General features: G+C 35.1%; 12 protein-coding genes, 1 long non-coding RNA gene, 1 other non-coding gene and 1 pseudogene across 16 annotated transcripts; 3 read left to right on the forward strand and 12 right to left on the reverse strand.

The window, feature by feature from the left end:
* Positions 1–4,209: 4,209 nt before the first annotated feature.
* LOC145014066 (uncharacterized) lies at positions 4,210–8,129 on the reverse strand. Of its 3 annotated transcripts, none has more exons than XM_078972435.1 (5): positions 7,695–8,129; positions 6,959–7,199; positions 5,069–6,878; positions 4,859–4,992; positions 4,210–4,522 (listed from the first exon to the last, which is right to left on the reverse strand). In XM_078972435.1, exons 3-5 carry the CDS (start codon positions 6,843–6,845, stop codon positions 4,406–4,408), a joined length of 2,028 nt encoding a protein of 675 aa, XP_078828561.1. In that variant the 5' UTR covers positions 6,846–6,878; positions 6,959–7,199; positions 7,695–8,129; the 3' UTR covers positions 4,210–4,405. The 3 variants fall into 3 exon arrangements, with proteins under 3 accessions (XP_078828561.1, XP_078828559.1, XP_078828560.1); XM_078972433.1 differs by having other exon boundaries at positions 6,954–7,199; XM_078972434.1 differs by having other exon boundaries at positions 6,954–7,202.
* Positions 8,130–25,641: 17,512 nt separating this feature from the next.
* Positions 25,642–29,785, reverse strand: LOC145015697 (glycosyltransferase BC10-like). Its single transcript, XM_078974171.1, has 11 exons — positions 29,532–29,785; positions 28,281–28,793; positions 28,099–28,197; positions 27,912–28,012; positions 27,760–27,831; positions 27,554–27,644; positions 27,221–27,301; positions 26,564–26,623; positions 26,360–26,482; positions 26,155–26,193; positions 25,642–26,062 (listed from the first exon to the last, which is right to left on the reverse strand). Exons 2-11 carry the CDS (start codon positions 28,659–28,661, stop codon positions 25,934–25,936), a joined length of 1,176 nt encoding a protein of 391 aa, XP_078830297.1. The 5' UTR covers positions 28,662–28,793; positions 29,532–29,785; the 3' UTR covers positions 25,642–25,933.
* A 16,607-nt stretch (positions 29,786–46,392) lies between these two features.
* Positions 46,393–48,212, reverse strand: CRD1 (dicarboxylate diiron protein, putative (Crd1)). Its single transcript, XM_078972823.1, has 5 exons — positions 47,690–48,212; positions 47,539–47,603; positions 47,135–47,462; positions 46,945–47,043; positions 46,393–46,782 (listed from the first exon to the last, which is right to left on the reverse strand). Exons 1-5 carry the CDS (start codon positions 48,164–48,166, stop codon positions 46,519–46,521), a joined length of 1,233 nt encoding a protein of 410 aa, XP_078828949.1. The 5' UTR covers positions 48,167–48,212; the 3' UTR covers positions 46,393–46,518.
* Positions 48,213–49,047: 835 nt separating this feature from the next.
* Positions 49,048–52,928, reverse strand: LOC145015025 (Protein kinase superfamily protein). The gene is made up of 2 exons (XM_078973480.1): positions 52,772–52,928; positions 49,048–51,459 (listed from the first exon to the last, which is right to left on the reverse strand). The coding sequence occupies exons 1-2, from the start codon at positions 52,776–52,778 to the stop codon at positions 49,379–49,381; spliced, it is 2,088 nt and encodes a 695-aa protein (XP_078829606.1). The 5' UTR covers positions 52,779–52,928; the 3' UTR covers positions 49,048–49,378.
* A 2,164-nt stretch (positions 52,929–55,092) lies between these two features.
* LOC145016106 (uncharacterized) lies at positions 55,093–74,626 on the forward strand (annotated as a pseudogene).
* A 2,909-nt stretch (positions 74,627–77,535) lies between these two features.
* LOC145017266 (uncharacterized) lies at positions 77,536–78,998 on the forward strand. Its single transcript, XM_078975323.1, has 2 exons — positions 77,536–77,653; positions 77,790–78,998. The coding sequence occupies exon 2, from the start codon at positions 77,815–77,817 to the stop codon at positions 78,862–78,864; it is 1,050 nt and encodes a 349-aa protein (XP_078831449.1). The 5' UTR covers positions 77,536–77,653; positions 77,790–77,814; the 3' UTR covers positions 78,865–78,998.
* Positions 78,999–80,171: 1,173 nt separating this feature from the next.
* On the reverse strand, positions 80,172–81,817 carry SIP2;1 (small and basic intrinsic protein 2;1). The gene is made up of 3 exons (XM_078975750.1): positions 81,260–81,817; positions 80,733–80,993; positions 80,172–80,547 (listed from the first exon to the last, which is right to left on the reverse strand). Exons 1-3 carry the CDS (start codon positions 81,548–81,550, stop codon positions 80,386–80,388), a joined length of 714 nt encoding a protein of 237 aa, XP_078831876.1. The 5' UTR covers positions 81,551–81,817; the 3' UTR covers positions 80,172–80,385.
* A 6,344-nt stretch (positions 81,818–88,161) lies between these two features.
* Positions 88,162–90,488, reverse strand: UCH3 (ubiquitin C-terminal hydrolase 3). The gene is made up of 9 exons (XM_078972275.1): positions 90,301–90,488; positions 89,574–89,705; positions 89,436–89,474; positions 89,211–89,316; positions 89,042–89,100; positions 88,886–88,960; positions 88,669–88,717; positions 88,510–88,586; positions 88,162–88,426 (listed from the first exon to the last, which is right to left on the reverse strand). Exons 1-9 carry the CDS (start codon positions 90,367–90,369, stop codon positions 88,331–88,333), a joined length of 702 nt encoding a protein of 233 aa, XP_078828401.1. The 5' UTR covers positions 90,370–90,488; the 3' UTR covers positions 88,162–88,330.
* A 4,723-nt stretch (positions 90,489–95,211) lies between these two features.
* On the forward strand, positions 95,212–97,274 carry LOC145014420 (putative protein S-acyltransferase 4). The gene is made up of 5 exons (XM_078972786.1): positions 95,212–95,594; positions 95,710–95,904; positions 95,993–96,301; positions 96,393–96,611; positions 96,712–97,274. The coding sequence occupies exons 1-5, from the start codon at positions 95,532–95,534 to the stop codon at positions 97,147–97,149; spliced, it is 1,224 nt and encodes a 407-aa protein (XP_078828912.1). The 5' UTR covers positions 95,212–95,531; the 3' UTR covers positions 97,150–97,274.
* A 74-nt stretch (positions 97,275–97,348) lies between these two features.
* On the reverse strand, positions 97,349–99,357 carry LOC145014421 (ABSCISIC ACID-INSENSITIVE 5-like protein 2). The gene is made up of 3 exons (XM_078972787.1): positions 98,078–99,357; positions 97,925–97,996; positions 97,349–97,625 (listed from the first exon to the last, which is right to left on the reverse strand). The coding sequence occupies exons 1-3, from the start codon at positions 98,870–98,872 to the stop codon at positions 97,542–97,544; spliced, it is 951 nt and encodes a 316-aa protein (XP_078828913.1). The 5' UTR covers positions 98,873–99,357; the 3' UTR covers positions 97,349–97,541.
* A 6,727-nt stretch (positions 99,358–106,084) lies between these two features.
* LOC145014364 (membrane protein insertion efficiency factor) lies at positions 106,085–107,942 on the reverse strand. The gene is made up of 5 exons (XM_078972740.1): positions 107,749–107,942; positions 107,384–107,459; positions 106,800–106,859; positions 106,573–106,713; positions 106,085–106,478 (listed from the first exon to the last, which is right to left on the reverse strand). Exons 1-5 carry the CDS (start codon positions 107,884–107,886, stop codon positions 106,420–106,422), a joined length of 474 nt encoding a protein of 157 aa, XP_078828866.1. The 5' UTR covers positions 107,887–107,942; the 3' UTR covers positions 106,085–106,419.
* Positions 107,943–118,033: 10,091 nt separating this feature from the next.
* Positions 118,034–119,302, reverse strand: LOC145018664 (membrane steroid-binding protein 2-like). Its single transcript, XM_078976536.1, has 2 exons — positions 118,870–119,302; positions 118,034–118,436 (listed from the first exon to the last, which is right to left on the reverse strand). Exons 1-2 carry the CDS (start codon positions 119,160–119,162, stop codon positions 118,190–118,192), a joined length of 540 nt encoding a protein of 179 aa, XP_078832662.1. The 5' UTR covers positions 119,163–119,302; the 3' UTR covers positions 118,034–118,189.
* An 8,721-nt stretch (positions 119,303–128,023) lies between these two features.
* Positions 128,024–128,379, reverse strand: LOC145014612 (uncharacterized). The gene is made up of 3 exons (XR_013665566.1): positions 128,309–128,379; positions 128,155–128,232; positions 128,024–128,060 (listed from the first exon to the last, which is right to left on the reverse strand). It is a non-coding gene; the product is annotated as an uncharacterized LOC145014612 (long non-coding RNA).
* Positions 128,380–131,665: 3,286 nt separating this feature from the next.
* On the reverse strand, positions 131,666–131,768 carry LOC145018987 (U6 spliceosomal RNA). The gene has a single exon (XR_013667308.1). It is a non-coding gene; the product is annotated as a U6 spliceosomal RNA (small nuclear RNA).
* A 6,842-nt stretch (positions 131,769–138,610) lies between these two features.
* On the reverse strand, positions 138,611–139,765 carry LOC145017607 (Adenine nucleotide alpha hydrolases-like superfamily protein). Its single transcript, XM_078975604.1, has 4 exons — positions 139,447–139,765; positions 139,232–139,341; positions 139,014–139,132; positions 138,611–138,857 (listed from the first exon to the last, which is right to left on the reverse strand). Exons 1-4 carry the CDS (start codon positions 139,619–139,621, stop codon positions 138,764–138,766), a joined length of 498 nt encoding a protein of 165 aa, XP_078831730.1. The 5' UTR covers positions 139,622–139,765; the 3' UTR covers positions 138,611–138,763.
* Between the last annotated feature and the right edge of the window lie 4,414 nt (positions 139,766–144,179).

Raw genomic sequence — 144,179 nt, forward strand, 5'->3', positions numbered from 1 at the left:
TATAGTGAGATAACTCACTTGGATAATTACTCAGACGATTAACAGTTATCTAGGTAATCCTACTGCAATCCAACATGCGGGTAACACGCCTAACAAGTTTTAACCTATAATTCTATAACTTATTATTCCCCATGACAATCTGGTAATGAAAGCTAGATCTTTCACTAATCCCAATGAATATCGACAGTTCTATTAAATAAGGATCAGTCAGGTAAGAAAGTTGGAAGTCAGGATCGTTTCAGCATATAGCTTTTCTGAAATCCAACAATAGAGACAACATGACCATTCTATACACCTCTCTCGTAAGTAGATCAATCAATATTATGATTAAAATTACTGATAAATCTTATTTACACATTCATAATAACTTACCACCTGGACACATGGCAGCTTTGGTGGCCACTCCAGCCAACTACCAAAGGCACGTTGCACCTTGGTATGGACGCAACGCGCCCTCCAGACCAACATATATATAGGAGGCTTTCCCTTTTTATTTCTTGCACCATTCTCACTTGAGAATTTCTCTTTCACCCTCGAGCATTTTAGCCCCTCGTGATTCGAATTCTCATTATGTAGCTTCAATAGTGAAACGTTAGAGGTTTCAGAAAGATAAAAAGTCAGCGATGAAGTTCTGCTCGGGGATATTTGGAGTATGCGAGTCAGGGAAGTTACACTTTCACTTAAGTATAACTGATATGAAGAATATATGTTTTCGTTATTATGAACATGTGTATTAGATTAATCATTAATCCTAGTTATTATATTGATTAATCTGCTTATGGGTTTGATGTCTAGGATTGACATGTTGGCCAAGGTTGTTGTATTTCATAAAAGCTATATGCTAAAATGATATTGCCTTCGGACTGTCCTGACTAGCTAATCCTTATTTGATAGTCATTCAATGTTATTGGAATTAGTGAAGGATCTAGCTTTTGTTATCTGATTTACATATATATATATATATATATATATATATATATATTTACATATATATATATATATATATATATATATATATATATATATATAGAGAGAGAGAGAGAGATAAAGAGAGATTAGTTATAATATTATAGGTTAATACGTGGTTAGCGAGCTTGTTTTCTAGTTGGATGGTTGTTAGTCGTCTGAGAAATTGTTCAGGCGAGTTATCTCACTATATTGTATGTTACAATAGATATCATATGTATGTTAGCATTTAGATATGTTGTAGTATTATGTTAAGTAAGTAGAATAACTTAGTAGATTGTATTCTATCATTAGATTGTTCGTTTCTCTATTATATCATGTTGTGAGTTGAGGGTGTACCAACTTTGTACTGAAGGCCAAGATACTCGAGGTAGACCAGCTTTACACTGAAGGCCAAATGGGCATACCAACTTTATGCTAAAGGCCAAATGGGCAGACCAGCCTTAGGCTGAAGGCCATTATTTGCATGTGTGGACTACAATAATCTTATATATAATTGGTTGTTAGTTTATATTATTTGGTTATATAATATGTCATGAGTCCAGATACACACGTTATTGGTAGGACGACAAAAGGTTGTGAACCACTATTTGTATGCATCGTATATGTATTATGATATATGGTATCTTGAGAAACTCACTAAGATTTGACTTACAATTGTTGATTAACTGTTTTTCATATACTCTTCATATTGTAGGAAGGGCAAGACTAGGGATGAGCTTTAGAACCGGAACCGATTTTCCTATATTATAAGAATCGGGAACCGGACCGCCGGTTCTAACGCCGATTCCAGTTCCGGTCCCGATTTTTCGGTTATTTTTTAAGCTAGATCCAGTTGAAATATTATAGATGATATGTTATCTTCCGGATCTTGTAAATGATTCAATATTTAACTAAATTATGACTTTTTACAATTTAAATTGAAGTACAAACACTAAATTACGTGATTAAAAAAATCAAGTAATTTCAACTTCATATGAGTGAGTTATGCTCATTTTAAAGCAGGACATATTCCAAAAAAAATGTTGAAATAGAAAATACGCAACATCGAGATGCTGTCTTCCGAGGTCTATAACTGATTCAATATCTAACCAAAATATGTGTGTTTTATAGTCTAAAATAAAGTATAAACACTAAATTACATGTTGGAAAAAATTGATTAATTCCGACATCATATGGATGAGTTATGCACATTTAAAAAAATGGGACAGATTCAAAAAAACTAAAATAAAATGTTGAAATAGAAAAAACGCAACATCGATATTCTTTCTTTCGGGGCATGTGTCTGATTCAATATCTAACCAAAGCATATGTTTGTACAGTAAAAAATAAATTACAAACTCCAAATTACATGTTGGAAAAAAATCAAATAATTCCGACATCATATGAGTGAGCTATGCACATTTTAAAAAATGGAAAAATTATCAAATCAGTTCCGGTTTTAGAATCGGGACCGGTTTCCATAAAAATGGAGAACCGATAACCGAACCTTGTTACCAATTCCGGTTCCGGTATGGTTCTGGTTCCGACGGTCCTAATGTTCATCCCTAGGCAAGACTTGACTATACACACACATCTGTATCGTGTTAAAGATTTCTGCATGTTCTATTTATACTATGATTTCAATAGCTTGACTATCACTATGTTATTTTTATCGTTTTAACTGTCATTGTGTTATTTTATTGCTCCGACCACCCTTGCTTTGTTTTTTCAGTCGGATTATAATCTTGTTATTTTTTTTTTTCATTCAGATTATCAATGTGTTATTTTTCCGTTCCGACTATCTCTATGTTTTTGTTTTGATTATATCTATGATATTTTTTCGCTTGAACTATCCTTTCATTCAGACTATTCATAAGTTAATATTTTTTTTCCCGTTTAGACTATCTAGTGTTATTATTTTGTTGCGATTTTAATAACCGTTAAATAATACTCACACCAAACATACATATAATTGTTTGTAATTTTTTTTTAAAAAAAATAATAATAAATAACACATGGTTAGTTTGAACAAAAAGAACAATATATGGTTAGTCTAAACGAAAAAACTACACAATGATAGTCACGAAAAAAATAACACATGAATAGATGGGTTAGTCCAAACGAAAAAACTAACACAATGATAGTCACGAAAAAAATAACACATGAATAGATGGGACGTTAAAAACAATATATAAAAAATATTGTTCACAAATAATTAAAAACAAAATGACATAGTTAATTAACATTATAATAACAATAATAATAATAATAATATTAAAGAAAAACGACAAAAGAAACAAAATAAAAAAATAACAAGCAAAAGACCAAAAAATCAAATCAAAAAGATAATTTAAATAAGGGTGAATTTAATTTATGTCAAATTAAGAGATATGCAAAACAACACCATTTATAAAACCTTTATAAAATATGAGACCGAAAGCATTATATAATCGTTATATTATGTACTATGGATGAACTCTTAATGATAGTAATAATTGATGGACTTTTTCTCATATAATGGTGATTTAAATGGCAATAAGAAACAAATCCGTATTTTGTTATCCATTTGTATGCAAGCATCTAATGGGAGTTGTGTGGTCATTATGCATTACGAAGAGATTGTCGAAACCCGAATTTCTTTTTTTCAAAAATATATATTTTTGAAACCTAAAGTAAAGAAAACACTAGTCAATACACAATAGGGATTATTTTTGCAGTTTCTTCTGGATATTTTAAAATATTTATTAAATTAATTACCAAAATATATTTAAAACTTGTCACTTAAATAAGCATCATCGATGATTAACTTACAATTGTATTAGACATATAAGCAACTTTTTACTTCAAATACATTAATAAGAAATACTAAAACACAAATCGTAAAGAACATATTTTGGACACGAGTTTATTTTAGATAACTAAATTTAAAATAATCACCAAAAGACTTGGACTTAATTTATTATCATTTAAAATAAAGGTAAATGCGTATTGTATTGTCAAAGTTATTAGTAAATTGATTGGATATGTTGATGTGATTGTGACCCCACAGACAAAGTGTGGACACACGTTATTAACGTTATTGTGTCTCAATGCATTTGTGTGTTGCTTGGTACCATGAATGTTACATTTTCTATCATACATGTTGCAACATTCTTAAGGAACACAAAATCCAAAATTGACTTATTTTTAACAAATAACATATTCATATAAATAAATAAAAAAATTGAGCAAATATAAGAGCTTGGTCTAAAATATCTCATCTTACCAAATGTACTTAACGAAGACAATGGTTTGTTTACAACAAATAAAATCCTATATATGTAGCTTGTCATGCACAAATTTGAATAATAAATGTTACAAAATTTAATTTTAGCGATTTGGTTAATTCACAAGAATGAAAAATACAAAATCAATATTATAAAAACTTACTCTAGAAAAGCTTTGCCATGGGTGACTCTCATGGCTTCCATCCAAACCATGAGGTTAGACCCTTAGGCGGCCTTTGGGGCACCCTCCCGTCCCCATGCTCCAATTTAGGGCTTTGTTGAATATTCTTCCGTTGTTGCTCTTGGATCTGCAAATCGTTAAGTATTTTAATTATTTGTTCTATGATGTTACACATGACAAAACATGATGCATTAGAAATATATTGATGTCAATGAACAAATATTTCACAATAATTGCAATTTTTGCTGGTTAGATCCCTACAACGATGGGATCTATATGAAAGATTAAAAGTGAGAAATTGAAGAGGGATCTATGGAGGATAAAGAGGACTCACGATATTATTCAATTAAAATAGGCTAACAAACATCGAGGTCTAATCTCTTCACATCTTGATATGATCAGAAATAATTCATAAGAACTGAAAACACAAAAGGGTAAATCTTGAATTAGCTTTGGGTTATACCTGTCTCTCTGGTGTTGATGGCATGACTGCAGATCTATAATCGTATTCTTCTTCCTCATCATCTAAGTGATCACTTACATCAGAAAACGATGATGATGACGAACTTGATTCACTGCTACTTTTCCCTTGATAACCTGGATTCAAAATAAAAGATGTTACATACGTACATTATCGATTTCAGAAAAACTATAAATCTACTTTTTTCATTACCTTTCTCACCCACATCGCTTGTTTTAACCTCATCATTGTGTACGTGCCACCCTAAAGTTGAAGAAGCCACATCAGAACTCTCATGGCGATGGCTGGATTCAAAATTACTTTTTTCTTTTCGTGTCTCACCCCCATTAACACTTGCTTTAAACTCATAAACTCTGCCATCTCTTGTAACATGATGGACCTTCACCATGTCGTCGTCATCAGAAGATCGGCTTCTTTGACTAACATTCTCACTTGCCCCAAAAGTATAATAACCCTCGTTTTGCCTGGATCCCCCTCCCTCATGGTTTGGTTGGAAGGATAAAGCATCTGATTGAAAAGTGGGCCCACTTGAGTCGTATGGAAGATCATAAGTGTTTGTTCTTGGCATCATATCCGAGGGAGTGGACTCCACAACAGTTTCATTGAAATCGTAAGGAACATCCATTGAATTCCTTCTTGTAGATGCATTGGAGTTCCTTCTTGTTGATGCAATGGGAGTGGAACTATAAGAAATATCAAGATTTATGTTCACCAAATTCTCCTCAGCTTGAATCCTCATGTTTCTTATTGCTTTTTGCCTAGCGACAAGATTCTCCATGTGTTGGTTTCTCTCTATTTCTGATTTTCCCAAATTTCTCAGATTCTTTTGGTCATCTTCTGTCCATGTACGTGCTTCTTCTTCATCATCGTCATCATGATCATCTGATTCAAGAGAATGATTGGAAGCAGCATATGCGTTAACATTCGACATTTGAGCATGGTGAGGAACTTCTGCTTCATTTCTATGAGCATGCAATGTCTGGGCATGATGATGAGGAGCTTCTGGTTCGTTTCTATGAACATGCAATGTCTGGGCATGATGATGAGGAACTTCTGGTTCATTTCTATGAGCATGCAACATGTGAGCATGATGAGGAACTTCTGGTTCGCTTCTATGAACATGCAACGTGTGAGCATGATGAGGAACTTCTGATTCGCTTCTGTGAGCATGCAATGTCTGAGCATGATGATGAGGAACTTGTGGTTCGCTTCTATGAACATGCAACATGTGATTATTTTGAGTAACTTGTGGTTGCAGAAGTGGAGGAAGATCATGAACCGATGGAAGGGCACCAACCATGGAAGCAGTTGGGAATGAGCTTTCAGAATGCTGAGATCCTGTCTCCCATCGTTTATGATCCTCTGTATTGTTGGCATGTGGAGGCTGAAACTGAGCACAACGGTTTACAAACATAATTTTCTCTCCACTCAAATCGATCTTTTGATTGTGATTGCACACTTCATTCTTTGCTTCTTCTTTTAACTTCTTATAAGCCATTAATACACTGTTATCAATTGAGTTTCTTCGTTTAATAATTTGTACCCTAGGATGATCATCAGTAAGATTCACGTTACTAACATCAGAATTTTTCTTCCCAATAGCATTTTCTCGCGCTTCACTTCTTACACCTTTCCCACCAATTCCAGTATCTTCGATAGCCCTAACTCGCAGATTGTGGATCTGATGATGATGATGATGATGATGATGTTGTTGTTGTTGTTGTTTTCCTTCTTTTCGGATTTTGGATGCATTTTGATGACCAAAAAGTAACAGAGTTCCAAGCAGAACAGCAGTGGATACGAGAATAGGAGAAGCATAAACCAAAAGAGAAAACAGCAGAGGGAATGATCGATAAAACCAAATCGTAAAAAGAATCAAAACAACCACCACGGGATGCTTCGAAGCTGATCTATAACAAGCTTTGATTGCAATGATAGCGTACTTTTTGTCCAATTCAACCCCCATCATAACTAGCTATCCTCCAAACTCGTCCTCGTTTTCCTAATTTTGACCTTAATCGTGAGCTGTTTCAGATATCCGTATATCAGATCATTTCAACAAGGGAAAAGATAGTACCTTACAGATTTTCTGAAGCCAAGGAAAAGGGAGAATGGAAAGGTGGCGATATATTCTCTGAATTGATTCACTCTGTTTTTTTCTTTTCGTGAAATTCACAGGCATGCATATGCTGCATATCAACGTTTGCAAAGTGAAATTGAAAGAACATCAGGGTGGCGTGAGCCGGTGGCCGGTGGCGGGAACCATTCACGTAATAAAAATTGGCGCCATTCGCAAGTACTTCCTGTTCTATAATGCTGGTAGCTGCTGCGTAAGAATTTGAAATACAGTAAAAATCCAGATACACAGCAGAAATATGAAATTCATAATGAGAGGGTTACAATAAGAAATCCAAATGCAAACAGCAATCAAATTAATCCAAGTCACAACATCGGATTAAAACAAAATCGATTAATGCAACAGAAAAGAATAATGGAAGTCACAGCATCAGATTTTTTTTTAAACGAACTTAACAGCCAAAGAATGTAGCAGAAATCAGAATAATATAATCCAAGTCACAAAATCATAATAAAAAACAAAATTGAATTTAACAGCTAAAGAAATCAAAATTTGTAGCGAAGTATGTGATTTTTTTTTTTTTTTTTTTTTTTTTGAATTTTGCATCTGATTCAGAACAAAAAGTCGAATTTAACAGTCTAATTGTCTAAAATATCGAATTTCGTATTACAGGGTATAAAAATCGACATTTGCATCAGATTAAAAAAATTGAATTTAACAATCAAGAAGCTTTAAACATACACAGATTCATAAATCAATTGCGTGCTTTGCGTCTTTGAATTCTCAGATTCTCGAACTGATTTCAGAAAGATATATAAATCAGAGGGGTATTTAGAATCAGAAATAAGAATGGACTGAGGGATATTTGGCTGGATCAGAAATCAGAGGGAAAATCGATCAGGTCTCAACTCTCAATCGGTGCAAGAGTCAAGGGCTCAAGGCGACAAGGTCTCGACAACTAACTCGAGGGAAAAATCAATCAGAGGGAAAAAGAAATCGTCGGAATTGGGATCAGAAAGCAGAAAGGAAAAAGAAGAATGCAAATCGCATATTTTTTTCTCAACAACTCTCAACCTGAGCGCCAGTATCGGATCTAATAATTTTGTTGTCTTCTCATAAAATCCCGCCAGGATATCATATATCCCAATGGGTTGTTGCGTGTTTCAAAATTCAAACCATAAAATATGAATGGTTTTATATAAAGGAAAAAAGAAAACTTGTTGTGAATCACTTCTACAAAAGCTTAATTGTTTTTTGATTTTTTCGATTGTATTAAAACAGTATAATGATTTTTATGAATTATTATTATTATTATTATTATTATTATTATATATTAAGATTGTGAAAAGTTTAAACAGTTAGGATTTTTTACAACAATGGTCCCTGTATTATTGTTACTCTTTTATTGTTGGAAACTTTATTTTTTTTTTGGGATTTTGTGGAAAATTGAATCCCAAAGGGACTTCTGAACAAGGATTCGGCATAATTGGTCCCTTTCATTTGCTGTAAATCGAAATTGAAATGGCAAGTTGGTCCTTGCAAGAATAACAAATGTTCAGTGCATGGGTCGTCTACATCACTCTTCTCTTTCACAACCACTGTTCATTCAGCAAACTTGTCATCTTCTCTTTTACCACCGTTGCCACCTCCTATAGGTAGTTCACCGCCTCAAATACTGGATACCTTTAATCCTCATCTCCACCTCCTTAGTCGACTAACACTTCACCATCGCTCCTTTAATGTTGACCAAATATTTTTGTTGGTTCGATTTCACCCTTCCAGTCGGGCCTGATAACCGTCCGGTTTCAAGATCACAGATTTCTTTCCATCAAAAGGTTTGTAACATCCCGAGTCCAAGAGTGCAAGTTCGGGGTTCAAAGTGTAAATTTGAAGGGCAACTCGGCGAGTCCATGGGCTGACTCGGCGAGTAGGGTCGCGACTCAGGTCGCGTGTTAAGTGGCCAACTCGGCGAGTCCAAGGCTGGACTCGGCAAGTAGGCGCTGAGTGAAGAAAACCCTAATTTCGGGGGATGAGCCCTATATAAAGGACATTATACCCTCTCCCCAGCCTCCTTACCTTCCCTTGAAGTCCAGAAAACCCTAGAAGCGTGATTGTGAAGGATTTGAGTGCATTTGAGCTTTGGAAAAGTGATTTGGAGGAAGATCTTGGAGAGTTAGGAGGCTTGGAGCAAGGGGCTTTGCTTGGATTCAGATTTCTTTGTTGTTGGGGGCTTCCTTTTGAGGTATTATCTCGTTTTTGGGCTGCTATTCATCTAGATTCATCATTTTTAGGATGTATGGGAAGTTTAGCTTGTGGTATTTTGAGTTTGAAGGATAGATATGAGGTTGCCACCTCAGATCTGGAATGGAGAAGGTCTAGAGTGCATTAAAGTCCCTGTTCTTGAGTGTTTGGTGAAGCTATCTTGTCCCAAACCCTAGCCCTAGAGTGTAAAATGCCTAGATCTCTTTGGATTCACGTAAAGTTTGCCACTTTACATGATGGATGGGTTGTATAAGGGGAGATCTATGTTTTGAATCATCTGCATGGCCTGAAAAGCTTCTGCATGGGTTAAGATCTAGAGGCACTCGGTGAGTCACAAAGGTGTACTCGGCGAGTTGCTTAAAGATGGACTGAAACTCGACGAGTTGGAAGAACAACTCGGCGAGTAGGTTGAAGATGGCCTTGGACTCGGCGAGTCTGTTCTTGGACTCGGCGAGTCTGGTCATGAGGTCCAAACTTCTTCTGGTGAAGCCATGAATCAGTGAGTCAAGGGAGGATTCGGTGAGTGAGTGCGAGGGGACTCAGAGTTGTGAGACTTGACGAGTCTCTGGGTGACTCGGCGAGTTGAGTCGCGGATTGGGGAAGTTTTGAGCATGGGGACTCGACGAGTCATTAGGTTGACTCGGCAAGTAGAGTCAGTCAGGAGGATGACTTTGACTTTGACTTCGACCAAGGGTTTACCAGTTGACTTCCAGGAGCATTTTGGTAATTGTTGGCTTTTGTTTTGAGTTCAGTGTTGGTGTTAGCCAGTGGTGGAGATCGTGTCAGCGGTTGGAGCATCTCGGTCTTATCTTTCCAGTCAGCAGTTGCGAGGTGAGTTATCCTCACTATATCAACAGGGTCTAAGGCACCAAGGTCGGCCCTTTATCGGAATGTAATCCGGGTATTGTTGTTATGTTGTTGTTTACTATGTTTGCATCCTGGTAGTTAGGATGGTATTCGTTAGAGACCTGGTTAAGGTCGGTATCCTGGTAAATAGGGTGACTCTAGTCTAGTGGCCGATTAGGTCGGTATCCTGCTTAGAGTATGTTGTGTTACATGATCTGCTAGATCGGTTTGATTGATTGTGAATTGTTATATGATTGTATGTTTATGTGCACATGATTGCTTGACTGGGGTTTGGGTTGAGGCGGGACCTGCTTTGTGCTGTAGGCCAACATACCCAGGGGGACCGGTTATTCCGAAGGCCCAACGAGCGGTCCGGATAGGCTGTAGGCCCCACGAGGGCGGACCAGACGTGCCGAGGCTCGGAGAGTGGACCAGGCCGACTGAAGGCCCGGTGCGGGGGGACCAGTCATACTATAGACTCAGAGAGTGGACCAGGTGGATTGAAGGCCCGGTGCGGGCGGACCAACCACACTGCAAACTTGATGTATATGGCTAGATGCGGAGGGTGGACCAGGTGGACTGTTGGCTGGTGCGGCGGACCAGTCACACAGTAGACCCTATATGCATGGCTGTTCTGTGATTCAATATGATATAGTATGTTATGTGTGTGGTATATGTGGTTGGTATTTTGGGGGTATCTCACTAAGCTTTCGGGCTTACAGTTGTGGTTTTATGTTTTTTAGGTTCTTCAGGAGACAGTGGCAAGGCAAAGGCGGGATCGTACCGCTCCTCGTGTTTGTGTTTTATGATGTGGTTCTGGGAATACTCTGATAATAAATGTATTGAAAACCTTTTTGTAATAACATTATTAAAATGGGTTGTTTTTTAAAAGTTAAAAATTTGTTGAAATTTTCGGTCGTTACAAGTTGGTATCAGAGCCTTGGTTTGAGTAAATTGCAGGAACATTCGTGTGAATCCAGTCTCAAATCAGGGAGAGTTTTTAAAAGAGAATTTAAAATGGTTTTCAAATTAAGTAAAAGGAGGATGCGGAGGTACGATTAGCCGGAGCCAGTAAGTAACCCCAAAATACCATACATGATATTTGTTTTCGAACTTTGATAGAACATCATGCTAGTACTAGGCTAGGGATCTTCAGGATTTCATGATAATGTTGCCTGTTTTATGATGCCTACTAGCCCAGGGTTTCCCTCAGTATGAGATATCCAGTGTTCCTCTAGGAGTGAGGATTGAGCGTCTGTTATGTATATTTGTCACTAGGGTGTTGTGGTAGTACTTCATACAAATATGGGTAGGTGTGGAAGGTAGTATGGGCCCGTACTACTGAAAGCACAGGACCCATACGCGTATCAGGGAAACCATGACCTCTAGGGTTGAGTTGGGAGTTGGTTCTCGGGTTAGTGGGAAGTATCTGAGATTTTGTGGTGTTTTTCAGTATGTTGATCACGAGGCATGCTGGGAGCGGATCCGGGTCAGGATCGGGAGCAGGAGAGGGAGGTCAGGGCGGGTCAGTACCACCCGAGGTTATTGGTCAGATGAGCACAGGCGAGTTGTGTAACGCCCGTAGATCCGGGCTAGTCAATTTAGAGGCAATAAGGATCGAAAACAACTTTTCGACAAAAGATTATTTAGAATAAATAATCTTAACCAAGTTTTAGTATATGTTACAAGGTTTCCGTACATATAAAGAACGCCGAAATCTGAGTTATAACGAAGAAGTTATGACCCAGTTAAGTTTCGCGACGGAACCAACACGATACCGAGAAACGTAAATAGTTAATTTACGATAGAGCGAGATTTAGCCTTAGCAATCTAAACGAAAGTCGTAGAATATGTTAAACTAAGAACATCGATAAAAAGAACGCCCAAATCTAACTTTGTATGAAGAAGTTGTGATTTTTCGAAGTTTTGGATTAACAGTGTACAGCCCGAAATTCGAATGTTAGATCGGGTGATTTTTAGCTGACACGACCTAAACAAGAATCGAAGATCTCATTAAGAGTAGTGTAATGAGAAAAAGATGGGCAAAAATGGACATCGGATGAAGAAGTTATGAGAATTTAACGGACCAATCCTGTCTCGGTCTGTTAATAATATAAAATTTAAAATAGAGCCAAAATTAGTCGACAGAGTCTAAACGAAAGTTGTAGAGTACGTTCCCACCTTCTTGTGGATATAAAGAACGTCGAAAATGGAGGTCGTACACGAAAGTTACGAATTTTTAAAGTTTAAACTCGAATTTACGAAGCTATTGCTAGATGCGATGAGGTGGCCAAATCTCAGCCATCGCTTGCTGAGCACGGTCTCGCTTCAGATGAAGGAAGCGTCACCCTCACATTATGCCCAACATCCAAGCTTGGAATGCGCCGCGTACGTGAACCCCTCCTCGGTCCAGCTTCGCCCACGTCGCCCCAGCAGATCATCGACATGTCAGTACGACATTGGAAGTACGCGCTGCGTACTTCGGATCTACGCCCCGCATAGTGAAGACCTCGCAGCTATAAAAGGGGGCCGAGGCTGCCCGCATTTTTCACACCAAAATCCTTTCTCTCTCTAATTTCTTTCTCTCTCTAGCCTATTTTGAGCCCCCTAAGCCCTAGTTAAACCCTTAGCTCCCAAGGGAAGCCCCGAGGCTCCCGAAGTCCTGAGAAAAAGGGGTCTTTCGGTTTCGAAACGTTGCTCCAAATAAAGTTCCGGTTTTCGATAAAATTCGCTGTAAGTGTGCTACGCTTACGCAACTTTTAATATAGCTTTCAAATAATTATAGGAATGTTATTAGGTCCTTAAAATAATTGTTTGGGATATTATTATGAGTTATATTGAGTGTTATTTAACGCTTATACAATAATCATAATAGCTAGACTATTAATTAGTCACAGTTAACGTCAGACTAAACCCTAGTCATATTGATACTAGGTTTTGTCAAGGAAATTGTTTTAAGAGCAACGAAGTGCTGTCCGAGTACCGACTCACCACCTAATCAAGTGAGTGCATAGTCCCTTTCATCTTACACATAAATATGAAGTATTTTAATATAAATTACGTGTTGTGTGTGCATATTGTCTGAATACTTGCTGTCTATGCTGGGTGAAAGATTTTTATACATGTTTTAAATGATTTAAATTGTATATGTATTTTATATCTACAAAATGTGTTAGGTAAAACATGGGTAGATGAAATAGTTGTTTTGTGATAACATGATGGGAGACATAAATGTTGTAACTGATCCAGTCATCTAGTGAAGTATAGATGATGACCATGGGCGATCCTAGACGGTCCGGTGGAACGCTAGTAAGCTCGTAACCTGTAGGTGTTTTTGAACTAGGTGCTCATTAGGTATTTTGAACTGAGTGTGTTCACTACGTATCTTTGAACTGAGTGTGTTCACTAGGTATTTTGAACTAAGTGTGTTCACTAGTTACTTTTGAACTAAGTGTTTACCAGATGTTTTGGACTACGTGTTCACCAGTTGTAATCTATAAGCTTTGGTAACGATGGACTTCGTGCCGATTCCTTAGGATAATCCTTAGGAATGAATGAACGGGAAATAGCTGATTCTTAGGGTAGATCCTTAAGAGTAAAGAAGATAATGGGGATGGATAATTGGGTTTAATTGCTTGATTGTTTAAACATAATAATTATATTATTGTGGGTTGAAAACCCTATGTGCTCACCAGGTTTCCCAACCTGACCCACTCAGTTTATTTATATCACTGGTGTTGATATGAAGTCACATTACACTGAGAGATTAAAGAGATGTAGATCACTAGTGTAAATAAATGTAAGTTCTGTTTATGCTTATGTTTCTATATTGACGATGACATCCCAAACGTTTTAACAAAAATAAAATACGTTTCTTCGAAAATGTTTTGATAACATATTTATCGTATTTTTCTGGGAACAAATTCCGCGACATTTTTATTAAAAGAGGTACTCTGATTTTTATAAAGCATAAACAAAATTGGTCTTTTCTGGCTGTGAAAATGGGGATGTCACAGTTGGTATCAAAGCATTAGTTTAAGCGAACTAGGAATATGGATTTATTTCTAGACTTAAACTTAGAATGCTAAGCGATGATTGTGAGGTGTGAGCACTAGCTTATTTTAGGAATGATGCCTAAATTGCTTTTATGTGCTAAATGATTTATGATATGCATTATATGATCGGATCTATGGTCTGTTGCCGACCGGATCTGGAAATTTTATGTGCTCAGGTTTCTAAACGTTTAATTACGATATTAGAACTGACATGTAACTTTTTGGAGTAATAAGGAGGAATACGCGTCTAATTCTTCCTATATCTATATTCTCGTCTCGATACACCAAACGAGAATAGAATGTCATGATAAGGACTCATAGAGAATTGAGTAAATAGAGGAAATGAAAAGGCTTATGATAGTGAATGACACCTATCGGAAGAAATCATAAGAGTGGTATCTTGCCTTTAGAACATGTCATGCAGTACGTTTAGAGGAGTACAGTACGTCCGAAGTACACCTTCGATTGGCAGGATGATGGAATGATTGGCGTAATTCATGAAGTTGACCCATCGTATGACATTTCCACCGAGCTGAAGCAGAGTTGATGATTGAAGATACGCATAGAAGAAGTCCTAGTAGAGTCTAGGGAAAATTTTGTGATTGTTTGGACACATTTTTATGTGTTAAAAACTGTTTTTGTGATAATAACTTGGAAAACTGTGAGACAATACTTGGGACGAGTATGAGTAGGTGTGAAAGGTAGTAGAGGCCTATACTACCGGAAGCACATCACACTTGGATCAGGGAAAGTCACAAGGTTACCAAGAAGCTAGTAATTGATTTTGTTTTATTCAAGTATGTCGTTACCATTGTTTCGGTAAAGACTAAAAGATTGTTGTTATCCCGATCCTAGTGGTCATATCACATTGAGTCCGACTATGATGAGTAGGTTACGTGGTTTAGAGAACCAAGTTTGATGTAGCATCCGACTTAAACCAAACGATTGAAATCAAAGCGATCAATAGAAGTATCGCGCTCGTTGTTAAAGATGTTGGTAGCTAGAAATGCTACATGCCCTGCTGATCAGAGGGTGAGGTGTGCCCTGAATCTGTTGAGGCTTGGGGCAAAGGATTGGTGGAGATTGACCACGGGGTCATATTCGGATGCACAAAGGGCTGCAGTTTCATGGGATCAGTTCCGAGAGATGTTTAGCACTCGTTATGTTCCGCGGGTTGAGAGGGAGAGATTGGCTCAGGAGTTCCTTAAGCTAAAGCAAGATTCAGAGTCGGTAACGAAGATCACCAGGATGTTCACTGAGAGGGCGATGTTTTACCCCGAGTTTGCTTTGGAGCAGGCTCAGATGTCCCGATATCTGAGTATGATCAAGAGGGATATCAGACAGTTCGTGTCTACGCAGAGATGCGAGACCTTGTTAGAGTTATAGGAGGCCGCCAGGCGGCGTGATTTGGAGCTTGAGTTGCAGTTACGAGAGCAGAGGCAGGTTCCGGTGCATTCGCAGCCGGCGTCGAAACGGTCTAAGATCGTCGATTCTAGATTAGGAGATCAGAGCAGTCACACCGGAGTTTGTCAGTCCGGTGGTGCATGCCGCAAATTGCGGAAAGGAGGGGCACTATGCGAGGGATTGTCGGCAAGCAGTCCCAAGTCGGGATTTGAGGATCTATTATCATTGTCATCAGGTTGGGCACTTAAGGGTCAACTGTCCACAGCTTGCTGCAGGACCGGTGCGGGCTCCAGCACCGGCCACATTGAGGATCACGAATGGAGGTCAAGGTGGAGCGGAGCCCCCAAGGGCTCAGGTTCGTGCTTTTCAGCTTACAGCAGAGGAGGTCAGGGCAGTGCCAGATGCAGCTGCGGGTATGTTTCTTCTTGATGTCTTATTATTTTATGGTTATTGTGGAGTATTGTTTATCTGCTGTTCTCGTTGCATGGTTTTCGGTATTGTATTCTTTGATTTTGAGGGTTATGGCATGGTTATGGGCTTAGTGTTAGAAATTTCATTGGTTATCATTCATGAGGGTTGTTCGTGGGAATTGGGTGTTGGTTTGGATATCGGGTAGCACCTGTAGTCTGAGGAGTGGTTAGCTGAAGATCGAGTTTCTTTCGAGTCCGGGATGATCAATGTGGATGTGTGATTTGTGAAGGTTGCTCGTGTTAGTGGGAATCGGTTCGCGTGTAAGTGTTTGTGGTGGGAAGGTCTGTTGAGGAAGGTCGGCAATGGCGACCGGTGGTTGGTAGTCAGTGCTCTAGGTGGGGGAGAATTGGAGAATTCTCCGGAAAAAAAATCGATGAGTATGAAGGGTCGTTTAGCTGCATGGGATTCAGTAGTGTCTCGGTCAGCCAAAAGCGTGAGTTGGTATGAGTAAGTGACAGACGTACGGGGCGGGATACAGACCAAGAGCGATTGATTGTGGAAGGCCTAGGATTGGGCCGGGACTGAGTACATGGGATGGAGGTAGAGTTCGGAACCCCTAGAGGGCTAGAACAATATGCATGGGAGGAGTTTCCTGAAGGAGTAACTCTGAATGTTGATTGCCAGTCGAGCGGTCCGGATAGACTGAAGGCCGGTAGGCGTACCAGTCAGGCCGAAGGCTCGGGGAACGGTCCAACCGGACTGAAGGCTCTGGAGGGCGATCCAGGTCTGCTGAAGGTTATGAGAGTGGTCCAGTTTGGCTGAAGGCCTGGTAAGGCGGTCCAGTCATGCTAAAGATTCTGCATGTGTCGTTAGATCGGTGCGAGGAAATGGATTGAGTATGTCGCGAAATGTTAGCATTAGAAGGTCTGGCCCCGGATATTGATCACGTTTAGTGGAGGTAGTGCATGGACTTGAGAGTCTTCGCGAGTGGATTCAGAGTATGGGTGGTGCATGGTATAGCGATTATGCCACAAGGAAATGGTGTAGTCTTGGGTGAGCACCTTGGCACTTGTGGTAGTGTCAAGGCATCCAAGTGGATCTCCTTGGTAAGGAAAAAGGAAAGGGATGTAGCTCCGAGAGGAAGCGTAAGTCACGGAAGTGAAATCAGTAGTGCGAAGTTATGATTGAAGTGTTTCAATTATGGTTAAAGTCACATGTGATCAGGGTCGTATAAACTCATAATGATGAATACGCTAAAGTCACATGTGATCAGGGTCGTATAAACTCAGAGTGATGAATTTGACCCTATTGCGTAGCTCTTGTTTGAGTCTTAACCGTTGTAGGGATGAGTCCCTTACTAGAAGGATTATCCGAGCCTCATCACATGTGATTGTATTCAGGTAATAGTTAATTGGCATCACCAAGAGGCCTTCAACAGCTGAGGACTAGGTTGGGTGAAGTCAAGGGTTTCCTAGGGTAGGCCTAGGACAAAGAGTAGCAGCGATTAGCGGTAATGGAAGGGACCTGGTGGAGTTAAGGCAGTCCTTGAAGAAGGTACGGATAGATGTGGAAGGTAGTATGGGCCCGTACTACTGAAAGCAGAGGATCCGTACCCGAACCAAGGAAGGCCAAGATAAGACCGGGAACTTGTAGCGAGTAGAATCCCTCCAGGGGTATTAGTATCGCTAACAATTGTTATTTCTTGTATTTCAAAATGGTGGTACTACGCCCGAGGCCAGCAGTTGGCAGTTCAGGAGAGGGGTCGGGTTCGGGATCAGGTTCCAAGCCAGTAGATGAGAGGCTGCGCGAGTTCATCGCATCTGAGATCACCAGGGGCATCCTTGAGTCGACCCCCATTATCTTCGGGTCGATCAAGGAAGGGATCATTGAGTTGATGGAGGATCGCCTCAGGGCGTTTAGGAGCGACATGGCATCCAGCCAGTCGGGATCTCGCACACTGTCCTTTAAGGACTTCAGGGGCAGTGGTGCGCCGGATTTCCACGGGGTGAAAGACCCCATTGCCGCCAGACGATGGATTGCAGACATCAAGTCTGCACAGCTGACTAGCTTCTGCCCCGAGGGGTCGATGGTGAGGTATGCAGCAGGGTGTTTGCGGGATCGAGCTAGAGACTGGTGGGAGTCAGTGGGTGACTCGTTGGGAGCCTCAGCTATCGAGGCTATGACCTGGTCGGACTTTGTGACCAGGTTCAGGGTAGAGTTTGCGCCGGCTGTCGAGCTTCAATAGCTGGCCAGGGAGTTTTTGGATATGAGGTAGACGACTGAGACCGTGGCGGAGATCACCGCCAAGTTACGGGAGAGTTCCTTGTTGGTGCCCCAGTATGCAGGTGACGAGTATATGAGGAGGACCCGTTATCATGATATGCTTCAGGCTGACATCCGGGAGTATGTTAGTTTTTCAGCCTGCCCTACCCTGGAGTCCATGATCGCCAGGGTGAGGGAGAGGGAGATTGATTTAAAGCACATTCGGAAGAGGAAGGCAGAGGCGGGTCAGGTGATTGGGACTTCAGGAAAGAAGTCCCGAGGATCAGATGGGAGGCCGAAAGGCCAAGGGGGACCGGGCTGCTGCAGGAAATGCGGCAGGACACATGAGGGAGCATGTCGGCGGGGATCAGAAGGCTGCTACAAGTGTGGCAAGACAGGGCACTTTAGCAGGGATTGTACTACTCCCGTTGCGGCGATACAGACATCTGAGTTACTGTGTTTCCACTGCAACCTGAGGGGCCACAAGAAGGCCAATTGCCCCCAGTTGGCAGGTTCAGCGCCGATAAAGGCGCCAGCCCCAGCGACCCTACGGATCACAGATGGCCGACAAAGCAAGGCAGAGGCTCCAGTGGTGAGGAGCCGAGCATTTCAGCTGACCACCGAGGAGGCACGCGCAGCACCCGATGTGGTGACGGGTATGATTCTTTTCCTTCTTGTTTATTTATATGATGTTATGATATTGAGATGTGCCCGGTATATGTATATGTATTAGGATCGTTCCATGTGAATGGTATCCCAGTCCAAGTGTTGTTCGACTTGGGTGCATCCCGATCGTTTGTGTCCCTTGCGCTTAGCAAGAAGTTTCCTGAGTCTTCGGGCATGCTGGATTGCCCTTTGGAAGTAGAGATTGCTGATGATCGATCGGTGCGAGCATCGATGGTATTTCGGGACTGCGTATTGCGGTTGTTCGAGGAGCGCGACTTGGTGGATTTGGTTCCCATTCCGTTGCGTGGGAACAAGGTGATCATAGGCATGAACTGGTTGAGCCCTAATGGGGCGGTGATAGATTGTGCGCAGCAGCTAGTGCGAGTCAGGACCCCAAGTGGGGGAGAGTTAGTGATTCATGGCGAGAAGCCACAACGCGGACCCGCTGTATGTTCAATAGCGAGGGCTAGACGTTATCTTCAGCAGGGATGTGCAGGATACGTTGCATACGTGATGGACACCCAGGAGGCGGGTAATTTGACCGTGAGCGAGGTTCCGGTGGTGCGAGATTTCGCAGATGTTTTCCCAGAGGAGCTTCCTGGGATACCTCCCGAGCGACAGGTGGAGTTCAGGATTGACCTCATTCTTGGTGCGGCCTCGATAGCCAAGGCACCATATTGGTTGGCTTCTCCTGAGATGCAGAAGTTGTCTACGCAGCTGCAGGAGCTGCTAGACAAGGGATTCATTAGGCCGAGCAGTTCACCCTGGGGAGCCCCGATTCTGTTTTTGAAAAAGAAGGACGGGTCGCACCGGATGTGTATAGATTACCGAGAGTTGAATAAGGTAACGGTGCAGAACCGTTACCCACTCCCGAAGATTGATGATCTTTTTGACCAGCTTCAAGGAGCATCTTGGTTCTCCAAGATTGATTTGCGTTCGGGTTATCATCAGATGAGGGTCAGGGAGGAGGATACGCAGAAGACCGCATTTCGGACGCGCTATGGCCACTATGAGTTCGTGGTGATGCCGTTTTGGATCACCAATGCTCCTGCCGCGTTCATGGACCTCATGAACCGCGCATGCAGACCGATGTTGGATCGGTCTGTGATAGTCTTTATCGATGACATCTTGGTTTATTCCAAGACACTGTAGGAACATGAGGAGCATCTGAGGGAGGTTTTGGAGACCCTGAGGAGGGAGAGCTTGTATGCCAAGTTCTCCAAGTGTGAGTTTTGGTTGCGCGAGGTGCAATTTATCGGACACCTTGTAAACCAGAACAGGATTCTGGTCGATCCGGCCAAGGTCGAGGCCGTGATGAGATGGGAGGTTCCGAAGTCTCCATCTGAGATTCGGAGTTTCCTAGGATTGGCAGGCTATTATCGGAGGTTCATTCAGGATTTCTCCAAGATAGTTGTACCCCTGACACGGTTGACGAAGAAAGCCGTGGTCTTTCGGTGGGGACCCGAGCAGCAGGCAGCATTCGAGACACTGAGACAGAGATTGTGCGAGGTGCCAATCTTAGCCCTGCTAGAGGGCGTGGAGGACTTTGTGGCTTATTGTGACGTGTCTATTTCAGGGTTGGGCAATGTATTGATGCAGAGAGGGCATGTCATTGCCTACGCTTCGAGGCAGCTCAAGCCTCACGAGGCGAACTACCCGACGCATGATTTGGAGTTGGGGGCAGTGGTTTTCGCCCTCAAGATTTGGCGGCATTACCTCTACGGGGTTCGATGTACCGTTTACACGGACCACAAGAGTTTGAGGTACCTTATGGATCAGCCGAATCTAAACATGAGACAGCATCGATGGTTGGACGTGGTGAAGGATTATGATTGTGAGATCCTTTACCACCCGGGAAAGGCCAACGTGGTGGCCGATGCGCTTAGCCGCAAGCGGTGCCGATCAGTGGTATGTGCATGAGGATGACTGTGGTGACTCCCCTGTTGGAGCAGATCCGGGAGGCTCAACAGGAGGCTATCAAGGTGGAACATCGGAAGAGAGAACGCGTGGTGGGTCAGGTTTCCTCCTTCGATTATGATAGTCGAGGACTGTTGACACTGCACCGCAGGGTGTGGGTGCCGTATCACGGAGGCGTGCATCAGATCTTGATGGAGGAGGCGCACAAGTCCCGATTCTCTATTCACCCCGGGGCGACGAAGATGTATAGGGATCTTCGTCTAAATTATTGGTGGCCCTGCATGAAGCGGGATGTGGCATGGTACGTCGAGCGGTGCTTGACCTGCAGGAAGGTCAAGGTCGAACATCAGAGACCACATGGGAAGATGCAGCCGTTGGATATCCCGTTGTGGAAATGGGAAGACATCACGATGGATTTTATCACAAAACTTCCCAGGACTGCGCGCGGAGTAGATTTGATTTGGGTCATCGTGGATCAATTGACCAAGAGCGCCCATTTTATTCCGATCCAGGAGAGCATCTCGGCCGAGAAGTTGGCCGATATCTACATCAGGGAGATAGTATCGCGACACGGGGTACCGGTGTCAGTAATATCAGACCGAGATGTGCGATTCACTTCCAGATTTTGGAAGAAGTTTCATGACGAGTTGGGCACTCGTTTGCATTTTAGCACCGCCTTTCACCCGCAGACGGATGGTCAGAGCGAGCGGACCATCCAGACTTTGGAGGACATGTTGCAGGCATGTGTGTTAGAGGATACCTATCTTCCCTTGGCTGAGTTCTCATACAACAACAGCTATCACGCGAGTATTGACCGACCCCCATTCGAGATGTTGTACGGGCGGAGGTGCAGAACCCCGATATGTTGGGGTGAAGTTGGCCAGAGAGTTATGGGAAGCACTGAGGTGGTGCTCGAGACGAACGAGAGGATCCAGCAGGTTCGGAGCAGGCTTCAGACTGCTCAGAGTCGGCAGAAAAGTTAAGCTGACAAGCGTCGATCCGACTTGGAGTTCCAAGTCGGGGATATGGTTCTCCTGAAGGTGTCACCTTGGAAAGGCGTCATTCGATTCAGGAAGCGGGGCAAATTGGGTCCGAGATTTATCGGACCGTTCAAGGTGGTAGCCAGGGTGGGCAAAGTGGCATATAGATTGGAGCTGCCAGTCGAGCTCAGCCAGATCCACAACACTTTCCATGTCTCTCAGCTGCGGAAGTGTTTAGTGGATGATTCAGCAGTGGTGCCGTTGGAGGATATCCAGGTTGACGATAGCTTGAATTACATTGAGCGCCCAGTCGCGATCCTCGACAGGAAGTCGAAGGATTTGAGGAACAAAAGGGTGGAGTTAGTGAAGGTGCAATGGCAGCACCGAAAGGGTTCAGAGTGGACTTGGGAGCCGGTGGATGAAATGATGGAGCATTACCCCGAGCTGTTCCAAGATCGAGCAGCAGACTTTGAGGACGAAGTCTAAAATAAGTGGGGGAGATTTGTAGCGCCTCGTTCCTGGTATGTAAATCTTCATTGATTACTTTTCTCCTTTTTAGCCTTGGACTCGGCGAGTCATAGATCCAACTCGCCGAGTAGGGACGGGACCCGGGACACGTTTAAGTTGGCGACTCGGGGAGTCCATATCATGGACTCGGCGAGTCACCGCTGTTGGATGAAACCCTAAATTTCAAGGGTTTGCACCCTATTTAAACCCTCATTTCCGCCCCAAGCTCGCCCCCATTCACCCTCAGAGCTCCCAACATCATTTATACCCTTATTCCTTGTGAGATTGAAGTATTTTGGTGTGTTCTTGAAGATTTTGAAGAGAAAGAAGAGTAGATCAAGAAAAGGAGAAGCAGGCCAGGCATCTTTGTGTCATCTCAACGTTTTCCTTGAGGTATAACTTGTTTCCCCTCTGTTTTCAAGCTTGTTTGTGCATTATGGGTTGTAATAAGTTGTTAGCCTCTAGATCTAGGCATGATTTATTCCCTGGAGCTTGGATCTAATGCCTTTATGGGGTCATATGGCATGAAAGCCCTAGATCTACCCCTTTTGGTGCACTTTGAGCCCTAAAACCTTCATTGGTGATTATCTACACGTAAAGTTGGAAACTTTACGTATAATCCATGCCCTAGAAACCCAGATCTGTGAATGGCATGGACTGGAATCGAGCAAATCTGTGTATTTTGTAGGTGCATGGCAACGACTCGGCGAGTCGTTCATGTGACTCGACGAGTCTGCTCGCGAGTCTCCGAATTTGTCCCCTTTTTCGTAGTGTCGAGTGTGCAGTGAGTCACGGTGTGTGACTCAGTGAGTTGGAAGCTGAACTCATCTATGGAGGAACTCGGCGAGTTGATTCCCTGTCTCGGCGAGTTCAAGGCAATCTCCTTAGATCAAGAACAGACTCGACGAGTTGTTCATATAACTCGGCGAGTCTCCGCATAAGTGTTCATCGGATGAAGATGAACTCGACGAGTTGTTCGTACAACTCGACGAGTAGGATGAAGGACTTGAATGTCAGTTTAGAAGAAGAACTCGACGAGTAGAAACAGGGACTCAGGACAATCGTCTGGATAGGAACTTGGCGAGTTGGAGAGCCAAATCGGCGAGTCGGGTCAACTGAAAGTTGACTCTGACTTTGACTTAGGGCTAGACCTGGGGTAAAATGGTCATTTTACCCAAAGGACAGTTAGCAGTGTTTGATTGAGTATGTTGTGGGAATTGCAGCCGGAGGATTTTCGGAGCAGCAGCAGCAGCAGTCAGTCAGTTCCCGATCATTTGAGCAACCACTTTGAGGTGAGTTACCTTTCAGTAGTAACGGGTCTAAGGCACCAAGGTCGGCCCGTATAGACGAGACGTTAGTATTAGAGTGTGGGCCGAGCCCGTATCTCTTAATTGAGTGATTACGATATAGGCTAGTATGATAGAGCTGTCTATACTTGTTGTCTGTGTGATACTTGTATGATATGAGTTGGCGGTTGAGTGTGGGCTAGGCCCGTATCTCTCAGAGAGTGGAGTGTGGGCATGGCCCGTATCTCCCAGATAGTGAAGTATGGGCAGGGCCCGTATCTTCACGAGTGTGGGCGTGGCCCGTATCTCCCAGATAGCGAAGTGTGGGCAGGGCCCGTATCTTCACGAGTGTGGGCGGGGCCCGTATCTCATAGTTGAATGTTGGTTGTTATATACTTGCATGGTATGGGGTATATTGGGGGAACTCACTAAGCTTTGTGCTTACGTTCTTCAGTTGTTGTTTCAGGTACTTCCTCAGCTAAGGGAAAGGAGTCGGCGCAGTAGCAGCACATCACACATACGCTTTTTGTTTTCCGCATTGTAGATTTTCTGGGATGTACTCTGAAATCTGATTATGATGTCACCGGTTTTTCAGACATGGATTTTTATCATGAATGTTTGTAATGATGTTTTATGTTTTCATCCAAATTAAAAATGAAATTTTTAACCGGTAATTTTGGGGCGTTACAAGTTGGTAATTTTTAACCGGTAATTTTGGGGCGTTACAGTTTCCCACAATGGGGTCAAAAAGACCCATAAAGCAAATCTAAAAGAGATCTAAGCTATGAATCACCAAATCAATGACTTTTTACCTCATAACACTGCCAAAGATGGACGAAATCCCATATCAAATGTTTCTCCTAAATCTTGACGACTTCTAGTTCTTCCAACTCCTTTACCCAGCACAAAAACACACAAATCCACTAAAAACTTCAAGTTTCTCACCAAAGAGCTCACAATATGATTTAAGGTTTTAGGGAGGCTGATGAGAGGTTGAGGGAAAGGATTAAGTCCTTTAAATAGGGTGCAAAACCCTGGAAATTAAGGTTTCGTCCCAGCCGATCTATTCATCGAGTTGAGGTCTCTCAACTCGTCGAGTAGATTACTTAAATCACGCGGTTCTGACAATCTCTACTCGACGATTTTGGGGCTTCCAACTCGTCGAGTTGCTCTGAATAATTTACAATTTAAATGCGTACCAGGAATCAGGCTTTACACATGAAGAGCAAGAAGATCATGGGGCTTAGGATTGGGCCATGGTTCGAGGTGTCAATAAAGACTTACGAGGAAAAGGGGGGAGAAAACGCCATCGGATGTCATCAATTGTAGCTTCGATGGAGAAATAGTTAACTGAGGGTTCATGGAGAAGATGGAAAACGATGGTGGTGAGACATCTGCAAGTTGAGGAAGGAGGGAATCAATATTTAGGTGTTGTTTGGTTTGCAGAATGTTTCTGAAGGAATTGCAATTGGAATTGGAAAATGAATCTAGAATTTGAATCCAATTCCATATCTTGTTTGGTTTGCAAGAAATGGAATTAGAATCCATATAAAATAACATAATTACCCTTTTGTGTTTTGCTTAAATTTACCTTTTGTTTAACTTGTATATAAAGATATATTATACAAATTATAAAAACAATAAAATTTTAGCAGTGGCGACAATGATGGTAGGGGCAATCTAACGGGGACAGTGGTAGGTGGCAGTGATGGTGACATCAGCAATGGTTGTAGTGGAGTTGGCAGCGGCAGCGACAATGACGGTGGTGGAAGTGGCGGTGGCGTTGTTAGTGGTGCTAGTGACGGCGTTGGGAATGGTGGTTGGTGATGGCAGAGGTGGTAGTGGTGGTGGTGGTGGCAACAACAGTGGTGTTGGTGGGTGGTCAGTGGCGGCGGTGGTGGTAATGGTGGTGGGTTTTCTTTTAAGTTATAATGACATTTTTCCAATATAGTACCATCTCAAATAAATCAATCTATAAGATTTAATGTAGTTCAATTACCTCTTTCTAATAGCTTTACAGATAACCCTTTTAAGCATAAAATACAATCCAAATCAACCCATCCATTTAACATCCAAAGAGTTGATAAAACAATTCACTTAATGCACACAATATATAAATCTTATAAACCATAAAGAACATAAACAATTCCCCTGCCATTGACAAACACAATACAACCACAAAACCATTGCCAAAAGCACTGAAAAATAAGTGTCATCAAAAAACAGTAGAAACTTATACAATCTAAAACAATTCAAAAATGAAATCCATAAAAACTTAATCAATTCTGCAGCAACATGCACAATTAGGCATCATCATAAGTTTGTATATGGGAAGAAAAAGGATCAAATTCTGTTGTGAATCGATCCATAAATGATAATAATTTTCAGAATGCAGTAGAATTTGAGAAAAGTTGCATCAAATTATCCAAAGTTTCAGGATAGAACTTCCTTGCAAATAGAAAGCAAGGCCGCTGCATTCCATTCCATATGCATGGTGTTTTTAACACGGTCTTCTGCAACATGCAAGAAATAGCAACATACTTTCGTTTATTTGTTTGACCCAAAAAAAAAAGTCAATATGAAAAAGTAATAAAATCTTACTTACCTTTTCATCACTTGTGAAATGTAGACTTACTTCATAACCCTGCAGTAACAAAATAGTGTTGTTAATTGGCTATACTACTCATGAGAATCCTAAGATGTGTTTTAAAGTGTAATGGAATCTATCAAAGGAATGGAATCTGTCAAAGGAATTGGAATAGGAAGGAATCAAATTCTTTTATGAGAAAATGAAAATGAAGGAGATTTACTGTAATGTTTCTAAGAAGCTTGGAAGTAATATCTGGAGGTTTATATGATCTTGGATGCCATTTTCTTTCAGACCAATCTACATATGTTACAGACCAATTTGCAATTCCATTAGGATCAACCATCTGAGAAAAACAATGGAGAATCATGTTAGCCACCAAAACTAATAATAATAATAATAAATCAGAAGAGTTGTAAGTACTAACATGGAGAAGTGTTGGAAAGTAATGTTCATCAGCATAGCAATTCTTCCCCTCCATACCTGGCTGTTAAAATCAAAACAGACACTATCAATATTTCACATCTATCGAAAACTGAAAAGCAAAACTAAGGGATGTTAACAGTAAAAAACATTTCTGAGGGGCTAAAATGCATATTTTAGATAGTTTTTTTTTTTTTTTTACAACTCTAACCATTTACACATCAGCCTTGGCGTTTGACATCTTGTGGCAAGCCAGCATATTGTAAGAACAGAAAACTAAAGTTGAGGGACTTTAACAGTGAAAAACAAACTGTGAGGGGCTAAAGTGTACATCTCACATAGTTGGATGGTTTTTCACAACAAGAACCCCAATAGTCAAATACCTAAAATACACCTTAAAAAGACAAGTGAGCAAACTTGTGGACCAAAACCATCATCATAATTCATAAATATCATGTTCTGGATATTGATGGGAAAATATAAAACTGATAAAAAGGAAGTGTTCATGATATGTGACATGCCAATATAGAATGTGTGAGATATATATATATATATATATATATATATATATATATATATATATATATATATATTACTTTGTAATTTATATTGCATATTTCTATTTTTCTAGCTGTTCATTCATAAAAAAGAATGTACTTACTCTGCAGTAAAGCCGAAATTTCTTGTAATAAAGACTATCTGCCATAATTAACAAAGCATGCCTCCGGGTCATAGTGAACCACTGCAGATGTAAATTAAAAAAATAAATAAATAAATAATAAATCATTTTTTTTCAGTTATAACTCACACTGCACTACAACACAATCACAAGAAAGATAATGTATGAGAACAAAGAATGGAAGTACAAAAGTAAGATGGTTGTAATGACTGCAAGAAATACTTAAGGGGCTAAATTGGTAAAATACTAAGATAGTGAAACTACAGGTGCATAATTACTTTTCTTTTAAATCAAAAAAAGGGTTTTGAAAGATACCTGTGAACCCTTACGAAAATCCTTATATTCAACTTCAGGTAACATATGCTCTGAATATCTACCACCTCCATGTGGACCTGGATCATCATAACTACAAACAGCAGCAAAAAGATAAATACAGGAAGAGAGAGAGTTAGAAGCATAAAGTGCATATTAAAGTTTTCCACAAAAGAAATAAAACAGGAGAAGAAAATATTTTATCTCACCAGTCAATGAAGCTAACATTTGTGAAGATTAGGTAGTTGTACACAAAATCAAAGTGATGCAAAGGTACACAGCTGCAACAAAACATAATAAAAATGTGTCTTACATGTTATATCTCACCAAAAGTGAAATACATCAAATTATGTATTTTTACCTGTCAGATAACAAAACAAATTGTTGATTATCTGGATCTTGAAGTGCATTCATTAATAATCTCCTCTCTGCATCAACCATGGATATTTTACCCCAATCAACCTACCAATCACAAAACAAAAGATCATAATCATAATTATTTTCTTATTTGCATAAATATTTAAAAAACTGTAAGGATAAATAGATACTTTGTCACTTCGTATATTCCGACCAATGAAATGTGGACTAGTATGAGCCGGTTGTTCTCTTGAGGCATGCACATAAACCGTGAATCTACCATCATGCCCCTGCAAAATATTTAAAGAAAAAGTCTTTATGAAATAAAGTTCTTTTTTTATTGAAAATTCACATAAGCAAAGATGAAGCTCACTTGAAAAAACTTGTCCCAAAGCATTTCAAAGGGTAATCGACCAGGGGTCAAGAACATGAAAGCAACTTTAGGGTTGTTGGAGTTAACAGGAGTTGACTTCAAGATTTCTGTGATGACTACATGTGCTGCATTCTCTTCATCGGTTAATTCTCTAGAAGGAACTGCTGGAGTGTTTTCAGGCTCTGAACAACTACTGGAGAAAAAGATATAGCAGGCTGCAGAGTTTCTAGGTGGGTATAGATAGACTCCAATTAAAGAAATGCTTACTAAACAAACTAATATAATAACCCAATTTGGCCCTTTAAGATGTGGTCTTTGTCGAATACCAGACATCATTAGAAAGTCTTTTATGCCTACACGCCATGCTCTACCAGTCTTCATTTAGGCATCAAAAGTATGGTGATACTATAATGTTTCTGATTCTAATTACAACTTGTGATTGTGAAACCAAAGCATTAAACAGGAAAGATGTTTTTCTTCTAATCATCAACTTTATCCCCATCATGCTCACATCTGAAAGACACAAAGAAAGTATCTCGTCTGGTTAAAACTGTGGCATAGCTCAAACACATGTCAAGCCATGTCGTATGAAACAAGACAACTCAATTTCCAATTCACGTCAGAAAGGGACTTGCGTACTCAAATTAGCATTGGAAAAGTTGTAAATCGGTTGGATTTTGGTAATGTTTCAAGGTGATTTGCACCGATGCATTCCAATTATCCTGCTAAAAAGTTTTTTTCTTTTTTTTTTGAAAGAAAATCTGATCATGTAGGTTTTCTCTAACACAAGGAAAGCACCCCCTTTCATGTCTGAAAGTAATGTAGGAAGGCGATTAGTGTATGAAACAGAGTGATTACGCAACAAGCTTGTAGAAGACGCATTACAAGTGTGTTAGATGTCCCAAGTAACTCTTTTGACAGTCGATTGTTCCCCCTTTTGAGAGAAAGGGTGAATTACCCACTTTGTCTACTAAAAGAACGAAAAGGAAGAGAGATAGCAACAATCTAACTCATCGAAAAAGTGAAAGAGAATATAGAAATCAAAGGGAAGCTACAGAGGACTATAAATTGTCATAGGATCCTCCTACAGCTGAATCGTGGTGGTCAAATCAACAAAAGTGAGGCTTGAATCAAGAGATCTAACAGTAAATAAAGATCAGCATTTCGGATAAATTCAAATATCATCTGATCTATTTCACATCGGGTAATTTGAGATAACAATACTAGTGAGAAGAGTGTGAATGAACATACATTTTCAATGGTGACCGATAGACGGCGGCGGCGACTGTGAATGCGGTGGTCAATGATAGAGTCTCCCTCGTCGACGGAAGCTGCCGAAATCGGCGGCACCGATGCTGTCAAAGTCGAGAGATCAAATGGAATGAGAGTGGGAAATGAGAAATCAGTGATCCCTCTCCTCTCTTCACTGGTAATTTGTGGCGTGGCGTTCTATGACAAATAAAAACCTTAACGTTACTTTACGAAGCAGCCGGAGGACGAAATTGCCTATGTCTCGGATTGCCAACTTTATCCCAGTATTGCTCTAAATTATCATTTCTGCCACATCATTATGAAAAATACACCAAACTAACCCTTAACAGTTTAACCGTTAGATAGTCGGTTTAAAACTTTAAATGCATATTTAGGTATCAGGAATTAGATTCAGATGGGAACAAGAAATATTGTGTCAACGTATAAATGATTTTGAAGCGTCGGATTTCAACGACAATTGTTGTCCATAAATAAATCTCTTACTTTTTTTTTATACAATATTTGTCAATTCTCATATATAAAATTGAAAATTTGATTCGTGATACGACTCACACAACACGAACACGACATGGGTTTTCCATGTATGAGTTTTATAAATTTGTGTTTTGTGTTGATACAAAATTTGAATTTGTGTTTAATGATTTACATATGTCACACACGAATTTACTTGCTTTAACATGTATAACACACTAATTAAATTTGTGTGATACATGATACACAAACATGTATGAACACATAGTTATATAGTTTAGGGATTAAAGTTTCCTGAAAGTTTAAGGACCAACTTGCATGTTTTTCTATCTTAAAAATGGCATTACAAACATGTAAATATATGTTTTCATATAACATTGGTTAAAACGTGTATATTCATGTTGTATCACGTTTCATACGAATTAATTATGTATCGTGTTCGTATTTGATACACGATACGCGTTTTAAAATTCATATCATGTTCATATTTTACAAATTTATGTCATTGTAAATTCATGTCTGACTAATCGAGGTGATTTTACTATCTGCCAAAGATGGGTCCTTTGACCCACCTAGATTTTTAAGTTTTATTATAAATTAGATACCAAAAATATTATAACCTACCTTACAAAATATATATGACCTAACTTATAGTGCTTGACAAAAAAATGAAGGAAAAAATGTATAATTATAGACAATAGAATTACTTTGTTACATGAAAGAGTCTTACTTTGACTCCAATAAAAAAGTGATTGTGGGTTTTTTTCATTATAAATAGATGTTTCATCTTGTATACTTCCATACTAAGAAGATTGTTTAGGCATGGTTCAAACCACATTTACTCCAAATTTAAATCGGTTGTAGTAAAAAAAAAAGAATAACCGGTTTGGACTTGGTTTTCTCACCACCGGTTTTTATATATGTTGAATCGGTTATCTTTTGGTTGAACCCAATTTCCTCTTGAACCAACTCGATTAAACCTGGTTAGTGAACCACGTGATTTTCTATTCTAAACTCATCACTGCTGACTCATATACATGATACGAAGACATGGATTGTGAGGTCTAATCATATAATCCTAATTGTAGGTATCAGGTTAATGTCTAATTTTAAGAAATTTATACACTAATATATTTTTTGATAGGATTTATGCAATCATGGTTTAATTTGTTATGATGATTCCATACATGACAATACCAAACATATTATGGGTTTGGAATAAGAAAAAAATGAAGATCCCAAAAGTAAAAAAAAAAATAATGACAAAAATCTATTAATTTATAAAAACAATATTACTTCAATGCATAAAAATCACAAAAATATCCCTTATGTTTTCTATACTAAAAATAGTCAAATCATTCAATATTTATTATAACATTGATGACCTTAATTAATTATTTAATAACTTCAAATTTGAAAATTTTCTTTCTACGAACACCACAATGATATGTATAATAAGATTATATATGCAAGAAAAATATTTGGATAGCAATCTGCAATTTTAACAACACACATATTATTATTATGCAAAGTCATTTGCAATAATTTTAATTCAGAAATAAATCATTTGAATCCAAATATGACATGTTAGTCACTAGAAAAGTTAACATTCCATTTTCACAAGCAAAGTTTTTATTTTAAAATAAGGTAAAACATAATTTACATAAAACCTAAGTTATGAAGAATTCATTTGTTCCAAAATATAGTTGTTTGAAAATCAAAGTAATATAAATAAGAGAAAATGACAAAAATAGCCAATTATACTAATAACATTATAAAAATAGCCAAAAAAATCGAAATTGCAAAAATAGCCCTTAATTTCGCAGATGGAATTGCCCCATCTGCGGAATGACCATTCCATCTGCGAATGTACAAGTTGCTAAAGCACAGTTGTGCTTTAGCAGCTTGTACATTTGCAGGTGGTTTTTTTTCTGTATATATATTGAAAATGTAGGGTAAAATCGCAGATGGAATAGCCCCATCTGCGATTTACTCTCATTCCATCTGCAAAATTGTGATTTTTTTTTAGTTTGACTATGAAATCAATTGGTTTGACTACGAAATCATGTTGCTATATAAAAAGTTTTGTAGACACGCACATAAGGTGTCAATACTTATGTTGATCGATTTTTTTCGTGCTACAATGCAACAATGGTGGTTTCAAAGACGTAACTTTGCAGGTATTAATTTCATAGTAAAAAAAAAAATCACAATTTCGCAGATGGAAGATGGAATGAGAGTAAATCGCAGATGGTTATTCCATTTGCGATTTTATCCTACATTTTCAATATATATACAGAAAAAAAAAACACCTGCGAATGTACAAGCTGCTAAAGCACAACTGTGCTTTAGCAGCTTGTACATTCGCAGATGGGGCAATTTCATCTGCGAAATTGAGGGTTATTTTTGCAATTTCGATTTTTTTAGCTATTTTTGTAATGTAATTAGTATAATGTGCTATTTTTGTCATTTTCTCTATAAATAATGCGAAATCTCCATTGATATTGATGAGTGTGTACATTTATGTCTTCGTCTTCCCACGATCACCAATGGTACTTGAAAAACATTTAACTTATAACTATAATCCAAAGCTTAGTGAGTTCCCTTAAAATATCATATACCACAATACACATAAAATATATGCATATATGAGCCTTCAGTCTGTCTAACCCGCCTCGCAAGGCCTACATCATGCATGGACTGCTCTCATGAGCCTACAGTCTGACTGGACCGCCTTGCAAGGCCTATTGTACACCTGGATTGATCTCTCTTAGCATACAGTTGATCTACACTTGGCCTATAGCACACCGCTAGCCCGCCCAGGTATCTTGGCCTATAACACAAAGTAGTATCACCTCAACCCACAACCTAATATGTCAACATATTGATAGGTGCATTTTATGCACCTATTTTGCATGTCTATTTCCGTCCTTTCATAGCATTCTACTTCATAATTCTTGCATTTAGTTAATTATTTGGGCAATTGCATATTTCATTAAGAATGCCTGATACTTCACCAGTTTTGATTTATTTTGCAGGCATTATAGAGCATGGAACGTGGAGTTTGGATGCATGGATGCATGGAACTTGGATGCTTGGAGCTTTGGAGCATGAAGAGAAGATGAACCGGTCATTTCATGGCAGAAAACATGAAGACATAACCCAAGTCATGGTTGCATTGTCATCATAGCAAAGGACTACGTTTGAAATACGGTTCTTGTCACACTAACACGGGTCGTGTTTGTCTTTTATCATCTCATATTTGAGCAACATGACTCGTGGTGAAGCTAGATTAAAGATGGAGCCAACATTGAAGACTTATTTGATTTTTAACAAAAATCTTGGGCCATGCCAAAAACACATGGTCAAAACAAATTGTCATGCCAAAAACACATGGGCAAAATGCATGGCCATGCTAAAAACGCATAGCCTTATGACATGCATGTGAACATTAATTAAAAGAGGAGAAGACCTCATTTTTGAGGCAAAGACGGTTTTTGGAGCAGTTTTTGGCGATCTTGGGTGATTTTGGGAGAATTCTTGGAGTTTTTTAGATGACATAATCATTGCAAACACTTTGATTTGTTCTTAGCCTTGTGTGGCTAAAAAACACTAGTTTCTAGTTCTTGTTCAAAACATGTTGATTGTTTGACTTGAAGCATATGATTTGATGTTTGATTTGTGATTCTATTCTAGTGATTATGTTTTTGTTTAAACTAGAACCCTTAAATTTAATTTATGTTTGATTGGACACTTTCATGAATTGAATTTATGTGCAGTTAATTAACTTTTAGGGCACCTAATCGTTCTATTAAGTTAATGATTGGTAACATGCAATAAGTTTTCTTATTGTAAAACATATATCACATGTTTTCTCACTTCCGAGCGTATGAGAATAAATGAACATTGTTGGGAAGCTTGTACAAAACTTAATGCAGTTTTTCACTACAATCTAAGAGCGTGTTTAGGTTGAATTAATAAAGCTAGGTCTAGTCAAAGAGCATGTTTTGGTTAGATAATTTGGCAAGCGAGAGGTGTTAGAGCGTGTTAATATCTTTCAGTACCAACTTAGAATAGCAATCTTGAATTACATCAAGTCATGATCAAGTTGAACAACAACATTGAGAACAAGAATTGGAAACACTTTTACAACTTGTTCACAAATCTATTTCATTTTGTGCATGTTTTTAAAGTAGATTGTTATTTTATTATTTCACTTTTGCAAACAAATCCCCCTTATTGTGATCAAAGTACCTTGCATAAAGAGGTATATGCTTTTGTCTCGTGTCTCTGTGGTTCGACCCTGCTTGCCTTGTACTACTTTTTAGTGCATTAAAGCAGTGTATTTGGAGTCTATTGTACCCCTTTATTTGTTGGGTTTAACACGCCTAACAAATTGGCACTGTTTCCAGGGACATGGTGTTACTAATTGTTTATGTCAAGATTTTTGTGAGTAGGTACATCTCTATAAAAAAAACAAAAAGTGTGGCTCAAAAATGAACACTCCTTACATTAAAGACCAACTTTCTAAGCTAGCCTAGATAGTTCTGATGATTGGAAATGACCAAAGTGTGCAACCCACACCTATTCCTTGTGATTTTTGCACTCAAAATGGCCTTCATAGCAACATGTGTCCATATTTACAAGGGGAATAGGAGGAAGTGTGGGAAAGGGGAAGCTACTGTTGGCTAAACCAATGGAGTTATGATCAACCTCAACATGGTCAATGGTGGGAAAACAACCAAGCTTGGAGAAATAGCCAATTCCAAAACCCATACCAAGCTTGTGGAAATGACCAATACCAACTAACTCCATAGTTCCAAGAACCATATCTTCCACCTCCCAAACAAACTGAAACTTCAAGCATGTCCTTGGAAGAAATTGTGAAAAGCATTGTCACTACTACCCAAATCTTCCAAGAAACAACTAGAGCTAGCCTCAAAAGCTTAAAGCAACAAATTGTGCAGCTTACTCAATTTGTGAGTATATTGGAATCTCAAGGAAAGTTACCTGCCCAAACTGAGACAAACCCAAGGCATAACGTATGTGCTATCACATTGAGAGGTGGAAAGAGTTATGATGACCCATCAATATCGGTTTGATAAAGAAAAAGAAATAAAGGAGATAATGGTGAAGAATTCGAGTAATAAAGAGGAAAATAAAGAAAAATCCAACAAAAAGAAGCATGCAGCCACCGAAGTCAAATATACTCCAGTCGCTCCATTTCCTAAAAGGTTGGTGAGCACAAAGACATAACGAGAGGAGAGTGATATCATGCAAATGTTTCGGAAAGTTCATGTTAATATCCCACTCCTTGATGCCATCAAACAGGTACCTAGATATGCTAAGTTCCAAAAAGAACTCTGCATATCTAAAAAGAAACTTAAAGGTAATGAAACGATAAAAGTTGGTGAGAACATTTTAGCAGTTTTGCAAAAGAGGGTGCCCCCGAAGTGTAAGCATCATGACGTCTTTACTGTGCCTTGCAAATTGAGGAATCTTCATGTACCTCGAGCTATGCTTGAATTAGTTGCATCTATAAATGTCCTACTATACTCTATTTACAAATCAATTGGTGTAGGAACATTGAGCAAAACCGGTGTAATCATTCAACTTGCTAACCGGTCAATAGTACACCCAAAAGGTGTACTAGAGGACGTGTTAGTTCAAGTCAAGGAACTTGTTTTCCCTGATGCTAGATTTAGTTTAGTGCCACTTTGTGCTTTTTGAGTCCATGGGGTTGATTTTTGAACCTCTTGATTCACTCCAGAAGTGATTGATGGTAGATCTAGGGTCCTTTTGGTCCCTTTGTCCATAAAAATGCAAGATTTATGGTATTTGTGGTCTCATGCATGTGTTAAGTCATTTATTAAGTCCTTTTAAGCTATAGAACCCCATTAAGCCATCCATGCATGTAAATTTGCCAACTTTACATTATAAACCACCTTAAGCAAGTTAAATCTAAGTTTAGGTTGAAGTCTTAATCAATTGAGAGTTGAAAAGTGCAAGTTGGCCAAGTTGGTGGAGTACGATGGGCGTACAAGCAGGTATGTTGCGCGCATAAGCTGTAAAGCGTGTATGTTGAGCGTACGAGCTGAATATGCGAAGCGTGCTCAACAGTGGACTTCAGTATTGTAGGCTACTCGGAAATGGTCCCATGTTGGACCTTAGGAGTCTCGGGCCTTATTGGGCCATCATAATTCTATTGTTGGGTTGTTGATATTTTATTCGACTCTTTGGTTGGAGGCCCATGGATACCCAATTTAGAAAAATTAGCCATATTTGGGCTTTGAGTGATTATTTTGGAATTTGGGCTTTTGGATAATTGGATTGGACCTTTGCCTTGGGGCAAGTTGGTTAAAGGGTAAAAAGGTCTTTTACCCTAGTTTGTAACATCCCGATGTTAAGGTACTTTTAATTTCAACCCATTAATTCATGTATATTGCATTTGGTACAAAAGTCCAAGTGGATGCAAAAGGGCCTTAATGGCATTATGGTAATTTAAGGTTGCGGAGTACATCATGTGTACGTGGTGTATGTTAGGCGTACTTGCTAAATGAAGAAACCCTAATTTTTAAGGTTTGGCTGGTATTTAAGCATCCATATGGCCTCATTTCCCTTCATTTTATCAGCCTCCGCCCTCTCATGTGTTGTAACCCTAAAACCACCTTGTGAAGCCATTTCAAGCCTTAAAGTGTGTGTTTGTGTGCTTAGAAGAAGAAGAAGAAGAAGAAGAAGAAGGGAAGAAGCCAAGCTCATCTTGGAGGAGTAAATCACCTTGGATCTGGAACTTATTCTTCATTTACAACCATTCAAAGGTATAAAGCTTGCAACTTGATCATTCTATCTCATAGATCTAGTTTTGGCTGTTTATGGAGCTTTTGGGGTCCCAAAATGCTAGATCTTGAATATGGCATGTTCTTGATCTTTGAGTTTTCCTTTTTGGCCCTAGGAGGGGTCTTATGTCATAAAAATGAGTTCCAAATGGTTAGTTTTGCTTCATGCATCTTGTAGAATGTCTTAATGGAATAAGACCTTGTGTTGAGAACCTATTGGACATTCTAGGTCATTAAGTTAGAGACTTTATGACTCGTAAGGGTATTTTGGCCATGGATCTGAAGTTCGGACGTAAGAGCTTTAGCCGTTAAGCTCTTAAATAGATCAGTATTTTGGCCATGTATTCTATTGTATTGTAGTGATCTGTTAGATCAGTATCCTGATATTTAGGATGTTGCTATGCTTAGTGATCAGTTGATATGTTTGTTGTTCTTTGGCTGACTATATGTTTATCTGTTAAGTATATGTGTACATATTTGGTTGATGGTTGAGGCTTTACTGCTTTGTGCATAAGCCAACAGACCGGAGGCATTCCAACCCGATGATTGAGTGGGCCCGAGGGTATTTCATCCCGATGATGACAGGACCGTTATGTATTGGCATTCCGACCTGATCTTTGAAGGGCCTAGGATATTCCAACCCGATGGTCGACTGTACCAATAGTGTATTGGCATTCCAACCTGATGGTTGAGGGGTCTGGGGTATTCAAACCTAATGGTTTATTGGAGTCGAGGTGTTGTTATTGATGGGTTTTGGTCATAAGACATCCTATGTGCTCATACAAACCCTAATGCTTGGATCTAGGTTTCTCTATTGTACATGCTTTGAATCCAAGACTATAAACCCTAATTCTAACATATGGTAATCGACATTAACATATAATTAGGTTTAGAACATACCTTGATTGTTATGTAGCAATAACAATCCTAATTACTCCTTGTATTGACTTTGGAATGCTTAGAGTCACAAGTGTCACTCCTCTAATGGCTTACAAACACCATAAGCAAATGGAGAAGGTATAAAGAGAGAGGTGAGAGGTTAGAATTCGTATCTAGGACCTCTTGGGAAGGGATACACGAATTCATGACCCTAGGGGTGTTTATATAGGTGTAGAGATAGGGTTTCAATTATTATCCTTATCTAGTTGATTATCCATTAAGCAACCAATAAGATAATCCTTGAATTCTTATCATACTTGAATTCTAAGGCTTTCCAACCTTAAATTCGTCCACCATATAAATAAGATAATCCTTACCTTATTTTGTAACTATCATATAATTACAAATCAGCCCCTCTAGTTTAATTAATTACATTTGATCACAAAACTAATTCTTAATTAATTATTGACCAATATTAATTAAACAAATATGATTTCTCCTTTAATATATTATTCTTATAACATATTAATAAATCATATTATCCTCTCTCTCTTTATTCATTTCTCCAATCAAGTTGCTTTGGTGAAGGCAACCCAAAAGGACCATGCACCATCGGGTCAAGTACATACCAAAATAGTTATGGACTTAGACACTAATCCAACAGTCTCCCACTTGGATAAGTCTAACAACCATTCTGCGTATGACTTCAGATCCTGATCTGCAATCGTAGCTTTCCAAAGCCGCTGTCAACTCTGATCATATCAGATACGCGTGTCCTTAGATAAGGGATCATATATTCCTCCAATCTAGATATCGTATGAGATATGATTTCTAATCATTCTCTTTGTACTATATCTCGATTTCCGATTTATGACAACAGACTAATTGAACAAATCAAATTAGCACTAGCCCGGCCGAGCATTTACGTATGTCATCACTAAACCATCGAGGGACCCAAAAGATATCACTTTTATCCTTCTTTGGATAAAAGGAACGGATAAACTTTGATACAATGCTCGCTTGCACTCACTCACCGAATTACACACAACAATATGTTTTATAACACCAAGTTACTGGTGCATTTACATATTATCAATGTGCAACCGATCAGCAAGATACAACTCACACATCTCGGTTTCAAGAATATAAGATGTTATCGTCTCACTAATCACTCGAGATAGTGATCCAAGTGAGCGTGGGTTTAAATCCAATGCTCAAATCATATTCATAAGCACTCATGAACGTTGCAGCAAACATTTGCTTATGTCTAATACTCTTCTAGACAATCCACACACCAATTCACGACAGTCTTCATTCATATCTACTTCCAACATATGAACGACTGTGGCCCGTTCGAATAATTCGATTATTCTTAATAAACTCAATTATTCTGGAAGTCAAAATATGCAAGGTGAAACACAAAAATAATACTAATCCCATATGGCCTCAAACCTTTGAGTATAAACAAAACACGTTTTATTTATCACCATATCGATTACTCATTATTTGTCGTTTCGGGTAATCAACTTTTTACTTGAATTATTACACTTGTCCCATGCTCCTAGCATGCACACAATGTTTAACTATGGTTCTTTTGTGAAATAGACAAATTGAACACATTTCCAATCATTCTCATTTTACAACTCCAAATCCATTTTATTAAGTGTAAGAATATCAAATTCTTGTTACTTATAGAATATACTAGATTCTAACACTTTATGCAACGATCCTTTTGTAATGTCACTGCACCAAAGTCTCAAAGACTATTGCCAATGATATTACAAAGTCCTCTATCGGAGATTGTTACAAGACAATTCCTTAGATATGATGTCTCTCACTCAAAGTACATTCCTTTGAACATCCTTTTGCATAAAAGTTTCTAATCTAGACATAGATTTTCAATATTTACTTCCTAATATGGACACGCTTCCATATTTTCAATATGACAACTAATTTCTTAATAGAATCTTTTCTATTCATCATAATGTCAATATGGTCCATTAATACCATGCTTCCAACTACTCACAAGCAACCAATCCTCGTCGAACTTTGGATTGTTCTTTGACAATTGTTTAATTATTTTAGTCAAAACCGATTCTAGTCCCTTTTCCCTCTAAATGCGCTAGACATTTGGAAAATTTTAGAATGGTCAAACATTAAAGCATTTGCAATCAATCCTATACCCGAAGCGTATGGGACATGATGCACAATGTTTTATTTGCTATGTTCTCAAAATTCGAATTGTGAAGAGGAATGCCGTAATCATAATCGAAATTTTAAGAACACAGGATGTACCTTTGACTAAATTTATTAACATTCCACAACCTAATCCTTTAGATTTGAAATGAAGCATAATATTCTCTCCCTTAATTATAGCAAAACAACCTTTCAACTCTTACAACTTTGCAAAGTATGACTCTTGTTTTCTATAATTAATATTGCCAACTATGCAATACGTGCCTTAATAATCATACAATCATAACATTTATGCTCCCACTATCATGATGATTATTATAAAACATAACACTTATGCTCCCACTAGCTTCGAGATGTATTCATAAACATCTTAACTTCCAGAAAGACAATACCTATTGAATTTCTTAAGTCCATGTTTTTAATACTTAGTGCTTTGATAATCTTTTATCAAGACTTCTTATACACTTTTGCCTTAGATAGTTCATATGTGTGTCTTAACAATTAAGACTAATTGCCAAACCTCACAATTCAAATTATGGAAAGGGATGCCGTAACCATGATCGAATTCGAGAATGCAATTTTACAATCACTATCTTTTAAAATCTTTCTTAGTGAAAGCATTTTCTCACAATCATTTTCATGAAGGAGGAAATCTTATGACACTTAGATTTAAACGGTGTATGTGTTTCTATCCATGTGAATTTGTTAAAACCAAAGTTTTACGATAAATTCAAACTCATATGGATCGAACTTTCTTAATCTTGATTTCTTGCCTTATGGTAGCACAGCTGCCCACCACGTCTTCCAAGTAGTTAAACAGCTCACCTTTTCCTATCAATGTACTTTCCATTGATCAAGGTCCTTGCCTTTTATGCATTCAAATGAGAACTCATAGGACTCACATGCATAATTAACTCGATTGGATTGGCACAGAAACAAAATAATGTCAACACGCTAGGTTGTAAACCTCAACTCGTGTGCTAGTGATAATCGATAAGGTTTATTTGATTTGTTCTTGAAACCTTTCAAGACCATTAAGACTCCCACTGACTCCTTGACATATAAGATTCTTTTGTCAATAAACATTTCTTGACAAACAAATATTCAAGAGTTAGTGTAGTTTTTATCAAAACACTTCACAATTGGTCCTAGTTGGTCTTTTGTCTTATCCAAGACATCACAACTTTCCACATTTGATGAATGTTATAAACCTTTAATACTTTTCACTCAATGTCACAATCTAGACTTTAAGACTTGTTTTGGAACGAAGTATGATTGTCTTCTTGATTTGACCATTTCATCAATCTTTGATTCCTCTTCTTGGACATACAATTGTACCAAGACTCACTTAAAGGATCAATTGAGATATGGTTCTTAATCATTAAGACCTATCATAAAGCATAAAAGCTACTTTCCCTTCTTCTTAGAATGGAGAAACTCTTATCTTTCTGCCTATTTGATTCTTCTTATTCGTTTTGCTATTGATCTAAACCCTTTAATCAATTCAAAATTACACTTAATCTTGTAAGTATAATCATATTTACTAAACCTTTAGTAAATCATGACGAATATCTTTGTTACTCTTATGGTGAACTCGATCAACACACAACTTTGTGTACTCGATCTCCTAGTCCTTCACTTGACACTTTGTCAATGAATTAGTCTAATTTCCAAATATGAAATTTCTCAGTCATCATGCAACCAAGTTGCGTGATTCCAAGTTTCTGTCCAATTGAAACTTGGGCGATGAGAAACTCTCCCTATTTGGTAAATTCTTGACATTTCGATAAATAACATAACTAAGAATCACATCCATTCTTTGTAGAAATATTCAAACATCAATTTTCATAACGATTTCATTGCAACGAAATAAACAAATAAATAAGTCAAACAAAATTTGTTTTATTTATAAAAAGCAGCGGAAAAACATTTGTCCTTACAATGCAAAATCTATTGAAAACTATGTAAAAGAAAATTTCTAACAACTCTATCATAACTATCTAAGCTCAAAATCCAATCTTCAAGTCCATGCGATCGAGATCCATCTCTTGTGATTAGATTCATCTTGCTCTCTTATCAAGCTTCCTTTCTTTTCACCGATCCTTCAAAACATTCAAATGCAATCTTATTACATCATGTATTAAGAATTAATGAATAGGAACTCAATGGAGTTAGATAGTGGATTCTTACCTAAAGCGTAGTCATACTTTTGACTCTCCCATCTCTTAGATCTCTTAGGTAAATAGGGTAACTTCGTCTCCAATGCCCCTTCTCTTGGCAATAAAAGCAAATTGACTCTTTTGGAACAACACATGGAACTACTTCAGACATCGCCTTTTTCTTATGATCAAACTTTTCGATCATTGCATGTCTTTCATTGCCATTGTCTATATCCATAGAGGTCTTGAAGGTAGATTCACCAATCAACTTTGCTTTTCTATTGCGCCAAACCATTGCTGATTTAGCAGCAATAAGCATATAGGTGAGATCTATAAGGGTCACGTCGTAGCTCATCATATAGTACTCTCTTACGAACTCACTATACGAGTTAGGAAGTGATTGAAGAATCCAATCAACAGCCATCGCTTCACCGACAACAGATCCCATCATTCTTAATCTATCAATGTGTGACTTCATCCCTAAGACGTGTGCACACACCGACTTGCCCTCTTTATGTTTACTTGCCAAAAGGGCTTGAGTGATATTGAACTTTTCAATTTTACAATCTTATGGGTTAGGGAGAATAATTGGAGGAGGAGGAGGAAGTGAAGCATGATTTCTTGTTCCTCGATCGAATCGTGGAATATCATCTTCATGTGGAATGCTTGTTCCACGGGATATGAGAAGACCATAGTTGTCAAACTTTGACATCGGGAGAAAAACGAATTCAAGTTAGTTGATTGATTGAGTCCTTGGTAAATCACCCAAATGAAATTCCAAGGCTAGGACCCAACACAATATCCTACAACTCGGGAGAGGGATGCCGTAACCCAAATTGCAGAACATTTGAAGGTAAGTGAATGACGATTCACTAGTTTCCACCATGAAAAACGAAAAAGAAATTTAAGTTTTAAATCTATGAAAACTCCTAGATCCTTTGACATTCATTGAACATTTCAATGGCATGTTTAAATCTCGATATGCCCCTCTTGTTTGTGACTGGGATGCCGAGGATCACAAAGCGGGTGTGAATAACCATGCAAACTACATGGTGCCCTCACATGTTACAATCACCTATTCGATGTGCCGGTAAACCACACACGCTCCACCGAACTATGACAAACATTGAGTCACCCTTTGCTACCTTTGCTTAGAACCATTTAGTGTGCCGATAAACCACACACGCTCCACTAACGTCTTCGCAAGGGCACAAAGTGTAATTTCATGGAATTGCATCAATTCACTTTTACCTAAGTAACTAAGATTGGGAATTTGAAAAACATTTAGTTACTTTGTATTTCATTATACTTATAATGGAAGGTTTCGTCCTATCCTACCCGTTCGGCTAACGACCTTCCACTAGTCAAGAGTGCGGTGGGTAAGAGTGGATACCCATTCAATCGCCATTTTATAGGCAATTTCCTTAAACACCCCATAGACCAGCTTCGTGAATGAGGCCTACTAACGGTAAGACTGACTTTTACTCATACATATATATAATGTTATACTTTTAATGTTATATATAGTATAGGGTGTATTTTATACTTTTAAAATACTATGTGGTTAACTTTAACAATTACACTTTTAATTCAATTAAAAGGTTAACCTAAACCTTTATGGATTTATTAAATCTCTTTTAATTATACTCCTTAATTAATTAATAAAACCATAAGGGTGTGATTTGAACTTTTCAAAAACATTACTAGGGTTTTAGAATTCAACATTTCTAATTAAACCTTTAATCAACTTTTAAATTCCAAAACTTGAGGGCAAGTTTTGAAACCTTTTTCAAAACATTAGGGTTTTAACTATTTAAATTTTAAAACTCCAAAACTTTTGGGTTCAAATTTAAACTATAAAACCTAAAGGGGAAAATATGAAACCTTTCATAACAACAAGGATCAAATAACAAATAATTTTAAATTAACATTTAATCACATAATTATCCATATTTGATTTATTTAATGATTTCTTGCAAAACAATTTATCAATTTACTCAAAATAATTAATCAATTATCTTATAAGGAAACAATTATCTTGTTAATTGATAATTATCTTTAATTAGATCAAGAATATAGTTATATATATCATAAAATCGGATTTATATTGATCTAACATGATAAGGTAACTATCCATATGCAAAAACAGCAAGAAATCCCGAGATAAGCATTATCTGACGAGTTGACTCGTCGAGTCAGGCATGGACTCGTCGAGTCTGCATGGACTCGGCGAGTTCAGCCATGGACTCGGCGAGTCCAGCCTCCACAATCCAAAAAATCAAATTTTTCAGTTATACAATGCATCAATACAATTGAAACCAAGCTAGGCTCTGATACCACTGATGGGTTTTGGTCATAAGACATCCTATGTGCTCATACAAACCCTAATGCTTGGATCTAGGTTTCTCTATTGTACATGTTTTGAATCCAAGACTATAAACCCTAATTCTAACATATGGTAATCGACATTAACATATAATTAGGTTTAGAACATACCTTGATTGTTATGTAGCAATAACAATCCTAATTCCTCCTTGTATTGACTTTGGAATGCTTAGAGTCACAAGTGTCACTCCTCTAATGGCTTACAAACACCATAAGCAAATGGAGAAGGTATAAAGAGAGAGGTGAGAGGTTAGAATTCGTATCTAGGACCTCTTGGGAAGGGATACACGAATTCATGACCCTAGGGGTGTTTATATAGGTGTAGAGATAGGGTTTCAGTCATTATCCTTATCTAGTTGATTATCCATTAAGCAACCAATAAGATAATCCTTGAATCCTTATCATACTCGAATTCTAAGGCTTTCCAACCTTAAATTCGTCCACCATATAAATAAGATAATCCTTACCTTATTTTGTAACTATCACATAATTACAAATCAGCCCCTCTAGTTTAATTAATTACATTTGATCACAAAACTAATTCTTAATTAATTATTGACCAATATTAATTAAACAAACATGATTTCTCCTTTAATATATTATTCTTATAACATATTAATAAATCATATTATCCTCTCTCTCTTTATTCATTTCTCCAATCAAATTGCTTTGGTGAAGGCAACCCAAAATGACCATGCACCATCGGGTCAAGTACATACCAAAATAGTTATGGACTTAGACACTAATCCAACAGTTATTCTGTGTGTGTATATATATATATATATATATATATATATATATATATATATATATATATGTGTGTGTGTGTTATTTAGTTATGTATTGGTATTTTGGGGGAACTCACTAAGCATTGGCTTATAGTTTTGGGTTATGTTTCAAGTACTTCAGATGACCGCGGGAAGGCGGAGGCGTGACCGTACACACACACACACACACACACACATATATATATATATATATATATATATATATATATATATATATAGGTTGTCACTTTGTTATGTCTAATGAAATTGCGGTTTTTTTCTTATTATATATTATCCGGAAAAAAAAATTGGTGCTACCCTGAACTTTGACCATAGCTTCGCCTTTGGACACAATTCATGTATTCTTCTACCGTTCCTCATATGAGTCGAGGGGTCATCCCCTCTATGGTTTGGAGAATGGGATCATCCTCAGATCCTCTTATAACTTCTTGTTGGATTGCCACAATTTGTCCATTTTGTTGATATATACCCATGTAGTGCTACTGATTGTCTTACTATTGGGTCATGATACAAGAGTCCATACAAACCTTGTGTCTTTTGAACTCATGTCCATGCCATTTGTATTTTGAACTCATGTCTATACCTTATGTCTTTTGAACTCGTTGAGTTCAGTATGCCTTTAATCCAATGAGTATCATTGAGAGCCTCTATGATTTTATTTGGTTCCATCATCAATACAAAATTTTACATACAAGCAAAAATACTTGATATATGATTTCTAGTTTGAACCACATAGCTCCAAATTCCCAATTACATGAGTAATATGATGATCGGTAAAAGTCTTTGATTGAAGAGGCTTGATGAACGGAAGGAGAACCATTCATAGATTCATCATCATCATGTTGATCAACTTGGAAGGTCTAAAAAAAACCATGATCATATTTGTTAGCTTGAGGTGATGGTCATCTAAACTCATAGTTGAATAAATTTGTTGATCTACGAAGTACAACCCAAAGAATGTTACTCAATATCATACATGAGGCATCATATACGGAAAATGTTTGAACTTAATTGTTACTTGTATGATTACATATTTTTATATGGAGTATATATGACTCACGCACATGTTTTACTTTCACTACGTTACCCATAAAGTTAATTTAAACATGGCATGCGATCCAGCACCTTACAAAATCCGAAATAACATTAGAAAATGAGTTCATCAAAATTATCGTGTTCCTTTTTACACAACAATCATACAAAAACCAACATGTCTCGGATTGATTTTTCTACAAAAACATAGTATCATCATCTAGTAAACAAGTTGAGGATCCAAGTCTGCAATGTCAACCGATCCTGAATCAATCGGTTTCATTAGGTATGCAGCCAACAACTCTGAAACTAGGGCAGCAATATGTGGGATTCTCTTCAAGTTCTTCACCAATGGAATGTCATCTGTTTCCCCAATTGCAATTATCTTTGAATTGATGTCAGCCATTCTGTCCAATTTCCTCTTGAACTCAGGATTCTCTACATCCAATACAGCTGGGAATATCCTAGCTGTCGTTCGGTTCGTCTGCAGTAACACAATAAGCACCACTTAATGAACTTACTTGGGACATGACTTAATCCAATAAGCTATACATAAGTGACTTTTTACTTGATGTACTAAACAAATTAATCAAAAGTACATTTTGCTATTTCTTGCATTTGAGTCTCAAGAGTCAAGATGACAAACCTCAATGATGACATGCATGTCAAACTCCTTGGTGTTCAGCCCAATGCCTTCATAGAAAGAGGTTCTTTGGGTATCATTAAGATACATGGTAACATACACCTACACACATTGTTAAATTAATAAAAAAAATTCAATAACAAAATCCTTTCTAAATAAATAAACAAATAGAAGAGGAGGGGTATATATATACCGATAAGCAGAAGAATCGAGACCATAGCTTAGCCTTCCAGTCGTTGAGGAACTGTGGCTGCGCCTTCATGAGTGCAGAGAAGAAGTCGCCATGTCTGTTCTCATCTTGGCACCAGTTCTCAAAGTATTTGAAAATCGGGTACACTTGGTACTCAGGGTTTGTCTTTAGATGCCTGTATATTGTTATGTATCTCCAGTACCCGATCTTTTCTGACAGATATGTCGCGTAGAATATGAATTTTGGCTTGAAAAATGTGTACTTTCTTGCTTTTGTCAAGAACCCTAAGTCCAATGCCAAGTTGAAATCGGATAATCCCTTGTTCAGAAATCTGCACAAATCGTTGTTAAAATGCTGTTTCTTTGTTTTAGGTAATCAAACGAGCATACATATTACATATTACATACCCGGCATGGCGTGCTTCATCCCTGGACATGAGGGAAAAGATCTCGGCGACCACTGGGTTCGTTTTCTGCAAAATGTATCGAAATATGGAAGAAAATCAGAAATAGATGAAGAATTCGAACGATTTTGAAGCTGAAAAATCAAAATGAGTACCTTGAGTCGTCGGCCAAGCTCCTTGTAGAGAAGAAATCCAGAGAACTCAGCAGTACAAGACCTCTCCAAGAACTCAACGAAGATCTGCCTCATAGGACCCTGAATTTCATCAGCAGCTTCTTTGAATTCCTTATTCCTAACGAAATGTGTCTGGTTGTAATCCGTTTTGAATTCCTGCAACAACGCTTCGAATTCTGCTTCGTTCAAGTTCTTGTTCATCTCGGTGTTGAATAGCTGCTCCATCTCATCGAAATCAGTCGTGTAGAAGCGTGGCGCCAGCAGGGTTTCCTTGATTCCCTTCTTGTTTTTTCCACCACCGGCTCCTTTTGTGGTGGTGGGGGTGGTGGTGGTGGCTGCTGACATACGAACAATGGTGGAGATTCTCTGTGGCAGGATTGTTCTTGCGGAGGTGATGGTGGTGCTGCCGCAGTATCCGATTTTGGAGATGGGTTTGAGCAATGCCATCTCTGCTGCCATTGTTGGTTGTGGATTTCGTTATTGGTGTCTGGATGGATACTTGAATTTGTATATAAATTTGGGGGAGAGTGATTGCAATCTATAATCTGTAATCTCATCCAATGAAATCCAGGATCATGAATGGAAAATTGACACGTCGGTTGGAGCCGATTTTATTAGGCTTTATTTGGTTCAAATATTTCTGTTATTATATTTTGCGGCTGACAAATACTTATAACTTTGTATATATGGCAACATCAATAATTTCAAACCATACATATTTTAACCAACAATTTCATTATTTATATTTTGGCCAAGGGATAACAATATATTTTGTTATTGTTATCTATATTGTTCATAATGTTCACATATTAATATTTTTAATTGATAATAACAAACTGATTTGAGATATTTTTTATAATTTCGTTTTACATATAGTTATTGTTGATGAGAAATATACATATACTTATATATATATATATATATATATATATATATATATATATATATTACTTGTATAAAATCCATTTTTATTTCTTATAATTTCCCTTGACAGTTTTATAGTACTAATTTTATTTTGTTTCTTAATAAGTTATGCTTGGTACAGATTTTTCATTGATATTGTGTATGTTTGGAATAAGTTAGAAATGGATAATATGTCATTTGAAAATCGATTTTAACTATATGAACATATGTTTTCAATGAATATTATTTGTTTTATAAATCATTTGATATAACATAATATCATTATCAATTAAAAATATAAATACAAAATAAGATATAATAATAAATCAACAAAATCATAGTTTGTATACAATTTTTTCAACCAAAACATGCAGGTACTTGAGGGTTACAAAGAGTCAAAGACGAGACAAAATGGTTTAGACTCATTACAGAGAATATAACAAATAAATTTCAGGATCCTTTTTATACATAACTCAAACCAATAACAAATATAACTTTAGAGTCCCTATCTTTACATAATAAATTTAGGTCATACCAGAAAAGTCAACAAATGATTATAGCAATTTTAGGATGAATCTGACCTAAATTTAGTGACAGGTGATACAATAACAATTCACAATTAACAATTATCAAAGCAGATAAAATAAAATAACACTCCCCGGCCCTAAGCAGATTAACTGCACATTCACAACAAAAGGTACCATGTGATATAATATAATATATACCTACTATCTTCTCAAGTCTCAACATGTTTCCGATTCCGGTTTTCTAACTGGATGTGTTGATTTCCTTTCCGTTTTCATGTAAATGTCTCTTCAACCTTCTTAGCCAAATCTCATAATCCATCGGATACGGCGTTCCACAAAGACTATCAACATAATCAGCAAACGCTTTCAAAACAGCCGATATTTCCCCAAGGTTTTGCTGAATCAATCTTTTCGACCAGAATGTGTCTCTCCATTCCAACGCCCCTTCAACGGAATCCAATTCCGGTAAATCCCCACCAGACGAAAAATAAAGCAAATAAACAAGACTTTCCGCATCAGACGCCGAACATAACTTCCCCTCTTGAAGCGCATACGTAGACGAAAAATGAAGATTCAAAGCCGGCCTATCTCTCTCCTCCAAAATCGCATGCCCCCACCCCACAAGCACAAAATACTGATTCTGCCCACCACCGGAATTCACACAGATTATGTTTTCCGGTCTGATATCGCCATGCCGGATTCCGGCCGTGGCGGCGGTAGACAAAGCTGATAAGCAATCGTGACAACATTTTATCGCCTCGTCCGCCCCGAACTCCCCCGACCGGACCATTTCCGCTACTGTTTTCCCGACCGGAGTCGTCACCAGAATCGGAGTCCCGCACCACGGATTGTCGCAATTCCCGCCGGAATTGGAATTCTGTTTCCGGCATGCTCCGGGATGAACGATTTTCCCGGACATTGTCAGTTGAGGTAAATACTTGCTGGATAAACCATTTTGATTCATAACCGAAAAAACTTTTGTTTGTCTCTGAACTTGATACCATAGCTTCATATCTTCCCATGCGGGCTCCACCTGAGACGGATGTGACCCCACGTATAAAAACAAAGCCTTCCCTGGATCATCAACCGAATTAACAAAATAATACGACATTTCCCCGTCACTCAAAACTTCATTAATCCTATAACTTTTTTGCCAATTTGAATCCTCCACCATCAAAACCGACCCCACTTCTAATGTAACCGATCTTTGAGGCTCGATATTTCCGGATTCTTCCGGAACTTCAACGATCTCCGGGGACACGCTTCTTTGTTGGAGTTTGAACAAACCGTTGTTGTTTCCGTTTATTCCGATTTCGCCCATCCTTCTCTCGTTTCTTCTCGTTTGTAGACGCGAACTGTGATCAGCTGCTAAATCTTCAATCGAGTTTTTGGGTGGGCCCGCGTACTGCACCATTGATTGAAATGTTGCGAAAAGTACCTGTAAAGCACCGATGTCCCCCCAATTCGCGTTCCCGAGCTTATTCCAGATTCTATCGAAAGGAGAAACAGAAACCTGTGAATGATTCTTAATCCATTCAGAAGCACATTCATACACGTTGTTCACATCAAATTCCATTTTTGTCAAATCCCCTTCCAGTTTGACCACACCCCCATATTGACAATCAGCGAGTATAACAAATACCGAATTTAACCCTTTCGATCGGCGGAGACTTCTCGAGAGTAAAACACGTACGCCATAGAACAAGGCTTCACCAAGAATCGATAGGGACGGATACGTAATTTCACTATCGTTTTCAAGGGTCCCGATCCCAGGTCTCAAAAGTGCTAACTCGAGAATATCGTGCCACTTTCCATGTGGGTGTCGAGGGTTGTTGAGCATTACTGAAGTGGCACAGAGACCCGAGAGTTTTCCATTGGCGATTGCTTTTTCTGCTTGATAGAATTTTAAATTTGAGTTGTAAAGAGAGGCCACGTTTAATGGGATGGGTTCGTGTGGGTCCCAGAAGGCCTCCCATAAGCCTTTTATGCTAGCGTGTAGGAAATCTTCAATGGCAAGGAAGGCGATGGGGTCCATGGTGGCGGGTGGTGATGATGTGTAACCACCGCCACTTGGCATGCGGATTAGCTGTTGGAAAGAAACGCCTTCTAATGCATAATCGAATTTTTGGAGATCAATTAATTCAAAAGGAACATCAAAGTCGAATGAGTTTTCAGATAAAGCTTGGAACCAGTCTTCGAGGTTGGAGGTCAAAGTTTGACTGTCGATGAATCTATGGAGGAATTCATCGCGGATTCTACCGCCTGAAGAAATACTTGACTTTTTTGTCCCTGATACTACAGATTCCTGATCTGGTGAACCACCTGTATAAAGATGGTTAGATTTGCTGAGAAAAAATCAATGGTCAACATGCATTGGAGCATAATCTTGATTTAGGAGATGATACTTTTTTGCTAGAGTAGAACTGTTATCAGTTAGTAATGGATCTGGTTTTCTATTCTATGCCTATGGAAAATGGGATATTTTGACAACTCATAGCTGTCTTAGGAACCAATACAGAAATTAAATGTGAGTTTGACTGTTGTAACGCATCTATAAAAGTCTGGTTCTTTTAGCATCACAGACATAATCAAATTCAAATGCAATTTGAGTATCTTACACAAAATAAAAGTTGGTTTGTTTTCTCTTTATCTGATTCATTGGTCCTAAATTCCCATACAATCTCCTCTTTTATCTGGCAATTGCAGCATCTATTTCATGTTACAGCAACAAGCAAATCAAGAGACTGGCCCCTTTACATTACAGAGTAGGATTCAACTCTTTCTAGGCTACTTCAACATATTCCCCCTTTCAGAAAAAGGAATTACAAAGCTAGTGAAACAGCAGTTTGTCTTGCAATCTTTAGGTAAAACAAATAGCAGTTTTCTTATGATTATTGGACAAAATAATGGATATCAAAACTGCAACTTTTTCTAGGGGTAACTTGACCTGTGCCACAACTAAGTCGTCAGCAATAACTTGAGGTGAAATCAGGTCAAGATCAAGATTTTGGTCTTGTGTAGTCGTGTAGATGATTAAGAACCAATTTGCGTTATATTGAACATAAGTGGGGAACTTTAGGGTAAACCTAGTTTATGGCACTTAACCTATGTGAATTCTTATTTCTTCTAATTTAGAAAAATAATGGTAATTTCTCTCCATGATCATTACAAAGAGAAAACAAACAAATAAAAATCCGATTGAAGATCTACTCAATGTATATTCAAAAAGATAGATTCTTCCAGAAATTGAAGAAAGAATACATCACATGAGACAACATTTTATTTATCTCGCATCCCCCTATATATACTGTTAACCCTTCGACACCAAAGAAACACTCAATTTCAGTTAAACGACAATAAACTATAAGCTTATGCGAACATAACATCGTCAATCAATTAAACCACCTGCGAATTCTAAGCCATCACGCCATATGTAAACAAACTAGGTCAGGTAAAATCACTCTAATGTAAATCAATTCAAGGGGGAACAGGCAATTCCGAATGAAACATAAGCAGAAGAATAATTCTAGGGACCCTAGATATGATAGGAAGTGAATCGTGAAGTCGATTGGGTGTAGATGTGTAGCAGAAGACCAAAGAAAGTGGATAATAATTTACCAGGAAAATTGTTTACCTTCCATGACGAAGAAATCGAAAAATCGGTTGAACAGCTGCCAGATCCTGTGTGAAGAAAATGCATCACTTGAAGAAATGTCTAATAAGTAGTCAAGAATCGGTCCACTATCTAGCACGCGAAGACGCACTGCTCCGCTCTAGCGACTAGCGTCTTTGTATATGAGGTAAGAAATCGGGATATAACCAAAATCACCCTTTATTTAAACGGTCCTCTACTTTGATAATATGAAATTGTAGAATTTAAAGGGTGTTTAGGTAAGCTCATGAAAAATCATAAGTATTTTTCAACTTATAGTTTATAAGAGGACAAGTTAAGTAAGTTAAGGGTGTTTAACTTATAAGTCGATAAGCTTAATAATAAGTTATTAAGCTAGTTAAGGGTGTTTAACTTATAAGTCGATAAGCTTAATAAGTTATTAAGCTGATAAGTTAGGGGTGTTTACCTTTTTGATTTTGACTTATTACCAATATGATATTGGTATAAACTATTTGTATTCAAACATCATAACCAAAGGGTGTTTGGGATTACTTTTTGAACTTAAAAAAAAAAAAATGGAAAAAATTCTTTTTGAGTTTAACTTTTGAGGAGATAAAAGTCAAAAAGTTGTTTTTAAAAACTGTTTGAGTTGTATTTCTTGACTTTTGAATGTAATTTATCTTTAAGAAGTTAAAAATCACATTTTCTTAGACTTTTGAAAATCTATATTTTTCTTCTATACAAAAGTTATTTTGAAAAAAAACTTTTGTATCTCACAAACACCTTTTTAACTTTAAAAAAAAAAAAAAAAAGTTAAAAATCATTTGAAAAGTAATCTCAAAATAAGCTTAGTCAAACACCCCTAATGAGAGTTGTCAAAGTAATTTTTTTTTAAAAGTTGTTCAAAATTTTCAAAAATATAAACAAAATATGTTCAAATCATAACATAATTTATACCAAAACACAATCAACAAAGATTTATCAAAAAAAATTGTTAGGCAATTTAACAAGTCCAAAAAAACAAAAATAAGTTGCAATCACTTTCATACCAACGAATAACCAATTTATTATGAAGAAGGTGATTTCATTGTTACATTCTTAACCCATTTCATAATGTCGGACGATCATATAAAATTCTATCGTGGTAAATCATTTCCACCTAAGATGTCCGATTATATTTTCGAAGCTATAAAATTCATTATGGAAAACCAAAATAGGGATTCATAACGACCTTATGTAATTAATGCACGTAAAGACACACTTATACTTGAGGTTCAAAAACATGAAATGGGTTACTGATATTAAAATAAAAAAGTTGAGGATTAATGATTTGTTAATGATGATATGTCTTTTCCTAAACTTTTGGAAGAGCAAAACAACCCATCATTTAAATACAAGTACAAACAACCTATTTTACACAATCTATTTATCAAACAACCTACTTTTCAGTTATTTCTAGTTCCCGACTGAAATTGGTTCCGAAGCAAAGATTGAACAAAATTTTGATCATAATTGGTTCCATACCAAATTTAACCGGTACCATACCTGAAACCGAACCGAAACCAATTCCTTTATAATGGTTAGATCTTCGGTTCTAAGGAAAGTTCATTTCCAATTTTAGATTATTTTGGTTCCAATTCTGATCTGATTAGAACCAGTTCCGAAACCGAACACATCCCTATTCCACGTAGATATAGTCAGCCGAAAAAACCTACAGGCATCTGATTAGAACCAGTTCCGAAACCTTCTCCTCATTCCTTTCGGCGTTTTCTTCCTTCGAGGTTTACTGGTGTGGATGTGATTATGATACTTTTATCCTGATTTCATCTTTTTGATGAATTTATGTTGGTAGCGGACTAGAAGTGGTGAAAATTCTCTAATTTTATGTATGTTGTTTGCTTGATCAATACTACAATCCTGCTTTTTTATGTTTTATGAGAATTATCCGCGTGTTCCTAGGTTTTATATACTTCACATAGTCTTTAATTAATAATTAGTATGTATTCACGAGAGGTCTTAACCACAACTAAAGTGAAATATTATTGATATCACATGATAATTCACGCAACGATTCATTTTTTTCATAAATTCACCATTTTATGAACATGTGATGTTTTCTCTCCATTTGTATGTATTTGTAGTTGTTGTTTCTAGTTAAATTGAATAGTTTAGCATTATAGATACATATATTTCGACATATATGCACTTTTATATTTCATGGATTTTAATGGTTCTTCAAATGCTTACTTTTTTTAACGATTAGATACGTTTTTCATGTACCTGCTATCAACACCTGAATAAAACAAACCAAAATCATTTAGTTTCATTCTTCATTCTTTGTAATGAAGAAGAATATACAAAAAGGGGCACTTGCAACAACTGACTTGAAAACCTTAATCCACAATCATGCTCTTTTATTCAACAAGCTAGTCAAATTAGTCCCCGCAAAGTTCTATCATCCGATTGAAGAAGATTCAAAACCTTGGTTCCAAGGCTTGAGAAAATGCAAAAAAGCCTCTCTCAAACAAAAAAAAACACGAGAGAACATTAAGAAAATATGTCGTGATCGCCTCAACCCCGAGAAATCACAAACCACAACCCTCCTCAAAAAGAGCATTAGTAAGAATGAAACAAGTAGCAATGATTTTGATGATGAAGAAGATGGTGGAGAAGAAGAAGAAATTGAAATTAAAGTGAAGCCCATTACAAATTTTAATGGCGAAATAAGTAACAAGTATGTTACCTATGAAGAGTTATGCCGAATATTGCATTCGAAGCTTGAAGTGTTTAAAGCTGTTAGATAGACTGTTAGATAAAGAGCTTAGTTTTATTCTTGAAATATTCTTGTAAGAAAAAAAGGTTAATAGTAAACATAATGGTTGAGGCTCAAGTTGGACTTGATTCCCTTAAACAGATTCGCCATCTGCTCCCAAGGTAAAATAACCTTAACAGTGTATACTACCGGATATATCCACTTGCTAGAAAGAATCGTTGGAAGCAGGTGTATAGAGTGAGGAGGAAGAACAGTATTTTCATTTGTGTGTTAAATGAGACCGTGGATGTTTCCTTTTATAGTTGAACATGTAAGGACAACAAATCAATTCATGATATTGAATTGATTGAGGCATTGAATGCCAATAAATGCCATTAAATACGTAATTAATGCATTAGTTACAAAATTCAAACAAGGGACCAAAACGGACAAGTTTAGCAAAAACAAGGGTTGCGCAAGCCCGAGTTTTCGGAGCTATATTCGTGTCCGAAGGTCACGCTCATGCGCAAGTTCGGTGATTTTGGTCTACGAAATCCAAGATTTGCACCCCCTGCACATGGGTAGGTCTTGAAGTAAACCCATAGACACAAGCTTGTAAGACTTTCATGCATTCAATCTTATAAACCTAGTTGAGTTTGGTCTTTCTACAAATGTGGGACTCATTCCCACATTTATCTCTTTTGTTAACTTTATTCTCAAATATCTGTATTTAAGTATTGATGTCTCGTTCACATATACTCCATTTTGGACATATAGTATATCGTTTCGAAGTTATCACGGAGGAGAACACAAACTCACTTAGAGTTAATTATATATACAACATATGTATACATTTATAAATGTCTAAAGTTAGTAAAAAAATATAAATATATATAGTAAATTTTTTTCAAAAACCCCCCACATAAATGGAGATTGATCTCTACACATCAAATTTCCAAACAAAAATTTCAATAGTTGAATCCTGCATAGGATGGGTAGGTATTACCCTTTGAACCTTCATCTAAGAAGTACACTTAATCTCCTAGCAGTTAGTAGATCTTGATGTATTTGAACTGAGCTGCCATTTATGTAGATGACAATATAATTCTCACAGGACTCTCCCTAACAAATTCATATCCGCATAGACGTGTTTGTTTTGGTCATGAACACTAACCTGGTTCTGCAAGAGCTTCAGGAATTGTGCCCCCATAACTCCAATGTTTTAAAACCCAGGTTTTTAGTTGACCCGATGTGATGACCGGTTCACGGGTCAACCGATTCAACCGGTTGAACCGCCGGATCAACCCGGTTTATGGTCTTTTTCTATTTTTATATATTTTTACTTTCATGCATAATGCATAAACATATAAAACCAATAATTTGATGTTCACAAAGTTCAAACATTAAAAAATATCGAACAAACCGCAAACGGCTCGTTGTTTTGGGGTTCGTTACTTGTATCCAACTATCCAAACCCTATTAAAACGGGTCAACCCGGTTTTAACCGGTTCGACATAAGCGGTCGAACCACGGTTTAAGGAAAACCCGGCCGATTCGATCCGGTTTGTATTTTTACAAAAAACCGGTCTCAATTGACCCGTATTCTATCCCGGGTCACAGTCCAACCGGTTGAACCGGCCGGGTCGACCCGGGTTTTAAAACATTGCATAATTCCCTTCAAAGCAACCATGCTTCTCTCTCACGTACGTGATTCCAAGAATCATTAAGAATCATATGTTTAGTCTAATTTATTCACTATATATAGGAATGGACTAGGAAGTAATGTTACCCCCCCCCCCCCAAGTGACCTGCATCACTCATACAACTAGGTTGTCCTTTTGAACCTAGATCTTGGGATCTCCAGTCTTTTAGGTAAGGTTTCCTTCGTACAAATTTATTCATTTATGGGCTTTAGTCCCATTCCTCTTGACGACTTATAAACTACATCTCTACTCAAGCCTTTTGTAAGCAGATTCATAATGTTTTCTTTTGAATTCACCCAGTGAATCGTGATAAACCTCGTACAGATTAGTTGTTGTATCATTTTATGTTTACATCTAATGTGCCTTGATTTCCCTCTATACATTGTACTTTGAGCTCTACTAATTTCCGATTGGTTATCACAATGTATACATATGGTTGTTACCGACTTAAGCCATTCGAGAATGTCTTCTACAAACTGACGTAACTCCACCTCTTCAGCACAAATATATAAGGCGATAAATTCATATTTCATCGTAGATCTTGATATAACTGTTTGCTTGGATGATTTCCAGGCTACAGCATCACCTCCAAGTGTAAACACATATCCACTTGTAGATCTGGAATCTTTTATGTCAGATATCCAATTTACATCAGTGTGTCCTTCGATAACTATCGAATGTCTGCCATAATGCAATCCATATTTGCGTGTATCGCACATACCTTAGCAACCTAGTAATACTCTTCCAATGTTCAAAATTGGGTTTACTAGTTAATCTACTTAGTCTTCTCACAACATATGCTAAGTCAGGTCTGGTACAACTCATAATATACATCAGACTGCCAATAATTCTTGAATATTCCACTTGATTAACACTACCACCTCTACTTTTACGTAGATGTTGACTATGTCAATTCGAGTTCTAGTTATTCTACTATATCCTTTAGCAAAAATTTTCAAGAATATTATCCACATAGTGTGTTTGACTTAAAATCATACCACTTTGGATTCTTGTGATTTTGACTCCAAGAATCACAACCGTTAAACCCATATCTTTCATGTCGAACCTGGATTTCTATATATCCTTCGTGGATCTTATCATCTTGTCATCACTACCAATGATAAGCATATCATCAACATATAAACACAAGATGACATAACCATGAGTGGTATTTTTCACATAGATACACTTATCACGCTCATTGATTCTAAAGCCACTTTCCATCATGACTTGATCAAACTTTTTATTGCTTTGTTTTAATCCATATAGAGACTTAATAAGTTTATAAACCTTGTTCTACTGTCCCGAGACAATGAATCCCTCGGGTTGTTGCATATAAATTTCTTCTTCCAACTCCCAATTTATGAAAGTAGTTTTTACATCCATTTGATGAACTTGCAGGTTTCTAATAGTTGCAATGGCAAGAACTAATCTAATGGGTCTTATTCACGTTACCGAAGAATACGTATCAAAGTAATATAGACCTTCCTTTTGTATATAACCTTTGATTGCTAGTCTTGCCTTGTATTTATTTATCAATATTGCCATCAGGTTTCATTTTTCTCTTAAAAACCCAACGGTAGCCAAGTGGCTTGCCACCTGGAGGTCGATCCACTAGTTCCCACGTATGATTTTGTAAGATATATTCTACCTATTTCTTGATGGCTTCTTTCCATTGAGGTCCCTCAGAAGTAGTAACCACCTCTTGGTAGGTTTTAGGTTCACTTTCCACCACATAGGTGTAAAAATCATCACCAAATGATTTTTCAACTCTAGCCCTCTTACTTCTTCTAAGTTTTATCTCTTCTTCCTCGGATTGAGCTTGTTCTTACTCTCGAGCAACTTCGTTGCTTGGTAAAGATGGGCCCTTTCAACCTCCTTATTCAAACAAGGAAATACATCTTTAATAAATGAAGCATTCATTGATTCCGTTATGGTATTCTTGTGTATTTCAAAATTCTTAGAATCATGCACAAGAAAACGATAAACACTATTACTTTGTGTATACCCAATGAATACACAATCCGCTGTTTTAGGACCTAACTTTTGTACTTTAGGCGGTGGTACAACAACTTTAGCTAAGCACCTCCACATTCGTAAGTACTTGTATAATGGATTTCTTCTCATCTAAAGTTCATACGGTGTTTCATCCTTTTCTTTATGAGGTATCTTATTTAGAATATAGTTAGCCAACAAAATAGCTTCCCCCTACATTGATTGGTTTACACCCGAACTAATTATCATGGTGTTAACCATTTCTTTCAAGGTACGGTTCTTTCTTTCAACAATTCCATTGGATTGAGGTGAATAGGGTGATGTAAATTCATGATGAATTCCATTTTTTGCACAGGAATTCAGCATAAGGAGAAACATATTGTCTGCCCATGTCACTTCTAACTACTTTTATTCTCTTGTTGAGTTGATTCTCAACTTCATTTTTGTACAAGACAAACTTGTCTATTGCTTCATCTTTACTCTTAAGTAAATATATGTAACAATATTATGTGCTATCATTGATGAATGTAATGAAGTATTTGTTCTCACCTTGAGTGAGAATTGACTTTTAACCACACACATAAGTGTGAATTAAATCAAGAGGTTCGATGTTTCTTATGATTGTTTGGAAAGATAATCGAGTCTGTTTGGCTTCAATACATGTGGGAAATTTTTGATTTGAGTCAATATTAAGTTTTGGTATGTAGTTAATATGGGATTCGATACAAAATTTCTTACATGAAAACATGATACTTGATCAGTCTCTTGCTATTATATTTCCATATATAAGATTTCCTATGTTGGATCACTTCAACACGATAAGCATATTTGTTGATGACTAACTTCCATTAAATCTAAACTTTTAGATTTGAAATGAAGTATAAGTGTCTTCTCCCGCAAATTCTTTTTATAGCAATACAATTCCCAAACTTTGCAATTTGCAAATTGAAAACTTTGTTTCCTATAAATAGTATTGCCAACTTGCAATACTTACCATATTTTGAGAGTTTCGAGAGTTCAGCAACACGAAGCCTGATGGGTTTTGGTCATAAGACATCCTATGTGCTCATACAAACCCTAATGCTTGGATCTAGGTTTCTCTATTGTACATGCTTTGAATCCAAGACTATAAACCCTAATTCTAGCGTTCAAGTAATCATATTAATATGTAATTAGGTTTAAGATCATACCTTGATTGTTATGTAGCAATAACAATCCCAAATCTCCTTGTAATGACTTTAGAATGCTTATAGTCACAAGTGTCACTCCTCTAATGGCTTACAAACACCAAGAGCAAATGGAGAAGGTATAAAGAGAGATGAGAGAGGTTAGAATTCGTCCTTAGGACTTCTTAGGAAGGGATACACGAATTCATGAGCCAAGGGGTGTTTATATAGGTGTAGAGATAGGGTTTCAGTCATTATCCTTATCTAGTTGCTTATCCACAAAGCAACCCATAAGATAATCCTTGAATCCTTATCATAGTCGAATTCTAAGGCCTTATCACCTGAAATTCGTTCAACCTAATAATAAGATAATCCTTACCTTATTTTGTAACTATCACATAAATACAAATCAGCCCCTCTAGTTTAATTAATTACACTTGATCACAAAATTAATTCATAATTAATTATTGACCAATATTAATTAAACAAATATGATTTCTCCTTTAATATATTATTCTTATAATATATTAATAAATCATAATAACCTTTCTCTCTTTATTTATTTCTCCAATCAAGTTGTTTTGGTGAAGGCAACCCAAAAGGACCATGCACCATCGGGTCAAGTACATACCAAAATAGTTATGGACTTAGACACTAATCCAACAGTCTCCCACTTGGATAAGTCTAATAACTATTATGCGTATGACTTCAGATCCTGATCTGCAATCGTAGCTTTCCAAAGCCGTTGTCAACTCTGATCCTATCAGATACGCGTGTCCTTAGATAAGGGATCATATATTCCTCCATTCTAGATATCGTCTGAGATATGATTTCTAATCATTCTCTTTGTACTATATCTCGATTTCCGATTTATGACGACTGACTAATTGAACAAATCAAATTAGCCCTAGCCCGGCCGAGCATTTACGTTTGTCATCACTAAACCATCGAGGGGCCCAAAGATATCGCTTGTATTCTACTTTGAATAAAAGGAACGGATAAACTTTGATACAATGCTTGTTTGCACTCACCCACCGAATTACACACAACAATATGTTTTATAACACCAAGTTACTGGTACGTTTACATATTATCAATGTGCAACCGATTTGCAAGATACAACTCACACATCTCGGTTTCAAGAATATAAGATGTTATCATCTCACCAATCACTCGTAATACAATTCATGGAGTGATCCAAGTGAGCGTGGGTTTAATCCAATGCTCAATCATATTCCTAAGCACTCATGAACGTTGCAGCAAACATTTGCTTATGTCTAATACTCTTCTAGACAATCTACACACCAATTCACGACAGTCTTCATTCATATCTACTTCCAACATATGAATGATTGTGGCCCGTTCGAATAATTCGATTATTCTTAATAAACTCAATTATTCTGGAAGTCAAAACATGCAAATGTGAAACACAAGAATAATACTAATCCCATATGGCCTCAAACCTTTGAGTATAAATAAAACACCTTTTATTTATCACCATATCGATTACTCATTATTTGTCGTTTCGGGTAATCAACTTCTTACTTGAATTATTACACTTGTCCCATGCTCATAGCATGCACACAATGTTTACCTATGGTTCTTACTTTGTGAAATAGATCACAATGGACACATTTCCAATCATTCTCATTTCACAACTCCAAATCCTTTTTTTCATAAGTGTAAGAATATCAATTCTTGCTACTTATAGAATATGCTAGATTCTAACACTTTATGCAACGATCCTTTCGTAATGTCACTGCACCAAAGTCACAAAAACTATTGCCAATGATATTACAAAGTCTTCTATCGGAGATTGTTGCAAGACAATTCCTTAGATATGATGTCTCTCTCTCAAAGTACGTTCCTTTGAACATCCTTTGGCATAAAAGTTTCTAATCTAGTCATAGATTTTCAATATTTACTTCCTAATATGAACACGCTTCCATATTTTCCATATGACAAGTCATTCTTAATAGAATCTTATCTATTCGTGATGATGTCGATATGGTCCATCCAATATGAGAACATTTCCATATCTTCCAATACTATACTTCCAACTACTCACAAGCGACCAATCCTCTTCGAACTTTGGATTGTCCTTTGATAATTGTTTAATTATTTTAGTCAAAACCAATTCTAGTCCCTTTTCCCTCTAAATGCGCTAGAAATTTGGAAAATTTTAGAATGGTCAAATATTAAAGCATTTGCAATCGATCCTATACCCGAAGCGTATGGGACCCGATGCACAATGTTTTATTTGCTATGTTCTCAAAATTCGAATTGTGAAAAGGAATGTCGTAATCATAATCGAAATTTTAAGAACACACTATGTACCTTTGACTAAATTTATTAACATTCCACAACCTAATCCTTTAGATTTGAAATGAAGTATAATATTCTCTCCCTTAATTATAGCAAAACAACTATTCCATCCTTACGACTTTGCAAAGAATGACTCTTGTTTTCTATAATTAATATTGCCAATTTGCAATACTTTCCATAATAATCATACAATCATAACTTTTATGCTCCCACTATCATGATGATTACTATAAAACATAACACTTATGCTCCCACTAGCTTCGACATGTATTCAAAACATCTTAACTTCCAGAAAAACAATACTTATTGAATTTCTTAAGTCCATGTTTCTAATACTTGGTGCTTTGATAATCTTTTATCAAGCCTTTTTGAACTTATACACCTTTGCCTTAGATAGTTTATATGTGCGTCTAAACATTTAAGACTAATTGCCAAACCTCACAATTCAAATCATGGGGAGGGATACCGTAACCATAATCGAATTCGAGAATGCAATTTTACAATTACTATCTTCTTAAAATCTTTCTTAGTGAAAGCATTTCCTCACAATCATTTTCACGAAGGAGGAAATCTTATGACACTTAGATTTAAACGGTGTATGTGTTCCTATCCATGTGAATTTGTTAAATCCAAAGTTTAAGACAAATTCAAACTCATATGGACCGAACTTTCTTAATATTGATTTCTTGCCTTATGGTAGCACAGCTGCCCACCACGTCTTCCAAGTAGTTAAGCAGCTCACCCTTTCCTATCAATATACCTTTCATTGATTAAGGTGCCTTGCCTTTTATGCGTTCAAAATGAGAACTCATAGGACTCATATGCATAATTAACTCACTTGGAACGGCACAGAAAAAAAATAATGTTAACACGATAGGTTGTAAACCTCAACTCGTGTGCTAGTGATGATTGATAAGGTTTATTTGATTTGTTCTTGAAACTCTTCAAGACCATTAAGACTCCCACTGACTCCTTGACATATAAGATTCTCTTGTCAATGAACATTTCATGACAAACAAATATTCAAGAGTTAGTGTAGTTTTTATCAAAACACTTCATAAATTGGTCCTAGTTGATCTTTGTCTTCTTCAAGACATCACAACTTTCCACATTTGATGAATGTGATAAACCTTTTAATACTTTTCACTCATTGTCACAATCTTAACTTTAAGACTTGTTATTGGAACGAAGTATGATAGACTTCTTGATTTAACCATTTCTTCAATCCTTGATTCCTCTTCTTAAACATACAATTGTACTAAGACTTACTTAGAGGATCAATTGAGACATGGTTCTTAATCATTAAGACCCATTATAAAGCATAAAAGCTACTCTCCCTTCTTAGAATGGAGAAACTTTTATCTTTCTGCCTACTTGATTCTTCTTATTCGTTCTACTATTGATCTAAACCCTTTAATCAATTCAGAATTACACTTAATCTTGTAAGTGTAATCATATTTACTAAGCCATTACTAAGTCATGACAAATATCTTTGTTACTCCTATGGTGAACTTGATCAACACACAACTTTGTGTACTCGATCTCCTAGTCCTTCACTTGACACTTTGTCAACGAATTTGTCTAATTTCCAAATATGAAATTTCTCATTCACCATGCAACCAAGTTGCGTGATTCCAAATTTCAGTCCAATTGAAACTTTGGGCGATGAGAAACTCTCCCTATTTGGTAAATTCTCGACATTTCCATAAATAACATAACTAAGAATCATATCCATTCGTTGTAGAAATATGCAAACATCAATTTTCATAACGATTTCATTGCAAGGAAGTAAACAAATAAATAAATAAGTCAAACAAAATTTATCTTATTTATAAAAGCAATGGAAAAACATTTGTCCTTACAATGCAAAATCTATTGAAAACTACGTAAAAGGAAAATTTCTAACAACTCTATCATAACTTTCTAAGCTCAAAATCCAATCTTCAAGTCCATGTGATCGAGATCCATCTCTTGTGATTAGATTCATCTTGCTCTCTTATCAAGCTTCCTTTGTTTTCACCGATCCTGCAGAACATTCAAATGCAATCTTATCACATCATGTATTTGAATCAATGAATAGGAACTTAACGAAGTTAGATAGTGGATTTTACTTGAAGCGCAGTCATACTCTTTGACTCTCCCATCTTTGGAATTTTCAGGCTCTTGGGGCAGACTTCTATCCAACGCCCTTTCTCTTGGCAGCAAACGCAGGTCGGTTCTCCTAGAACGTCCTCGGAAGCATGGTCGGTTGACTCTCCCAACAAATACGCTCCATTGTTTCGCCAAATCATTTCTGATTCAGCAGCAATGAGCATGTAGGTTAGGTCAATGAGGTTGTCGTCATGATCCATCATATAATACTTTCTTTTGAACTCATTATATGATTCAGGAAGTGACTGCAAAACCCAATTTACAGCCAACTCATTCGGGAATGACACACCCAACATAATCAACCTATCGATGTGTGATTTCATTCCTAGAATGTGGGCACACACGGATTTACCATCTTCATGTTTCATTTCCAATAGGGCCTTAGTGATATTGAACCTTTCAATTCTTTGATCTTGTGGGTTAGGGAGAACAATTGGAGGAGGAGGAGGAAGTGAAGCATGATTTCTTGTTCCTCGATCGAATCGTGGAATATCATCTTCACGTGGAATGCTTGTTCCACGAGATTTGGGAAGACCATGATTGTTGAACTTTGACATCTACAAAACGGGAGAAAACAAATTCAAGTTAGTTGATCGATTGAGTCCTTAGTAAATCACCCAAATGAGATACTAAGGCTAGGACCCAACACAATACGCTACAACCTAGAAAAGGGATGCCGTAATCTAGTTGCAGAATATTTGAAGGTAAGTGAATGACGATTCACTAATTTCCACCATGAAAAACGAAAAAGAAAATTAAGTTTTAAATCTATGAAAACTCCTAGATCCTTTGAGATTCATTGAACTTTCAATGGAATGTTTAAATCTCGATATGCCCCTCTTGTTTGTGACTGGGATGCTGAGGATCACAAAGCGGGTGTGAATAACCATGCAAAATTACATGGTGCCCTCACATGTTACAGTCACCTATTCGATGTGCTGGTAAACCACACACGCTCCACCGAACTATGACAAACATTGAGTCACCCTTTGCTACCTTTGCTTAGAACCATTTAGTGTTCCGGTAAACCACACACGCTCCACTAACGTCTTCGCAAGGGCACAAAGTGTAATTTCATGGAATTGCATCAATTCACTTTTGTCTAAGTAACTAAGATTGGGAATTAGAAAAACATTTAGTTACTTTAGTAATAAATCCATAAAGGTTTCGTGAATGAGGCCTACTAACGGTAAGACTGACTTTTACTTATACATATATATAATGTTAGACTTTTAATGTTATATATAGTATAGGGTGCATTTTACACTTTTAAAATACTATGTGGTTAACTTTAACAATTACACTTTTAATTCAATTAAATGGTTAACCTAAACTTTTATGGATTTATTAAATCTCTTTTAATTATACTCCTTAATTAATTAATAAAACCATAAGGGTGTATTTGAACTTTTCAAAACATTACTAGGGTTTTAGAATTTAACATTCCTAATTAACTTTTAATCAACTTTTAAATTCCAAAACTTGAGGGCAAGTTTTGAAACCTTATTCAAAACATTAGGGTTTTAACTATTTAAATTTTAAAACAACAAAACTTTTGGGTTCAAATTTAAACTATAAAACCTAAAGGGGAAAATATGAAACTTTTCATAACAACAAGGATCAAATAACAAATAATTTTAAACTAACATTTAATCATACAATTATCCATATTTGATTTATTTAATGATTTCTTGCAAAACAATTTATCAATTTACTCAAAATAATTAATCAATTATCTTATAAGGAAACAATTATCTTATTAATTGATAAATATCTTCATTTAGATCAAAAATATAGTCAAATATATCATATAATCGGATTAATATTGATCTAACATGATAAGGTAACTATCCATATGCAAAAACAGCAAGCAATCCCGAGATAAACATTATCTGACGAGTTGACTCGTCAAGTCAAGCCTGGACTCGTCGAGTAACCCTGGACTCGGCGAGTTCAGTTATGGACTCGGCGAGTCCAGCCTCTAGAACACCAAAAAATCGAATTTTTTAGATATACAATGCATCAATACAATTGAAACCATCCTAGGCTCTGATACCACTGATGGGTTTTGGTCATAAGACATCCTATGTGCTCATACAAACCCTAATGCTTGGATCTAGGTTTCTCTATTGTACATGTTTTGAATCCAAGACTATAAACCCTAATTCTAGCATTCAAGTAATCATATTAATATGTAATTAGGTTTAAGATCATACCTTGATTGTTATGTAGCAATAACAATCCCAAATCTCCTTGTAATGACTTTAGAATGCTTAAAGTCACAAGTGTCACTCCTCTAATGGCTTACAAACACCAAGAGCAAATGGAGAAGGTATAAAGAGAAAGGAGAGAGGTTAGAATTCGTCCTTAGGACTTCTTGGGAAGGGATACATGAATTCATGAGCCAAGGGGTGTTTATATAGGTGTAGAGATAGGGTTTCAGTCATTATCCTTATCTAGTTGCTTATCCACAAAGCAACCCATAAGATAATCCTTGAATCCTTATCATAGTCGAATTCTAAGGCCTTATCACCTGAAATTCGTTCAAACTAATAATAAGATAATCCTTACCTTATTTTGTAACTATCACATAATTACAAATCAGCCCCTCTAGTTTAATTAATTACACTTGATCACAAAATTAATTCATAATTAATTATTGACCAATATTAATTAAACAAATATGATTTCTCCTTTAATATATTATTCTTATAACATATTAATAAATCATAATAACCTGTCTCTCTTTATTTATTTCTCCAATCAAGTTGCTTTGGTGAAGGCAACCCAAAAGGACCATGCACCATCGGGTCAAGTACATACCAAAATAGTTATGGACTTAGACACTAATCCAACAAAGCCACCGGAGTTTGATGGGACCCAGGACTCGATTTATGCCATGAGATGGATCTCTGAAATTGAGGGGTGTTTCTATATGTGTTCATGCCCTAAGTATCTGATAGTTCGGTTTGGATAATATTCAGGTCGATGATTGCCTGAATTATATTGAGCGATCGATCGCAATTTTAGATCGGAAGACATAAACCTTGAGGAGCAAGATTGTGGAGCATGTTATAGTGGAATTGGGTACCCGAGGATGAGATGAAGGAGCACTATCCGGAGTTGTTCGGGATGGCGGATTTCGAGTACGAAGTCTAACTCAAGTGGGGGAGAATTGTAACACCCGATAATTTCCAAGGTAATAATTTAATTTAGATTTATCTAATTGTTATGGTGGGCCCTGAATTATTGGATCTTTTCTTATTGGGCTTAGGGTCTGCAGTATGCGAGGCATATCACCCTATGTATGTTGGGCGTATTGATGTGGAATGATCATTGTTGCCATGCACGTACGCACTGCATAAAAAGAATTATGCGCATCATACGTGTCCAGTCCCTAAACCCCCATAATTTTGGTTTTAAGCACTATTTAAAGAACATTATGACCTAAGGATCTTCTTTCTCAACCTCCCTATTATCCCTAAATAGCCTCCACGAAACCCTAACCCCATTCTTTAGTGTTCTTAAGCTTGGAAGGTATTTTGAGTCCATTTTGGTGTGTTTTGTCTCATTTTCAAGGAAGAGAAGGTTGGAGCAAGGTGGTGGTTCATGGAGATGCTTGTAGATCCGGATTATCTGCTCAATTTCTAGCTTGTGCAAGGTATAAAATCTTGATCTTTAGAAGCTTAGATCTCCATGTTTTAGCTTTTGGACCCTTTTAGGTCCCATAAATGAGCCCTTGTAGATTATTTCCATTTTTGAAGCTTAGAGATGCTACTCTTGGTGATATTTGGGTCCTAGAGTCATAAAGTTGCAACCTTTGAAGCTTTAATCCAACCATGCATGAGTATTGGCCATTTTTATGGAGGTAGATTGTTATATCTCGAGTTTGGGCCATTTGGGGCATGCAAAACCACCAAGTTGTCGCCTTTATAGTTTAATATGTTATATATTATTCATATATGTTTTTGGGATTCTTGGTCTTAAGTAGTTAAGATCTTTTTGGAGAAATGGATTATTAGGTGAGTACGTTGGGCATACAAGCCATGTAATGTGTATGCTTAACGTACAGCTGAGTACGCCCTGTGTACTTAGGCAGTTGGGCTTGGCGTCATTTGGGCCTCGATTTGGGCCATTTTCTTGGACCTTGCTTCTTTGTGCCTTTTAGGCCATCTGGAATGAAAATTTTTGATTAAGGAGCTTTAGTGGGCGTTAGGGCGAGGTACACTTGGAAGTTTGGGCCCAATTTGGAAAATTAGGCCATAAATGGGTCTTTGTAGATCTTTTGGTTTTGGGCCTTAGTTTTGGATCAAGTTAGGCCAGGGGTAAATTGGTTATTTTACCCCAAGTATAGATTATTGATTTTAGTTGGAACCCAAGTATTGATTGGGTGTTATTTTGTACTGATAGCTTGAGGAGCCATCATGGAAGCAACTATGGATTTCTTTCTGTGAGATTCAGCATTTGAGGTAAGTTTCCTCTCTGGGTTTGGAGGGTCTAAAGCACCAATGCCATCCCTTATTGATTATGTTAGGATGCTAGGAGTCCGCGTGACCCTCGCATGTGTTATGTGTTGCTGTGTATACTAGGCATGGCTTGATGCCAGGCGAGGCCTGAGGACTGGAACATATGCTAGTGTTTATGATCATTATGTGTGTTAGCATAATTATGTGATATTGATTGTATGTGTATAACGGGAGAGGCCCAGTAACAGGCGGGGCCCGAGAATAACAGATTTGTGTACTCAACGAGGCTTGATGTTGGGCAAGGCTTAATGCTGGCGAGGCCCGATGCCGGGTGGGGGCCCACTGTATGATTTGGTATGTATGGTATGGGGTAGTTTGGGTAACTCACTGAGCTTTATGGTTACGGTTTTCAGTTTATGTTTTAGGTACTTCCAGATCCAAGGGGAAGAGCTCGGGTTGATTGCATCACCATTGGGATTCCGCATATGATATTTTACTCTGATTTAATAACATTTGATACATTGGTTTTGTTGAGATGCATGGATGATATTTGAAAATGCTATTTTATCTGTTTTAAAAATGAAATTTTTGGGACCATATTTTGGAATGTTACACATCTTCAAAAATTACATCAAAACTAATTTTCAAATGATTCAAGGTTGCATTTTCTGGGAATTTATTTTTTCCATCTTCAATTAGCATATCTAATTTCCTATACTTAATCATAACCATTTCCTCATAAGCCTACATAATAAATGAATTATTATATATATATATATATATATATATATATATATATATATATATATATATATATATAATATTAAAAATTTAAGATTTTGACATTTGCTTTTCCCGAAGAGCTTGATTCAATCAACGAGTTGATCAACAAAGCTATGGAATTCATACATGCCTTGTTGGTGGAAACAAGCTTCATTTTTATATCTTGAAGTTGAATCATCTTCTTGACTTCAAACTGGTTTGTCCATTCTTCACAACATTTATCTTCTTTTGTTATGAATAGAAGTTTTCAAATTTGTTTTCTTCCCAAAGGAAATCCAAGAATTTCTTTCACCGATTCTTTGGTGACATCAATCACTCCTCTTTGAAGAACTATCTTCTTTGTCTCTAAGCTAAATTTCTTAAGAACAAAGTAGCCTAATATCCCTGGAACCTCTGTCATCTTCATCCTTAATATCCCCCCAAAACCCATCTGTCTCACACATTCTTTTTGAACTTCATTGAAGCCTTGTATAACTGATAGCAAAGCTCTAGTTGTACACCAATAATCAAATATATCAATTAATGAATTTAATTTATATATTATAATAAGAATTAATGAAGTTATTATACATGTTCGATAATTTAATCGCATGTGTGTTAACTGAAAAGAAATGAAATATGTTTTGAATAATCACAAGTGATTGGTTTTTGAAACATATATGATTTGATAAATTTTTGTATAACCACTTGTGATTGAGTTATTTTGTATATAAAAGATATTAATCACAAGGTGATTGATTTTTGACTCATATAAGATTAATAAAATTATTTAAGAATCAAAAGTGATTGATTTTTGAATCATATATGATTTAATAAATTATCTTTTTTGTATAATCAAATGTGATTGATTTTTTCGTATATAAAAGATATTAATCACATGTGATTTAATAAAGTTATTATTAAATCACATACGATTAATAAAATTATTTTTTTTCTATAAAGTTGTTAATTACAAAGTTATACATGTTTCTGGTTGTATCAAAATGCTTGTTTACTATCTTCTTCTTTCTTCTCTTTATCTCTTTTGTTTCAGAATCCGAATCTTCTCATTTTCATTAACTAGTTGACTTTTCTCTTCCTTGACTCGGTTTTTTTTCAGATAGTATGACAACTATTATGAAAATAATAATCATATGTTAATACATTTATAATTGAGCAACAAACTTTAATAATGAAGTAATAATTAATAATTATGTATTTTTAAATACATATTATAATCATATGTGATTGAACTATACCTTTGTCGTGTTTTAACTTAGACCTTCATTTTGTTGTGTCTTCTTCACTTGCTCTTTTTCCTTTTCCTTTAGAGAGGCAAATGATAAAAAGAATAAATTATTATAAATCTTTCTCTCTCTCTCTCTCTCTCTTTCTATATATATATATATATATATATATATATATATATATATATATATATATATATATATATATATATAATCACATGTGATTGAAATATTGTTATTAATATATGTAAATCACATGTTATTAATAATTTTAATCACATGTGATTAAATATCTTTTGTGTGTATATATAGTGTTCATAACAGATAATAATCAAATGTGATTGAACTTGTTTTGTTACATAAGAGGTAATAATCACATGTGATTAGTAACAAAGTTTTGTTTTTTGTTTTTTTTTTTCTATAATCAATTGTGATTGGAATATACCTTTTTCAACTATCTTTCTTGTTGATTTTCTTGTTTTTTTTTCGTATGTTTTTTCTGTGTAGGATTTTCCTTGTTTTGTTTTGAAAAAAAATATACATATATAATTAGAAAAACATATCCGATTATACACATAAAATATATGAATCATAATTGATTATTGAATGATTTAAGTGTTACAATTTTGATTTGGTCTTCTGGCCGTTGCTTTTGTAAAATTTTGAGTACTAGTCTCTTTATTGGTTTTTGAGATGTACAAATACATGTATTATAAGAATAACATATATGATTATTTCAAGTCATGACAAATAAATAATATATTATTTATATAGATTGTGATCACATGTGATTCAATCTTTGTTATATGTATAAATTCATTTTAAGTTCAAATTCATCAGCAAATCATAAATGATTGAACACAATCATTACCATGCAAGATTGTTCATAAAATCTTGTAATCACATACGATTTAATATGTTTTTGATATATATATATATATATATATATATATATATATATATATATATATATATATATATATATATATATATATATATATATATATAAAGATGATAATCACATGTGATTAAACCATAATATGCTTTTTTTATGACAATAATAACATGTGATTAACGAATAAAACTTGTTTTTCTAATCATATGTGAATTTAGTCATATATTATTAAAACTATTATAAATATAAAATGTGTAAATGACATATGAATTTAATCAAATGAATCCGAGATTGAACATAGTCACTATAAATAGAAATTCATTGATCATATAATTGAATGTAAATCACATATGATTACTATGTTACTAATATAGATATTATCAGAAAGTAATATATGAGTAAACATCAAAAAATCATATATGATTAAAGACCGTCAAATTTATTAATATAACACAATGTTAATCATATGCGATTTAGAACATAATATTGCATGTAATGATTGTTTTTTTTATCACTTTTTTCTTTCTTTTGTACGTTTTTTCATATGCTTTTGGTTTTTCTGCATGTATAAAGCGAGATTATTATTGTCGTAATTAGTAGATAAACAAAATAAATAGCCATTAATCAAAAACAGAGCATAACAATAAAAAAACCCTAGATAACAAATAAAATATACTATTATTCAACTTTATTAGGTTAATAGTTAGTAGATAATCACAAATGATCAATCGATGTCGTCATAATCAATATATAACACTTGTAATTGAAAAATAAAGTATAAAATTCAAAAAAAACCCTACATATAACACTCGATAACATTTAAAATCGAGTGCTATCACCTAAAATATTTCAGTAACTGTTTATATTTTGAAGACAAATAACGACATCTAAAATACTAGTGTAAAGTTTATTCTCTTATTATTGTAAATTCAAAACAAAATCAAGGAAGGCGTCGATTTTTACCTAATGCATTTGTTCTCAGGAAATTAGTCGTTGACGGCATTTTTGATTTTATCAAGATTTTGTTGTTCGATTTTGATGATTATCGGCGAAGATTTAGGGTTCTCTCGAGGTTCTTCTTTTCATAAAAGTAGAGTGCAAAGTTATGGGGAACGAAATGAGGGGGAACGAGAGTAGTTATGTAACGAAGGATTCAGTTTCGTTTTGCATTTACAATATTGCCCCTAGCCCCCACATTTTTAAATTTTTATTTGCTGTGCATCTAGTTTTGAATTAATTGAAAAATTGTCACCTTGTTAAATTAAAAGGTAATTTTTGTTCTCAAATGTTCTCACAGTAATAAATTTTCTCGATTGAACGCTCCCATATATATATATATATATATATATATATATATATATATATATATATATATATATATATATATATATATATGACAGTTCGGTTCGAGTATCCGTGAATATCTAAATATCAAAACCAAAACTGACCCGTAAATACTAGGTTTTTTCGGTTTCTATGTCGGTTTTTCCGGTTTCGGATTGGTCAGATCGGCTCCGGTTTTTTTTTTTTTTTTTTTTCCGGATTTTTGCACACCCTTAGTCTTTAGGGTTGCTGATAACCCATAGTTGTTTACATATGCTATGCTATGTGTGGTATTTTGGGGAACTCACTAAGCTTTGTGCTTACGATTTGTGGTTTATATGTTTTTGGTTTTCTTATATTAAAGGAGGGGCACAACTCGATTACATCGCATCAATAGGGGACTTATGCACATGATAAATTTTTATGATACTCTGATAAATGTTTTAAGATCATGTGGTTGTGAATTGAATAAATTCTTAAGTTTTAAATTGAAATTTTTTGGGGTTGAAATTTGGGGCATTACAAGCAAAGGGAAAAGAACAATGATTATGAATGAAATGAGGGAACCGGGTGATTTTACAAACAATAAATGAAAAAGGGAAGATCATGATAATGGTGGTAGGGGTAGTGTTAGTGGTGATGGTGGTGAAGATAAGGATGAGGATAAGTTTGAGGGTGATTTTGAATTTGAAAAAGTGAAATGAGAAGATGAAGATAGGAGCAAGAAGATTGTGAAGAAGGGTTCAGAAGTAAAGGAGTAGAAGAAAGAAAAGAAGGAATATGGTGTGGTGGCTACAAAACATTCATTGAATGCTGCAACTGAACAGACTATGGGGGTGAGGGTTCATGATGATCCAAAGACTTTGAAGAAGAGTTTATAGAAGGATAAGAAAAGGCATGAGAAGATTTTAGGGAAATTAAAGGATAGAGTTGAAACACATGAGAAGTTCAGGAGGGAAGAAATAGTCAAAGAGGATATGGAATATTAACAAAGGGATAACCAGAAGAAAGCTAGGAACCTTTCCAAAAAGGAGAAGAAATTAATGAGGTATGGATTTAATAGCCGAAAAGAAGGATATATTGGTGAATAAGGTACCAAAATTTAATCCATTTTTTTGAATGCTTTATGTTGCTTATTATGATTAGGGGTGATCTTTTTTATGTGTACTTTCTGTTAGCCTTGAATTTAACAAAAATTCATCTCATTTCGCAAGGTGTTGATCAATCCAAGGAGATCTTCTTTGATGACACCGATGATCTTCATTCCATCAATCGTGTCGCTTATATCATCGACAAACTGAACGAAGATATCCTTCCACTCAAGGATCTCACCGACGTTAATCTCCATCGATGTAAGCTTGTTTTCTAATATTGCCAAGGCATCTACTGATTGGTCGCTGTTCTTGGGTTTTCATCTGTTCTCCTCGATGAGAGGGGGATGTTGGCTACTTCACTTGCTCGTTCCATGGTTATAGTCTATTACTTGTTCAAACGTGGCTCTGATACCACGTGTCACAAGACGACTCAATCACCATATGCCACTTAATTTATCTTCGACTAAGTCAAACTTACTACACATCCTTGGATGTACTAATGACTTGGAAAGAAAAAGACTAAAGCTTTATAGTTACTACAAACTAAAGAGAATTTATATTAAAAAACTCGAGAGAGTACAAAGCAAGTTCCGATGGTTTGGAGCAAATGAGCTCCTTCCTTATTTATAGTCTCCTTACACCTCATCTCGGGAAGTTTCCAGAGATTATTATTTACATGTCACATTCAAGTTTAATCTAGATCTTTCTACCTAGCTGCATGTATTTTCAAGACTTTATGAAAAGTGGTAGATCATTTTCCGATGTCCTAGAGAAGTTTATGATGTGCTGTGGTCTTCCAAATCATTATTGTAAGTTATAGCGTTTCCTTAAGTGCTCCAACAAATTTTAGAATCTCGATTGTGAAATTAGGGTATAGATTTAAAATCAATTTTTTGAGCATTTTGTATAATCTAAAACAAATTAAAAATCTAGAGTATTTTTAAGTCAAATTCTTCAATGTAAAACTTGAAAGGTAAGCATTCTTCCACCTCCTTGTTATTTAAGCTTCATTGTTTTCCAAATACGAATTCTATGATGAACCTCATGATTCTATCAAGTTTAGTTTTGAATTATAAGTTTATAACACTAATTTCAATGACGAAAGTTTATCTCTATGATAAAAAAAATGTGTTCATGAAGCTTTAGGGGTGGCTTGAAACCCTAACTTCATTAATTCACTAATGGATCTCATAGAATTCAATTTATATGTATTATTTAAGTTTATTGTTGTGTTTTAGATGTAATTTTAGTGGTTTGAAACCCCAACCAACTTATAGTAGTTAAAGTGGGGCAAAATGTATATGACATTACGAAAAATAGTTCAAAACACATTACTTGGTTTTGAAACATATGAAAAATGTACATGTTTTATACATTTGAGCGATTGTTGTGTTTTAGATGTAAGTTTATTGCTGCGTTTTATACGTATTGATTAAGTTTTATTGTTGTGTTTTAGAAGTAATTTCATTTGTCCAAAACCCCAACCAACATATTTTGTATGGAAAAATGTACATATTTTATACATTTGGGCTATTTTCGTTGTATTTGGGGCTATGTTTGCCGTAAGCATTAACCAACGTAGTGTTTAGTCATGGAAGTGCCTTTTGTATGACATTAAAGGTATTAATGGTATGAATGATATCAATAAAATATATTTTTTTTGTAGTCTAGGTTTGAATGTTATTATTTGTGTGTCATGTTTTCTCTATGATAGAAAGATAATAATGATATATCATATATCTAAGTTTTTCCAAGTTTGATATGATGGATTTTGAATAATAGTGTCCTAATATGTGCATGTTTGAAAACTATTACAGAAGTGTCAGCATAATGAGGTAATAATTTTCAAGTTACAGTGCAAAAAACTAAAAGATTTTCTATCCTAATAAACCCATTCCTAAAGTGTTATTATAGTAAGAATATAGTATCATCGTATGTAAATGTTTTCACGTATGAGTACCGGGTATGTCGAGTCTTAAACCCGAAATCATAAATTTAAATGGCTTTTTTACTTCTTGCAATGTGTCGATTATTGCTAATAGAAAACCTATCTGCCCATGTTTTTACCTTATGCGAACGAGAGAAACTAGACTCCAAGAAACATTCGTTTTTTTCTTTAAGTGAGAATTAGCTCCAAGAAACCTTTGTTAACAAATCGATCATGTAATGGGGTGTTTAATAACCTACAATGAAGAGTAATGGGAAATTGACATTGTAATAACTTAATTAGTTAATTGTAAATTTTTTAATTTGTTGCTTAATTTCATTTGCAAACTATTTCACATTTGGCTAGGTATATGCCATTTAAAATACAAGTAACAAACAATCTTTTTACACATTTTCTACCGAACAACCATTGTTTTTTGTTCCAAACCTGCAACCAGTTCCAATGCAAAGATCCAACAAGTTTTGGTCATAATCGGTTCGGCGGTTCCATACCCGATTAACTCATACCACACTCAAACCAAACTGGAACCGGCTCCCTTCGGTTCGGTCTTTAATCATAGGAAAAGTTCATTTTCTGTTACTTCGATTTCGGTCTAGTTCCAAAATTGAACAAATCCATATTCCATGTGGGGGTTGACCGGAAAAACCTACAACCATTGGTCTAAAATGGTCATTAAGTTGCAAACTCATATTTTGGATCTTATTTAACACAATCTGAACTATTATGACTAAATAAATGGTCCTTCAAAACTCCGATTGTCGATTACAATAACCCTAACATAAATTTAAGTTATCTTGATTCTTGAGAATTTTAATTTATTTAAAGATGGTATTCTTTCCTTTTAATATAACAAATGGTTTTGATAATTTAATTAAAAACAATCTCATTATTATTTAACATAGAGAAAATTTAAACGGTTTATTAAAAGAAAATAGGCTTGAACTTGGTCCATCGGGCTTTCACTTAAAAGAAACTGACCAAGATACGGCTTAAACCTAATACAAGACACAACAACGCCTCCATTTGTCTGATTCTCTCCATCGCCTACGCCGCAACAGCTACCCCCGGAGACGTAGGTTCGTCTTCATCTATTTTTTTTGTGATAAGCTGCCCATAATATGGTTAATTATGATCTTGTTGTTTTTGAAAGGTGTTGATGCGGTTTTACGTTTACACGCATACATCCTTTTAACGATTAGATACGTTTTTCAGGTTTCGTTTTTTTTTTTCCTTTGCAATGAAGAAGAAGCTGCAAAAGGGGGCACTATCTACAGATGACCTCAAAACCCTAATCCATGATCATGCTCTTTTCTTTGACAAACTAGTTGAATTAATCCCTGCAAAATTCTACCTTCCCGTTGAAGAAGATTCAAAACCCTGGTTCCAAGGCCTGAGCAAAGGCAAAAAAGCCTCTCTCAAACAACAAACACGAGAAAACATCAAGAAATCCCGCCGTGATCGCCTTGACCCTGAGACATCACAAACCACAACACTAGACCTCCTCAAAAAAAGCATCAGCAAGAATGAAAACAGTAACAAGGATTCTGATGATGATGATGATGATGATGAAGAAGAAATCGAAATTAAAGTGAAGCCCATTACAAATTTCGACGGTGAAACAAGTAACAAGTCTGTTACCTATGAAGAGCTACGCCAGAGATTGCATTCTAAGCTTGAAATGCTTAAAGCGAATCGAGGGGAAGGGAAAAGAACAATGATGATGAATGAACGGAGGGAAAGGGGTGATTTTACAGACAAGAAACGAAAGAGGGAAGATCATGATAATGGTGGTAAGGGTAGTGGTAGTGGTGGTGGTGATAAGGATAAGGATAAGTTTGAGGGTGATTTTGAATTTGGGAAAGTGAAATTAGGAGATGAAGATGGGAGTAAGAAGAAGAAGGTGAAGAAGGGTTCAAAAGTACAGGAGTTGGAAAAGGCAAAGAAGTTGAAGGAAGCAAAGAAGGAAGATGTTGTGGTGGCTACAAAGCATTCATGGAAGGCTGCAACTGAAAAGGCGATGGGAGTGAAGGTTCATGATGATCCAAAGCTTTTGAAGAAGAGTTTACAGAAGGATAAGAAGAGGCGTGAGAAGAGTGCAGGGAAATGGAAGGAGAGAGTGGAGACACAGGAGAAGTTGAGTAAGGAGAAACAGTCAAAGAGGAGAGGGAATATTGAAGAGAGGGCTAACCAGAAGAAAGCTAGGAAGATTGCCAAGAGGGAGAAGAAGTTGATGAGGCCTGGATTTGAAGGGAGAAAAGAAGGATATATTGGTGATAAAAGGGATTAAAAGGGTACCAAGTTTAATCCTTTTTTGAATGTTTTATGTTGCTTATTATGATATGATTAGGTGATGTTTTTGTTTCTACTTTGTGTTAGCCTTGAATTTTAACAAAATTTTGATGATGGAAGTTTTGTTGTTAATATCGTGTTGTTTGAACTATGAAGAATTTGCATATATACTCTCGTGAAAGAAATTGCTTTTTTGGTGAGAAGAGGGACTGAAAGGTGCCTATTTTTATAATCCTTCGTTTGGATGTTTCATATAATTGATTCATCTTTCCTCTGCTTGATGTTTCATGTTGTTTTTTGTAATGGGCTAAATGCAAGAAATAGCTATGTATTTCTATTTATTCGTGTATTATACAATCTCTCTGTTCTTATTTTTTTTTGTTACACCCTTGTACCTCAATTCTTTTCTTGTTAAGGCAATCTACTTTGAAAAGTCTATAATTATAACATTGTACTTTCAGTTTTTTTTTTCCTTATCAAACATTATATTTAAAAAAAAAAAATCGATCCAGTTATAGCAGTGATAAAATGCGTTGTATTTAGACAGCATTGAAAGTACATTGTTACTTTTTCATGTTTGATCTTTTATTATTAGTCCATGTTTTTCCTTGTTCAGCAATGACATTTGGATTTCAGTAATGGGTTGTTTATCAGTTGTTATTGATATTGTTTGTATTAATTATTAAAAGGGTGTTTGGGGCTGTTTATATAAAATTACTTTTTTTTTTCTTCACATTTTGGTTATTATTCAGTTTTTACAAATATCTAATTTACATGTTTATAAATATCTTTTCGATGTAAATATGTATAAGTAGTAGAAGAGTTGCAAAATATGGTATCTGGATGTTATTCATATAAACTTTATATTATTATTACTAGATGACTCTGTTGTAACACCAAGTATCACTTATAAAAAAAGCTATTTTAAATAAGCAATCCCAAACTCCCCTAAATTTGGTTGTAAAATTGTGATTTATTGAGATTGTCCCTGAACTCTCAAAAAAAGAACAAACAAACAAAATTGGAAGAGTGTAATTATTTTAAAGAAAGTCCGAGTGACTTGAATAGAACTACTATAAAACTTTGTTACTATTTAGGGGGTGTTTGGCTAAGTTTATTAGCTTATTAGGGGTTCCACATAGCTATAAACGAAAAAAAAGTTTGATAAACCATTTTTTCATAAGTTATCTCACACTTACTTATTAACTTATAAGCTAATAAGCAATAAACTATAAACTATTTTGCTTTTTAACACACAAATGACAAAACCGGATTTGCAATCGAATATAACAGAATTCATGTTAATGAAACAAGATTGAAATTTGAGTTGAATCATTATAAACAACATGTCTACATTTAGATACTTGTGCTAAAAAGAAAGACATGTTTCACCAAGAAGCCCATAATACATGGTCTAAAGTAGTTACACAGAAGAACAATTAATTTACAAACAAGATGTGATGTGCTCCTTCTGAAAACACAAACACAATCAACTTCAAAATTCAAATGCAAATCAACTTCAATTAATCTTCTTCTGTTTGTCTTGTTTCGAGTCCGAGGGACGTACAAGATGCCTAAATGTCCATGCTGCTAATAGGGTTGCTACCATAGGGGCAAACCAGTAAACAACTAAATGCTCTTTTGTTATATGATCACCACGCGCATAAGCCCACCCCATTACCTGAAAAACCATCCAAATCCAATCCATCGAATTATAAATCTAAAAAATACCCTTACACTTTTTTACCAATTTCCACCGTTTAAACAAAATTGGGAAAAAAAAAAAAAAGTGAAACACCATTGAATAAACAAGCATTCAACCATACAATAAAATACTTGAGCATGAATAATGGAAGTAGTACTTACAGAAGCTGGGTTCATAGCACCACCAGTTAGATCTGATCCGAGTATATGAAGAGCAAGTTTTGAGACACTACTGATCCATGTTTTCCTCAAGAAACTTCCGGGTAATTTGGTAGAAACTCCATGTGAAATGAGGACAATTGTGAATGTCAACAACCCTTCGGTCAATGCACCTTCAAATAGACTAACATTCAGTCGGGGCCCACGCCCTATTTCCGGAAAGATACTGAGGATAAGCCTCACCCCACTTATCGCTCCCAACACCTAAAAATCACAACCACCATTAGTTTATAATAGCATCCTACTTTCATTTCTTTCTATTAAAACCAAACCCTAATTTGTATCTGGCTAGATAAAACAAAATTAGGGATTGATGATCTTCCAAAGTGCAATGCAACCCAAATCAGAAAACATACAGAACAAGAATTGTTATGATAATCAATTGGTCAACGGACTTGATTGATGCAATCCCAATCGCAGTTCATATCTAAACCAGTCAAAGATTTTGAGAAGAGAATATAATAGGTAACCTGAAAGGGGATTCTTGAACCAACAGTGAAGAGGAAGGTTGCGAAATTTCCAGAGATGGCGGAGGACAAGACAGTGAGGGGATTATAGGCTCCGCCATTGGTGAGCTTAGCAAGATAAGCAAAGAAGAACATGTTGAGAACGGAAAGCGAAGACCTAAACACTTCAACAGGGAAGCCATGATGGCCAAACCCCAAAACCTTGTGGACAAATAGCTTGATTATGACGCTTGACCACACCCACATGAACGACATGATTATATCAGATATGAGCAGCCGCACGATTCCCGCCATTTTGGGGGATTTCTTTCTGGAGGGTGTGTACGTGATTTTTGACTCTTGGCTCTTGCTGAAACCGATGTCAATGATTAGTGATATATGGTAATCTCGGGGGATCAATGGCAGAACTGCATTGAACAAGGAAGCGAATTGACGTTGACCCGTGTTAAAGAATCTTTTCTATCGTGTTTCAGAATCTCTGCTCTTTCCTCTTTATTTCCTCTTTCTTTTCCCCGTCTCCTCCCTTTCTTTTCCAACCTGCTGTATGGTTGGAGTGTTTGGTGAGTGGTGACTAGACATGCCAAGTTATTGATATTCTTTTTGTTAAAAAAAACATCATGTAACTTACATAAATTGAATTCTTAATGTAATAAATAAGCAACCCACTATTTAAAGGATAATGACTTGAAAGGATAACGAACTTTCGATTTTGTTCACAATCACTAAACTTTTTTTCGTTATCTATTTGTCATTGAACTATTGAAACTGTTCACATTTTACCCTTATTACCGACTGTTACCGGTCATAAGGGTAAAATGTGAACAGTTTCAATAGTTTAGTGACAAATAGATAACGAAAAAAACTATGAAATAAAAAAACAAAATGTAACATCCGGATTTCCAAGTATTATCATTTAAGTATTTTTCTTTTGAGTTAAGAAGAGAGACTTGACGAGTTGACGCCTCAACTCATCGAGTAAGGTCGCGACTAATAACTCAGATTAATGAATGGACTCAACGAGTCGGTGAGGCGACTCGACGAGTCCGCACTGTTGGCAGAAACCCTAAATCTTTGGGCCTGAGATTGCGACTACCTTTCCCGTAAGTGAGAACCCTAGCTAGCTTGAGTGTGTAGAGTGAGAGGAAGAGTTGCCCCTTTTTTACCATTAGCAAGAACTTGTTTCAGTTGCATATCATATCTTGAGCTTTTTGGTGTGATTTTGCAAGAAAGGAGAAGAGTTCCAGCAAAAGGGACCAAGGAAGGCAATGTAGTCATCTACTACAGTATAGATGGCGACCACGAGCTATTATAGACAACCATGTGGAAACACCAACATGCCCATGACTTGTAGGTGATGAATTACGAGTTCAGACGATGTTGTAACTACGTATTCATGCGATGATACTCTAGCCCCTTACTATGAATTACGAGTTCAGACGATGTTGTAACTACGTATTCATGGGATATCACAAATTCCGCATGCCAAACCAATGGTCATAATTCACATTAGTGAGAATGGTTCATTTTTTTGTAAAACCAAAATCAGATTGGAAATTTTGATTTTTTATTTTGGAACATGTCAAACCATTGGTTTTTTTATTTCGGTTTCGGATTTTTGTTTTTTTTTTGAAATATATTTTCAGGGTTTTTTTTTTTTTTTTTTTTTTTCATAGATTTATTCATCAACAAATGTTGATACAATTTAACAAAAATAAATAATTTGTTAAAACATAATACAAGAGTAAGTTTGTTCACATTTAGTCATTGAACTTTTTAGAGGGAAACGAACTTTCGATTTTGTTCACATTTAGTCACTTAACTTTTTTTCGTTATCTATTTGTCATTGAACTATTGAAACAGTCGGTCATAAGGGTAAAATATGAACAGTTTCAATAGTTCAATGGCAAATAGATAACGAAAAAAAGTTTAGTGACTAAATGTGAAAAAAATCGAAAGTTCGTTACATTTTCAAGTCATTATCCCCTATTTAAAATGTTCAAAACCACCTCGTTCACCACCATCAAAACTGAAAATTACTCCGTATCAAAAAAATCGTATTTTTAACTTGGATGGACATAACTGACTGGGTCGATCAACACTTTTTAGCTGATTTTGTCAGCTTATTTGAGAAGGCCCAATGTTGGTAGACTCATCAATCACTATATCTCATGACTCGGTCCCTACTTGAAATGTGGGTGACCCCAAAAAAAAGTCTTTGCCCTGAGAAAAAAAACACTTGTTGTTTCGCTATGTTCCTCTTGTCCACTTTGAAGGCGCCACTCCTCCTTCCTGCCTCTCCATCGTCGTCGCCTGACGTAGAGCATCGACCTCCATCCAAACAACCAGAAATTTCGTCTTACTCCTTTTTTTCCCCTGAAATCAGTTGAAAAACTAATGTTGGTGTTAATGGATGAAATATGAATTTTACTCCTCCCTCTTGTCGAGGTGAATTTCTCTATATATGAAATAAGTTGAAAACTGATTTATACACTATATATGTATGAATCAGTTGAATAAGAATTTATGCTATTTATATATGTATAAAATTTAAATTTTGCTCTACATTTATGAAATCAATTTATGCTCTACATTTATCAAATCAATGGAAAAGTAAAATTGACAAATTTTGTCATTAGATACGTTTTTCTGAAGTTGCTTGATTTTCTTTTGCAATTATCAGTTTTGGGATCTTATGTTTTTTAGATCAGGTGCAAATCGTATTCTTAAGTTGAGTATGTTGGAAGGGCATCCCCAACACTAAAACAAACTATTGGTTATCATGGTAATTTCAAATACCATTGTAGGACATAAGATGAAGTGTTTTAATAGCAAAGTACTTTACTTTTTACTTGTAATCCAATAGCAATGTATGATTTTGGCACCTATTAAAATGTTTTATATGACATGACAATTATCGTAGGTTCTTATAATTTGATTCAACAACTAAAAAACATGAGTGAAACCATGAAGAAAAATGTTATCTATTTCATGTGCTTTGAAAAAAATTTACTTTGAATTTTTTCACCTCAAGTGCAGTTGTGAGAATTGTTTTTGTATTAAACAACATTGCTATAACTAAATAGATTCATGTTATGTTGCAAACATAACAAAAAGGTAAAATGGTCATTATGATTATTCAACACAGCCAATCAAATGCATAATCAAACAACATGGTTTCAATTAGATGTAGATTCAGTCAGAATTTCTAATCCACTTAGCTATAACCCAATCAGTAACTACTAAACAACCCTAAGGTAGTTTCACTTTAATAAGACTAGTTGCCAAAAACATTAAGATATGTCACATTTTATTAAAAAAATATAGATAGATCAAGTGACCTACCACCTAAGGCACATATGGACTCGCCCTTACGGACATGACTCATCGGCTTCTTCAACTACTTGAATGAAGATGGTTTAAAATTAAACTTAAGACACAATTTTTGATTATGTTGATGATGATAAACTATGAGAATCTCAATAAAAGACCATTGGATTCAAAAATAGGAAAAAGGATATCGAAAGAAAAAATAAAACGAGAGACCAAACATGGATAAAATCTATCACCAAATATTTTAATAATTAAATTCTTCGTATCCCTCACAAGATTTTTTTGAAGATTTCTTCAGCTCTCTCAACGGTGTTGAAGATTTGTGTTAAAGATTCTGCGTTTCACTTGATAATGTTGAAGATTTTTGTTAAAAAAGTATTGAAATACAAATGAATAAGATAACCGAGTGTTGCATTGAAGAATGCAAATAAACACTAAATGATTAAAGAAGAAAATTACTTTATTGGGTTCGATTTTGGTGGTGGTGAACAGTGATGTGTGGTGGTAGTGGTGGTAAACGGTGATGGGTGGTGGTGCATGGTGTTTGAAGTGGTCGTGGGTCTTTTTTGACTAGTTTACATAGTTATTATTCATTATGACATTAAACCATTAATTTACATATTAAACAAAGTATGTGAGGGTCATCATATGATGTATTAATCGTTATGAATTGCTTTAAATTACAATGTATTAACCGTTTTTTAAAGTAGATATAAAATATATTATATTATAATAAGATTAGCAACCAACTTATATTTTTAACGTAAGACAATTTGCAACCTCAAACCTAGAAAAGAAATGATATGACACAAATTCTTCATGCATTTTACCTAAATGTCGATTTCCAAACGTTTTTACCATTTAAAGTTGCAAATGATAACACATCAATACTTGGATCATAATTGTTGCTGTAGGCAAACTCCATTAATGATAGATGTGAATCATAATTCCCTCCAATGTTTTTACCTTCCGACCACAATATATCTTTAAGGTTTAAATGGTACGTTCATTTTGACTATTAGTTCGAAGATGATATGGTGTGCTTAAGTTTATTCTTGGCCTTTTTCTTTCTAAAAGCTAGGGGTGTTCGTTTGGATGGATCTATTTGATCCGGTCCAATCAAGTGAATCCGAATATATTTCGATTTTCAAAACATTTATCCGAATAGTCCAAACTAAATTTAAATCTGATCCGATCCAACCAAATTACATTCCATTGGATCGGTTTTTACAATTCAATTTTCAAGAGGCAAGACATTTTGAAAAATATATAATTTGAATATTAGCAAAATCTATAAAGAAACTATTATTTTTATAAATTATAATTTAATAATTTATAAACAAATACTAAGAAAATATATTATAATTAATATTTTATTGACAAAAAACTTTTGATAAGAAGTAATTTTAAAGTATTAAATTGGATGAAAATTTCTAATAACTAAAAATAATAATTTAGTGAATTTATAGTAGATAATAAGTTGTTATTTGGTTTTTTTTGGACTATTCGGTCCTTAGTTTATAAACCAAAACCAATCCGAAATCTAAAATAATAATTCGGTTTTGCTGAAATCAATCCAAAAATCCGAATATCCGGACCAAATAGTCCGATCCAAATTGTTTAATTGGACAATTCAGTTTTATCCATATATTAAACATCCCTACTAAAAGCTCTCCGACTCCCAATATATTAATGTAAAACAACTATCACAATCGAAAACAACTATCACAATCGAATATTAAAGATAATTACATTCCATGCCTTGAAATCAATCCATCCACATATACTTTAGCAAATTTCTCCACAAAATCATTCACATCACCAAGAAGTAGCACTCTTAGTCAACATATCTATAATCACCAAAACTATATCGCACACCTTCAACATCACTATTAATTTTGTCACAAATCAATCGTAATGTGATTCCTTCAACTATAGATTATGTTTCAAGTATAGAATACATTATATAACTTGCATTGACTTGCAATTTCATAAATCATCTAATGCATAATCGTAAGTCCATGCCATGGAATGGGTCGTTACAAGACAGTCAAGTTATACATTGCCAACTCAAGAGCCCCTTTTCATTTTAAAGCCTTATAAGTTCAAGTTAGATGGTTTTATCTACAATTCAGCATAAAGAATTTAAAACTTTTTTTAAGTTAGTTTAAAACTCGTCGTGGTGATCTTCTACAAGAAGGCATGCAATCACGAAATTCAAACGTAAATATATAAGCAATATATCAACCAAAAGAATGAAGATAAGCAAAACCATGTACAAAACAATAAGGATTATACACCTATCCAAACTCTTAAGTCATGTGAATGGCACTTTTCATACAAGAATTGAAAATTTATGTAAATACAGATTCTCATTTATGTAAATTACTCCAACGAGTGTTGAAACATAGATTGTTGATTAAGTTGTTAAAAAACCAAAGTAACCCAAGATAACTACTCAATAAAGCTGTTAAAAAAAAGATTTTTTGAAGTACAACCTTAAAAGATGGTAAAATGTTTGTGGATAGTGCTAAACAACCCCTTTTAGGAATTAAAACTTTTTTTGGTAATCAAATTTTTACCTCAAGTAAATTATAGTAATTAAATACTATTAACTTTTTTTTTTTTATGAAAAAATATATTTTTGTTTTTAATAAAATATTTATTAATTTAATATCAACTATAAATTAATTAAAATATAGAACCCAGATATCTATTTTTTATCTACTAACATTTTTTTTTGAAATTCTACTGTATAAACCTTTTACTTTATTGTTATTATTACTATGTATCACTTTAGGATATTAGCGTTATAACTTTTTTTTTTTGGTTTAAAACAAATATTAGGGATATTATATTTGTTTATACGAAGAATTGATGCATGATGAAAATATATTAACTAAGATAAAAAGGGAATCTGGAAATTATATTTAAATGAGAAATCTAGTACAGAAATTTGGTGCTTAAATTATCACCAAAATACACACATTTTTTAAATTATAATTGCATAATTCTAAAATTATACAGTAATTACTCAAAACTGAAATTATAATTCCGTCACTCCAAACAACCACTTAGACAAAGTTGCTCAAACGTGTTTAAATTTGTTGATCCACGAGTTTTATGCTACAAGGATGAAGGAACCTACTATATCTCCACTCACTCTCACTTATTCTAGAAAGGGTAAAAAAGGAATTACAAGCAGCATCTTCTATTGGAAGGGCATTATTGGTATTTTCTCTTTAAATTCTGTTAGGGTTTTTGGTCGATAGATAGTGGAGAGAATAAGGGGTTGGCATCCTTTTTGTGAAATCTGGAATTTATTCATTTGGCAGAGTGGCTTCTAGAATTCACCAAATTATCTTTAGTTCTTACACCCTTTATGAGAAGCATTTAAAAGTAATTAGGAATTTAATTTAACAGAGAAACTCATATGGAACAAACCAATCCACACACAAAAGGTAAGAAAGCATAAAAACTTCAAATTTCATAGAATTCTCTTAAATCCTTCAAGACTAATTGCAAGAACACATGAGTTTGAGAAAGATTATAATTCTTAAAGATAAGACGGATGATGAAACATAAAATGGGTGCCATGCTTTGGATCATATCAATATCAAGTATAAACACTAAATAGATAAATTAAATCTTGCATCTATGATCCTTTCTAAGTTTATGATTTGTATAAAACCAAAGGTCACTCAAGTTCTAAGCTAAAAAAACAACCAAAACATAATCATGTTTTCAGTAGCCACCAACTTTCTTTGAGATAGCAATCACACTAAAGTTCATGGAGTCAGGATTTTTTGCAATCATTCTTTTTATCACTTTAGCAGCATCCTGCAAAACATATAAACAAATTCTTTATTCTGAAAACATGTGAAAATGGTGAAGTGGTCCATATATAGCTATCAAAAGTTTACCTGCAATACAGTATTTGGTGAAGAAGGTCCATGTGAAACTGGTGCACTTCTCCTTCCATCAAGCTCATACAATTTTCCTATAAAATATTATTTGCCAAAAAAAAAGAGTGAAATAAATGTCTTATGTTATTAAAATCTGAAGTTAACTTGATTGCTTACCATTAACACATGCAAAACAGATAAAATGATCATTCACATTGTCAGAAGCCTACACAAAGAAATGTGAATTTTGAGTAAATGTACATGTTTACAAATTAAACATTTTATATATATATATATATATATATATATATATATATATATATATATATATATATATATATATATATCTTTTAATCATTTCAATAAATTAGTTTAAAGAAAACATTTAACTCACCTCAGTCTCACCAGCAGCTACTGCTTCTGAATGTGCAACTTCCATTTCTGTATCTTTCTCAAGGTATCGAGCCCGCTGCATACGTATATCAAATCCATGTCATTCAAAAAACACAATATTTAAACCATCAAAAATATATTTTAAAAAACATAATACCTCCATTGGATCCATGCTTGCAGTAGATTTATAAAACTTATCCAAGAATGAACCCTCATCTAAAAGAAAACATCAGTTTAATAAATGTTGACCACTTTCTTGAATCGGTTCAAAACTAAATAAAAATTAAACCAAATAGAAATGTGAGAAATCATAAAAAGAGAAGTACCAAGTTTTATCTCTGAGGTGATATTGCCTATAGCATGAAGAAGTCCAATGGTTCCACATGCATTTCCTACTGTTTGTCTCATAAAGTAAACCCCATCATAAGGATCCTACACCCACAAATACAATAAAACAAATCCTTAAAGATATGGTTAATGAAGTGACTAGTGAGTATGTTATTTATACATTCACTAGCTAAAGTTAAATATTGTTTGATGGTAAATATCACCTGTTTAATACTGTTCTGCTCTAATCTTTCTTTTTCGCTCTGAAACATAAGTAAGATGAAAACATTCATTTAATCAAACATATACATACATTTCCATAGAAGAAGAAAAAACCTGTTTGGGATAACAAGATAACAAACCTCTGGTGTAATAGGGTAAAGAAACAACACAGCAAGAACTGGCTTTGGGACCATTTCCAACAGTTCTTCATCCAATCCATATACATCATTGCATTCAGCCTCACCAGGAGGAACACCAAGGCGCCAAAGAAACTATCCAGATACAAAAACCATAATCAAAAAATCAAACACATGAGTGATCTATAGAAACCGATACAAATTTGCAGATTTTGATCTAAACTAATATCATAACACATCTCAAGGATCACTTTTCAAAGGCATGATTAAAATATTCCTACAACTTAGTTACTTGAATTTTCACCATTAGTGTATGCCTTTGTTCTATATCCCTAGCTTTAAAAAAAAAAAAAAAAAAAAAAAAAAAAACTCTATCTTGGTCTATCTACAGAGAATCTCCCGAGTAAGTCAAGCTCTTTAGGAGTTCGAGGCTTTTCGTTTTTGTGAACTGATTAATTCCTTAAGATACATTTGAATTAGGTACAAAGCGTGGGACCTTACAATGGTAGATCAAATTAGTTTAGTTCATGCATGAGTCTTTATAGAAGATATCAAGCCAAGTGAACCCTAATTTCTCTAAGCATCAGCTACAGATTTGCTCAATAACAAAATTACTAAATCGTTAAAAGTAATGCCTGTTGGTAACTATTGGCGAGTTAATAGATTTAACAGAAACACAAAACAAGGGACGATTGAAAACATAATACATATAGTGATATAGAGAAAGAACCTGGTTCATAACATCGGGGTTTGCTTCGAGAGGAAGCCATCTCTTGGCAGAAGAAGCACTTTCAGCCATTCTTGATCGATCGATACTTCTTTCTGCTACTTTAGGGTGAAGAGAGAATATATGAGTAGCGTGTATTCGGAACGTCCCTTCTGAGGATACCGGAGTCGTGTAAATTGGGAAAAAAACACCTTGATGCATATGTGGATTTATATACTCAGAATAATCGAGAAAAAATCATTAATTTTATTTATTTATTTTTCGGTTTAAATCAAAATTTTATTTTATCAATTGCCGGTCCATAGCTATTTCATATTATATTTGTACCGAACCTAAATACCCAAAGATTTATAAAACAAAATAGCAATATATTTTTTTTCGGTAAAAAATCGATATACAAACTAAAACTTACGAATACGAAGCATAAATATAACAAATAGAAAAGAAATATGAAGTTGGATTGGTGAACTGACGTGCAAAAAAAATGCATATTGTGCCTTTTGTTGGTTTATTTCATATCTGCGAAAAAACCATTAAAATGCTCTAATAAACATTTAAATGCTCATTTACTATTAACAATAAGAAAAAGAGGTAAGGTATTAGTAAAAGGATTTGCAAATAATCATTCTAAACTCCAACAAGCAACACAATTAAATACTCTAATTCTATTAAAAAAAATACAAAGAGCCAAAGCGGCAAAATTGATTTAAAAATAATAATATAAACAAAAACAAAAACAAAAAACTTTAACGTCGAATATTGTAAACCTATTAACAATTACAAAAAATCAAAGGCAAAGTATTAGCTTATTGATTTGCAAAAACCCAAATACCCAATAGACAGCCTCCTCTTTTACTTGGATCAATAAGCAAAATACAAAAAATAAAAATATAAATCATACCTAATAAATAAAGGATTTTTGCCACGTTTCATCACCTAATTCAATATATCATATGTCATTTAAAAAAAACAATTTCATTTAAATCCATTTGGCAAATTGTGGTTTTTCGGCTTTTTATTCAATTATAAAAAAATCTAATCTAAAAATATAATAAAAAAATAAGGAAACTTAAATGTCTCTATAAATTCTCACGCAATTTATCAATTAATGTATTAAATTCAATTTAAATTTAAATCAATCTTCCTAATTGAAAAACATAACTTTCAGTCAATCTCTTTTGAATTTACGATAATTTGTAGAAACCTTACAAAAATTGATTCATTCACAGTTAATATTAATATTTTTCCAAATTCAATTTTGTAAATTATTAAACATTTAATGCTTATTAAAATATATTACTTTAAAAAAAACTCGTGTATTCACACCTTGTAAATAAATAAATACCCCATTCGCCCATTTTAGTGATGACATGAGCTTTGGCCCAATAGTATAACTATAGTATAACTAATAAGTATTTTGGATAACTTTAAATTTTCTTATTAAAGTAGAAGTTGCTTCCCGCATCAATGCATGTTCATCAATTATCGATAAAGGTTTGGTTTACTATTTTTTTTTTCTAGGTGAAATGTGTACACGCATTTCATCAATATTCACATTCAAGTTGTACAAACCCTTTTCAAGAGTACATAGTGGTGCTAAATTTAGCCATTTTAAGGGTAGTATCTTTCATTTCATAATTAAAATAACAAGCGACTTACTTTTAGTATAGCATCCTACTATATTATAACATCCTTCATGCATTAAAATGTAATAATCTGTATCATTACCCACATAAATGGCAATTTGAGTTTAAAAAATCATATTATAGCATTGTACTTTGAAAGTACATTGCTATAGTTGTGTCCTCATCTACCCAATAGTCACTGTTTTCGCTAACATCACTACCATCACTATTCTCTCTTTCTTTTTAGTCACTATTTTATTGATCATTGTACTCTTGTTGTTCCATAACAAGTTCTTATGTAGGGATTTTTCTTTCTTGTTTAGGAATCTCTGTCTCTTCTTCATCCATGCAATTAGTCTGTACCATATCCTTATGATCCAATACATTTTGATCCATAAGAAAATCTTTTTTACTCATGAAATCCAACAAATTCTCTTGATCATCAAGAAAATCTGTGTGATCATCTACTTATCATATAATGATTCCGTGTCTACTCTACGCTTTTGAGGTCGGAATTGCCACATTTTGAAGCTATTAGGGTTTTACAGAGTCAACGGATCAAACTCTTTCAATGAGGGTAACGAGGGGACAACTGATAGTTAGAGATTAATAATGCAAAGGGAAACATATTAGTAATAGAAGTAAAGAATATGAAATGGTGAAAATACCCATCACGTGTGTCACACATGGAGAGAGTTAATGTGAGTTTTGGAAGGTTGTTCAATGGAGGGACCAATTCTGCACAGTAGTTTCAGTTTTAGACAACGCGTGTGTGAAAAAAAAAATGGTCCAAAACTACACTTTTTAGTAAAACCATATCGATCGATTTTTCAATTTACTCTTTTTTTTTTTTTTTTTTTAATGAATTTATGTGATAATGTTTTTTAACAGTTTATGCAACCGCATTTCAATCATTAAACTTAAAATATTTACTTTTATGTTCCTAAACTTAAACATCGTTGCACCTAAATATTGCCACACTTGACACTTATGTGCATTTAATCCTTTATTAAACACTTATATATGGTTTTCATCGTAAACAAATATTTATTCTTCTTAAAATAAAATACAGTTTAAAAAAGGTGCGGTTTGGACAAAATTACAAAAATACAGTCTGCATTTGGATCATTTAAAGGGAATTGAATTAATGTTGTGGCAGCACGTTTATACATGGAACAACCCATTATTTATTTGGTTGTTGGTGACAGATTTGCCATTATTAATATTTAAATACCCATACATGATACATTAATGAAACTGAATTATAAAAAAAACATCCTTTTGTGTAAAGTTATACTTTGTTATAAAATAGTAAAATACATCTTAGCTCGTAATCGACAAAATCATTTATTGTTATAAAATATTATTCAACTTGTGGCATGTATACCTTCAAACTTATCGCAAACTTGTACTTTTTTTTTTTAATTATTATTTCAGGACCATAATGTACATTATTGCTCATGTCTTTGTTATAAATATAAGGTAACATAAACAAGATTATGGTTTTATTATTAATTCAAATATATCTATTTTAATTAATGATTGAGAATATACGTTTCTTTTTCTAGTTGTTAATTGAAGTCATATATTAAATTGTTTTTTAATAACTCATCTTAAGGGTGAAACTTATGGACTTCAAAATTATATATTTTATTTAATTTATCATTTTTAAGTACATCAGTCACCAAATTTACCATTCCCTTTCCCCAAATTTACCATACCTTAACTAAGATCCAAACTATTGTTATGATGATGATTCCAACTTTTCAGTCATAATGTAAGCCAAAAAAATGATTTAAAAAACTGTTTTTTTATAATCGGTGTAACCAACATCCAGTAATAATGACTTATTAGTAAATTAATAAAGTTTATAAATTTATTTTATTTTTATAACATAATTCTATTTTCTAGAAAAGCAAAGGGTGATAGATAATATTGAGTCATAATGTAAGCCCAAAAAATGATTTAAAAAACTGTTTTTCATAATGGGTGTAACCAACATCCAGTAATAATGACTTATTAGTAAATTAATAAAGTTTATAAATTTATTTTATTTTTCTAACATAATTCTATTTTATAGAAAAGCAAAAGGTAATAGATAATATTGGATTATTTTTTTAAAGAAGGTCTTGATCTTAGGTAATAGATAATATTGGTTGGTACACTTTGTGCCCTCACGATCGGATGCTTCTTTTCGCTCAATGTGGAATTAAAAAGACAATGAATATACTATTTTTTAAAATAAATAAATAAAAGAACAAGGTACAAGTTTAGTCCTTGGATTATTTATTAACTTGCAGCTTTAATCTACAACATTAATTCTTTCGTTATAGCTGCCTACAAATCGCCTTGTTCTATATACAAATTAAAATTTTTACCTACTAATTAAAAAGAAAAAAAGAATATCCAAGCATCGATATCTATGAATCTTAAAAACATGTTCACAACCATTTACGTTAACTCAATGTTTTGATTGAAAAAATCATTATGTGGACATTCTAAATGTATGGATATCAATCGACAAAATCTCACGATAGCCCATATGCAAATTCTCTATGTTTTGCAAGTATCAACCAAATTCTATGCATATGTGTGGACCTGATTCTGTGGACACTACCTCGATTTGTACATAATAATGTATGTTCCTTTCTTTTTCTACAATTGTAAATTAGTTCTTAGAATTGACATCTTTAATCCTCAATTTGACTCTTTACATAAAAGCCTTTTTCCTGTTATATGTTCACATGAGGACTTTTGAGTTGTACCAAAATACCAACTTAACAACTTTTCAACATATTTGATCTTATTTATAAGATAAAACCTTATATACTAATTAAAGAAGATATATGAAACACAAATGAACGTAGGCAATCACTTGTTTTCTTCGTTAATACTAGTTTGAAAACAAAATTTTAAAACAAGGATAATTGATAAATAAAGCACTCTAAAAACTAATCAACACACATGGAATAGGTTATTGCACTACTTGATAGAAAATTTATATAGAATCAAAGTTACTAGATATTCCTGATAAAAATTAACAAGTTGCATGTATGTTTGCAAAATACAAGAAGGAAAATGAAAGAAATATACAAAATTCATCATGAACTCACAAACAAAAATCAAACAAGATAGAAAATAAAGTTAAGTTTGAGATGATGAATAAAGTTAAAAAACTATAATGTGATTAAATTATATTGCTGAAGGACTAAAGTTGCAGTTTGATCTATAATCCAAGGAGTAAATTAGGCAGAACAAAAGATCAAGAAAGCCTGAAAAGGCTACCGCGGGAATGTCGCTACAAAGTTGGAACATCCGCCGAATTAGCTTTGTTCGCCAGAGACAGAGAGAAAGAGAAAGGGATATGAAGCTGTTGCTTCCTATAGCTGTAAAATCAACACAAACAAGGCGAAGCAGCTAATTTCTGAAAGGCTTTTTCACTTCCCAATCACACATCTCCAAGAATTGATTGAATATATAACTATCAAAGCGATAAAAAATCATTCGAATTGTTGAATTTTTTCCACATGACATGGGTTTTGAGTTGATCGGAAGAGGAAGCAAGGAGTTCCGAAGCTTTTGTATACTCTAATCCAGATCACAGCTCCGATGTCGATAGCAGAGGGGAATGAAAAGCCAAAAAGACTATATCAGGTCTGGAGAGGAAGCAATGTAAGTTGTTAATCTTCTTCATCTATTCATTCGTACTAGAGTTTGTTAAAGTTTTAGCTAGGTTTAATATTCCTGCTGATGATCGATGAATTGAATTGGGGTGTTTCCGTTTCAGAGATTCTTTTGTGGGGGACGATTGATCTTTGGTCCAGATGTGGCTTCCTTGATTTTGACCATACTCCTAGTTGCAGGCCCTGCTGTATCCTTCTGTTTTAAAGTCTACCACACCATTAACGTCAACAAGAAAGATGGAAAAGACGTTGGATACTGGTACATCATTCTGCTTGTAGCAGCCATTCTCACTTTTCTGGTAAGCTGTTTGACTTGGTTAACACAGAAAGAAAGAAGGAAGGACTTGTAACAAATCTGATGATAAATTAAATGTGTATATCTTTTAGGATATATTGTTTCTTTTATTGACTTCGAGTAAAGATCCGGGAATAATCCCACGAAACTCAACCCCACCGGAATGTGATGAAGCCTTTGATATGAACACCCCTTCGATGGAATGGCTGAATGACAGAACTCCTCATCTGAGATTACCCAAAACGAAAGAAGTTGTGGTGAATGGTCATTCGGTTAAAGTCAAATACTGTGACACGTGTATGCTGTATCGTCCTCCACGTGCCTCACATTGCTCCATCTGCAACAACTGTGTTCAGAAATTTGATCATCATTGTCCATGGGTTGGTCAATGCATCGGACTAGTAAGTTGATTTTTCTTAATTTTGATTCTGATTTCCGAAAAATAAATAAATAATGGATTTGGGTTTGGGTTTCCTTTATCATTTATTGCAGAGAAACTATCGATTCTTCTACATGTTTATATCAACCTCAACAATCTTGTGTGTATACGTGTTTGCCTTTTCATGGGTCCACCTCGCCCAAAAGGGCAACGTTTTGAAGGCCATGTCAAAGGATATTTTGTCTGATGTCCTCATCGTTTACTGCTTCATCACCATGTGGTTTGTTGGTGGGCTTTCTGTTTTCCATTTTTATCTTATTTGCTCAAACCAGGTGATCTTCATTCTTCTCTTTAAAACCTTCAAAGTTTAGAGTTTTTTTTTTTTTTTTTTTTTTGACACTTATGGAACTTGGATCTTGATGATTGATGCAGACAACATATGAAAACTTCCGGTATAGATATGATAAGAAGGAGAATCCGTATCATGAAGGAACAACAAGGAATCTTTTACAAGTTTTTCTATGGAAGATTCCTCCTTCATTGAATGATTTTAGGGCGATTGTGCATGAAGATGAAAATATGGTGATTGGGGAGACAAGTTCGGATCTTATACAAACATCAAAGGAAAAGATTGACATTGAAATGGGGAATAAGTTTTCAGAATCGAGTGGGATTTCACTTCCTGAAATTCTACAGAATCTGCAGTATGATGAGTTTGAAAGTGACTCAAAACGAAAGGAAGGGAGTCTAGACTTGGATCTTCACCCGTCTCCTTTTCTTTTTGATATGAAAGAAGATTGCATTAGTGAACGTGAGAAATGTGATGAACAAATAAACACACATGAAACCCAAACTGTTCATCAACTATAAAAAAAAAGTGATAATGGTAAACCGCATTTTATAGATGTAAATTTGGAGTATGATTGTTTTCTGTTTTCCAAGTGTTTGTCATATGTGAGCAAAGATATTGAATACAACTTATTTCCTTTTGTTTTCGGGCTATTTTATTCTGTTGTATTTTATTGAATACAACAAATTTTATGTGGATGTTAAAGTAAGCTCATTATCGTTATTTGAAGAGTTCACATTCATATTCAAATATTGTTGTAAATGAGATGCATCAACAAAACTAAGAAGCAAGAACAAACATTTAATGTACACAAGACCTAAGCAACAAATTTAAAAAAGAAAAAGGTAAAAGGCTACCCCTAATGACCCCACCAACATGTCTTCAGATAAAGGAAAAGGAAGATGATTAATTGCTAGAAAGGAGCTGAGGTTGTTCTTCGGAGTTGATACTTGGGTTGTTGGGGAGGTGGTACACATGGCAAAACCTTCTCCACCTCCTGCAAATATGCACATGCACATACACATACAATAAGCTTTATACCTTATAAAACATCATCACATTTCACCCTTTTGCCAAATTATGCAACAAAACTGTTTTCCAGATGAAATATACAACCAATTGAAACGTAGTTGCAAAATTCGTGTCAGTTGCATAAATTGGTAAATAGTGAAACATTGTTGCATAAATAAGCAAGCATTTAACCAGTAACACTACATACAAGTAACATTCCCTGTAAGGAAGAGACTGGACAACATGAAAAAGAGTGAAGGAACTATGAGAAACAGATATGCATACCTTCTGCCTCCTGAGTCTTTCATTTTCCTCTTCCAAACGTGAGATTTTGTTCTCCAGCTCATGTGTGTAAGCCTGTTAAACAATACAGCATTTTTTCATCACACATTTACAAGAGGTAAAATGAGAAAAGAAGACAGGAGTTTAGTATTATACCTGTTTTCTTGCTCGAGAGCGTGCAGCAGACTCCCTATTTTTAATCATTCTCTTTTGCCTCCTTTCCACAGTCTTCTCTATCACATCTCCAGAAGCAACTCGTTTCCTTCCAAACTCAGATACACTCCCCATCAAAGGGGTGGGAGACATTGTCATACGTGTCTCCAGATAACCAGTGTCTATTACATTCAGAGGGAGGGGTTGTGGAACTTGATAATGGCCTGACATAACCACATGTTGCTGTGGAATCTGAGCAATTTGGTAGTTCATCCACTGTGCTTCTGGTGGATCAAGATTCTGCTCATGGTTTTTCTTACCAGGAGAAGAAGATTCAGACACGATCCCTGCCTTGACTAAAAAGTCCTCCAGTGTCATCTCACCAAGAGTAGCTTGTCTTTTACAACTACTAGTATTGTCAATGTTGCTATCACTACCATTTGTCTTCTTTTTATTCTGATCTTGTTGGATATCTTGCCAGACCTCATCGACTGTCTTCTTGGTTAAATCCTTGGTGAATGTAAGGCTCAATTGTCTAGGCAAAGATGAAGCAGAAGCAAGTTGGGTGAGTTCGGAGTAATCAGGGGAGGAGCCATTGTTGATTCCTTGATTAGCTTCAGCACTCCAAACATTCTTCAGAAACTCATCAAGGTTCATACTACTGAAAGGTTTCCCTAAATCGCCTAATTGCTGCTGAACCTCATCTAAAGTTAGGTTATACAGAGATCCTTGCCTTGACAATCCATCGAACACAGGCTTTTGTGTTCCACCGTTCGATCCCATTGTTTGAGTCCCCATACACGGATCGCCTCACTATCTTACTAATCTCACAAATCAAACTCCAAATACCAAGAATCAAAGTAGCAATTCGTAAACGCCTTTTTGTAATTAATCAAAAAAAACCCTATATGAACTCCTAATCTGAAATGTTACGGAAAAAACCCTCAATTCAGACGAATCGGAAACGGAATACTAATCAGAGTTGCATCATGTCGAGTACCAATCTTTAGATTAACAGAAATAGGGGAAAATGCGAAAATCGGCGCACAATCACAGAAAAGCGGTGTGGTCGAAGAAAGAGACGAACTCACTCGAACGCAAAACCAAGAAAAAGAGAACGAAATACCGCAGATTTAGGCACTTCTTCTTCCATGCAGCAGCAGCAGGAGCAGCAATGTCCAACAAGAAGAAAACAAATCTTTCATTCTAAACTTCCAAGTGAATCAGAACATCTGATATTAAATTTGGTTAATCCGAGCATTTACAATCAACCAAAAATTTGTTTCATTTAGGAATAATGTCATACGAATATAAGAATATATTCAACTATTCACGCGATAAACCAAAAATTCCTTTAAAATATTAATTTTGTAAAGATAAAAAAACCTTATAAAACCCAACATATTTTAGTCTTTTTTATATATATATATATATATATATATATATATATATATATATATATATATATATATATATATATATATATATATATATATATATATTAAGAAAAAACCCTTATATTTTTTAAAATGCATCATTTAAGGCATTGAGCTTGGTAAATCTTAGATAACCGAAAATGCTATGTAATTGATTCTCAACGTTTGGTTTGTTACAATTCATTAGATTAAAAATTTTCAAAAAAATATTAAGGTTTAAATGCATTAAAAGGTATTATAATGGTTTTTTAATCCTTTCATGAAAATAGATTAGGTTTTTCTAAAATCATAAAACCTTAAATAAGAACTTCAAAAAATATAAGGGTTTTAGTACACCAAAAAAAATATAATGGTTTTTTTAAGCATATGATGAATATACATTGGGTTTTTATGAGGTTTTTCCATAAAAATAAAATAATGATATTGACATAAAAGTTCTTAAGTTTGATAAATTTTGTCGACTTTGTGGTTATGTGTATGTGATTATTTTTGGTGCACTAATAATGTCTAATATTTAGGAAGATTTTAATATTTGCCCCTTTACCTTCTAAGTAGATCATCCACATATGTGGGTTGACTATGACGTGTAGCTGACGTGGCTGCTAGGTCACCGTCTTATGTTAATGAGAAAAATCAATGAGTTTGTTAACCCCACTTTACCACCAATGTTTTCGAGTATGTGTTTATGAGTAATTATATATAATATCTATAAAAGTATAAAACTGATTTAATACAAGGAAAATGGAGCTTGCAAGCATCGAACCTTCGACCTCACCTACAAATAGCCAGTGCCTCTATAAAAGTCGATACAAACACGAAAACCTCATATTATGCAACACGTCCCATTACCTTATATGATGTGTTCTACTAGAAAACAAATTCTATAAATAGAGCATCTCCTCAACCTTAGAAGATATACCAACTTGTAGAACAAGTTTAAGACGATTTTTGAAGACCACAACCCTTTTGGAAGCTGAAGAACAATGTTGAAGCAAACGTTTGAAGATCTTGAGTTTGAATCATTAGGTACGTCAATTTAGTTTGCTTTAATATCAAGTTTAGCACTTTCATATTGATTTCTTTATGCATTTCATTCGTGATTAAGGGTAATTCTCTTTTACATCTGCTTAGATTTAGATAAACCTCTTGAGATTATGGTTTGATTATTAGATTTGATTTACACATTGTTTAATTTATTCTTTATGCTTGTTTGAAGATCTTTATCCGTTAAAGTTCTTGTTTTTATTCATTTGTTGTTGATTTTATATAATCTAAATGACCGATTTGAATATATATATATATATATATATATATATATATATATATATATATATATATATATATATATATATATATATATATATATAGAGAGAGAGAGAGAAAGAGAGAGATTTAAATTTTTCTAGCAACTATTATGTTTTTAAATGCACCAATGAGAATTCAAGAAATGATAAATAATTATATAAATCATTTAAGATTATTTTGGACCTTTTATACTTTTAATTAATGGGTCATTTAATTGAATTCCTACAATTTAAAAAATAAAATAAATATATTTGATCTAGTCTCTCTCTTATATCCTCTCTTATATCAGACGACGCTTATTCTTTTTCACATACAGGTAGGTCGACAAAAGGACTCAAGTGAGTCGGAGATGTAGTTTGTTTCTGACGTAAGCACATAATTGATCGGAAGAAGGTCTAATGTTCCTAGTTTTTCACAGAGACCAAGTAATCTTCGAGTCTTCACTTTCCCCGAACTCAAATCGGCCACCAATGGCTTCAACCGATCAACAAAGATCGGCGAATGTGGTTTCGGATGTGTCTACATCAGCGCCATTAAATCCGATCAAGACCCGACTAAAAATGTTTGTGTCGCCGTTAAACAGCTCGGCCGACGAGGGTTACATGTAAGCTTTTAAGAACTTCCGATCGAGTTTCTTTATGTGATTTTGGTATTTGATTTTGGTTTCGAATTTGGGATTTTGATTTGACAGGAGCATAAGGAGTGAGTCACAGAGGTGAATGTTCTTGGGATTTGTGAAATTAATCGGGTATTTGTAACGACCCGAAATTTAAGACCAAAAATTTCTTTTAATAAATCATTACTTAAAGTAAAGTTATCATTCCAAAACATAATATGAGTATAAGTTTTCAAAACACATGTTCATTATCAAAGTAAACATTCACATGCTGTCTAATCTATGGTGTGTGCCATGCGATCACCCCGAGCTCTTCCCTCCGCTACCGGAAGTACCTGAAACCAAAACTGAAAATCGTAAGCACGAAGCTTAGTGAGTTTCCCACCCTACCACATACCATGCATAACCACATATTGCACATACTGGGCCACACCCGCTACCTTGGGCCTCGCCCGCTACAATGGCCCCGCCGCTCCAGGCCCCGCCTGGCTTCGAGCCCCGCTCGGATACAGATCTGTTTTACTTAGGCCCCGCCTGTTACAGGGCCTTGCCCGCCAACAATTAATATCACATAAACATATCACAACACATAACTAACCACATACAACTGGTTCTATCCTAAGGCCTCGCCTATCCTAGGCCTCGCCTATGTACTGCTACCGATGAGTCATGGAACCCTATCCACGCTACTAGTGGTAGTGAGATACGGGCCCAGCCCACCCTCAATCCTTCCCTAACTTGGGCCTTGCCCCTGTTATGCGACTATTGAGATGTGGAACCCCATCCACACTCTGCTATTGGTGAGATACGGGACCTCGCCCACACTCACCTCCCTACCAGGCACATACATGTATCACACAGACAACAAGTATAAACTATCATATAAACAAATCTTTGGGCACCTGCCCGCTATTACTGGACCTCGTCCTGAAAATCATACTAGCATACTGTGCCTAGGGCTAACCCCCGGGTCCTCTACTCATAACTACATGGGCCAACGTTGTGGCCTTAAACCCATTCACACAAAGGAAAAACTCACATGCACTGGCTGAACTTGCTGATGATCTCACTAGTTGCTGCCCGACAAGTCACGGAACTCCTGCTCCCCTTGCTCCCCGAACTACCAATATCAATGCAACACTGAGTCTAACTGATCCCCGAAAGACAACCAAGTCAACCCTGGTCAAGGTCAAAGTCCAGGTCAAAGCCAACCTTCCAGGTCAACCCTACTCGCCGAGTTCAAAATGATCAGATTCCTTCCATTCGCGACTCGACTCGCCGAGTCTGCCGATTTCTGAGTCCTGACCTGTCCAACTCACCGAGTCTCCACCCGACTCACTGATTCGAGTCTCAACTCGAAGGGTTTGGGGTTTCGCGACCTGACTCGTCGAGTCCAAGAACAGACTCGCCGAGTACAAGGCAATCTTCATATGACTCAACGAGTTGTTCATCCCACTCGTCGAGTTTCTCCACAACTTCATGCTACTCGCCGAGTCCCTTCAGTTCTCCTTACATGCAGAGGACTTTTGAGTCATGCATGGACTCCAAACTGTAGATCTACCCTTCCCAAGCCTATTCCTCACGTAAAGTTTCAAACTTTACGTGTAAAGAAGGAGATCTAGGCAAAATATGCCATAAACTAGGGTTTAAGGCCAAGGGGCTTCAAAATCGACTCAATGGCTGATACTTTATGCTTCTCCAGACCATAACACACTTGGATCTGAAGTAGCAACTCCATATCCGGCTTCTAACCCATAAGGGTGGCTAATCATGGCTTAAAAGCCCCAAAACTCACAACCAAAATTGATCTAAGGGAAGGAAATGACTTAATACCTTCAATACTTCAGAAAGGTTCCACAAACTCCAGATCTGAAGCAAATCCTTGAAGCTTCACTGATTCCCCTCCTTCTTCTTCCTTCAAATCACCCAAAAATGGCTTGGAAGCTTGAATGCACAACAACGGAGGCTCTAAGGAACCCTAATGGAGAGAATAAGGAGCTTAAATAGCACCCAAAGTCCTAGACTTAAGGTTTTCCTCGCACAGACCAGACTCGTCGAGTCACCTTGGCCGACTCGCCGAGTCGGTCGCTTACTCCTCGACCCGGATCCCGCTCGGACTCGCCGAGTCCCTCCTTGGACTCGTCGAGTCAACCCTTAAAATCAGGGCTTTCTTTCCTTTCATGGCCTTTAAAACTTTGGGTGTTATAGTATTGTGCAGAAGATGATGAAGGAGGTATTCAAAGGCTTCTGGTTTACGAATATATGCCGAATGGAAGTGTCGAGGATCATTTATGTGCTAAGAATGAAGCAACTCTTTCATGGAGTATGAGACTTAAAGTAGCTCAAGATGCTGCTTGTGGGTTGACTTGTTTACACGAGGAAATGGGCTTTCAGGTATTTTTACCATTTCTATCTTCTTTCATATGAAGGGTAGTTTCTTTTTTACCTAATGTGTATACGAGGAAATGGGCTTTTAGATATTTTCTAGTGCTTCTTAAGTGTTTTTTCTCATGTAATACCATTTTGACAAAATATGATATCAAGAACACATATTTTATGTAATACTTATATTCTCACATAATGGACAAGTTCATTCTAATACTTTTTATGATTAACAAATCAATGCTCACCATTTTGCTTGTTTTATGGTAATGACTAACAAGTGTTTGTTGAAATGCTAAAAAAATCAAAGAATCTAACCATGTGGTATGAATTCTGTCAAAATTTCTAGAAACACATGTTTATTTTATATTTACATTCTCATAGAATGAACAAGTTTTTGTATTATAATATGGAAAAGAAAGTAATCATGGCGAACGGTAGTGTAATCTAGCATAATGTATTTTATGTATAAACATTCTAAAGCATAGACTGCATAAATTCATAGAATGTCTTTAAGAATGTATGTGAACAACAAGAATATTTGTTTAACTGGTAATCAGCTAGAATAAATTAAAAGTCTTTAATGTCTAACACATTCTATTAGAATTTATAGTTTTATTATTTTAGAATATACTAAAAGTTTTAATATTTTTTTAAAGTTGATTATGTTTTCTTTGTGGATATAGATTTTGACGAGGCTGAGATTGATGTGGAAAAAGAAGAAAACATAGAGAACAAGAGTATTCTAGCAGAATGTATTTAGCAGAATGTATTCAGTGAGAATGTATAAAGTGTTTTTGTTAGATTTTTGATGTTTTTATTTTTATTTTTATTTTTTATCCATTCTTAGTTTTAATCTTTAAGAATAAATGTAATTTTTAAACCATTATTAATCATTTTTTTTTTTTTCAGAATGAATGTAATAATTGTGTAGTCTTATTCTTTACGAATTAATGTAATTAGTGATTCTTAAAAAATAAAATCTGTATTCTTTATAAAATATTATTCTTGATAATATGTTGTATAATTCTTTAAGCATGTAAATTATAAAAAATATATTGAATGAACCATATTCTGGAAGAATAAAATCGAAAATATATTTACTAGTTTATTTGACTCTCTGTCATTCCGACATAATAAATTTGGTTAGTAATAGAAATTATAATAGAATTAAATTTGAATTAATTTAAAAAATTTAGATTTAGAAAAGGAAATTAATTATCCCTTAAAATCCGGAAAATTTCTTTTTTAATGTAGGTTAATTTACCAAAACACATTTCTGTTGAAATTTGTGTGATTATATGGCACATGTTACCCTATTGTAATATCATAAACCCTCAAATGACCATTAATTTTATTCATCCATTGGTCCAGAATTATACTTACGGGTACACAATAGATGTAAGAAACAAAATAAACAAAATAACACTACTTTATGATCAGGATTGATAGGAAAATCCTAGGTTTAGATGATAATTAATGAATTTTAATGTGTAAGATTGCATTAGATGAGCATTAATTAATAATCATTATCATTGATATAAATTAATTAAACAAGACTCTCATAATACGAACTTAACACTAATTGTTTAGATAGTTAACTACATGATCATTGTGTTAATAATTATTAGGATTAATTAATCGGACCGAAATAACTAATTATGATAGGAATCAGTAAATAACAAACTTAATCTATTGCACTTTTAAGACAATCAGCCATAATCCAGAGAAGGAATTAGAAATCTAAGTGAGAGCATTTTAAATATGTTGATTTCATCTAGTTTTTAATTTTTTTTATTGCAAATCATACCATATTTCATAGTGTTCGATACATGGTCTTACCTCAGTTATAATATTACATGATTAAATATACTAGCTAGTGTATATAACTATCCGGTTGTGACAAAATCATTTTATAAATTTAAAATCTTATTATTTTATACATAGTAAATCACACATCAATATGTCAAGCCATATTAGTTGCAAACATCGGTTTTGATACCATGTAAGATATATGTGGAATCTTATATTAACTCTTCAAAAGAGTTCTTATGGAGAGAAGGAAAACTCCAATATATATAGAGATATATATGGCTTTATCAAACCAATATGAGATACATATAGTAGTAGTCTAGTAGATTGGATTTTATTCAATAGTTTAGATAAATATATCTAAACCTTTATTTCGGATGTTGAATAACCAACTTTAAGTTTTTGAAACTCCAACTTGTTTGGTAGCTTTTTGGTTATTTAAGTGTCTTTTCTACCAAATACTATTAAACTATTTTTTCTACCAATTACATTGATAAACTTCTGTCAGATCCTTTCATAAATTTGATACAGAAAGTCGTCTCTCTTAATTTTGGATGTGAGACACTCTCTCTGATTTAATTTTGTCCTGTAATGTTAAAATCACTGATAGCATACTCCAGGGCTACATAGGGGACCATGCCACCCTTTATCACATAGAGGCACTTATTTCCCCTATTTACCTTAATTCCAATCCCACAACTGTTCAAGTATTTGAACTTTGTTAAGGATTCTAACTTTATAAACAATTTAAATCTTGGAGGCCTTTCTTTGATTTTACCACCACACAGTGGATTTCATTGTTCTGGTGGGCTTGGCTCATCAAACCATCTTGGAGGATCAAATCCTGATCCACCTAAAAAAAATTAAAAAAAATAATAATAATAAGAAGAAAAAGTATGCATTTGATAAATCATCCAGAAATAGATACAAAACAAAAAGATAAATACCTAGGGGATTGCAGCGACAGAGGCGCCAGGCTGTCAAGATGGAGCCTTTAGCAACACCATACTTCTTGTAAGCAATCATGGAGTACTCACTACAAGTTGGAACGTATCGACAGCTCTTTGGCATTAATGGTGAAATTTCCCCTGAGATAACCACAAAACATGTTACTAATACTAACATGACATGACACATCATCTTGGACTGTGTTTTGTGTGCATTGGAGACTCACTTTTGTAAAACCTTAGCATAGACAATGCCACTTTGACTCCTAAGTCTTCACTGTTGTCACCTATAATATAAGAACTCACAAAGTCAATATTATTTTCGCAACATAGGAAGTTAGGAACAAACTGAAGCTGATTAGTATTTAGTGAAACTGTTTCAATTAGTGAGCAACATCAACAAGATATACAAAGATTCGTAAAAATAGATAAAAGAAATACAAAATTTCACAACAATGGAACAGATATGAAAGTTGAGTGGTTAAACTTTATTAGAGTGCATGACTACAAGTCAAATGTCTAAAAGACAATTCACCAATCACAGCATAGATAAAACGTAAAAGCCAATATCATCAATAATTCACAAGATAACAAGTAAATGGGCAACTTTCACATCAAAGTTTCAAACAGGGAAAAAGGTCAAAATCAGTTTGGATCACCCAAAATGGAAATTGTTGAGCTTTTAGTAGATTAGTTTCCAGTTTGGTGGACTTGGTACAAATTTATTACATCTCTATCTTTGTAGCGTTTGTCATAAGCTTTGATTGATCACAAACTTTTCATTACGGGATAATGTACAAAAAGATCTCACCTTGCTTACTGCTCTCGTCGGATTCTTTTCCCAATTCATTAACAATTGGAACATGCAAGCAGCAGCTACGAGATCTCTTCAATATGCGAAATATATGAGTGAATATGAGTCACAAATACAATATGGAATTTCGGTGATAAAATTTGGGGGAATGTAAGGCAGCCAAAGTACCCTCCTTATAAATCGTAATTTTAATCAATAAAGTGTAAAATTTTCCGAATAATTCATCCTTTTTTTTTTTTTGTTTGTTTATGAATTCTGGACTTATCCATGATGAACCCCCAAATATGAATCACCAAATTTCCGCAACTAGAAAAGATGAATACAGAAAATTGAAGAGGCGGTGATATTGGTAGGCATGGTACCGAAGGGGAACGGATTGAGAACCAGGGTGGAGAACGTCGCGCTATATGGTGGATGGGGAATTTGTGACGGACTGTGTAATTAGGGTTTACGGTGGGAGTGGAAGAGGAAAGAACGTTAGGGGACCAAACGAGCGCCATTTTTTACTACTACGAAACTACGAAAGTACGAAGTCTTGATGCTCACTAGTCACACCACTCATAGGTAAGAAGAGTAAGTTACGTATATCGTCCTTTTCGATCCTCTTATTTTTCCACTCAGACCATTTTTTACACCTTTTCAAGATTTCATTGATTTAAGGGGTTGAATGAAATGGAAGGATGTAAAACGATAGATAAGGTTAAATGTGTTCTTTGACTTCTTTTTTTTTTTCAAAAAAAAAAAAAATTAAGAGACATTAGAGAATGGAAAGGAGGGAAAGCAAAATAGATAGTCTGTTTCATGTCTTTTAGCAAATTGGGAAAAAGGCTTAAACTGTTTATGTTTTTTCTAAATTAAAAACACAATTAATTATTTAATTATTTATATTTATCTTTCATTTTCTTGGATTCCATTCTATTTATTCTCCTTCCATCCCTTATATTCATTATAAAAAAAAAAAAAAAAAAAAAAAAAACTCAAGAACAAGGCCTTAGGCCAAAGGTTCTACTCCCCTCACTCTTCTTGTTTTAACCTGTAAAACTAATGTCATGTGTGAGAAATATTATAATATACAAATGTCAAAACAATGGAAAGAAAGAAGAAGAAAAAAGAAAATGTTAGTTTGCGTTTAGTTACGGAAAAACAATTTTTATTTTCCGTTTTTTGTTTTCCCTTTTTAATTTTCGTTTTCCGTTTTCATTTTTCATTGAAAAATTTAGTAAACGCATTTAGTTAAACTTATTCATTTTTCATTTTCAGTTTTAGAAAATTAGAAAACGTGTTTAGATGTGTATTTTTCTATCGGTTTTCATTTTTAAAAAACGGTAGCGGTGGTAGGGAGTGGGTGGTGGTGGTGACGGTAGCGGGTCGGCGGCGCCTCGGCGGTAGTGGTAATGACAGGCGATGGTGGTGGCGGCGACAATTGTGTCAGTGATGGTGATGGTGGTGGCAGCGGTGGTGGTGGTGGTGATGGTAGGTCGGTGATTATCGTGGTGGTGTTGGGTGGGTGGGGGTGCGAGTGTGTGTTTGTGGGGGTAGGTGTAGGTTTGTGTGTGTGTGGGTGTGTGTGTGTCTGTAAGGATGGGGGTAGGGGTAGGTGTGGGTTTGTGTGTGTGTATGGGTGGGTATGTATGTGTGGGTTTGTGTGTGTATGGGTGGGTATGTATGTGTGGGTTGGTGTGTGTGTGTGTGTGTTTGTGGGTTGGTGTGTGTGTGCGGGTGGGTGGGTGTGGGGTGGGTATGTATGTGTGTGTGTTTGTGGAGGTGTGTGTGTGTGGATGGGTATGCATGTGTATGTGTGTGTGTGGGGGGGGGGGTGTGGTGTGTGTGGGGGGGGGGGGGAGGGGGGTTTGTGTGTGTGTGTGTGCGGGTGGGTGGGTGTGTGTGCGAGTGGGTATGTATGTGTGTGTGTTTGTAGGTGGGTGTGTATGTGTGGGTGGGTATGTATATGTATGTGTGTGGGTTGGTGCATGTGTGCGGGTGTGTGTGTGGGGGGGTGGGTATGTATGTGTATGTGTGTGGGTTAGTGTGTGTGTGTGTGTGTGTGGGTCGGTGTATTCGTGTGTGTGTGTGTATGTGGGTGGGTGTGTGTGGGTGGGTATGTATGTGTGTGTGGGTTGGGGTGTGTGTTTGTGTGTGAGTGGGTATGTATGTATGTGTGTGTGTGCGGGTGTGTGTGTGTGGGGGTGGGTATGTATGTGTGTGTGTAGGTGGGGGTAGATAGAGGTAGATGGGGTGGAGTGAATATATGTTTATAGAAAAATTTTGGACAAAATTACATAAATGGTCCTCATGGTTGATGTAACGCCCGGGTTTCAGGGCTAAGCATTTTTGTCAATGTAATAGTCTCGGTCAACCATTGTAATTCTTTTTGAAGTAATAAAGATGAAATATTTGAGTATTTTGTGAATTATGTGAATTTATATGCTTATTATTTAATTATAAAGATATAATTAATAAAGAATAAAAATAAACGTCAAAATTAAATTGCGATATAAGCCTGATATATTTACATAAAGTTGTAGAGTACGTTCCCGCCTACGCGTGGATATAAAGAACGTCGAAAATGGAGTTTGTAACACCCCAAAGTTTGGAAAGCCAAGAAAAGAAAGAAAACCTCAAGTTTAGGGGAGACTCGGCAAGTCCATGGAGGGACTCGGCGAGTCCGAGCGGGATCCGGGTTGTGGTGAAAGCGACCGACTCGGCGAGTCGGCCAGGGAGACTCAGCGAGTTGGGTCTGAACGGGGAAAACCCTAAACCCGGGAACTTGGAGCCTATTTAAGTGTCTCATTCTCCTTCCTAGGGTTCATTTATTGCCTCTCTACCCCAGAACATCAAACCCTAGCCGCCATTTCCGTTTTTGGAGCTAGATCTTGCCTTGTAGAATGCATTACGCTTGGAGGAGGAAGAAAGACCTTGGAGGTGCAAGAAGGGATTGTAGATCTGGATTGTGGAGTCATTTCAGACCAAGTGGAGGTAATAAGTTGTTGCTTGGACTCTCTTTTTCATCTAGATCTACTCTTATGTGTGGGTTTTGGCCATTGTTGGTATGATATGTAACCAATTCGAGTTGGAGGTTCAGATCTGAGGTTGCTACCTCAGATCCATGTTGGTTTTGGTCTAGAATCCCCTAAAGTATCAGCCTTTGATATGTTGAAGAAGCATGTTTGCCATAAACCCGAATTTAGTGTGTTTTGAGCTTAGATCTCTCAATCTACACGTAAAGTTTGCCACTTTACGTGGGGAATAGGCCCTAGAAGTATGGATCTAGGAGTTGGAAGTTCAGTTTGGCTCGAAAAGCCACTGCATGGATTGAGGAATGGATAGACTCGGCGAGTCCTTCGAGTGGACTCGGCGAGTAGCTTGAAGGTGAAGAGGAACTCGACGAGTAGGATGAACAACTCGTCGAGTCGGATGAAGATAGTCATGGCCTCGGCGAGTTAGATGAACAAATCGACGAGTTGGTTGAAGATTGTCTAGGACTCGGCGAGTCTGTTCTTGGACTCGGCGAGTCAGATCGCGAAACCCTAAACCCTTCGAGTCAAGACCCGAATCAGTGAGTCGGGTGGTGACTCAGCGAGTTGGACAGAACAGGACTTGGACCTAGTTGGACTCGGCGAGTCATGGATTGACTCGGCGAGTCGAGTCGCGAACAAGAAAGACTCAGGGCATATGAACCCGGCGAGTCAGTAGATAGACTCGGCGAGTAGGGTTGACCCGGAAGGTTGACTTTGACCAGGATTTTGACCTTGACCAGATTTGACCTAGTAACCTTTGGAGGTCAGTTGGACTAAGTGTCATATTGATATTGGTAGCTTGAGGAGCTAGTGGAGCAGCAGTCGAAGTCAGAAGTCAGGTAGCAGTCAAGGATTAGCAGCAGCAGTTCAGCAGCATCAGGTGAGTTTCCTTCCAGTAGGGACGGGTCTAAGGCCACAATGCCGGCCCGTTCAGTTAGCAGTAGTTTCCGGACTTTGGTCCGATGCAGTAGCTAGTATGTTTGATGCCTTCGTGGCTCAGACAGGATTTGTATGTTATGTTTTATGTGTTAAGTGTTATGTGTTCCGGGCTACGGCCCGATGTAGTATGCAGTATATGTGTTCATGCTAGATGATGTGTTATGCTATGCCATGTTCAGTCAGTCAGTTCCGGACTTCGGTCCGATGCAGGGGACAAGGTCCCAGTAGGTTCCGGACTTCGGTCTGATGCAGTTAGTTCCGGACTTCGGTCCGATGCAGATAGTTCCGGACTTCGGTCCGATGCAGTTAGTTCCGGACTTGGGTCCGATGCAGTTAGTTCCGGACTTCGGTTCGATGCAGTTAGTTCCGGACTTCGGTCCGATGCAGGGGACAAGGTCCCAGTCAGTTCCGGACTTCGGTCCGATGCAGTTTCCGGGTTTCGGCCCGATGCAGTGGGCCAGGCCCAATATGTGTTTATATGATAATGTATGGTATGTGGTAGTTTGGGGGAGCTCACTAAGCTTCGTGCTTACAGTTTCAGTTTTGGTTTCAGGTACTTCCGCAAGCAAAGGGAAGAGCTCGGGGTGATAGCATCGCACACACCACAGCTTAGCTTTTATCCTGGGGATGGTTTTAGTTGTCTTGATTTGATATAGTATGATACAGTTTTTCCGCACAGTATTTTATTATGATTTGGGATACATCGCGTATGTTTTTATGTTATGATACTCAGTTTATGGTTTTGATTACATTGAAAAACAAAATTTTTGGGTCGTTTCATCGTGATTTTTGGGTCGTTACAGAGTTCGTATGCAAAAGATACGACAGTTTTAAGAAAATCAAACAGTAAAACACTGCTTTTCTTTAATATATTTAAATTCGTGAATAGGCCCCGTACCTTGGTTAATTACCAATATACCCTCCAAATATTAATTATATTAATATTTCCTTAGGATACTAAATTTTCTCGGAGATTCATATTCACGGAAATACTATCCGACCTTCTCGCATCCATTCCAGAACACTAATCGTCTATCGAACGTTAAGGTGAGTGCATAGTTACTTTCAGCTTACACATAGATATGAAATATTTAATATAAATTACGTGCTATGTGTGCATATTATCTTAATACTTGCTATCTATGCTGGATGAACGTTTTATACATGTTTTCAAAGATTTAACTGTATATGTATTTTATATCTACAAAATGTATTGGGTAAAACATGGGTAGATGTAATAGTTGTTGTGTGACAAAATAAAATAATGAGAGGCCTCGTTATAGATGTTATTGATGATCCAGTCATCTAGCGGAGTATAGATGACGACCACGGACTATTCTAGACAGTCTTGTGGAACACTAGCAGGCTCGCAACCTGTAGGTGTTTATTTGAACTGTGTGTTTATTTGAACTATGTGCTCACCAGATGTACTCCATCCCCCACATGGTTGCCTATTAGGATATTTATTGCTGAGGAATCCCCTTAGCAGCAGTGTCCGTCCTGATGATGATCCTTAGGCTAGGTCCCTTATGATAGGTGTTTAGGGACGTAAAGTGAGGATAACGGGAACGGGTAATCGGGTTATTGTTGATTGATGAAATTAATAAACTTATTTATTGTGGGTTGAAAACCCTATGTGCTCACCAGGCTCCCAAGCATGACCCACTCAGTTTTTATGTATTACAGGTAGTGGCGCATGAGCATAGGTGTGATGTTTTGGACGAGGGATTACGGATATAGGCCTGTAGATATTAAATAATGTAGTAAAGCTTATACTGTACTGTTTATACTTTTGATCTGTACGAACATGACATCCCGAGTCTTTTAATGAAATACATTTCTATGGAAATGCTTTTGATAAATCTTTATCATATTATTTTTTTGGGACAAATTCCGCAACCCTTTTATTAAAAGATAACTCTGATTTTGAAATAAAGTATAAACTAAACCGGTCTTTTCTGGCCGTGATTTTGGGGATGTCACAGTTGACAAAATCGACCAATTATGGTCCTTATGACGAATTCTTTACACAGATGATCCTTGTGGTTTCAAAATCTTGCAAAGACGGTCCTTTTGACTAACGGCGTTAACTTTTTCAGTTAAGTCGTATGTGAAATGACTTATTTGCCCTTCATGCATAAGGATGCTTTATGTAATATGTTTCTACCACAGGGACCATTTATGTAATTTTCTCTATTATTTATTATTTTTTTTTATCTTTTTTAATTATATATTTAAGTATTTAGATTTTTTAAATTTATTGTTTAATGTATATATATATATATATATATATATATATATATATATATATATATATATATATATATATATATATATATATATATATATATATATATATATAAATAACATTTTTTAACGTTTTGCTCAAATTATTTTTTCTAATCTTTTTGATATTTTCTTCAAGTAAATTTATTAATGTTTTCTATTTTGACGTTTTATTCGAATATTATTTATTTATTTATTTATTTATTTGACTTTATGTTCGAATACATTTTTCAACATATAATATGTTTATATTTGTTAAAGGATTTCACGGCTATTGTAATTATAATTCGTAACTTAATTCACTTTCAATTATGTTTTCATTTTTTTCTTTTATCAGGTTATATAATTATTACTTTTTAATTCAAATATTTAACTATATAAGGATGCATAATTATTATTTTTGTAAACTAATTTATTAACATTTTTTATAAAAAAGTGTAAAATGTTTGTTAAACGTGAATATGATTAATATAGATTAGGTAGACATAGGCTACGTTGAGACCGCCTCATAACGTAGTGTTGTAAAAAATTACAATTAGGTCTGTTTAAACTCAGATTAATCCCTAAACGCTACCTGACCAATTAGAAACCCTTGCGTTGTGATTTTTTACAACACTGCTAAAAACAAAACAAAAAAAATAACTCGAAATAATTACATTTAAATCTAATGTGAAATGACCTGGTCGTTTTCGGCAAGTTGTGAGGCGGTCTCAGCTTAGCCTATGTCTACCTAATATATATTAATCATATTCACGTTTAACATACATTTTACACTTTTTTATAAAAAAATGTTAATAAATTAGTTTACAAAAATAATAATTATACAACGTTATATAGTTGAAAAATGTATTCGAACATAACATCAAAAAAATAAATAAATAATATTCGAATGAAACGTCAAAATAAAAAACATTAATAAATTTACTTGAAGAAAATATCAAAAAGATTAGAAAAAATAATTTGAGCAAAACGTTAAAAAATGTTAGCATATATATATATATATATATATATATATATATATATATATATATATATATATATATATATATATATATATATTAAACAATAAATTTAAACAAATCTAAATCCTTAAATATATAATTAAAATAAATAAAAAAATAATAAATAATAGAGAAAATTACATAAATGGTCCCTATGGTAGAAACACATTACATAAAGCGTCCTTATGCATGAAGGGCAAATATGTCATTTCACATAAAACTTAACTGAAAAAGTTAACGCTGTTAGTCAAAAAGACCGTCTTTGTAAGATTTTGAAACCACAGGGACCATCTGTGTAAAGAATTCGTCATAAGAACCATAATTGGTCGATTTTGTCAACCATGAGGACCATTTATGTAATTTTGTCAAAATTTTGGAATTAGAAAAATATGGAAAACAATGATTATCAGTTTTCCAAAATTTTCCAACTTCTTTGTAATTTTAGAAAACGGAAAATTTAAAAAAATAGACGAACTAAATGCGTTTTCAAAATTCTCATTTTTCTTGGAAATTTTTTCCAGAAAACGGTCCATTTTTCCGTAACTAAACGCACCTTATTGTTTTGGTTTCAATTCTCGCAGAAGAGGTTCCTGGATTCATTAAACTGGATGGTGTGATGTTGTCCTACTTCCCCGCAATGCCACATTATCCCACCGTAGGGAGGAGCATGGGTGCTCCTTAATATTCTTGTTACTATTTTCCTCTATATGAAGTGTAAAATGATTGTTATTTTTAACTATGTAATTGTTGTTTTTATTTTTTATAATAATATTAATGAAATAGCTTCACCCCACATCCTACTCCTTTATCCCTTTTCCCATGTTAGGCCAACTTCAACCATAATATTAAAAAAAACACTAAACTTGTGTAATTCTAATACTAAATATTTTTTCTCTTCCAACCACTCACTAAAAACTCTTGCTAAAACATATATTTAATGTTTTTATCAATAAAATAACAATTTCATTTTTATTTAATTATGAAATATTTGTTATTTTTGTTTTTCTACAAACCCACCTCATCTCGTCGTTTCTTGAAACCATATACTACATCCATGGTTTACTTGAAACTATCAAACTCTACATTTTAATTGTTTCACCTTTCCAATTCCCATTCCATACTTCATCGTGTTCACCTCAATAACCAATATGTTTCTTGAAATCCATTTTGAACTCCATATTTTCAGACAAACAGTATGTATAGGAGGCAAAAAAAAAAAAAAAAAAACACGATTGGGAGAATTAAAAAAAACAAAAAAAACGAAACAACTAGTAGTTAGGGTCGCCGGATATAAAAAGAAAGATGGACACGATGAAGGAGGCAAGAAAACACACACGCCATCATCTTAATTTCCCCATGATAGAACAGATCGAAAACGAAGAGTGGAAGTCTTGAAACCATTCTTTTTTGTTTCTAAATGAGTTATATATGTATAAAATAAATATTATATTAAATATTTACATTTGGAGGTCGTGAACAATATCTCACCATTTTTGTGTGTTACTGTGCAATCTCACCATTTTTGTGTTGAAGATACTGGTCGGTTGAACTATTTTTGGCCGGAAAAACACGTATCTGCCGGTCAGTTGGAGATGGTCTTACCCTTACCCCCAAGTTCTCTTCTTGGAAAACTTCTATTGACAACTTAAAAGTCCTGCAAGTCCATCGACATCCTATTTGGGTAAGGAAGACCAACCTGCACAAAAACATAAACAAAATTTGGACGAGGAATAAATACATATTGTTGGTGACTTAGTGTCATCGTATCATTTTAGTATAATGAAATTTACAAGATTACCAATGGAGTTCAAGTCTTGATTCTAGACTAGGGATAGAGCAGTTAGTACCATATCCCGATCTCGTACATGAACCGGTACAAAACCGTGCCGAATTTAAATATATGGGATAGTACTCGGTACTCTAGAATCACGAAATACGAGATTCGGTATTGTTTGTACTGGTGCTAGTACTGAAAACCGGTACCGATATCGGTAATGTTAATTCGGTTCGGTACTCGGGATTAAATTTAGATCAAATTCAGTTTTCAAAAAATGCTTCAAGTGAAAATGAGAAACAAACGACATAGAGATGTTAGAATCGGATGCCAAGCAATGCTTTAAATTACAAAACAAAAAAAAAAAAAAAAATGAGAAATGGTTGGTGGACTCGTTTAATGAGACCCACAATCACAACTTGAGCATGACACCAACGAAGGTGATGAAGCATCGATCTCATAGCAAATTCCACCGTTCAATGGAATGTAAATCTCTTATGGTGGAACTTAGACAAGCAGGGTTGAAACCTAGTCAAATTAAAAAGGCTATAAAAAACGAACATATGATGCTAATATGGGATGAAAACGAAAGTATGATGTTAATATGGGATAAAAACGAAAGTGTGAAAGTTGGATGTTGTTATGTGTTAAAAATGAAAGTAGTATGGTATTATGTGTTAAAAATGAATTTAGGATTTGTTATGGGTTAATAGTGAAAGTTGGATGTTGTTATGGTTAAAACTGAAAGTTGGATGTTTTTACTGGTTGGAAATGACAAGTATGTTCCTACATTGCTTAAAAGTGCTAATTTTATAAAAAAATAATAAGTACAGTGCTATTTTGGATAAAAAATGAAAAGTGGATTGCTATTTTTGCTCATAAATCTAAGTAAGTCGTTGGTTATGTTGCAAATGACAAGTATGGTCATACATCTATTAAAAGAATAAGTAGATTGCTCATTATGATTTAAAAAAAAAGTATGGTCACATTCTTATTTTGGATAAATATGAAAAGTGGCTTGCTATTAAAGCTCAATGCCTCAATCCACAAAAAACAATATTGTTGTACTATACACTTTCTATCAACATATACATGGTTTAGTTACTATACAACAACCCAAACTTATCCTAGAGTTCCTGCAACTTTTCAAACTTTCTTCTAGGCATTACCATGAACTCCTGAAAAAGATGTCCATTTTACCCTCACATGTTCATATAAGCCTTACTACATAAAACAACTTCAAGAAATTAGTACCAAATGTTAAGTGTTCATAACTGAAAACATGTTCAAACCTCACACAAAACAGGCAAAAAGTTAGTACCAAATGGTAAGTGTTCAGAACCCATAACCTTAAAATTATAAAAAGAGTTTGGATCACTAATGTTCTTACCTGATGGGGGCCTATCCTATCCAAAACTAAAATTATAATGCACCAACTTGATTTAAGATATGTGAATTAAGTAGTAAAATTCTGAAGCTTAAAGCAGTCTCTATTAGTAGTATGCAAGAGAAAAAACAAAACATGAAAAATAACAATAAATTTGTATTTTCTACGTGGTAAATACTTCATATCATTATGTGGCAGCATTTCATTACATACAAAACACTACCTGAAATGCATGATATCAAGTTTAACGAAGAAAAAAAAAGGTATATATATCCAACAAACCAAAAATGAGGTTACAGAATCTTTACACAAGATTGAGTTTCAAAGTGTCATAGATCTTGTATTCACATAAAACCAATTATATTTTTGAAATGGTACATACGATCTACAGTTATGCAGCTACTCTACTTTAGTCTGATCCTGGGTAACATCGGTTGATGTTGTTTCTTCTGAGACTAGCTGCCCAACCTTCACATACTTCTCCTCAAACTTAGCTTCCCAATCTTCCAGAACTTCAAGCTCAGATGCACTCAGACCCTCAATGTTCCCAGTAAGATCAGATGCCTCAAATGACATGAGAGCTAAAGCTCGGCTAGCATCCCTACCAGCAAACAAAGCGTATGGTCCTCCAGGACCATAGAACATCCTGCAACATTAATTTGATTAAAATATCAATCTTTCTTCTTCTTATCTTAAATCTCATAGTATGCACAAATCAATGAAAAAGATGAAGAGAGGTTGTAGAAGAAGATAAAAAAATGTCCCTAATAAGCCCTGTTGTTGATAAAGATAATGATGACTTCGAAGCTAAATCACATTTAGGAAAATCCCCAATGTTTTCCTGTTTGATAATTACGAAGTTATTACCTATTTGGTTAGCATCACCATTACAAAATTATTGATGCTAGGATTCATTCCGATCTATTGCCCCGCAATAAAACATTTTATCCAAGTAAGTGAACCGAATCAAACTTAAAATTCTATGGCATATGACTATATGAGTACGAATTTGTAACCTAAAAACCTGAGGAAAGGAGGAGTAAAACGTATAGAATTGCGTTAGGAAGGTTCGTTGTCACCTGGAGCGAGAAACATCGTAGATCTTTCCTTTAATGGCCATCAATAAGGGTTTACTAGGATCAGAACCGTTGTAAGGTCTCAATTCGTCCTCCGTGATGTTTCCTACTTGGACTGGTTCACGCTGTACGTATTCCTGTTCACGTTTAACAGCCATGTAGTCATCCGCCGCCACAAACATGCCGGAGACAACTTTATACACCACCACCATCATCGCCGATATGGTGAAAAACGCCGCCGGTGATAGTCCAGTGTACTGGGTGATGGCATCCGTTATCATTGTATACATCGCCATACGATTTGCACTAGAGAAAATACTTTGATTTTTGTTGTAAAAGCCCTTTCGGCTAATCTACCTAGTGATACAAAATATAACAACAAATCACAGACCTGCCAACTCCACCTAACTCCCTTGAAGATGTCACCTTACCTATGACAATATCCGATTTTATTGACATAAACTGCATAACAAAGCTTATTTTATTTTTCCATATTAACAGAAATAATTGAGTAAATTATACTTTTTATCCTTAGATTAAAAATTTTCAGTTTTGTTTCTAAAAAGTAAAACTGTTAGATTTACGCTTTGCTTAAAATTTTGGTATTTTAATAATGATTTTGTTATGTATTATAAGTAAAATGACAATAAAACATGGGTAAATGGCACAAAAAAACATTATTTTTACACAGAAATTCGATTTTGACACCGTGTTATTTTTTATATCAATTTACACACTGCGTTTTCCAATTTGTTACAATTCTGACCACTTGACCGGTTGACCAGGTTATATGCTGACGTTATATGATGACGTGTCAAAATTGAATTTTTTCTCACAAAAAACACTAAATTTACATTTTTTTCGATTTTGACACTAAGTTTAATTTTTCATTCAACTTTGACACTATGTTTTTTTGTTCCAAATCAAACATCATTTTTTTTCAATTTTGTTCAATGTTGACAATTTTCTATTTGAAACCGTATAAATATTTTTTAATACATTTAAACCGTATAAAAATGTTTTTTTTTTCATTTAAAAACCATAGTTTTGTATAAATACATTTTTTTACACTCAAACCATATTTATATATATATATATATATATATATATATATATATATATATATATATGTTATATAAAAATTGTATTTTATATTAAATATGCAATTTTAAAATGTGTTTGAAGGTTTGGAGGCGTGTAGTCGATCAAAACTCAGATATCAAGTTTGCAACCCATCAAATTTTTACATCTTATTAGAAACTTATGTTTAGTTTGATTTCTCATGATATAACTAATGCTTTGAATGTAAGAAAAAAAAACATTTTGTATTTAAATAAAAATGTGTTTTAAACGAAAAAATTTTGTTTATACGGTTTAAAATGTAATAAAAAATATATTTATACGGTTTCAGATAGAAAATAGACAAAATTAAACAAAATATGATAAATGATGTTCGATTGGAACAAAAAAAAAATATAATGTCAAAATTGAAATAAAAAATTAAACTTAGTGTCAAAATCGAAAAAAAGTAAAAACTTAGTGTTTTTTGTGGAAAAAAAAAATCAATTTTGACACGTCAGCATATCATGTCAGCATGTCACGTCATCAAAACTGATTACATAATTTTTAATGAGTATTTGTTATATATTTAACATTTTAATCATTAATAATTTATGTTTGGTCTCCACCCTTTTTCATCCCACACCACCCATCCTCTTCCATCATCTTGTCATTCTCTGTCTCTAAGTTGTTGACATATAAACCATTATTAATATTTTAACATGTTACGATTTGAACTATAAACAACTTTTGTAGACTTATACACACAAATCACAAGACTCCGATCGCAGTGAAAAATCTAATTAAAATAGACTAGTATAATAAACAATCCAATACAAGTATGTAGCTATTATGTAAAACATGAAAAAAAAATCCCTTAAATGTCCGAGCTTTTTAGCTCGAGGGTAGCCCAAAAAAATCTGGTGGGCCTTAATGGGTTAGTTTATAAAAAGGCATGCGGACTGGGCCTTCCCATACATGGTTGATTAGAATTTGACATGGGCAAGGTTGGCTAAGATGCCCACTTGTACACCTCGAAGGCTCTCTTTTATCACAATTAGACGTATTATTGCGCGTTGCACGTTAATGCAATTATGCAGTTGAAATAGTTAATAGTATATGTTTAAATCAACAACGAAGCTATGCATATAGTCGAAATCGAAAATAACTACTTACACAAAGTTGTTTAATGTGTAGTTTTTACTTTCCTGAAGTATAATATAAACAAAATTTTCAATTGAATCCGGCGAGTTTCGATTGTATTAAAACAATTGATTATATCATTATAAAAAAATCTATAGAAACCTATATTTCTCAATGAGAATGACCAAAAATTAGTTTAACTTATTTTTAAACCGATTATATTTTGTATAGTAGGTTTAATCTTATTTGAAGAATGGTGTATTATATTTATGTTACACTAAAGATCATAATATTACTTACTTTTAGAGAGGATATATATATATATATATATATATATATATATATATATATATATATATATATATATATATATATGTGTGTGTGTGTGTAAATGCTATGCTTATGTGAGATTGCGATAAAAACTTACATCATGATGTAGAAAAAAATTATATTGTCACTATAGTATATTCTAATTTATGGGCAAGTTTTGTGTATTGAAGTTATAAAAGAAAAATGTACTAAATTGTTCATATCATACAATATAGTTATGAAACTCAAACCAAAAAGCAAAACAACAAAAAAAAAAAAAAAAATCAAAACAAACGGTTGATTTTGCTGCCTTCTTGTTGACTTTGTTTATACTTCTTTCAGTAAGGACTAATTTCATTCATGTAGGGGTTGTTGGAAAATCAATTTTATTAACATCCAAAAAAAATGGAGTTTTCCTATGTCTGAGCACGAATTTCGAACTCCAAATGCAATCAAATGGACAAATGATTATATGTTTCTGTTTTCCATCGTGATGCCTTCATTTTGATATAACACACATAAAAAATGGATTAATAATGAATGAGAAATTATTTGTATAAAGTGAGGTAGTTGAAAGAGTTTAACAAAGGAGTTAATTGAGTTTTATTTCATCACACATGGATGGGAGAAAGATAAGAAGATGTGCATATAACTACAATGACTCTAACTCTTGTAAGACTTATAGAACCAAATGTTATCTCTTGCACGCACATGCAAACGTGAGCCTGTTTTGCTTCAGTTCACTGAACTTGTGAGCAAACGTGCGTCTTGTGGGTGCGAATGCACCACTAGTCAACCAAGAAATCCAAGGACTTTTTTGCAGTTATTTTATTTTTTTTTTAATAGTGACAAACCCGAATTAAAGGCTATTAATAACATATTCTAGTTTTGATCAATGGATTAATGATTCTCTTTAGTTGAGTGTTATGTTTTGATGTTTAATAACACTAGTTACTATTTATAGTATAAATCGAACATATCCTTGACTGTTTAGATAACACCGAATAAATCAAAATCAGTCTTCTCTTTATCTCTTATGTTTTTTTTATTATTCTTCCATCTCCTGCTGCAACCAAGGTGTACACCGGTCAAGTGAGGTTCGGACAATCTAGAAGATTTTTTTTTCTACTGTTGTACATTAGGAAACAAAAAACCATATAAGGCGAATTTGTTTTAAAGAAATTGTGTTAAACACATGTCTCAGTAATCAAGTTTTTGTTCTTGTTCTTTCCTGTAATTTTGGGTTATATTTTCCTAACAGTCTTAAAACAAATCGTTTGTGCGAAACGAGCAATTGGAAAGATGTTTGAACATCCATTTGATGTAGATTTATTCTTCTAAATCCTTGTTTAGAAAAGTTGTTTTAACATTCATTTGATGTACTTCAAGATTTCTTATAGAAACGATTGCAAGTACCAATCTAATGGATGTAATATGTGTAACAGTTTCCTTGAAACTTCTTCTTGAAAATTCCACTTCTGGCTCCCAAGTTTCCACCCTTATTTTTCTTTTGTAATTGACCCTTTGCAGACTTGTTCTTCCCAAAACTTTGACCATGCTCTGCCACATTAGCTTTTTCAGAGGTAGGGTTGGAGGTACTTTTTTGAGCTACCTTATTGGCCTCTCCAATTTGAAGGCAAACAATTAGGTCCTCAATTGACATCTCATTTCTCTTATGTTTCAAGTAATTCTCAAAATCAACCAAACTAGGGGTAGCTTCTCATTCATGTAAGCAACATAAAAAATGCTCATTAAACCCCATACCCTCGACATTCATGTAATGTAGGAGGACTTGTAGTTCTTGGACTTAGGACATAATAGTTTTCCCATCTACCATTTTATAGTCTAGAAACCGAGCAACCACACACTTCTGGGTTCCGACATCTTTAGTTTTGTACTTTTTGTCCATTGAGTCTTATAGTTCTTTGACCGTTTTTGTTACACAATAGACATTATACAATGAATCAAAAAGACCATTAAGAACATTGTTCCTACACAAGAAATCTGAATGTTTCCAAGCTTCAATAACACTTAAAGCTTGCACATCTCCTTCTCCTTCTGGTATCCTCGGAGCTTCTTCAATTAAGAATCTATTGAGATTCAATGTGGTAAGATAGAGGAGAATCTTTTGCTGCCACCTCTTAAAGTGTGGTCCATAAAACATTTCTAGTTTTTCTACATAATTGATTGGCATGGTTATCATTGGATCTCCTTGAGCGTTAGGAGTATTATCAAGTTTTGGTTGTTGGAACTTTCAGTAGTCATGCTTTAGAGAGAAACAACAAATCAGTTATACTAATATAAAACAATTTAAAGATCAGTACACACTAATAATAACTAAAATCGTTAAGGGGGTGTCTTTTTCCAGAAAACTATGAAGATGCAACGAATCTAAAAACTATTTTGGAAAACAATTTCTATAAATTGTCAGTGTTGCAAAAATCGGCCTTTGCGGCCAATTAATCGGCGATTAATCGTTTGACGGTTTTGAATCGATTACAATTAGGATGTTTGGTGGAGATTGGTCAAAATTGGACAAACTCGGGTTTGACGGTCCTCGACGGTAATAGGTTGGAAATATTTAAAAAATTCAAAATTTTTACTTTTCAAATATTACACCAAAATACTAAATTTTCAAAATTTTAAAATATTATACTAAAATTTTCAAAATTTCATATTTTTAAATTTTTAAAATTTCAAAAACTTAATTTTTTTTAGATAATTTTTTTTATAATTTAAGGTCCCCGATTAATCCCCGGCTAGTCCGATTAATCGATTATCGTCAGTTGACCGCCGAATGATTTTTACAACCTTGTAAACACTAATAGATTATAGATGAGTAAACATAAATTGATTAATAGTTAGGCCCCGTTTGATACGCATCTTTCCAGGTCCAAACAGATATTTCTGGCTGAATGGATCGGAAAGACTGTTTGATTTGCACAAAAGAATAGGTGTTTCCTGGTAAGATATGTCTTTCCGAGAAAGCCCTAAAATCATATCTTTCTGGTTGAATGGGCTGGAAAGACAATTATACACCAAACCATGCTTCTTTCTTTCTTTATTGGATTATTAATTTTTTTAAATAATTTTTTTATTGAAATATTACTTTTTTCATCATTCAGCATAGTCAATCAGATGTACAATCAAACAACATGATTTCTTTACCAGTCAGAAAACTTTCCCATACAGAAACTATCAAACGTGACGTTAATCTATTCTAAACAAAAACGCAGAAAGTGTTTTAAAAAACAGTGTCCGAAAGTGTGAGGGGAAAAATTGCATTTTCCAGTAAATAATACTTTTAAATTTTTACTTTTTAACGTTTGTTATGCCTTTTTAAATAAAAATAATAATAAAAGGTAGTTGTACTGTAGGCTGTTTTCCATTAATTAATTGAATTGTATCAATATATTTGCATATGAAATAATTTAGAATTAATATTTTTTGTATAAAGTTGAAAATCATAAAAAAAAAATGATTAAACAATAATAAAAATAATAAATTATACTGTTAATAACTAGTTATCTAAAAAAATACAAAATGCAAACTAAAATAATTTGTTATCCATATAGCACTTTACCAAATTACGACATAAAAATATCGCAGAACATTTATAACTGTATTTAAAAAAAATGTTACCTGATACAAGTTAAACCAAATCTAAATTGAGAGAGAGAGAATAAAAAATAAAAAGTTTTTTAAATGGAAAACAATTCAGCAGAAGCCTATTTGTAATTTTTCAGCGATCACTCATGGTCTGAACTCCTTTACAGGAAAACAAACCTCCAAAAGAATTAAGGGAAAATTTCCCCACATGTAGCACTTAAAGATGTATTACATGATTATGGATAATTACGATAAATATAACTAGAGGTGTGCCCTCGCTTCGCTACGGGTCGGGGAAAGTCGAGCAATGTAATTTGTCAGCAAATTGAACCTCAGATTTGAGGGAAAATAAAGTATGTTGCCCGTATTGTTAAAAATAGTAAAGTAATCATATTAAGAAATGTTTCATTTTCTCAAGGATACACATTATGCTATAGATAACAACCTACTTTTTAGCAATGTCAAAAAAAACATATTTGCTTGCAGATAAAAGTAGCATATCAAAACTTTACGTCAACTAAAACCACAATCACTTATAAGAAAATGAAAAGAATTTCCCATATTAAGAATATCTTCCCATATTAAGAAAAATACCCAATTAATCTTGGTAATAAATAAAATCAAAAATACATCGAACAAAAGAGAATTACAAAGAACCAAAAACATTCTAGAAAGGCTTACACACCATGAGCTTCAAAAATTCCTAACCTTAGAAGCACATTCTTGAAAAAAAAGTATCAAATCATTTTTGTTTGTCTCTTCAATTAAAATGAGGTGTATAAAAGTCAAAAACATCTTTTTTCATATGGATGAATAAAAAACACAGCTGGAAATATGAAATATCTCAACCCTACTTAAAAAAGGTAAGAGAGTGATTTGCTTTTGATTTCTTGTTTGTGCAAATGACGAAAATGCCCATCTAGTCATAGAAAATAATATATAAATTAAGGAAACATGCACGAATTTTGGAATAAGAACGTGAAATTTTGGATCATTGGTTGCATAGTCGTGGAAGTTATGTAGCATGGAGTCATAAATAGGAGGTAATACATCTGCAAATGAAAAAAAAAGATTATATAATGAAAAATTAAAAGTAATTAATTGGAGAAGTAGAGAGGATTCGATCGGAACCTGGATTCAACGGAAGTTGGAGATGCCGGTGGATGTAACAAATCATTCATCACATTCAAACGATACAATGTATGTTGGTTCTCCATTATGTACAAATTTCTCCTTGTGTGGTTGAGCATTCTGAATCTAGCTGTTGTAATAACATATTAAAATTAGAGTTTTAAGATTTGTGGGAATCATACGTAATAATAGTGTAACATCCCAAAAATACGATCCAAAATTTTTTGTTTAAATAGTAATAGAAATCATATACTGTTTGTCATATCATAAAGACCACAAATCGTAGCCTAGCTGCTAAAAGGACTGCTCCGGAATCTGTCTGTTGCATCTCCGCTTTCACCCCGGCTACAATATCCATGAGCACCATTAATCAAATACTGATAATAATAATACTGAGGGTAAAATGACTCTCCTACCCCTAGTCCAAGTCAACATTCAGTTGACCAGACTCGTCGAGTTGGGCCGCCAACTCGTCGAGTCCTTACTCTTACTTCCTTGATTCCACTCACTACTACTCGTCAAGTTTTGGCGCAAACTCGATGAGTTCCTCTTCGCTACTAACACTCTGACAATCTGCATTCGACTCGCCGAGTTGTATGAACAACTCGTCGAGTTCTCCTTCCTCAGATGATCATTCTAGCTGTAACTCGTCGAGTCTATTCTTGAAGTATGAAGATGGCCTTGGACTCACCGAGTCAGGGCATTGACTCGCCGAGTTCTTCCACGAATGAGTCTAACCCTCTAGCTCACCGAGTCCACTTCTCTCTCACTGATTCCACTTGGCATAACTCGAAAAAGGAAACACAGGGGACTCGCGACTCGACTCGCCGAGTCGTATGCATGCAAATACTATACACTCGATTCTGCTTGAAACTAATCCATGCCATTAATAAAGCTGGGTTCCTGGGACTTGATTTACACGTAAAGTTCCCAACTTTACGTGTAAATAACATCAAATGAAGGTTTTAAGGTTAAAAGCACACTATAATAGGAGATCTAGAGCTTTCATGTAAAATGGATCCATAAAGGTTCTAGATCTAAGCTTCTGGAAATCAAATCTAGCTAGATTTGAAGGTTTAATCAACTCCATGAGTCCTCTATGCTACTATTAAGCTAAGAAATGGTTCTAGAATGGCTTCACAAAGGAGATTTAACCATAGAAACAGAAAAGGGCCAAGATATACCTTACATTCTTCTGAAATTCCTCAAGGATCTAGAATATCCTTCTTCTCTTCTTGATCTACCTTCCTTTATCTCTCAAAATCTTCAAAGAACACACCAAAATCACACAAAAATGCAAAGAGGGCTCTAGGGTTCGAGAATGAAGCTCTGAGGGGTGATGGGGGCTGACTTGAGGCCCCCAAAAGTTGTTTATATAGGGTGCAAACCCTTGAAATTAGGGTTTCATCTAGACTGGCGGACTCGCCGAGTCCGGCTACTGACTCGTCGAGTTCCCCTTAACACTTGAAGAAATATAACAATAAATAATAATATAACTATCATACCAGAATTGGGGTGTTACAAATCACTTTCATTCTCCCAATTACAACATTATACTTTGAGAATATACCCAATCATAGCAATGTAATCCAAAATGTGAAACACTTTTAACTTCTATAACTGGATACATCTTTTCACAAATTAAAACTACAATACTGTATTTTTTGAATCTTTTTAAAATACAATGATTAATAAGAAAATAATTGAAACTGGGATGTTGTAAATTGTAATACACAAATAAATGAAAGCATATTGCTATTTCATGCATTTATTCCTTAAAAACAACATTTCAATAGCTAAATGGATAAAATTGTTATAAAAATCTATAATAAGATATGGAGTATTCTACTTGCCTATGATACAGTTGCCCTAGAATCATTGTGATGAGAATTTGCAGCATTTTTTTCTTGGTTTGCCACCATTAAACGCAAAGTGGCTCTATCCTGCAATGAAATGGACAAATTTTATAAATTGTTGATGAATTTATAATTTTATAAAATTGAATATTAAGTGATTATAATCAACATTTTTTCTTACATCTTCCTCCATACGTGTCATAATATCTTGAATTTTCTTAACAGTAACTACTAACATCCCGACTTCAGAATGCAAGGCCTAATAAAATATAAATCAAGGAAATAAAAACACACAAATTTTGAAAAAAATATTGTGTGAAATACTGAGTAAATACCTTGTTTTCTAATATTAATGTCTCTATTATCCCTTCCTTCATTTGTATAGTTTCTTGAAGGTGAGACAAACCATATCCAGGATGGGTAGTGCTGAGTTAATTCCGAAAAATGTAACCGAATAGAAACTTAGCGGTTCCGTGGAACCTATGGTGAGACAAAAATAGAACATATTTAGTAAAACAAAGGCAAAACTTTTCCAAATAACAACAATGTTTTGGATTACATATGCGGTATTCATTCGAATCTTTCTGCTAGATATATTGAAGTTAACATCTTTGCAGTTGAAAGATGTACAAAAGAGGAAATAAGCTCCATTTCTACCTATAAAAAAACAACAAATAATAAGCCAAGAAAATTCACTAACAAAAAAATATAATATATTGGAAGTGTGCTTTGATCATTTCAAACGAATCAAACCTGATCATTTGAGACAAAGGAGTAATGATAAACCCAAAAGAATTAGGATCCAAAGACATTTTACATCTATTGTATCCAAATAAAATTAGAAGAAAAAACATAAAACTTGAAGTTGAAAAGCATTCTTCAACTAAAGCACAAACATTTTGTCCCCAGTAAGAGTCTACTTTGGTGTGCCTGCTCAAATGGCTTGATATAATTTGGAAGTGAAAGATGAATGTGTCATTTACGCCTGTTACTTGATATGAACTAAAATTGTACATATATACATATATCGTGGAAAAGAAAGCCATTAAAGAAAGAGTTCCCATTCTTTTAACTCCATTAACCATAACAACCTTTTCCTCATGGTCATTGAGTCTGCCATTTCCATAACACATAGCAAGATTTAAATCAATAATTCACATTCAGGAATACATCAACATAATGATTTTATGATAATATGTCAAATTTGTGAAAAGGGCATAATTGTCAAAATTATCTTAAATATATTATTTTGACAAAATCGTCAAAAGGCCATAATTTTCATTTTTAGAATTTCCATTTAGGAGCACATGATGGATAGAAAGCAAAGAATGAGAATTTGAAAACTTCATCTTGTAATGTTATAACTAATTCCGATACCCCCTTTTGAAGTGGAAGTACTCTTTTTGAAATCATCAGAATATTGAATCTATATAACAATTTGTATTATCGTTTTCCATGTTTCACTTTTTATCATTTGTTCAATTTGTAACCTTTTTTCATCAAAGATTCAAGTTAGTTTAGTTACTATGCAAGGTTGGGGTTAGGAAGGGTATTTTACCTTTCTTTATATAGGAAAAGAATCATCATATTCAACTTCATGAGAAAGCCTCGATAACCATTTCAATCCATCGACAGTAGGACAACTTGTTGTAGAAAACCTAAAAACATTGAGTAAAGATTAGATAAAGGATGTGCATTCAATAAAAGTCAGAAATTACTCTGAGATTTTAAGAAATTTGGTTCGAATTGAAGTAATCAGAAGATTCATTTCATCAATCTTAGTCTTCATGAAATCTTTGGGGGCACAATCGATTGAACCTAAACCACACTTTAAAAAATTGACTTCCAATTTAAGTGTATCATATGTAGAAAAATTGAAATGGTTGGAGGATCTTCCCACATACCTGATGCGTTGCTTCCCCACCTGACTCGAACTCATATGCCGAAGGAGTTCCACAGATTGAGTTGTTGTCTTCGAAAGAATTTGGAGGATCTGTGGAAGACGTAACATCGAGGAAAATCGAGTTTGGAACATAGATAACATTAGAAACAATCAAATCATACCTATAGGTACAATTAGGGGATGTAGCAGGAACAGGAAGCGACAAAGAGAGCAGCGAGGGTACCTCATTGGTTGATAATGTCCAATCTCTCATCTTGGGTGTTCTTTTCCGGTCGTTCAAATTACAGACAATCTTGAAGAACAAAATTACCCAATTTGAGGCGGTCACCTAAAAACACAATTACATAAAACGTCTCATTCGTTCTTTCTTAATCAAATGGGCCAATAAGGTATTGTAGAAGAGGGGAGAGGTGGCAACATGGCCACCAATGTTACAGACAGGGACATCTCCTCCGCTTCACTACTTCCTCGGCCAGCTAACAATAGACAATTTTAATCTATAGTATAATTATATAAAAAATTGATTTAAAGATAATTAAATATAATTACAATAAATATGATTAAAAATAATTAAATAAAAAATTAATATAGAGAATTACAAATCAATAACATGACTAAAGATAATTAAATAAAAAAAATTGATTTGAAGTTACAATAAATATGACTACAGATAATTAAATAAAAATTTGAAAAGTTAGAGAACTACAAATCAATATAATTAAAGATAGAAAATATTTAATCCGTATTGATTTAAATGGTTTTTTTTATAAAACTTATGCAGATAATGTAGATATACTTTTATATTTAAAGCATTCACTGGTGCTAAAAGGATACAACTTACCCTTTTCTATGTGGTGATAATGACTTAGGAGGGTAATTAGGTTTTCAGTTTGTCCGTATTAAATCACTAAGGTTTTTTGTGCGTATTGGACCAATATGGTTGTTATTACCGTTTAGAAATAGTCATTTTTACCGGTTTCTTCCTTGTTAACCGGTAAAAATGATTATTTCTAAACGGTAATAACAACTATATTGGTCTAATACGCACAAAAAAACCTTAGTGGCCTAATACAGACAAACTGGAAACCTAATTACCCTCCTAAGTCATTAACCCTAGTTATTTAGAAAACATGTTTACTAATCAATGCGACTGACTTGTTTGACTGAAAATAGTTGCTTCCATTTAAACTTATCACACAACCATTCCAGAATTTCCAAGTCCAAAAACTTATATGATTGATGATCTTCATTACATAAATATGCAACATTTTATCAATAGCTTTTTTTTGTCATTTAAATGTTACATGAACACATCTATATGTACAAAAACAATCTCACTTTGATACCTCCCATCAATGTCTACATTTGATAACGAATGGAAATGTAAAACCAACATGGACTTGCAAATGATGTTTATTGTCAATTATTTTATAAACAACAAAACCACAACATGAACTAAGAAACTGAAGTTGCAAAATAAATAAAAAACCAGCCCATAAACAAACACATACAAACTATATACAACACATAAACGAAAGTTTATAAAGCATGAAACTTAATGACTGGAAAAGTAAAAAAACTTAAAGGGGACTTTATAGATATAAAGATTACCCTTGCTTGCCACAAATGGTTAAAGACATCAACAAGAAGATCAATCTGACCATGGAATCCACATATTGTCTCATCATGACTTCGGTAGTTCGTCTACTGAAACGTAAGAATTACAATTGAACTCTATTAGCATTTGAAAAGGGAATTAGGGTTTCAGAGAAGACGGCGAAAGGGTTTAATATTTTTTTACCATTTCTCGATTTGTGCGTGTCATCCATGCGCAGGGGCCATGCTAATCTTCTATGTATCATTCCAATTTTATCGGATGTCCCCGAAGGGACTATAGATGAAGAGTTTCGCCATATAGAGGAGTAGTAGGTTCTTCTTCTAGTCGATATGGGACGACGCGAGTTCTAAACAAACTAGTTTACTGATGATGGTCATATATTCTCAATGTCTTTAAAATTAGGGTTAATGACTTAGAAGGATAATTAGGTTTCCATTTTGTCTGTATCAGGTCACTAAGGTTTTTTTTTTGTGCGTATTAGACCAATATGGTTGTTATTACCGTTTAGAAATAATCATTTTTACTGGTTAAACAGGAAGAAACCGGTAAAAATAACTATTTTTAAACGATAATAACAAACATATTGGTTTAATACGCACAAAAAAAAACCCTTAATGACCTAATATCACTGACGGAGCTATATGGGGTGTTGGGGTACTACAGTACCCCTAAATAATTGTTATATATATATATATATATATATATATATATATATATATATATATATATATATATATATATATATATATATTGAATGTAATCATGTTTCTTGTTATTTTACCCAAAACTAAAGAGATTATAACATGTTTTTTTAATATCCGATATTGAATAACTACATATATAATATATTGATAATGTTTGTACCTCATAAAGAAATTCATGATTCCGCCACCACCTAATACGAACAAACCTAATTACCCTCCTAAGTGATTATCCCTTCAATGTGAGTGTCAAAGATATATAAAAGTTTTATCTTCGTAATAAGAATCTGTCCGTTAAGTGCAAAATTCTATAAAAAGATGTTCTAGGTTCAAGTTTTACGTGTCCCAGATATTACTTGATAAAAGATGCGCCTAATATTTAATGTTAGTACGTAAGATGGATAAAAGTTTAATAAAAAAAATTTAATTGCAACCAATAAAAATGTATATCATAATAGAAAAACGAAATATATATTTGAAAAAATCAATATAATAAATTAATAATGATGTTTTTATTTTGACCAATAAAAAATACATATCAAGGAATATATATATATATATATATATATATATATATATATATATATATATATATATATATATATATATATATATATATATATATATATATAGAGAGAGAGAGAGAGAGAGGTTCAGGTTCATTTGAAACCATTCTAATTTTCTGAGACCGTGAGACAAAATCTAAAAATAATTTTAAAATGCAAAATAAATGGAAAAATCCAAAAATTCTTTTTTTAAATATTATTTTCGGAACTTGAATTAACTAAAAATATATATAAAAAAATTAAAAAAAATTCCTTTTTTTTTTTTTGAAAAATACGTGAAATATTCTAAATAAAATATTACACTGACATATTCTAAAAAATAATTTTAAAATGCAAAATAAATGGAAAAATCTAAAAATTCTTTTTTCTAAATATTATTTTCGGAACTTGAATTAACTAAAATAAATAAATAAATAAATAAATAAAATTCTTTTTTTTTAAATACGTGAAATATTCTAAATAGAATATTACACTGTACATATTCTAAAAATAATTTTAAAATGCAAAATAAATGGAAAAATCAAAAAATTCTTTTTTTAAATATTATTTTCGGAACATGAATTAACTAAAAAAATAAAATAAAATAAAATAAAAAAATGCGTTTCACGGTCTCACAAAATATAGGTGGTCTCAAATTAACCTAACCCTATATATATATATATATATATATATATATATATATATATATATATATATATATATATATATATATATATGGAAAAGAGAATATACATTTCAGCCACACCTAAGCTTAGGTACTAAACCTCTTTATAATACATTATTTTACTATATAAAGATTACGGTTAATGGATTCACGATTAATATTTCAAGATGTAAATTCAAGATCGACACAATAGGGTTTAGGGTTTAGGGTTCAGATTTAGGGTTTAGGGTTTAGGGTTTAGGTTTAGGTTTAGGGTTTAGGGTTTAAATATAGGGTTTAGGGCTTAAGTTTAGGGTTTAATAATGTTCACTTGGGTGAAGAAATAAACGATAATTGAGGAAAGAAAACATGGATGGTAAAATGATAATGAAAGAAAGAAATGTTGTGGAGAATGATATATTTACCCAGTAAAATCAAACAGGGTATATCTAGTATGTTAAAACGATATATTTTAGAAGTTTAGTAACTAAGTTTAGGTGGGGCTGTAATGTATATTCCATATCCATATATATATATATATATATATATATATATATATATATATATATATATATAGGGCTAGGTTATTTTGTTTTTACTAAGTATTGTGTGCCAGAATGCACAGATCTGGACCAACGGATGAAATTGATCAATTGACATAATTTGAGAGTGTATGATATTACAATGGGGTAACATGTACCATATAATCACACAATTTTTAGCAAAAGGGTATTTTGGACAATTAACTACATTTATAAAAGGAAATTTTCGAAATTTTAGGGATGATTAATTCTCCTAATTTAAAAAAATCTGAAATTTTTAATAAATTCAATTTCAATTTTTAACGATTTTATTCTATCAGAATATTTTTTGTTAGAATGATACTCTTTCAGAATTTTATTCTAATATAATATTATTGAAGAAAAACAAAATTCTTGAATAAGATGTTGAAAAATAACCAACGTTCTAATATATTCTTTTACATCCGAATTTAAATTCAAATTCATACATATTCTTACAGACTAAAAATCTTATACATTTTAAATATAGTTATAAATATTCTAAAAAGAATATCAACAAAAATGAATAACATTCTTAAAAAATAACAACATTCTGCTAGAATACTTTCGTTCTCCATGTTTTCTTCTTGAATTCTGAAAGAATATTGTTGTTTTTGGACGTTGAATCCTGAAATTCTAAAAGAATTTAATGTATTCAATAGTCACCATGTAGAACACTGCCCTGGTCAACGACATTCTGCTAGAATACTCTCGTTCTCCATGTTTTCTTCTTGAATTCTGAAAGAATATTGTTGTTTTTGGATGTTGAATGCTGAAATTCTAAAATTCTGCTAGATATTATCTGATCAAATCTTAGATAATAGAATATTGTTGTTTTTGGATGTTGAATGCTGAAATTCTAAAATTCTGCTAGAATACAAAGAATATTCTGAAATTCTGCTACATATTATCTGATCAAATCTTAGATAATAGAATATTGTAATCAATAAAGAAAATAAGATACCAAGAACACCAAATAAAAGAAAAGATAATCAATTTTCAAAAATTAAACAATTCAAGGCATTATAATAGAATACATGAATAAATATTCTTACAGAATAAACTAATCTTGCAAAATGGTTTTGAATATTCTTAAAAAATAAAGTATTCTTGCATAATGGTTTTGAATAAACTAAGTCATGATGTATTCAAATCCAGAAGAAACTTAAAATGCTAGTAATCTAAGCCCTAAAACTGATGAATTTTATATGGATTTAACTATGTAGTTGAACTAAATGAGATCCATTAACTGAAGTTACTAAATTGCAGTAGATAGTTGAAAACTAATAAGATGCTTCAAGAATTTAAACACACACCATCGGCATCGCGGGGAGGTCCAGAAGCGCCTGAGATCTTGCCTTGTGTTCCAGATGGGGGAAAGGTTTGGAGAGTTGAATCTGCAACAACCAACAACCAAATTACTTAATGCTTACAATATAAACCAGCTACCAATGAATAAATTAGGGTTCAGATCTAGTATCGAAGTGATGAAAACGCAATTGAAGAAGAGGAGAAGAAGTTTTACAGGAACAGATCCATAAACATTCTGGTTGTCAATGGCTGTGTAATTTCCGGACATCATCTTGAATTCCCCTGTATCAAAAGTATGGTACCGATCCGGAGAGTATTTCTTCTTTGTTTATGGATCTCTTGTCGGGTCTGAGCTCCCATACCCTAACCCTAACCCGTCTTCTCTCTAGCCGCCACCATCCATTCGGAGTTTACCCACCCGCCATCTTCACCCCTCTTACTTCCTCCACTGCTGTCAGCCTTTTGCCTCCACCACCGGTGTTGCGAAGCTGCTGTCAGCCTTTTGCCTTCAAGATCGGAATAGCCTTCTCCGGCGCCACCAATGCTAAGAAAACGAGAGGGAGGATAGATCGATGTATACGTGATCGGCTAGGGTTTTTTTCAACAGATTTTGACTACATTCCATATTTAAAGGAATAATAAAGAACCTATTAATTATCTACCATATTTAAATATGTCAAGATTACTATAATACCCTTAAATGATTTATTTAATAATTAATTATTTCCTGAATTCTTATTGGTGCACACAGTCACACAATAGTTATCAAAAACATTTGAACGTATCTCTCTCTCTCTCTCTCTCTCTCTATATATATATATATATATATATATATATATATATATATATATATATATATATATATATATAACATAATTTTGGCCAAAGAAAATGACTGCTTTTTGAAGAAAAAAATAAAAAAAAAAAAGAACTCGCTCAACTCGTTAGGCCTTCAAAACAAAAACGATTATGTTCATGCTTCACATAAAAATATAAATATAATGTTGTATATAACGAATAATTATAAACATAAACTTTTTAAATAATTATATTTGACCATCTTTTTTTGGTCTTTGATAAATGATCCATGAGTTTATTTCGGACTCACTGTGAATATATTATGTGTTTTTTTCTCATTTGCAAAAAAAAAAAAAAAAAAAAAAAAAAAAAAAAAAAAAGGAAAAAAATGGTTTTTAAAGAGTTCCAACAATGTTCATTTTGAATTGTAATGGGTTCTCTTTATATCTTTTTTTTTTGATTAAATTACACGAATGGTCCCTATGGTTTAGGGTAATTTGCACGTTTGGTCCCTAACTTATTTTTTTAACTCGGAAGGTCCCTACTGTTTGTTTTTGTTACGCACTTGGTCCCTATCTTACCTAAAAAGACTATTATCCCCTTGATTTTTTTAATTTTTTTAAATAAACACTCCCCTAATCCCACCCCCTCACATTACCTCACCTACCCCATCATTTTTTCCTCTTTAAATAATAGTCTTTTTAGATAAGATAGGGACCAAACACGTAACAAAAATAAACAGTAGGGATCAAACGCGTAACAAAAACAAACCATAGGGATCTTCCGAGTTAAAAAAATAAGTTAGGGACCAAACATGCAAATTACCCCAAACCATAGGGACCATTCGTGTAATTTACTCTTTTTTTTTTAATTTTTTTTAAACGGTCATTTAGTTGTTAGATGTTAAATTCACCAAGTTAGTAATTCATCTATACCTGAGATTGAACCCAAGATTTCCTGTCTAAGAGGCATCCATCTCTACCAAGTGGATTAGTCCCACATTGACGGTTTTCTTTATATCAAATCTCACATTTTAAACCATTATTTATAATTCACTTTTTATTTGTTATATTTCTTTAACTTAAAAAAAATCAATATATCTTTTTTTTCCAAAATTCATGATATGTTTATTGGATAATGTATAACATTTCGGTAAAAATTAATGATATTTCAGTAAAAAAGAATAATATTTCAACAAAAAATAAAGATATTTTAGTAAAAAATAATGATATTTCATCAAGAAATTATCATTAGTGAATATAAAAAAAATGAAAAATAAATTCAATAAGAATAAACGAAAAAAAAAACGGAAAAAAAAATGTGAAATAAAATTTTAATAACATATAATCAAAATTTCAGCAATAAAAGAAGAAGATGTTGGAAGAGGTTAGAAGAGGCAGTACAAGTGCTGCGCGAAACAGAGTCTGCGCAGAGGTTTTTGACTCAGAAGACTTCTAAAAAACAAACAGCTGCGATATGAAAAGTGTTGCGAATGTGCTGCGCCGCGCATCAGTAAGAGGTTTGAAGAGGTTTTTTTCAAAAAAACAAACAGCACCTAAATCTCTCAATCCTATAATTATTTTTATATCCAAAAGTTCGTTATTGTTTCAAAATTTGTATTTGACATCACAATTTAATAAAATACCATTTTAAGTTATATATATATATATATATATATATATATATATATATATATATATATATATATATATATATATATATATATATAAGAATAATAGTAGAAATATGTATACTATTATTTACTATATACAAATTTATCGTTTAGATCACGACTTATAAACAACATGACTTGTCAGACTCATAAAAGCTTGAAACGTTACCCATAAATCGTGTCTACCATTATTTAGAAACTTGGGTACTAAGAATCTATCACTATTATATTTTGATTTTTATAGAATAATTTTACGAAAAACTTTCTATATCTTATTTTTGCCCTACTAAAAATAATATTATACTTTTATTAAAGAACAATCGAGACTTTCCATATAAGCCAAAGCCAGTTTGAAGTTCTTTTTTAACTTTCTTTATTCTCCATGAAAATTATCTCGGGTTAGCCAACTCTTCATACAAAGTCATCGAATATTCATTAGCTTTTCATAAAAGTTTACATGAAAATCAATTGAAATTTGTTAATTTAAAAAACAAACATAATATTTAAATCCAAAGCGTCTTTCAAGGATTAGTGGTTGGATTCTTTTCTTTATAAAACTGGTTTCCTTTAGGGAAAAAGTAAAAGATAAAGACTTATACCATATTTACATATTCCTTTCGTTAAACATGAATAGGAACTTTGATTCTTTAATTCATTTTCACCGTTTGTTCTTCCAAATGTTTTGATATTTATATATTTTGATCTTGCTCCAAAAAATCCATATATTATTTTAAGGTGGGTTTACTAAACGAACTTCAGTTATCTGGATTTTGTCACTTGAACAAAACATTCCAATATTCGTAATTTTTTATTCAAATTGCACACAAGTGTTGCGTATTTTGATTTCTTAACAAAGAAAACAAAATAATATTTAACCAAATATCATTGCTAAAAGTAATACATACATATATGTAGATAAAATATAAAACCTCAAAGCAATTTAAGCAAAGCAACAACACGATAATGGGACACAATACATAAAAGTAGAAGGGAACATATTATAATAGGACATTATTACTCAGTGCTTGTGGAATGTCTCTGGGTCCTTCACGATTGTCACAGCACAAGTTGCAGCTGTCAACACGTAATTTGTCACGCTTCCGAGTATTATCCTGCAAATCACGATCCACATAATTCAAGTTACCAAACCAAGTCACGCTTTAAGATTACTTATGAGATGATTGATTATCAAATTAAAGAATTTCTGTCAGGTCATGAATGATGAAACATTATTCAAATCATATCGATCGAGAGGAAGGAATGGATACCTCTGGATGGTGGTGAGGCCTCTGCTACCCATCACCAAAGAATCCAGTTTCAGATCTTCAACGGCTTCCACCAGTTTCTCTCTTGCATCTCCCCAATACAGTTTTGTTACCACATGTATCTATCAACCATAAAAATTCATATGAAATTGATCAAATACAAATACAAATACTGTTTAACAAGATAAGATAATGAAATCTATATACGAGAGATTTAAAACCTCTTTTTGTCGAGCTCCTGTATCAAGCGTGTCCAGAACTTCAATATCCATCTTCACATCGTATTTCGCCATCACTTCCGGTTCCCGGAACTCCACAAGTGGAATCAAAGCTAAACAATAACAACGAAAAAGGATGAAAAACGTTAAATACTAAAGTACAGTGATCGATCGGAAGGATGGATCATGGATAGACGATCTGATCAAGGGTAACTTACGAGAACCGGAGGCGACCCACAGTTGATTTCGAGATTCAGCGGTGGAATGAGGTTTGACATGGATGATGTAGAACGTGTCGCCTTTATCAGCCAAGTTGTCGATTGCCCATTTCAAAGCTGTTTTACTGCTGTTTGAGAAATCCATCGCTATGCCAACCTTCCGATCCTTCACCATGTTTGCGAAACTCCGACGATCTATTATACTGTACGTGATCCAGAAGCAGATCTACAAGACTTTGATTCGGTTTCTTTGGAATAGATTTGGTCTGTTGCTCTGGTCTCTGGAGGGAGGAGTTGGAGATGGAGTTGGGTAGTTTTAAAGGGGAGCAAGGAACCAGATGCCGAGTCGAAACACGGTTTTGTGGCGGGGCGTGAAAGATCCGACCGGGTTACGCATGCACGATCCTTATCCATTTCTGTGTACCGATAAAACCAACACCTGACTCCCACTCTTTGTAAATGATTTGCCAAAAAAAAATCCATATCTTTCTCAACTGATTCAATCCATTCAGCTAAAGAAATACAAAACAACTAAGATATAAATAAGTTTAAAAATAGATGGTACAAGAGAAAATAAGAAAAAGAAACTAAAGAGAGAGGATGAAATCGGTTAGCGAAACCAATTAAAAAACTCGCTGAAGATAAGTGATATCGACGATAACTCTATTGCTAATTAAGATTTTACATTGATTGTTTTGTATTTTCTTTAATAGAATGGGTTGAAAAAGATAGAGTTTTCGTGTGTTGTGGATTGGGAAAAATGAAAAATAAAAGAGAAAAACTGATGTGACAGTGGGTTCAGTGAGTTGGGAGGAAATAACCCCCTCATCAGTCATCCCATATGACAAAATTTTATAACTGATCCCTGATGTTTATAAAATATTACAAGTTAAGGACTTTTATGAAAAATGTAACGTCGTTGCCGAGAGCCAGGCGACAGAGATGCTGATGGATACGTGACGAGGCTATGGGTGGTGGTTGCGCAACAAGACCGTTGCCGAGAGCCAGGCAACAGAGATGCTTCGGGATAAGCGACAATACTATAGGTTGGGGACGCGCAACGAGACTATTGTTGAGAGCCAGGCAACAGAGATGCTGAGGGATACACAATGAGTCTATTGGTAGGGGTTGCGCAACAAGACCATTGTTGAGGGCCAGGCGAAGAAGATGCTGAAAGGTTGTAGGTAGCAAGGATGTTGTTGTGATTGCGTTTTTGCTGGAGAGTAACTTCACAGTAGTTGGATGTAATGTGGAAAACACTTTATCGATCGTTTGAGCACAAGAAAATCATGATGATTTTGGGAGAAGACACCAAGAGCATGGTGCTAGGAATGGTATAAACGTATGGTGCGTAACTTAGGGTACGCAACGATACACCACTTATGTTACGCGGCTTAGAGGAATAGCTTGGGCTTAGCAACCAACATTCATGGAGATGTCACGCGAGAGAGCATCACGTGGAATCATATAGGCAAAGGTTGCGAGCCTTTGAACCTTGTTGGCGGGGAATGCCATTGATGGAGTCGGACTAAGAAGCCAAGTGACTCAAGATAAGGGTGTTGAACCTTACATGCAGAGCTTTCTGAGAAGCCATACGAATCAATGCAAGGGTGTTGAACCTTGCAGCGGAGCTTGTCGCCATAATGGAGTCGAAAAGTGAAGCCAGACGACTAGGGTGATGATGTGACATCCCCAATTTCACGGCAAAAAGCCATGATGGAGTCGAAAAGTGAAGCCAACCGAGAGCCAGGCAACAGAGAAGCCATACGAATCAAGCCTACTGCTGGCCTCGGGCGTAGTACCACCATTCTGAAATACAAAGAAATAACAACTGTTAGCGATATTGATAACCCTGGAAGGATCCCACCCACTACAAGTTCCCTGGTCTTATCTTAGCCTTCCTCGGTTCGGGTACGGATCCTCTGCTTTCAGTAGTACGGGCCCATACTACCTTCCACATCTATTTGTACCTTCCCCAAAGACCGCCTCGACTCAACCAGGTCCCTTCCACTACCGCTGATCACTGCTACTCTTTATCCTAGGCTTACCCTAGGAAACCTCTGACTCCACCCAACCCAGTCCTCAGCTGCTGAAGGCCTCTTGGTGATGCCAATTAACTATTACCTGAATACAATCACATGTGATGAGGCTCGGATAATCCTTCGATTAAGGGACTCATCTCTACAACGGTTAGGACTCAAACAAGAGCTACGCAATAAAGTCAAATCCAACACTCTGAGATTATTCAACCCTGATCACATGTGACTTTAACGTATTCACCTAACAGTTAACTCCCATCACTTCAAAGCCCACATAGCACAAAGCAAACAACATTTGGACATAAGGAAAACAATCTCAAGCGACTTTATCCTCGTAGAGAAAACTGAACTAGCATACAATGCTAAACTCGTACTATCAGGAATAACCTAAACATGTTACCCTACTGCTGTCTACTCAACTCTGGCATGTAACTCTTTCATATATTGAAGCACATAAAGCAAGCACATAAGGCATCACTCCTAGATCCTTAGTCCTATTCTAACATGTTGTTCTACAGAAACTGATAACATAAATAAACTTGTATGGGTACATTGGAGAATACTTACTTCAGCTCGGCCGGTCGCGCACATCACACGCTTTGTTCTTTCGTAAAACCCTTTACTTAGCCTTTTAGCAAACATTTTCTCTTTCCAAAATCCTTTAATCCCTCGATTTTAGTTCAAACACCCCCGAAGGTGTGTCCGAATCCCTCAAACCAGGGCTCTGATACCAACTTGTAACGACTAAATTTTCACGTCCAGAAATTTCGTTTTTAAAACTTTACTTAGAAAACACTAATAATTAAAACATTGTTTAATTAAACTATTTCACATCGAAAACCCAAATTTGAAATCCACAACATGTAAACAACCAAAACATCAGAGTATCAATCCCAGAATAAACTCATAACTGCAGAAATAAAAGTGTGTGTGATATGCTGCTACCGCGCCGGCTCCTTTCCCTTAGCTGAAGAGGTACCTGAAACCAAAACTGAAAACTGTAAGCACAAAGCTTAGTGAGTTCCCCCACTGTACCACATATCACATAATCACATAACATACATAAATTGTCAGGCATATCTGGGTGCCCGACCTACCCCTTCGGTCCTCTCGACCGGATACTGCCTAGCATATCTGGGTGCTGGCCTCCCCTTCGGTCCTCTCGACTGGATACTGCCTAGCATATTTGGGTGCTGGCCTCCCCTTCGGTCCTCTCGACCGGATATTGGGGAAACCATTTCTCCCCTCTACTACTACCACATAACATGTATCACAATATCATAATCTATCTAACATGGTTGGGTATGACTACCCTTTCGGCCCTACCGACCAGATATCTTGGGGACTATCTTCCCCTACTGTCACTAGCACATAAATACAACACAAGTAGTGGTAATCCCTTAGATTAATATCACAGAGACAATCATCTACATACAACTCCTACTGGTGGGTCGGCATTGTGGCCGTAGACCCACCGTTACTGGAAGGTAACTCACCTCAAAGTAGCTGCTGATCTGATCGGAAACTGACTGTCTACTGCTGTTGCTGCGGACGCCCTCCGGCTATAATTCCCACAAAATGATCAGTCAAACATTGCTAGATGTACTTAGGGTAAAATGACCCTTTTACCCTTGACCAAGTCAAAATCCAAGTCAAAGTCAACTTCCAGTTGACTGGACTCGCCGAGTCCGCGAGCAACTCGTCGAGTCCTTCCCTAACTAATCCGGTCCTACTCGCCAAGTACCTTTCCCCACTCACTGAGTCACCCTTGACTCACCACTTGGGACTATGGGGCCGATTTGAGTACCGACTCGCCGAGTCCTCGAGCAACTCGTCGAGTTTGAAGAACAACTCGGCGAGCTCCAGGCAATCTTCATAGGACTCGCCGAGTTGTTCATCCAACTCGTCGAGTCTAAGACCATCTTCATATAACTCGCCGAGTTCCACTTTGGGACTCGCCGAGTTCCTCGACCCATTTCCCAAGTAGGCCAGATCTGAGACATGCAATGCTTCAAAACCACAGATCTATGGTCCTAGGGCATGTTTACCACGTAAAGTTGCAAACTTTACGTGCATGCACGGCCCAATGGGCTCAAACATGCAATTCCAAGCTCTTTAAGAGGTCTTACACTCAATAGGGACCTCAATCACCTCAACCACAGAGACTTTATGCTACTAGGATGTCCTAAAGGTCCAAATCTAAAGTCCTTGCAGAACTTTAACCATAAACACATAGAGATTTAGGTTCTTAGGGCTTAAAACCTCTTTTTAGGGACAAGAAGGGGGTTCAATGAACTAAAGATCAAGGTAGGAACTTTTCTACCTAAATAAAAGCCCCTCACAGAGTAGATTCCGGATCTTCTTCTCTTCTTGCACTCCTCAACCTTCTCCTTCTTCTCCCAAGCTCCAAAACCACCTTCACAATGCTAAAAATATCACCCACAAGGACACAAAGGGCTAGGTTTGCGTTCTACAGACCTATGGGAGTGCTAGGGGAAATGGAGGTTGGGTTAGATCGTTTAAATAGGGTGCAAACACTCGGGTTAGGGTTTTAGTCCAGACAGGGTCTACTCGCCGAGTCCCACGGGCCTACTCGCCGAGTAGACATAGCTGATCCCGTGTCTATTCCTGCTTCTACTCGACGAGTTAGTCCTTCAACTCGTCGAGTCCAAGATTAAAATGCAATACATAAGG

This window comes from Lactuca saligna, chromosome 9 (genome assembly GCF_052625555.1).
Source record: "Lactuca saligna cultivar CGN05327 chromosome 9, ASM5262555v1, whole genome shotgun sequence".
Classification (NCBI taxonomy): domain Eukaryota; kingdom Viridiplantae; phylum Streptophyta; class Magnoliopsida; order Asterales; family Asteraceae; genus Lactuca; species Lactuca saligna.

Coding starts and splice junctions, on each gene's coding strand:
- LOC145017607 (XM_078975604.1), bottom strand. CDS start 139,621: ATGGTGAAGGATCGGAAGGTTGGCATAGCGATGGATTTCTCAAACAGC. Junction 139,342..139,446: donor GTGGGTCGCCTCCGGTTCTC/GTAAGTTACCCT, acceptor GTTATTGTTTAG/CTTTGATTCCACTTGTGGAG. Junction 138,858..139,013: donor GGCCTCACCACCATCCAGAG/GTATCCATTCCT, acceptor CGTGATTTGCAG/GATAATACTCGGAAGCGTGA.
- LOC145014421 (XM_078972787.1), bottom strand. CDS start 98,872: ATGGGGACTCAAACAATGGGATCGAACGGTGGAACACAAAAGCCTGTG. Junction 97,997..98,077: donor GCTCTCGAGCAAGAAAACAG/GTATAATACTAA, acceptor ATTGTTTAACAG/GCTTACACACATGAGCTGGA. Junction 97,626..97,924: donor AAAGACTCAGGAGGCAGAAG/GTATGCATATCT, acceptor GCATATTTGCAG/GAGGTGGAGAAGGTTTTGCC.
- LOC145014364 (XM_078972740.1), bottom strand. CDS start 107,886: ATGGCGCTCGTTTGGTCCCCTAACGTTCTTTCCTCTTCCACTCCCACC. Junction 106,860..107,383: donor CGACGAGAGCAGTAAGCAAG/GTGAGATCTTTT, acceptor CTTATATTATAG/GTGACAACAGTGAAGACTTA. Junction 106,714..106,799: donor TATGCTAAGGTTTTACAAAA/GTGAGTCTCCAA, acceptor TGGTTATCTCAG/GGGAAATTTCACCATTAATG.
- LOC145014420 (XM_078972786.1), top strand. CDS start 95,532: ATGTCGATAGCAGAGGGGAATGAAAAGCCAAAAAGACTATATCAGGTC. Junction 95,595..95,709: donor AGGTCTGGAGAGGAAGCAAT/GTAAGTTGTTAA, acceptor TTTCCGTTTCAG/AGATTCTTTTGTGGGGGACG. Junction 96,302..96,392: donor TTGGTCAATGCATCGGACTA/GTAAGTTGATTT, acceptor CATTTATTGCAG/AGAAACTATCGATTCTTCTA.
- LOC145014066 (XM_078972435.1), bottom strand. CDS start 6,845: ATGATGGGGGTTGAATTGGACAAAAAGTACGCTATCATTGCAATCAAA. Junction 4,993..5,068: donor AAGCGATGTGGGTGAGAAAG/GTAATGAAAAAA, acceptor TTTTGAATCCAG/GTTATCAAGGGAAAAGTAGC. Junction 4,523..4,858: donor CATCAACACCAGAGAGACAG/GTATAACCCAAA, acceptor AACGATTTGCAG/ATCCAAGAGCAACAACGGAA.
- CRD1 (XM_078972823.1), bottom strand. CDS start 48,166: ATGGCAGCAGAGATGGCATTGCTCAAACCCATCTCCAAAATCGGATAC. Junction 47,463..47,538: donor GATGAAGCACGCCATGCCGG/GTATGTAATATG, acceptor CGATTTGTGCAG/ATTTCTGAACAAGGGATTAT. Junction 46,783..46,944: donor ACATGCATGTCATCATTGAG/GTTTGTCATCTT, acceptor GTGTTACTGCAG/ACGAACCGAACGACAGCTAG.
- LOC145018664 (XM_078976536.1), bottom strand. CDS start 119,162: ATGGCGATGTATACAATGATAACGGATGCCATCACCCAGTACACTGGA. Junction 118,437..118,869: donor TACGATGTTTCTCGCTCCAG/GTGACAACGAAC, acceptor TTAATGTTGCAG/GATGTTCTATGGTCCTGGAG.
- LOC145017266 (XM_078975323.1), top strand. CDS start 77,815: ATGAAGAAGAAGCTGCAAAAGGGGGCACTATCTACAGATGACCTCAAA.
- LOC145015697 (XM_078974171.1), bottom strand. CDS start 28,661: ATGAAGACTGGTAGAGCATGGCGTGTAGGCATAAAAGACTTTCTAATG. Junction 27,645..27,759: donor AATGTTAGCTTCATTGACTG/GTGAGATAAAAT, acceptor TGCTGTTTGTAG/TTATGATGATCCAGGTCCAC. Junction 26,624..27,220: donor AATTTCGGCTTTACTGCAGA/GTAAGTACATTC, acceptor TGATTTTAACAG/CCAGGTATGGAGGGGAAGAA.
- UCH3 (XM_078972275.1), bottom strand. CDS start 90,369: ATGGCTGAAAGTGCTTCTTCTGCCAAGAGATGGCTTCCTCTCGAAGCA. Junction 88,587..88,668: donor CTGTTTTGCATGTGTTAATG/GTAAGCAATCAA, acceptor AATATTTTATAG/GAAAATTGTATGAGCTTGAT. Junction 88,427..88,509: donor CACCAAATACTGTATTGCAG/GTAAACTTTTGA, acceptor TATGTTTTGCAG/GATGCTGCTAAAGTGATAAA.